The sequence below is a fragment of the Mytilus edulis genome, chromosome 9 (assembly GCF_963676685.1).
Source record: "Mytilus edulis chromosome 9, xbMytEdul2.2, whole genome shotgun sequence".
Taxonomy (NCBI): domain Eukaryota; kingdom Metazoa; phylum Mollusca; class Bivalvia; order Mytilida; family Mytilidae; genus Mytilus; species Mytilus edulis.
This window is the reverse complement of record NC_092352.1, coordinates 55,844,467-55,988,645: the sequence shown is the minus strand read 5'-3', so window position 1 is coordinate 55,988,645 and position 144,179 is coordinate 55,844,467. Positions and strand designations below refer to the sequence as shown.

The 144,179-nt window shown below is 33.0% G+C and overlaps 3 protein-coding genes across 3 annotated transcripts; all 3 read right to left on the bottom strand.

Annotated features, from left to right (window-relative positions):
* Nucleotides 1-52,996: 52,996 nt before the first annotated feature.
* LOC139488610 (uncharacterized) lies at nucleotides 52,997-61,532 on the bottom strand. Its single transcript, XM_071274336.1, has 2 exons — nucleotides 60,371-61,532; nucleotides 52,997-55,713 (listed from the first exon to the last, which is right to left on the bottom strand). Exon 2 carries the CDS (start codon nucleotides 55,702-55,704, stop codon nucleotides 54,874-54,876), a length of 831 nt encoding a protein of 276 aa, XP_071130437.1. The 5' UTR covers nucleotides 55,705-55,713; nucleotides 60,371-61,532; the 3' UTR covers nucleotides 52,997-54,873.
* On the bottom strand, nucleotides 57,530-60,346 carry LOC139490063 (uncharacterized). The gene has a single exon (XM_071276913.1). The coding sequence runs from the start codon at nucleotides 60,344-60,346 to the stop codon at nucleotides 57,530-57,532; it is 2,817 nt and encodes a 938-aa protein (XP_071133014.1).
* Nucleotides 61,533-67,711: 6,179 nt separating the features above from the next.
* On the bottom strand, nucleotides 67,712-115,643 carry LOC139488604 (QRFP-like peptide receptor). The gene is made up of 6 exons (XM_071274330.1): nucleotides 115,163-115,643; nucleotides 84,926-85,374; nucleotides 77,423-77,527; nucleotides 74,379-74,487; nucleotides 71,150-71,284; nucleotides 67,712-69,872 (listed from the first exon to the last, which is right to left on the bottom strand). Exons 1-6 carry the CDS (start codon nucleotides 115,512-115,514, stop codon nucleotides 69,766-69,768), a joined length of 1,257 nt encoding a protein of 418 aa, XP_071130431.1. The 5' UTR covers nucleotides 115,515-115,643; the 3' UTR covers nucleotides 67,712-69,765.
* Between the last annotated feature and the right edge of the window lie 28,536 nt (nucleotides 115,644-144,179).

Sequence of the window (144,179 nt, the reverse complement as noted above, 5' to 3'; positions counted from 1 at the left end):
TTTAACCCCGCCGCAATTTTGCGCTTGTCCCAAGTCAAGAGCCTCTGGCCTTTGTAAGTCTTGTATGATTTTTTATTTTAGTTTCTTGTGTATAATTCGGAGTTTAGTATGACGTCCATTATCACTGAACTAGTATACATATTTTTTAAGAGGCCAGCTGAAGGACGCCTCCGGGTGCGGGAGTTTCTCGCTACATTGAAGACCCATTGGTGGCCTTCTGCTGTTGTCTGCTCTATGGTCGGGTTGTTGTCGCTTTTACACATTCCCTATTTCCTTTCTAAATTTTATGTTTGGAAATTGAAATACACAATATTTGTTCTCTCAATAGTATCATCTGGGATAAGAAAACACCATATAAGGGGGCAATTAATATTCAACAACCCAATCATGGAAATTTGTTAATGGAAGAAATAAAAGCATTTAAAAATTAAGAAAACCTGGTATTTGAATAAAAGATTATGCATTAATACTTAACCAGTAAAATACAGTTGTCTTTGATTAACAAATCGAAACAAATAAAAAGAACAGATATTATTCATTGAGAATAATTATTGTTATACAACATGTTTAATACAGTTTTATCAAGAATTTAGGTGTCTGGAATTAAGTTGCTAAAACATATGACCCATTTAAGCTCAGTAGAGATACCAGAATCACTAAACGATCAGTGTAATGCAGATATTATGTAGCAGTTACGAACGTTAAATCCAAATATATAAAATCAAATCAACTTGTGTAACCAATATAGACTTACAATGATTAAGAACAGAAAATGATTTAGTTATCATTTTTTTATGTCACAAATAGGCGTTTAATATACCAAAATACTTTTTTTTCACTTTTTATTTTATATAAACCGCTATCTGACACCAGTCATAGTTGTCAGAGAATCAAAAACTCCACGGCACTTATAACATTTTGTCATTACCAATACTCGTCTAGGTTACCCCTCCTTAATAAAATGTAGAAATTTATGACAATATTAAGATCGTAATTAGCAATTTCTCAATTACTTGTACTTCATAATTTCGAAATTGTTAGTCTAATGTTAGCCCTTGTGAAAAACAAAAGTAGCATGCCGTAATGTCCTATGTACTTACAAAGTATATTTACCAAACTGTACCAGCTGTTGCGCGTTAGGCGAGGGAAAGTTTGATTACCGTTAAAACAGTTATTCTTTTCATATATCCTTGTTAGCATGTTATACCTGTTTAATTCCAATGAATGCTCTTTTTATTCACCTTGGCGTGATAATTTTTTATTGTTATCAGGTATCCTATGGATTGTATACTTGACTGTATACAAGTTGTATGTGTAATGGAATTCATATGTCCCTCAGTGTCTCTGACGAACCACTTAAAAACTGCTACGGCTAGAAAGTTGTCCGTAGTGGCGACACAAGTTTATATAAAAATACTTTCAAAGGTGCACACTATTCTGACACCCGCAAATTTTCAAATTCAATATCACGTTCATTTGCCAAACATTGTCCCCGTAACAATTTCACTACGATATTTATAGACTTTATTTTTATAGTGAATGTTTTAAAGATGATTCAGTTCTTCACAAGAAGCATCTGCTGAACTGAACGGCCATTATTATCATCTAAACAAAATACAGTATTATTACATAAGGTGGATTTATTTTTAAAATACCAGTCCTGTTTAAGTGACTCTTTTCCACAAATAATGTCTAATAAATTGAATCATTATTCCAAAAATCAACTAGCATATTTAAAGTTTGTCAGGTATCTGAATCTGTTAAATATATAACGGTTCTATCAGGTATAGGCTCTTGCCTTTGAAATTTTATTCAATTTTGCAGGAACTATACATTTATAATCTACAGACCAAGTATTGAGAAATTGTGTGTTTGCCTCCCTACACAGACGGATAAATACCGTCTCGTCCCATTTTTCCGAATATGACTTACCGAATTAGACATCTTGGTTTGTACTAGCATGAGCAACGTGACGGGTGCCCTATATGGAGCAGAATCCGATTACGTACCCTGTCGGAGCACCTGCGATCACTCCCAGTTTTTGAAGGGGTCCGTGTAACTAAGTCTTTAGTTTTCGATGTTGTATTTTTTGGACTTTTGTTTTTCTGATTAAGTTTTTATTTTATTTTCTAACCATGTCGTTGTCAGTTTATTTTCCACTTATGAGTTTCCAATGTCCAATGGGTATCTTTGGTTTTACAATAATTCTAAATTTAGACTTTGAACTTTTCACTCGTTGGCAATGCATGTTGACTGACTCTTCAAATATACCAGGCTTGTACTATGCGTTGTCTATATGCTTTTTTGTGCTTCTTTGTAACATATTTCTTTGTTTTTATAGTAATTAAGGTTATAACACAATTTTGACTGCTGTATCCCTTATTTTGATATTTTTACCTATTATAACTGTTTGTTTTTCACACTATTAGTTTAAACATATTCAATTAAAGTGGATTGGGAAACAAGATTTGCAACTTATATTAATCCCTTTCCACTTTGCGGGTGCGAGTGCTGCCTTGTAGCGGCATTAGCCTGCTCTTTTTCGAAATCTACAAGGGTGTCTTTAACGTGCAAGAAATATGGATCTCTCCTAACACGGGTCAGCCATTTATCGTCCCCTTCCGACGGACTATCATCGTTTCCTCAAGACCATACTCGCAAATAGTGTCAAGGTGCGCCGAAAATTCTGTCCCTGTAATTTTCATCCCAGACGGGAATCGAACCAGGAACCTTTGTGTTAGTAGTCCGATGCACTAACCACTACACCACGGCGGCTCGCACTATTGTCAATATAATGAAATTTTATGCGAGTGAGAGATTTAGCTAGCGATACAACCAGGTTTAATCCACCATTATTTACATAAGAAAATGCCTGTACTGTACCAAATCAGGAATATGAAAATTTGTATCCATTCGTTTCATTTATTTGAGCTTTTTTTTATTTTGCCGTTTTTAAGTGACTTTCCGTTTTGAATATTCCTCAGAGTTCGTTTTTTTTTTGTGATTTAACTTTTTATAAAATGTTGACGATTTTAACATTGTGATGCTGAAGTATAATAATTGTATTAAAAATTGGTAAAATTATAATATAATTTGTTATTCAACTTTGATTACGTCAGGTTTTCATAAAATTAGCTTTTCATCTCTATCTGTTTGTTAAGTGTGTCCACTTATTATTGCATTTTCCATGAATTTTATACTTTTTTGTACAAGTTGTGTCTCAGGGTCAAAGCATCTTGAGACAAACGTGATGAATTCAATTTCCAGTCGTAAATTGCTTTTACTGATTGAGTGCTTTAACTGGTATCAAAATAAGATATCTCAAAGCTTCTTTATTTCCTGAACCATAGTTTTCAGTTGTGGCTTCAGATGTTTCATGAATGTCCTTTGTCAAGAGCACCCAGCTGTATATCAGTGGCTTGTATTATTTTAATTCAAATTTCTATGTAACATGTTGTGGACTTTTCAAGTCTGTCATTCAATTGAAAATTTACCTCATTCCCTATGTATTGTGTTGAGTTTGTTTAATTTACGACTTCCTTTTTTGTTTTTATTTTTTTTCTGTTTTGTAGCACTGATTTATTTCGTTTTTTTGTGTTTGGATAGTAAGAAGATGTTGATCATTATTTTTTTCAAATTTTGTCTTCTTTGGGTAGCGTAAAAATTCCAGAAATTCTGTCCTAGTTATGAATATGTAACGTCACAGTTCCCAAATAGCATCGAATACCCAAATTACGCCTATTCAACAAAAATGCTGCGGAAATCTTACAAGTTTTCTTTGAGGATTAAAAATTTGCACCGTTATGATTTGCCATTATACAAGTCTTTCATTATAGATAAGTGTACTTATGAAGTATTCATTTGGAAAAGTAAATTGACAGAAACGTCGCTAAGCGATGTTCTTAAAGTTTCATCTTTTGAAAATGAGCAAAATAATTATGTTACGAGTATGCTTTTCTTAATGAATAGTAGACATTGGCAAAAGTTATTTTCAAATTATTCTACATATTTAAAGAAATAAAAAAAACGTTGGTAAAAAAACTGTCGAAATAGGTGCAATTTGAGTACCCTCTCGTTACACGAGTTAATAATGCAAAGGTGGTTTCCAATGAAGGCGTGAAAATAACAATTTACACAGAAATTGTTTCAAAAATAGAAAGTCAAAAGTCATGTGCAAAGGGATAACTATCAGTATTTTATTTCTACAAAAGCGACCAAGCAATATTTAATGCAACAGTACACTCAATTTATAAACGTACTCAATGAGTGATATAAAACACACAGAATTTAAGCTGTACCCTCATGAATTTAACTTCCATAAGAAAAAAGTATTTTACTTAACTCCCCTACGGAAGTGTACGAATTGAATAATTTTGTAACAATAACAAAAATTAGGCATAATATCGCTCGTATTATAATCGGAAGTATCCACTTGTATAGCAAATACACTTGTCTTTAAATAAAGAATAGGTAAAGAACCTATTCGGCAAGGTCATGTTTATTCTGTTAATACATATTCCTAATCTGATTTTCATTCATTCATAAAAACAATATGTTTGTCAAAAAATATATGTTTGCTCAATGACGTGACATATGTATAACATTTATTTACGCCATTCATGATCAGAACTAATTGTTATGTTATTAAGAAGTGGACTTAATAGAATACAGAAGACAATTGTTTACAAGTTTTGTTATTCGCTGTAGTAACCGAGTAACGATGTGGTGTCATTCTCTGTTTGTCAAATGATAATTGCTTTTCATGCAGCTGTCGACTAATTCGTGGAGAAATTACGAGGTAAAAAATCAAAAATATATTTGTTTTCGAAGAAAAAATCTACAAATTAATTATATACATAACGGGCCCATTTCTTTTATCGTTATTCTATAAACAGTGTATCCGTTGAAATCATTACAGGAACTGTATAAAAAGTCGTGAAATTAGATTAACGAGAGGTACTTTAAGTAGTATCATTGACCGCATGTAGTTTAATTTTATATTTTCGAGGCCCTAATGAGGGTGTCCAGGTACATGTAAAATTGAGAATGGAAATGGGGAATGTGCCAAAGAGACAACAACCCGACCATAGAAAAAAATACAACAGCAGAAGGTCACCAACAGGTCTTCAATGTAGCGAAAAATTCCCGCACCCGGAGGCGTCCTTCAGCTGGCCCCTAAACAAATATATACTAGTTCAGTGATAATGAACGCCATACTAATTTCCAAATTGTACACAAGAAACTTAAAATTAAAATAATACAAGACTAACAAAGGCCAGAGTGTAATCACACAATCACAAACGTGTTGCTAAAAAAATCACATAATCATTTTTTTACCAAGAAAAATCAAATAATAAAAAATTCAGACCTAGATTATCAAATAATCAAATAATCATAGCATATTTTGTTTGGTAATCAAATAACGACTATAAAACCGGTAACATAATCAAATTATCAAAAACACCATTAGGAGGCTCATTTCCCCCAACGTTGCAGAGTAAGGCGTATCCTAAGCAAGTTGCGTCTGAATCCGTAAAAAAATAAACAACGAATAAGTATTCATAAATTTTCTATTAAAACATGTTCTGGTTGCATGGCATTTTTTTTTTTCGATCGGTAAAAACCCTGTTAATTGACAAGAAAACTTCTCATATAAAAACCAATGCTCAAACAAATTTATAGATTTTACTTGTATCTAACAGAACCATATCCTTGAAATATCGCATTCAATTGGAAAATATGGTAAAGTAAAACAACAAAACCCAGCTCTAAGGGAAATTCAAAACAGAAATTCTTCTATAAAATGCGAGACCAAAAGCTAACACATGTAACAAATAGAAAACAACTGGCGTATTGCTATCTTTATACAGACATTCCCGTATGTAGAAAATAGAGGATTAAAGCTGTTGTCAAATCTTTTAAACAGTATATTCTGTTTCAAGCGTTAGTATTATTTAATGTGTCTACATCGAAGATGCACTGCTGAAAAGTACATCCCTTGTTTATAAATTAAAAAAAGGTTCAAATTGCCATTATACGTAACACGACTAGCACTACCGGATCTAAACTTCAATTATATTAAACAAGCTGTTTTATATCAACTCAGAATGTGTTTTATCAATGTTGTCTTTGAAATAACTTCCAACATGATAATTCATCAACAAAATGTTTATTATGGTTTTCCTCCCATACAAATTGTGCTATAAAGAAGAAATATTTTATGATAACAATCCTGTTTGACTTGATCTAATGCATTAGTATCCATGAAGACAGAGCACACACTCTTAGTGCATTTTTTGTACTCTATAAGAACCTACATGTTTGGGGTAATACTATTGACTTTATATAATCTTGCTTTTCGCCAAAAAGTAGGTTGATGCTAAATTAAAATGATTATTTGTTGTTTCTACATGTTTATTTGGGATCTGGACAGTTTTGTTCTTTTGCTGTAATCCCTTCGTAAATAACCCCAAAGTAACCTTTCGAAAATTATACAAATGATACTACTGTTTAGTCGACCCGTCCTCATTTTTCTAATACGACGCCACTGACTGAATTTTTACTTTTATGAGGAACATGCCAGGTGGTACATGTGAAGCATGGTGTTCTAAGAAATCATTCCTTGATTTTATTTGGGATCCCTGTTGTCTAATATTCATTTTCTACGTTGTACTTTGCACTTTTACGTCTACATACGGAGTATATATCACCAAATTGGTACGATATACACGGGCTTGAATTTACTATCATAATTTCCTTGATAGAGGGTCGCTGCTCACAAGGAAGCTATTAAACTAAGAGTTTCAAATGATGAAGCAGAAATTATCTCTTCGTAAATTTTACGGACGCCATCAAGAGTTGGTTAATCGTTATGGAATAACTGTTTCACAGATGATATCGGATATTTTACTTACAATCCCCTTCCTTTTCACGAATGTGACCTACCGAATTAGACTATTTACCGGGGTTGTATTACCATGCGCAACATGACGGGTGCCACATGTGGAGCAGGATCTGCTTACCCTTCCGGAGCACCTGAGAATACCTCCAGTTTTTGGTGGGGAACGTGTTGCTTAGTCTTTTGTTTTATATGTTGTGTTGTGTGTACTATTATTTGTCTGTGCGTCTTTTTCCTTTTTAGCCATGGCGTCATCAGTTTATTTTCGATCTATGAGTTTTACTGTCCCTCTGGTATCTTTCGTCTCTTTTGTATACTTGATTGCCTCCATATCATTTTTCGTGTATGTCAATTGCATTGTCTGTTTGTCTTAAACTTGAAGTTTGAATATACCTTTTGTATCTTCCGGTTAACTGTTTCACTACCTCTATCCTTTCTCTTTTTCCCTTATGCGCTGTGATATTGTCTACGGTTTATTGTTTTGGTATTCGTTAACTATATTTGTATGCATACATAGTAACATAACATCAAATGAAAAGCAAATTCACAAAAATACCGAACGCCAAGGAAAATTAAAAACGGTAAGTTCCTATATCAAATGGCAAAATCGAAAGCTCAAACACATCGAACAAATGGATAACAACTGTCATATTTAGGACTTGGTACAAGCATTTTCTTAAGTAGAAAAGGGTGATTAAACCATGTTTTCTGTAGTTTCGTGTACTTGACTACCATCGTTGTCCCTCTATCTCGTTTTTATTCGTTGATATTCTTTTGATCGTCTGCAGTGTTTGAGTAATATAACGTCAGCACTTTTTCTGTAATTGGATTTAGTAACGACAATTTTAAATTCACAATTTTGTACTTTTTATATGAGTTAACTATTAAAATTTAATGTAGTTTGGATCAATTTCAGTATCCGCTGCATTCCTGGCTTAAAACTTGTGTACGCAAGACCTGCGTGTCATCAAAAATAGACACATCGTCGCTTTTGGAATAAATATTTTTAAAAAATCGAATAAAATTGAAGAGCAATGAGGACACCAATAATTGGTTGTAGAGCATTTATTTAAAAACGCGTAAACATTTTGTTTATTTTGCTTGATTATTTACTGATGAAAAGATATCGGTTTAATTATTACGATAAACGGAACATATCAGTAGTCATATGTGAAACAGTAAATCCGGATTAATTCTTGTTGATATTCAGTTGCAAGATTCTATATTACAAAAGTTAAATACTACATTGAATTGGTTGTAATTACATTAAAAGTATTATAGCAGTTGACCTTGTATAATTTGTTGTTTAGGTGTTTATCCTGTGCTATACGAGGAATATTTCAATAGAGAAAATTACTTTTATATTGGCATGGCAAAAAGGGAAACATAAATGATTAGATATTTCATTAGATTTAACAACTATATTCATAAGGAACTGCACTAAATTAAGGTTGCTTTTGTCACAATTTACTGTGTTACTTTAGTTGCAGTTTAAATGCCTTAGCAATACTTTTACATAATGACATATAAATTGTTTATTAATTCTATACATGGCCTAGAACTTCTTTTTAAGCCTATGGTGAAAACATATTGGGTTATCGAACTCTTGAGATGTCAATAGCATGTAAATATTTGTTGTAACCGAAAGGCGAAATGGAAAACAATAATTTGAGAATGAAAAGTGTCAGATTGTATTGAACAAACTCATCAATGATACCTAGATTAACGTTTTGTACGAATAAAGCTATTTATAGCGTAAATAAAACAATCCTGACATTTTTTAATGAAGAAATCTGATAGTTTAAAAATTTAGACTCCTTTTGTTACAGCTAGCTCCTTTATAATCATCATACAGCACTGTAACAGAAGTATGTCCAATTAAATATTCCTTATACCAATTGTATTCGATATATAAATAGAGGTTGAGAGTTGAAATATTATTATATATACGTTTATTCCTTTCCATGCATTAGGCGTTTAAAATGCATAGGTTGTGAGTTGAAATATTTATTATATATACGTTTATTCCTTTCCATGCATTAGGCGTTTAAAATGCATATAAGACCGTTTTGAATAATTCTCGTTTTTTGCGATTTGATTTTTACTATAAATATCGCCTTTTAGGTTTTGTATCCAACCTGCATCTGTGCATCTTAAACAATTGTAAAGATTAGTGGTTTCTTTTTTAAAGGTTTTGTCAGATATTCAATAAGTGCTATTTTACACATTTATTGAAAAATTTCAGTTAATTCTGTTTGATTTACCATTAGATTTACTGGCCTTAATTCCAAATTGAGGAAATACATTACTAATTTTTTCAATAACTTATAGCAATCTTCAACTTTTAAAATTTAAAATTGAGGGTTTTTTTGTTAAACAAATCGATAATCTTATTTTCATTTTTATTCTATCAAAATATGGGGTAAATGTACTGAATAATGTTTCCATATTATTTGTATGTACAAAACTCGGTCACTGGTTTGTATACAAAAAATGAAGAAAAAAAGCATGGGCGTAAAGCCAAGCTAGCATTATGATCTAACGATAGTTCGTCTTTGAGAATATGAAAACTGTGTTGCAATAGTTAACTTATTTATTTAAGTGTCAGTTCATAAAAGAGCCATTTTGAAATTATTATTTAACTAGAGTTGCATGTACTTTATATTAATTCCTTAATGCTGTGTCAAATATTATATTAACCTGAAAGGGTTATGAAATTGAAAACACTCCAGAAAGTGTTAACTATTTGAAATACAAATGATCATAATGCGGATAGATTTAAATGAAAGTATGGATACTCGAGACCAAAAAAAATCAACATTTTTATAAAATATTACATTTTGTTAAATAAGCCTGATAGGCAAAATTAATTAAATAAAAACACATTCCTTTCTTAAGTCTTCATTAGACGGTTATTTTTCACATTATTTACTTTGTATTATGTGTGATGTGTATGCTGGTAATAATTTCTGGTAACATACAATAAGGCTTTGGAGTAAAAAAAAAAATGCAGTGTTTACTGATTTAACATGTATACGCTATTTATAAAATGAAAAAAAAAACTTTATATAAAATTGGAAATGGTTTGATTGCCAATGAGACAACACTCCACAAGAGACCAGATGACTCAGAAATTAACAACTTTACACTATAGGTCACCGTATGTCTTCAATAAAGGCAACAGTAGTATACCGCTATTCGAAATTCATAAATCGATAGAGAAAAAACAAATCCGAGTTGCAAATTAAAACTGAGGGAAACGCATCAAATATAAGAGAACTACGACACAACATAAACACAACATTAAAATGTAACACACACAGAAACGAACTATAACATAACAATGGCCATTTCCTTGACTTGGTACAAGGCATTTTCAGATAAAAATGGTGGGTTGAACCTGGTTTTGTGGCAACAACTAGTATCATCCTTATCGCATAGTCAGCTTTAAAAAGCCTCGAAATGACGAAAGTAAAACAATTTAAACTTTAAAACGATCGAACGGCTGATTTGTGTACACAATAATGATCGAAAAACAAAATAATGATTAACAGCAAAACACGAAAACCATAACATAGTTACGTTTTTCCTTGATGTGAGCAAAAAAAGATATTTAGTAAATTAACTGCGTAGTATAAATAACCTGGAAAGAACTCTGTAATGTGAACATATCAAATAAGCATCAGTAAATGTACTGAATGATAGTTGTAACCTTGGTAGAATTTCTGTTAGGACTGACAGTAATTTAACTTAAATAGTTCAAACGTCATATTATAGTTACTTTGATTATGCCAGTTACTGTCTTATATATATATTTGAATGTGCTGTTTCAATTATAAAGTGATTATTAACGTTTTACGTTAATTGTTACTGTATCTCTTAACCCCGTTAGATGTAGATATGAATATAATCTGCTTATAACATTATCAAGATTTTTCTTTTGTCAAGTACTTTTGAAACAATCCCTAGACAATTTTTTTTAGTTATCTGTGCGAATTTATGATTTATCGAAAATCAAAAGAAAGCAGCTTAAGAAAAATACAAAGGGATGTTATTTTCTTTAATCCCAGATGATTTTTATTAATAATGAATCAGTTTTGTGTTTTTTGCGTATCTTTCCAGTGCTAGTGCACTTTATAAAGATAATATTTCCTACACTTAATATTGGCGACTTTTTCTTTTAAAAAACGATGAAAAAATATCAACGATTTTTATAAGAATTTCAATGATGACATTTCAAACTATATGTAATCAAAAAATGAAAAGAAAAGTAGGAGTGAGTGGGCAAACAGTTTAAAAGTACTACGTATACATGGATAAACGATAAGATTACGACTTTCTGACAAAAAATCCAAAAAAAAAGTTGAGCGAACATCCTAAATTATTTTTTTCTCTACTTTCATCAACCCTACTACTATCAGATATTTTCTCGAATATGTTCGTTTATTTTTATAAGTTCATTAAACTGGTATGGTAAATGACATTGTCTCATAACAGGAAATGATTCTGTTAAGAAAGATAGACACATGTGATTAGTTTTATGTTTCTTCAGGGTGTCATTCCGATTTATCTCAACGTTAAAGTGTACTTTTCTTACAATTCTATTTTAATAAGATTTTTTGTTATTATGAATGTTATTGTAGATGCTCCCTATGGTGATTGTCGACACTGTATTGTACGTTTTGGTCTCAATATCTGCGTCATATAATAAGGAAGTGTCAAGTATCAAAATTATATACAGCTCTGTTTTCTTGTATTATTATCGGAAGAAGATAACATTCTGTTCCGATACATATGAATTAACGTCAATGCTATGTTATTCCAGCATTGTAATAATTGTGATAAACGATAATAGCATGGTTCTTAATCATGTAAAATTACCATCAGAGCAGGAAATTTTCATCTTCTTTCGTAATTGATAATAAAGGCCAATAATTTATAAAAAAAACATACGAAGCACAAAACTCTATCATACTACGTCTTCTTATTTTTAATAAAGAAAAAGGCATTGCTAAAGTTTGCTAAGATAATAAGGGAACTTGTATGCTTATAATTTGTGATCAGGTATGTAATCGTGGCTTGTTGAAAAGGGGGGGGGGGATAAATTCGTACTAACACAATTCTTAAATTCATTTATTATTATCATTTAATTAATTATGAATCTTAATGTGAATCTAAAAGGCAATACTGCGTATAGAAAAAATGTGGTTCAGTTTTATTAAATTTGATATAAAATGCATGAAGCCATTGCTATTTAGAATAAAGGCGAAAAAGAAATAAGATGCAGACGAAAAATATAGAATCGGTTGCCTTCTAACATTTAAATACCTCTCGATTTTAATAATGGAAATATTTTGTAACTTACATGTGTACTAAATGTTTAAAATATCAGTTGTTTTAAATAATTTCCATTTATTCATGTTTTAGGTTAAATCATATCGTACAAAAAATTATTAATCTTTACTTATGTATTTTAATAGCAAAAGGTTTAGACATTATAGATACAATACCCATGGGAGCAATCAAATACCATAAGTCCTAGAAAGAAACAATAAAATTACATTTTTTTTTATTTATTTAGTTTATTGAACTGTTATTTATAATAGCAATAAAAGCAAACTTTTGACAATGAATCATTTTGTTGGGTCTACAAATTTTTTTTTCAATGATTTTATTACAAATTACAAATTTTGTTAAGGATTTTTTTCTTTCTGTTTTCGGTAAAAAAAAAAAGTATGTGTTAGCTATCTAATGTTAAAGATACCATTTTTATTCCTTAAGACATATGTTTTTTACTTCATATAATGCGTAGTAAAACAAAGGGAATAATGTTTACTTATTTATTTCAATGACAAAAGGTTTAGAGGCTACCATGACTGCTTCAAATACCACAAGTAAAAATAATTTCTAAGATACTTTTTTACTGATAAGTTTATTGAACTGTTATGATCATGATCAACAGCAATACAAAAAAACTTTCGAAGGTGAATGTCTATTTCTTTTCTTTCGGTATTGAGACTTAGGAATTGTATTGGTGTTTAAATAGTTCGTGTTTATTTGGAAATATTTGTTTAATTTTCTTCTATTACAAGTTTTCAATACATCAACATGATCAAGTACATATCTGTATTGCTAGAATATGATAAATGTCCGTCAAGACAAAAGTAATAACAATCGACTATCATACAATATTCTATCTAGTATTATCCGAAATATTGTTAATAATGCAATCTTATCTTTATTTCGTCAACACAAACGAGATCTCTAGTCTCATATTTAAATTACATAGACGTTTGTTGTAAGTGTTTACGTCAAACGGCCTTGGACAGCTTAATAAAGGAAAAAGATGACTTATTCTGACAGAAATGATCTATCGGCAAGTCCACGTATCTATCATTTAAAAGCATCATATTTGTTTTGAATTACAAAAATAGTGCAGGCATTTAAGTGCTAAATTTCTTAGGGAAAAATGAAGTACACTTGAACATGTAATATGATATAGCAACTTTACGTCATATAATGTCAACGGACGGCCCCAACAACAAGTATGATACTTTTGGTAGGAGGCTCCAAAGTTATAAGATAAGCTAATGATACATTTAATAGAAGAAAAGACTTATAATCTGCAACTATCCATAAATTCCTCACTGGTCAAAATACAGAGACATCTAATAACATAAAATCTTTTTTATGACCAATCATGCTAACTGTGTAGCCCTGTCATATAAAAAAGGTGAGTAAAACGCTGAAATGCCAATTTTGTGTGTTAATGCGTCTAGGCTTAAAGAAGTTATTATACTTTTTGACGATATGTCATGTCATTACGTCATATAAGAATATTATGTAAACAGGGACATCCTCTAGCGAGGTTTATGACGACAGTTAGACTCGATCTTTTAAAACTAGTGTAAACACGCCTTATCTTTTTTAATTTTTCTGTATGATAGGTTGTGTCAACGGATAAAAATGTAACAGTATATCTAGACACCCCAATGATGGGTGTGTGTTAGTTTGTGGGAAGTAGTTTCAGAAAAGATGTTTGTAAAAATTAACGACCAACGACGGAAGACAGACTTCAAGTGATGAATAACCCTTACTTGGTACTTGGACACTGCAAATATTAAAAACAAAACTGCCACTGTTTGATGATGAATTACGAATAGCATATTTATTGGGAGAAAACCATGTAATTGTGAAGATTCAAAATATAAGTATGCTGGGGAGGAAAAATATGTTTGATTGTATTACTAACCTACTAGTATTTACATTATGTATGTATGTGCCTGTCCCAAGTCAGGAGCCTGTAATTCAGTGGTTGTCGTTTGTTTATTTGTTACATATTTGTTGTTCGTTCATTTTTTTTATTTAAATAAGGCCGTTAGTTTTCTCGTTTGAATTGTTTTCATTGTCATATCGGGGCCTTTTATAGCTGACTTTGCGGTATGGGCTTTGCTCATTGTTGAAGGCCGTACAGTGACCTATCGTTGTTAATGTCTGTGTCATTTTGGTCTCTTGTGGACAGTTGTCTCATTGGCAATTATACCACATCTTCTTTTTTATAGTATGTCCTTCATATGTATAAATTGAATTCATATCAAGCAATTCAAGCGGAAATTATCATCCAGAAATTGTGTATCCTATATTTACTATTCTTAATAATCGTGACAGTTCTTGATAATAAATAATAAGTAGTACTAGATCATATGCAAGGATCTAAACTGTCCGAGTTGAAGAGGAAAATGAAGTACAGGGTATAGCAGTCGTTATATCAAATAGTTCGTTTTTGTGTATGTTGGCGTTTGTTTTGTTGTACTTGAGCGTTTCTGTTGTTCCGTTGTTTTCCTTTCAAAATTGATGTTTTTCCGTCGGTTATATATAGTTTGTAACCCGGATTTGTGTTCTCTGAATCGATTTATGATTTTTAAGCAGCGGAAAATTACTCTTGTTTTTTTAATACATACATCAGTTTGAAAGTAACCAAAACACATATATAAACAAAAGATAAAATAGACCGAGGTGGACTATTTATTTGAACGATAAACATGTACCTATGCCATACGTCAAACTCTATAATGCTCCATAAAATAACTGACAACAAATAAGTGGAACTTATATTTGTAGGTATGAAAGCATGCATATATTTAAACTTCATGAAATGCCCCGAAATGACATAAATATTAGGGGAAAAAATTTAATGAAAAATAAATTCAATTTATTACTCTACTGTCATCAGCAAAACATTATGTGTTTTTACAATCCAGTATGTTGCATGAACAACTATAAGTCTATTACATTTGATAACACCAAATGAAGCTGGGAAGTGGTGTAACGCACAGTTAACTACTGGGGAGAAAATAGATATGCTTTGAAAACACCTGCACGACTTCTGAAGACTTGAAAAGTTTAAAATAATTATTGTATCATCTTCTAAATGATCACAATCCTAATATCAAATTTCAGTTCAAACTTCATTCAATTTATAATGTTATAAATGAACGAACTGTAGACAATTTGGAATATTTTAAATTCAAGGAAGGTTTAATTTAAAATAGTTTATGTAAAGGTATGACTTGTTTACGTTGACATTGTTTGAATGTGAAACCTAAATTGGTCGGCTTCTTTCAATATATATGTATTTAAAGAGTAATTTAAGGAAAGAATTTCGTGTGTATAATCTGACAGTGTAATATTAATACTATAGGAGACGAACTTGTGTATTGATTGAAGTTGAACTAATGGAACAATCGTGTTTCTACCATATAACTGGCAACGATTGTATATATTCATTGTGAAAGATGACGACTGTTTTGTCGTCCCGTCTTCTTGTTTTCGAATGTGATGAACCGAATCGGAATCATCAATGTATTTCAATTTGTACTTACATTAACAAGGTTGCCACATATCGAGCAGGATCTGCTTACCCTTTAGCACTTTTTTTTAGTTTTGGTAGCGTTCGTGTTCATCAGTCTTTAGTTCATTTGTTCATTTGTTGTTGGTTTTTTGTTATGCAATTGTAAGTTTGCTTTCGACTTATGCTTTGAAATATCGTTTTTTGTACCTTTCGTCTCGCTTTGACATATTATCAAGCAACAATAATTTTTGGAGATTTTCTAATTGTAAATGTTCTGAAATATTAGAGGTTAACTTAAAAGTTAGAATTACAACTTTGAACGACGAATAAAATGCAAATTTCATTGTGCTTGACCCTAAATTTGTTGTTTAAAAAAAAAGAGAAAAGAATAGAAAAGAAAAATTTTAAAAAAAGTATGTATAGAATTAACAGATTAACATGAGATATTCGCTAATCATCTGCACGTGACTGAAATGTCGTTCACGTGCATGTGTCTATTAGGTTTCTAATTTAAATTTGTATATATTTTAGACAGTCGACAATCCTGTCACATTTACTTATTCCTTTTATTAAATTAACAACCTTTTTCAACCTTAACACATATTTGATCATTATTTAAAAAAACTTGCATTAACTCGTTTTATTTATAGAAATACTTAACACAAGCATACCCTTAATATTCAAATAGTCTCGAAGACCTAAAATATGTAAAATGTACCAAGAAAAAAAATCAATCTTGCTTACATAAATTGGTCTATGTAGCATGCATTATATTGAATGGTTATGACCCAACTAGATTAAGTAAACCTTGATCAGAAGAAAACATTAAATCAAATCGAGTCAAAATGTAAATTTTATTATTTATGATCAGAAATTGATAGTCCTTAATAGACCTTTCCAACAATTGTCTACACCTGCAGTTGAGCACGACTACGACAGGTAAGATGTGAGGGGTCGTCTCAAAAATAAAATTGAAAATAATACTGTACATCACTAAGAGATTTAATGCTTGAAATGTTATTTGATTGACAATAGTATACCTTTCCAACAGAGCAAAATGGCATGGATTTTTAAATTTAGAAGGAAAAAAACAAAGATCAACTCATTGTCTGTACGGTGAAAAAAAAAAAACAGAAGAAAAAAAAAAAAAGAAAAAAAAACAGATTACAAAACAAACAAAAAACAGCGATCTCTGATCGACTAAACAGGAATCAAATATGAAGGCTAAGCATAATTTCCCCCGTGTAATGTGCACAGTATCAACATTTTCAGGACTTGGTTCAGGCGCAAAAAACATGCGACGGGGTTTTACCAATCTAATTTGACCAACAAAAAAAAACTCCGTTATGCATGGTCATAGACGAATTTAAAAAGAATCATTAGCACGAAAAATAATTAAAAGATTATAAAACCGGTAAAGATATGTCGAGGAAAAAAGAAACAACGAAACAATTTCTGACCCTTTAACAACAAAATATAACAACGAAATGACAGTGTAACATATAAAACCAACGATACTTGATCAACACGGACCCCATTAAACTCTATTGGTAAGCAATTCCCGCTTCTTGCAAGAAACTTAGAGGTCATTTTCGAGAACAGGGGAATGGCTCTACAATAAAAATCACAACGTCTGTTGTTTCTTCGGAACACGGGCAATTATATAAGTCATTGGACTCCCAACCCCTGCTTAGCACTGTCCAAAAAGATTTTTCAATGACAAAGCTCTGTAGTAACTAGTATGTTGAATTATAAATTCCATACGCAGGTATGTACTGCTTAAATGTTGATACATCTCCTCTTATTTAAGAAGGAAATACAGAAACTTTAACAAGGTATCTTGCTTCCTTCCTTCGACCTGTGAAAACAATATCTGTTTACCCCTCCAAAAATAGAATCTGTACATCGGGTAAGATTTAGATCGTTTAAAAAAGTCTCGACCGTGTTTACAAGTGTGATAACAGACGGACAGACAGTCCAGTAATAATGTTTCAGAAATTCTCAGAAATTTTCAGAAAATCTTTTACAGATACACATTTATTCTTATTGACAGGCGACATAATCATAAAGTTGAAGAGATTGCAGTAATTTTTTAATCAGTTCAACATCAACATGAAATGTCGTGTAAATACATGTAATAAGAATATTGTATGATAGAGAAATATTTCTATTTACTTTTTATATTTTTTATATCTTCTGTAGCTATATATAACCGCCAAACCGAATTTATCGTAATGATATTGAAGATGTTGAATACTAATAAAGGAGGGGCAAAATATACCAAAGGGACAGTCAATTGCATAGATATTCTTTGAAAAGAATGAGTTTTAAAGAACCACATTTAAAGTATGAAGTCAAAGACTTTTAGTCAAATTTCAAGAGGCTGTTGGAGAATGGTGTGCCCAACTTTTTTTTATGTATATTTTAATGAATAAAATAATTAATGAGAAGTTTTCTCTTGATATTCAAACACACCTACTCCGATGTTATGACATGTTAAAAATATCTTTTTTGTTTCGATACTGATACGTAATCAGTCATGTTATTATATAGAAATGTAGGTTTAATAAAGAAAATGATGGATCTGAATCGGAATGGCGTCTCAAATGTGTTTGCTTTATACGTTTTCCGAATAAAATAGTCACCTCAAAAACGCTTTTCCCTTAAAAAACTACATGAACTGAAAAATTGTTGCTAAAAAAAACAAATCAGCAAGATTCGACCATTAAAATAATACAGTTGGAAAAAACAGCTTAAGATATGTGGGATCGATAAACATGTATGATAAATTAAAAAAAAAAGTAATAAGAGTTGAATGACTATGAAGGTTAAGTGAGGCACCGCATAAACAATTTGCCTTCAACAAGATCAACTACGACTTTCTTTCAAAACTTCACATAATTGGCAAACTAATAAAGATGATTAAAGAAATAAACGTTAACAATTTCCAGATTGATTGTGACAGCTTGTCACCAAGTTACATCAATTCAGCATAAATGAATTTTTTAAAAGTGCATATTACGTTTGTGGTAATTTCCATGCCAAAAGAACATTTTTGAATTAAGGTTAAAAAGTTGCGAAAGAATATCACGATTTATAACATTCAACCGATATGTATTTGAATGAAAGGATAATTCTGTATTATCAACGAGAGTTGTAGACGCTAATACCATTTGTTTGGAGAACCCACATGATCAATTAACAATTACAAGGACAAAACTAAGCAGTAATTGAACTGAGATATTATCACTGCAGTTCTAAAATCTGCTTTTATTAGTTTATCGAGAACAACAGGTTTTCATGACCTTGAATTTTTACCGACTCTATTTTTAGCTTAGTAAACACAATTCAAGGTCAAAACTTTAATTCGTGAAGGTATGACAAGACCATTTTATGAAACTATTGTGACCAATATTTGAGCTCAACAATCAAAATTTATCGTAATGATAATCAGACGTTTTTTTCTTTGAGACGACCCTTCCATTTTACCTGTAAACTGTAGGTGTCATCAGTCGGTGCCGAGAGTTGTTGAAAAGGTCATGTGGTGGTACATGTTTAATACAATTAGAGAGAGCATTAAGATACAAAAAAAAATGAGTAAACCGGGAAGGAAAGTGCAGATTGTTTTTACTACCACTGAGAATTCGAAATTAAAGCGGGTTTGGTAAGGCAAAAATATTGCCTTTTATGTAACTTGTTGCTCACATAAGTACATATTCTTAACTCTGAAGAAGAAACGACACTACTTTGAATTATCTGTGGAAAATTATAACAACATTATTTTATTTATGTTTTGAGTTGTGACTTTACCCTAGGGTTTGATCAAAACCTTGACATTGTATATTACTTAAAAGATTCATATAAGAAAGATTCATCAATGACAAGCAGATTTTGATTAAAGTCAGTTTGAAAATAGTTGTTGGGCATTCACCCAGTTGAAAACATAACAACCAACACAAAGAAACTATGTTAAAGGTGAGTTCTCAATAATTCACATTCTACGTTCTTCATGTATTTTTACGTCTGGTGAAAAATCCCTGTTTCAAAACACGTGCCATTACAAAATACCATTGTTATGCTTATCCAGTGGTTCTTAAAGGACATGATAAAGTTTCATTTTAGCTTGAGGCAAATTGTTAACTGAATATATCTCTTTGCTTTTAATTGATTAAACCAAACAAAAAAGGACATTCAAAAGACTTGATACATAGATGTTAGTAAACAACTCTAAGTGATTCATTTATACAGCAGTGATATTTTTTCTGTGTTATTGTTATTGCGTGAAACTACGATTAGTAAACATTGAATTAAATATATTGTCAAAGGGTCTTTGTCTCTGTTTGGAAGCTGAAAATAACTGACCTTCATTTGCTCTTTGTTAGGGAAAGGTAGAGGGCTATTTTAAATAGCAGAAATTTACAAAGAAACAGGCTGAACCTGAGCAGTGAGGATTCTACTTCGTTAAAAGCATATCCCCGTTACGTCGACTTATTTTTTCAATCGTTTAAATGGAAACCATTGTAGGGACGATGCTCAGTCAATTACATGTAAGCTCTTGATATCCGATAAATTGATCCACATGGCATAATTATGATTCTTGCATCACAGTTGTATTTTAAAAAGACAAATGTTTCTACCAGCTATAAAGCATCATTGTATGTACTTTTATCCTTTTTGTAAACTTAAAATTATTGTCTTATTGGTTATCAGGGAGATTTACGAAAGTACAAACAACACTAAACAAAACTTTTAAATAACTTTGTGAAAGGTAAGACTACACAATTGCAGATGTTGAATACTAATAAAGGAGGGGCAAAATATACCAAAGGGACAGTCAATTGCATAGATATTCTTTGAAAAAAATGAGTTTTAAAGAACCACATTTAAAGTATGTAGTCAAAGACTTTTAGTCAAATTTCAAGAGGGTGTTGGAGAATGGTGTGCCCAACTTTTTTTTATGTATATTTTAATGAATAAATAATTAATGAGAAGTTTTCTCTTGATATTCAAACACACCTACTCCGATGTTATGACATGTTAAAAATATCTTTTTTGTTTCGATACTGATACGTAATCAGTCATGTTATTATATAGAAATGTAGGTTTAATAAAGAAAATAATGGATCTGAATCGGAATGGCGTCTCAAATGTGTTTGCTTTATACGTTTTCCGAATAAAATAGTCACCTCAAAAACGCTTTTCCCTTAAAAAACTACATGAACTGAAAAATTGTTGCTAAAAAAAACAAATCAGCAAGATTCGACCATTAAAATAATACAGTTGGAAAAAACAGCTTAAGATATGTGGGACCGATAAACATGTATGATAAATTAAAAAAAAAGTAATAAGAGTTGACTGACTATGAAGGTTAAGTGAGGCACCGCATAAACAATTTGCCTTCAACAAGATCAACTACGACTTTCTTTCAAAACTTCACATAATTGGCAAACTAATAAAGATGATTAAAGAAATAAACGTTAACAATTTCCAGATTGATTGTGACAGCTTGTCACCAAGTTACATCAATTCAGCATAAATGAATTTTTTAAAAGTGCATATTACGTTTGTGGTAATTTCCATGCCAAAAGAACATTTTTGAATTAAGGTTAAAAAGTTGCGAAAGAATATCACGATTTATAACATTCAACCGATATGTATTTGAATGAAAGGATAATTCTGTATTATCAACGAGAGTTGTAGACGCTAATACCATTTGTTTGGAGAACCCACATGATCAATTAACAATTACAAGGACAAAACTAAGCAGTAATTGAACTGAGATATTATCACTGCAGTTCTAAAATCTGCTTTTATTAGTTTATCGAGAACAACAGGTTTTCATGAACTTGAATTTTTACCGACTCTATTTTTAGCTTAGTAAACACAATTCAAGGTCAAAACTTTAATTCGTGAAGGTATGACAAGACCATTTTATGAAACTATTGTGACCAATATTTGAGCTCAACAATCAAAATTTATCGTAATGATAATCAGACGTTTTTTTCTTTGAGACGACCCTTCCATTTTACCTGTAAACTGTAGGTGTCATCAGTCGGTGCCGAGAGTTGTTGAAAAGGTCATGTGGTGGTACATGTTTAATACAATTAGAGAGAGCATTAAGATACAAAAAAAAATGAGTAAACCGGGAAGGAAAGTGCAGATTGTTTTTACTACCACTGAGAATTCGAAATTAAAGCGGGTTTGGTAAGGCAAAAATATTGCCTTTTATGTAACTTGTTGCTCACATAAGTACATATTCTTAACTCTGAAGAAGAAACGACACTACTTTGAATTATCTGTGGAAAATTATAACAACATTATTTTATTTATGTTTTGAGTTGTGACTTTACCCTAGGGTTTGATCAAAACCTTGACATTGTATATTACTTAAAAGATTCATATAAGAAAGATTCATCAATGACAAGCAGATTTTGATTAAAGTCAGTTTGAAAATAGTTGTTGGGCATTCACCCAGTTGAAAACATAACAACCAACACAAAGAAACTATGTTAAAGGTGAGTTCTCAATAATTCACATTCTACGTTCTTCATGTATTTTTACGTCTGGTGAAAAATCCCTGTTTCAAAACACGTGCCATTACAAAATACCATTGTTATGCTTATCCAGTGGTTCTTAAAGGACATGATAAAGTTTCATTTTAGCTTGAGGCAAATTGTTAACTGAATATATCTCTTTGCTTTTAATTGATTAAACCAAACAAAAAAGGACATTCAAAAGACTTGATACATAGATGTTAGTAAACAACTCTAAGTGATTCATTTATACAGCAGTGATATTTTTTCTGTGTTATTGTTATTGCGTGAAACTACGATTAGTAAACATTGAATTAAATATATTGTCAAAGGGTCTTTGTCTCTGTTTGGAAGCTGAAAATAACTGACCTTCATTTGCTCTTTGTTAGGGAAAGGTAGAGGGCTATTTTAAATAGCAGAAATTTACAAAGAAACAGGCTGAACCTGAGCAGTGAGGATTCTACTTCGTTAAAAGCATATCCCCGTTACGTCGACTTATTTTTTCAATCGTTTAAATGGAAACCATTGTAGGGACGATGCTCAGTCAATTACATGTAAGCTCTTGATATCCGATAAATTGATCAGTTGAAAATAGACCAGACTTTTCCTGTTTCAGGTTTAAAATGTTCTAGACACTACGTTTGAGATATCCAACGTGCAAACATATCGGTAATTGGGAACAATTTTTCCATAATACATAATTATAAACTGTGTCGAAAACCTTTTTTTTTCTTGCATATTAGAAATATTTATCGAAATGATATTAACTTACCATTATTTGATATGATCTTTTTAAATATAGAAAAAATTGAAATAAAAGATTTTAATCCGATTTGAAATTCCTCTTTAGTTCTTCCATAATGCATATATAATGCAAACTTGTTTAATGCGATTAAAATTAAGTATTAACACGGTAGGAAAAACACACAACTTGATATGCATTAACTGAGATGTACTATTTATTTAATTCTTTTTATATACTGGAACTTGACTATTTAAAATATCTAGCAGGTGTAACAAATAATAGACCAGACTGATTCTGTTACAGGGTTAAATTTTTCTATGCACTACGTCACGTTTGCGATATCTAACGTGCGCATATTTCACTTTTGTATCGAAGGTTTATAGACGCTTATATCATATGCTTAAAGATCCAACATGGGCAATCAGTAATATTCTAATACATAGTTTCTTGAAAAAAGACGTGCTATCTTTTACATATTTATTAAATTGTCATTCAAAAACAAATTGCTTCATGACACATATGTTCTTGAACTTAAACTCCAGTCTCGGCATCATAATTAAAAAATAGAAAAATATTCGAATTCCGTATAAGATCGCTATGACGTTTACATTATATCCTGTTTTATTATTATTCTTAGTCTGGTAGTTGGAAATCTAAAAATAGAGGTGACTTAAGAGCTTGTTTTGCTGACATGCAAATAAGTAATATTATTCTGTGTAAAATCCATATGATATATGTATAGATATTCTATATTTGGGCTTTTTAACCAAATACCATGAAATCTTCTGGTACTATTTGCTAGTCACTGGGTAAATATAACCCTTTAGCTAAGACATTTATACCTATATTGTCTGTTTGTTTTGTTCACTCATTGTTGTCACTATAATGGAATTTTCGAGCTAAGAAAACAAGTTTAATAAAAAAAAAATAACAAAAAAATGCCTGTTCCAAGTCAGGAATATGATAGTTGTTAACTTTTCGTTAGACAATGTTAGATGTTTTTAAGCTTTTGATTTTGCCATTTGATTATGGACTTTTTCAGTTTTTCTCGGATGTTCTTATTTTAATATATCTTCTAATAACTATCGTAAATCTAAAGCAATATTTCGGGTGTTTTAAATATACTATTTTGAATAGGACATTAGTGACACTATTCCAGCCTCCTCTGAATGGCCTGCAACGTGCATACAAACTCAAACTGCGAAAAAGGGAAATACAACAACGTGCTTACATTATCTACATTATCTAAAAGTAAAATAACAAAATTAGAATAACGAACTCCGATGAAAATTCAAAACAGAGAGTTCCTACAGAAATGGCAAAATACAAATCTTAAAAACATCAAACAAATGGTCAACAACTGTCATATTCCTCACTTGGTACGGGCATTTTCTTATGTAGAAATTGGTAGATTAAATCTGTTTTTATATCTAGCCAGGGAAACCTGATTACTGCTCTCTACACATGTACATGTACACTGCGTATGGTGAACACACGTTTATTAAGAACTAACATGTGAGGTGCTATTAACATGATCAAAGTCTTCCAAACCGTATGTTTTATCATTATGTGTACTTTTTGTTTGTCTGTTTGTCTTTTTCGTCTTAGCCATGTCATTTCCAGTTTAGCTTTGACTAATGAGCTTGAATGTCCCTTTAGTATCTTTGGAATCACTTGAAGAGAATATCCAAATTAGTGTCAACATCTTTCTTATGTCCAAAATTTAAACCCTTTTTGAGCCCCAATACGTTAAAGCAGAGAATGAACTAGTAAATTGCTGTGATATTGTGTCATTGATATTCCTTACATTAAAATCTCATAGTTACATAAAACATATAGATACATTGTCATTGCCATTGTTCTACCATTCAGCTGAAAAACAGATAAATTAATCAATAACACGATTTCTCTATTAATAGGTATTAAATGTGTTGGTAAGTAGTGGTAATTAGTAAGGCATGCACTTTTGAAAGTTGTTCAAAGCTTAATCTCTTGCACTAAAACTCATTGTGAATGCTTTTCCAGTATATAACCTTTATGTTGTACATGCTTGATTTGGTATTGACAAACTATTCTGATAAGGACAGAGTAAAGAAGACATCCTTTTAAATGTCATGCATGAGTACATAAGTATATATCCCCCGTTATAGCAATATTTCAGAGCTTGTGTTTTATCAGTATTTCATTGATTGAGAGATTTAAACACTTCTTATCCGTTGAAAGGGAAGTAATCTGATTTACATTAACCTCCAACAAATTTCAAAAATTATTTTCAATAGATGTTATTTAAACACTTCTTATCCGTTGAAAGAGAAGTAATCTGATTCAAATTAACTTCCAACAAATTCCAAAAATTATTCTCAACATGATGCGGTGTTGGCGTTGTGATCAGACCAAGACACACAATACAAAACCTTTTTAATCTGACAAACAGCTAGTATGCAAAATATGGAGCTATGGTATGCATTTCATCGAAACAATTATCTTCCAAAAAACAAAGGATAAGAATGTAAACAAGTAAAGCTATAACATGTTTGTTTCTTTTTTTTTTTAATTAGAGAAGAGTGCTTTTTTTTTAAATGCAGCTTATACTTTTGCAATCAGATTCTTCAAAGGATAATTTGATTCAATAGAAAAGCTCAAATTTGATAAAATTGTGAAGACGTTTAGTGAATAGGGTCGAACATGGTTTTTCAGCAGAAATGAAAAGGCCATCTAAACCATTAATTCTAAGGACTTTAAAGGGACACTGGCTGTCAAATTTATGTTCACCAATTTGACTAAAATGCTCATGTAAGATTTATAGCAATGTAAAACATTTATCCAAATTATAAAAAGTCTAGAATAAACAATTTACAGAACATTGGCTCGATGATATGTAGCATTGTTTCATGTGTATTTTAGTCTAGAAACCGTCTAATTAACTATCGAGATGACACTGAAAACAACCGAAGTTCACATTACACAATATAAACATAAATATAAATATAAATATATACATTTGTAAATAGACCTCGTGGAAATGTGTGTGTGTTTTTTTTATGTCTGTTTGATTTCAATTTCAAGGTTAAAAAAATAAGTTATTTTTGGAATTTACTTTTTTATAGCCTAACACACACCAATCATGCATAATCCATCTCTAGCTAACGGGTTAAATTGAAGTTTACATGAATACGGATTCAATGAGGTCGAATTATTGACTTTCAAGTGAGAAAATCATCATCGATGAGTTCTTAGCTTATTCTGAAAAAAACGAACCATACTGGCTGCAAATAGGGAATGATTAATTCACTATTTCACTTGTTATATTTGTTATTTTCGTGAGATTTTGTCTGATGCTTGGTCCGTTTCTGTGTGTGTTACATTGTAGTGTTGTGTCGTTGTTCTCCTCTTATATTTAATGTGTTTCCCTCGGTTTTAGTTTGTTACCCCGATTTTGTTTTATGTCCATGGATTTGTGAGTTGGAACAGTGGTATACTACTGTTGCCTTTATTTATTCATTATTGATTGATTGTTTATGTGTCTCTCATTTCAAGTGTCCCTTTAAGTCTTACTAGAACCGGTTTTAATCGTATTGTAACCTGAACCAATAAACGTTCCTCTCTTCCAACGAATATGTATGCCATATTTAAGATAATACATTGATTTATATTTACACTTTATTTCAAAACTTTAAAGCAAAACGATTCATTTTGTTACTACTGGATATATATTTTTAAAGATATAAACGTATTACATTTTTTCTTGTAACTTTACTTTTCACCAACAAATAACATACATTCAATGCAAAAACAGCAGGGTTGCGCATTGAATTTGACTAGTGCTAAAAACGAAGAATTCACTCAAGTTTTGTTAGTAATATTCTGAAAACACACATTTTAAAAGTTGTTAGTTTACTGTATATTAGGTATGGCACGATGTTTTAATCCCAAGTGACTTCCAACTTGAAAATACATGAAATTGAATACATGTACAGGAATTTTTCAGAGTATCTGAAAACTAAAATCCCTTTCATCTACCCTAAAGCATAAGCTTCATATTAAAATATATGAATTAACAAGAGTACATGATACTGTTGTCGTTGGTTTCTGTCATAATTGTGTTTCCGTCATTTGAAGCACGAATTATAACGATTGTTTTCTTGTTTGACTTGTATCACATTTGGTCATGTCGATGCCTTTTATAGCTAACAATGCGGCATTAACTTTGACATAAAAAAGAATTTTGTACTAGGATTATCTCCCTTGTATTGAAATATCTATAACATAATTATGCTATTCATTTTTGTTATTTTAATCAGTGACCTTACTTCAGCTCTGGATCAGCTCGTTATGTCGATTGTCAGTTAGATTGATGACAGGGACATCAACATCAGTAAGCTACTTACATTTACAGTTGCAGGGCATCTATTCGATGTCGTTTAGGACTGATCTTGACCAAAGAGTCTCCAGAGTGAAATAGATGTATCTTCAGAGCAACTATCAATGGAATAACATAATATCGGTTCAACATATACATAAATCGTATTAGAATTCTCTAAAGATGAAAGTAAATAATGACTACCTTGAATATACATTAAAAAATATCCCGATAATACATTTTCCTCCAACGCGTCTCTCATTGTTGCTCAGTCATTAAGTGTAATTTAAGACAGTATTCTGTTTAACGGGAAATAACTGTTAGCAGACTATTCTCACGAGTATAAAACTTGCATTTTTACTTGTAAGGGTTTTAACTCCACCACAAATCTCCATTACACTGTCTGACAATTAGAGTAAACGTGGTCACCTAATATGATATTATGATACTCAGCCTTTGTTAAAGTAGACAATTACATATATTGTAAGATAACCTTAATGAGACTTTATGTTTGTTTTGCATTGATTTTCTGATATTTGCATCTGTAATGTAGATAAGTCGTGACATCCAAATACGGATTTTGATTTTATGGAATTTGAGAAAAAAAAACATTAGAGTTTTAATTTGAATCATGCTTAATTTTTCCGTTCAACCATTATCTAAACTCATTGACTATGATTTTAAAACCAGAAAATGCAAAAAAAAAAAGCTGTAATGAACCATGTTTAAGACTGATCAATTTGTTGTAATAATTTTTCATCAACTGAAGGGTTGAAGTTTTCATTTTAACAAACTCATACTCTTTATATGAACTATAACACAATTAAGAACTAAACTCTTATCGTTGATACAACGATTATAAATTTTGTCATAATAGAGAAGTTGCACCCAAATTAAGTTATCATATGTGTTCTTCAATATATATTTGTCATATCCGTCTAAGAGGTAAACTTCCGGATTGATATTTCTTATTATTATATTGTAAATAAAGGCAACAATAGTATACCGCTGTTCAAAATTCATAAATCAGTAGAGAAAAACCAAATCCGGTTACAAACTAAAACTGAGGGAAACGTATGAAATATAAGAGAACTACGACACAACGGAGACACAACACCGAAATGTAACACACAGAGAAACGAACTATAATGTAACAATGGCCATTTTCCTGACTTGGTACAGGACATTTTATGAAAAAATGGTGAGTTGAACCTGGTGTTGTGGCATGCAAACACTCCCGCTTGAATGGCATAGTAAACATTGTTATTTTCATATTAAAATATTTTTTTCTCAGTTGTATATATATCAACATCAACCCAACAATGTTAGATCTGTAAATTATATACAACTCGTCTAAACATCAACCCAACAATGTTAGATCTGTAAATTTGCTCTAACATTGTTTGGTTGATGTTTAGACGAGTTGTACATATATATGTATATACAACTGGTCTAAACATCAACCCAACAATGTTAGCATTCGCAATTTTTTTGTTCTTCCTTCGCCGGGATTCGAACTCATGCTACTGAGATATCGTGACACCAAATTGCCTGCACTGTAGCCGACCCGCTAGACCACACGACCACCTGGGCTTCATGCAAAATAAAGCTTTCGGTGGCCGGGTGTTACCTTTCCACGTCAGTTTTAATCTAGCGTCGTACTACAGTACATGATATATCAGGCATGAAGATGTTATTCTTACAGATCAGCTAAATTATCTATAGTAAAGGATCCTACAAATTAATGTAAGATACAGTCACAGAAAATAATTATATTTACAAGTACGTCTGAGCCAGTGACAACTCTACAACAGATTTATCAATCGGATCACCAGCAGTGATGATGATACATGGCTGTGTACATTATGTATATACAACTCGTCTAAACATCAACCCAATAATGTTAGATCTGTAAATTTGCTTTTGCAATTTTTTTGTTCTTCCCTCGCCGGGAATCGATCTCATGCTACTGAGATATCGTGACACTAAATCGCCTGCACTGTAGCCGTCCCGCTAGACCACATGACCACCTGATTTTCATAAAAAATGAAGCTTTCGGTGGCCGGGTGTTACCTTTCCGGGTCAGTTTTAATCTAGCTCGTACTACAGTACATGATATATAAGGCATAAAGATGTTATTCTTACAGATCAGCTAAATTATCTATAGTAAAGTATATCTATAGTTATATATATAACTAGTCTAAACATCAACCCAACAATTTTAGATCTGTAAATTTGCTTTTGCAAATTTTTTGTTCTTCCCTTGCCGGGATTCGAACCCATACTACTGATATATCGTGACACCAAATCGACTGCACTGTAACCTGCGCGCTAGACCACACGACCACCTCCGCTTCAAAATGAAGCTTTCGGTGGCCTGGTGTTACATGTCCACGTCAGTTTTAATCTAGCGTCGTACTACAGTACATAATATATAAGGCATGAAGATGTTATTTTTACAGATCAGCTATATATATATATATATATTCAGGTTTTCCGAGGGAGAACGTTTGTTAGTGTACAGTTATCAGTTATGAAGAAATTAAAACTTAATGTGACGGCATGGTATTGAAATGACTTTTTTTTACGTCATAGTTTATCTACAAGGTACACTATCTACATGCCACCTGACACCATGAACTGTGAAGAAGCTACATATTTATTTTATAGCCGGGTTGGTTGAGTAGTCTAGAGTACTGGACAAAGTAAGACGGTATTGCCATGATGTTATAAAAGCAGGGGTTATGATCCTGCTGAGGGAAGGATAAAAATGTGCACATACAAATGTTTAGATTTAAGAGTGTTGTGCTTAGGTTGAAACTAAATATAAATTTTATTTCCCGAATCTCTACTGCTTCACGAACAGCCCCATATTGGAAGTTTCTTCAATAGTTCTTGAGATGTTTTTCATATTATCTACTTTCTATAACATAATCTTAATTGTATTTCAGTTTTAATCAATATGCTTTCGGTTTAAGTAGGTTGTTGAATACTTGTCTTTAATTAATTTTCCCAAAATACGGTATTTTAAAATGTTTTTCATTTAAACGATTGAGACCCTCCATATCATCTAGATTGATTGGAATAAAGATGCTGATTAATTTATTTAAGCTAATGTGGTCGGTATCCTATATTGCACAATTTGAACCGATAATGTCGTCGAAAATTTGAACAAATTACTTTATTGTAATAATGATTATCTTCGCTTAGTTGAAAAGGTTATTGTCCTGTTATTTTAAACAACAAACTAACCGCTTATCCAATGGTACGTATTTAGTTTGAAGCAGATGGAACAATCACAACGAAGAATATCTGCCGAAAAATCGGTGCTTGTTTACTTGCACGATTAAATTATGACTTTTATTTGTAAATTTTCAGTTGATAAATATAAACATCTGCCTTTTTCTACAACCCCTGCCCCACAAATTTTAGTTTGCTGTTACGCTCAGAAAAAATGAATATGAGCGGACGGGCAGTGAAGGGAGACAGGATAGGTTGAAATTTGTTTCAATTTAATATTGTGTTTGTGTACAATGTTTTTTTCCTTAATGTTGATGCATTGCGATTCAAACTTTTAAAGTTCTTAGAAGCGGTAAAATGTTCTTGTGTTCGTCTGATCAATTCCCGCCCCGTTTGTCCTTCAAATTATATAAGACTCTAAAGTTTGATTTAAGTGACAATATAAATTTGGCTTAAGGTTTTTAAAGTTACGTTAGATTGTATTATATGTTATTCCTTTTAGATATATAATGAAGTTTATTTTTCAATTTTAAAAATGGAAATTTCGACAGTTTTAAAATAATAAATGGCGGAATAAATTGAAGCATAAATGTCAAGTGGAAAATAGAAAACTGTTTTCGTCTACCTCAGTGCAATCAGGTAATCTTGCGTTACTTGTACTATTTATTAATACATAATATAAAGGGATATTATTCTCGTATGACTAAACTAAACCGGTTATATATTTCTTAAATGTTTATGTAAATATGGTTTATGTTTTTACTGCATTCAAGGCATTTGTTCTTTTCTATTTATAAAATTGATACAAAAAATCTAGATTTAAGACTACGACAACATTGTTATGCACAAGTTGAGGAAACGTGGCTTTGGACACGATTTTAGTATCGTGTCTGTTGATATTCTTAGGCAAGAACTCTGTATTTATATTAGTTAAGTTTGTCTGACGAAACGAGCCAATACCAACTGATTACAAAAAAATATGTTCATACACTGGACATCAATTCCACAATCAAAGGAATAAATCACTAACATACTTAACTAGCCAAATATGTATGTGCCTGTAAACATATTTTTTTTCTTTTTATTGTTTAATAGAACACACCCTCGCGGGCATTAATAGCTTGGTTAAAAGTATGTAAAATGTTGTAGGATGTAATTTTTTTTCAGAGATTTTATGTCTGGAGAATTTCAGAATAGGTATCAAAAGCTTTATCATTTTTTTCCAAAGTCCGTTATTCGTTTCCTTTCTGTTAAATTCCGTTATTTTTGCGGTTCTGGCCTCATACAACAATTATTCTTCACCTTTGCGACAATACATTTTTTGGTAAAAATCAAATTAAATTACTAGTTAAAAAATTTGCACCGCTTGAAATAAATGTAACTGCTTATAAACAATTAGTATTCTAAAAAAATATGCTTCTGAACAATCTATTAGTGCTTTTTTTTCTACTGAAAGCCCTAGTAACATGCCAATGGTAGGATTTGAACCTTGAGTAAATGACCAAGGCTAATTTCTACCCTACTTTCATTTTGGTCAATTCACTACTTTCACTTTCAACAATAATTTTTTTACCATATGTTTTACTTATTTCAATATATATGCAACAGTACACTAGTGAACTGATATGACCCCTTAAATAGTAAACATTTCAAGGAAAACAGTAGACAAAATACTTAGGAAGCATTACTCCATATAATAATTAGGAACTATATTCCAAGATCACGAACTTGTTTTCTTGCTACAAGTAAAAAGAAAAAATTCTATCAAGTATAATTTTTACTAATAGAGTTATCTTCCCTCAAATGGCTCGTTTGAAAAAAATGATTCTAAAAGCAAGAAATATGATATTTGTTTAAATATTTTGAATTATACATAAATTGCCAAGTTTTCTTTATACAATTGAACAGTCTAACCATTAAATTGCAAATCTGTCTCCAAATTTGCAGATTTAGGCAAATAACTAGACCGATTTTTTACTGTGATTGTTCAATCCAAGATGGCGGTATACCATGAATCTACCTTAAACTAAAATCCTGTGCAAGTTTAAAAACGGGAACCATGGGACGAATTATTACGAGGAATCCTTACAGCCGTCAGAATCAGAAAGATTGCCAATCACGAGCGTCTGTCGTTTAAGTAAAAAAGAACAGCGCCAAAGCCGATAAAGAAATTCACAAAAAATTTAGTTTTGTAGCAATTTTCGTCATTTGAACTCAGGGATGGATTTTTCAAAATCATAATACCAAATTTACAGGAATTTCCTAACGCTAAATTCCAATTCCGAACATCAACAGATTCAACTCGTCACACGGCTTCCAACACGTGCTTGGAAATATACAATTTTCAGCTATAAACTGTTGGGTCTGAAATCTGTTTCCAATACTCTCAGCTTTTAATGGACGTATACCTCAATAATTTAAAATTTTAGAACTTGCCTATGTTACTTGAATGACGTGCTGCTCTACACAGGATTATTTTTGAAACAGTTGGACGTTTTGAACGACAGATTTTGATTAACAGGGTTGAAGTTAGATCCACAAAAGAGTGAGTTTGCAGATGCATATTTCTTTGGCATAAGTTATTACATGATAGTATTCGCTTTCCAAATGACCGTACTCGGGCTATACACGGAATCTCAAAGCAAACCAAACACAATAAACAATTACATCGTCTGATTGACATCTTTAGCTTCCTGAACTTAAGTGCCGTAATATCCATTTAATAGACTTTTTGAAGAAAACAAACAACGTTTAGAAAACAATGAATTGATATCAACTTAAGATCATAATATATTCTAGAGTACATCAATCCCCAACAGTGATGTAATCACAAATAAAAGATGTGTCTTAATAATCATTCGATTAACACACATGCTATATCAACTCATTAGAACCAGAGTTTAATCTTACGGAAACCATTGGACGAATAAATTCAAAAATTCATTTAATCCGTAAGTGAATGAATGGAGTGAAGATCATGTGATAGTTACGAAGCGCAGTGTCAATGCCGACAAAAACGAATCAAAATAATGGTGAGGCTGAGTTTTGACATCTTAAAACACAAACGAAGGATTTAAAATACGTTTACTTAACAGGAAATACTAGTACCTGAATCTATGTCTGAAATGATATCAAATTCAATAACATTTATTGGTTTCTCTTGAATGTTTCCTAAAAGAATACAACCCAGTCAACTTGCTACATATACATCACTTCTAACACGAGTTTTGGCACATACATATTTCAGCGATTAAGACAATGGGTCTGAAATAGCTTCATATTTTAAGAACTAGTCTATGTTGTTTGAATGACGTGTTACTCCGCTCGGGACAATTTTTTAACCCTGAGGCTACAAAAGATTGCGATTTGCAGGTTTGACGGTAGGGACAGGGAATATCAGTTTCTAAATCAGAAATGCATGTTTCTTGCCTTGGTCATGAGCTTGAATGAAATTCGCATTCTTAAAGACCGTATTTATAGTATAACAGATTAGTTGTCATCGAAAAACATTTAATAGCTGCGTCGTCTTATTGGCATGTTAAATTGTTTAAGAAAATTCATTCTTAACTTAAGTGCCGTAAGTTATTCTTTTAATAGACTTTTGACAAATCAGTTTTGTAAACAATGAATTGACTTCAAGATATCACCTTTGAAAGATAAGGTCAGATACTGTTCTAGAGTACATTAGTACCAAACAGGGATAATATTTCAAATAAAAGATTTGTTTTAATCATCATTCGGTTTCAATCATTCCTGAACTATTTTGGTCGTGGTTTTAAATAAATCATGAACACAATTAAGCAAAATAAAAGACATGATCCGCTTGGAATTGCATATTAAGGATACCAACCTTTAAAAATACTAGGCTCGACTAAATTAACTGAATCAGTGGAGGAATTGTAAAATACTCTGCAAACAATGGGTGTATTTATTTTGTGGTAAGAAGGTTTCGTTTGTTAGTTGTTTGCGTAATGGCAAATAGTTCATGCATATTCAGGGCAATTACAAATAATCAATAAATACAATAGGCTCATTGTTGAAGGCCGTACGGTGACCTAGAGTTGATAATTTCTGTGTAATTTGGTCTCTTGTGGAGAGTTGTTTCATTGCCAATCAAACCACATATTCTTTTTTATAAATTTATGAAAAACAGACCACCTGCTGACCCCTCACCGAGTTGTTGCAAGGGGAAAGCCAAGGAAGACCATATTTTACTCCAGGCTATGGATTATTTTAAAATGTCACGATAAACAAACTGAAACATATCGTTTATCATCCCAATGTTTTTTGGTTATTTTTTTAATGTATAGACATTTTCCTTTATTTTATTAATTATTTGCACCCACGAACAAGAATGGCCGTAGAAGACCTGCTGAGCACAATTGTTTTCTTTTTAACTCTAAGTATACGTCTTATTAACTGATTGCAACGTTTCGTAGGCATCGGCAGCTATTTTACTAAGTTGTTCACCTACTGCGACGTTTATTCTTATTTGCCTTTGTTTTGTGTCGTTAAAACGATGTAAATACTTCAAAGAAAGCTGTGATTACTAATGTGTTAGGGTTGGACATGTGAAACAAAACCTCATATGGACAATCTAGACAAAATAACTAGTCTGACAGCTAAGAATATATATGGCATATTTATCAAATAAGTTTAGATCGATTTTAACGTTTGGGATCATTCCGGACTGCATACCTTCTTATTTCGCATTGACATATTCCGAATTAATTAGTTTTATTTATATCGTAGAAAAGTTTCCTACACACATTTCCCGTCTATTAGATGGGATTTGCTTTGCATATAAGTAGATCTTACAGTCTTTAAAAATGACTTCGTAACTAGCATAAAGGTCTATGAAGGCACCCACCTTATGAGTTATAAAAGAAACAGTAAACAAAATGCAGATATAACAGCCAGCAGATACATTGTAATAACAACCATTTAGTTACTGGCATTGAGAAGCACATTCAGCATGGGTCAAGATTTAAAGCATGCGTGTGCAGGTCATACCTTTTCTTGACATAATGGTGTAAAAGCCCAACGTACTAGCAAACTGTTCAAACCAGATAAAACGGTCTTGACTCATTTAATTTGAATGGAGGGGGTACCAAATGAAGTGTACATACATGTACTGTTCATATTGTGAATGATAGGTTCAGATATATTAGTCTATAATTGATATTATGATTGTGATTATAAATTACATGCATTGACAAGCGCATTAAGCATGTGTGTTCATTTTGTGATTAGTAAGCTCAAACTTCATTGCAGCGGATACATTTTCCCTTAGATTGATATTAAATACCACTTAAATGAATCGGTCTAGACGGTAATTGCTGTTTCCTTTGTCAACATGATTGACCTTGAGTCTTTCCAAATGCTACGTACTTATTTGTGCAATTAGCACTACTTCATTAAAACAAAAAAGGCGTTCACACTTAAACATGCTTGTACACCCACCGTGCGAGGGCTGTATATCCAGTCAAGGTCGTTAAAAATTTCCATCATCATCGTGCTGTGTGTTTATGGTCGTTTTCTTTAACTTGAAACAAATCAAATAACAGGTCTTTATACGGAAAATAAGTTTCTTAATCAATTACATCAAGCTAATTACATATACATTTCCCAGTCTTTTGTTTTGTTAACATTTGTTTGTTTTTGTTTTCTTTTTTAGCCATGGCGTTTTCGGTTTATTTTCTACTTAAAGTTTAAATGTTCTTTTAGTATCTTTCGCCTCTCTTTTCTTACTTCACAAAGTTCCAATCAAAAAGATCTATCATCTTATCTCCGATACCAAAAAAGATGTCTTATCACTTAGGATAACAATTCTGTTGTACAAATTGCACGTTTCGTCCATTAACATTTCTTAAATGATTTTTTTACAGAATTTGAAGGGAAAAAAAGAATTTAAATGAAATTGTCAAGAGTTGATTTAAACGACAATGACCAAATAGATTAGCAAAACCAAGACGATGAAACAGGGAGAAAATTCCTTTATTTTATTTTACTATAAAATTATAACTTATGGATATCATTATGTGTATCCGAGTACATAAGTACTGTTCTACTGGGTTAGTCATGCCAATGGTGATTGACAGTTTACCCATCACATTATGATAAAAGTAAAATCACTAAAAAACTGAACTCCAAGGAAAATTTAAAAAGAAAAGTTCCTAATCAAATGGCCAAAATCAAAGGCTTCAACACTTCAAACGAATTGATAACAACTGTCATATTCCTGACAGGTACAGGCATTTTCTTATGTAGAAAATAGTGGTTAACCCTGGCTTTAAAACGAAACCTCTCGCTTGTATGACAGTCGCATCAAATTCTATAATATTGACAACGATGTATGAACAAGACAAACAGACATAATAGATACAGATGTCAAAAATAAGGGTACAGCATTGTTTGTTTTATTGTGATTGTTTGGTTAATTTATATCGAACTAACCATAAAACAGATCAAAGACACCAGGCTTAAAATTTTGTACGACAGACGCGCGTGGTTCGTCTACACAAGGATGGCACTCGAACTGAACAGTAGAACGGCCAAATCATATATCAACCTGAAGACAACTTAAAATTAAAAATACAAAATACATCTATGGCAATCAAGCTTAGTGGTAAACAAACCTATGACTCATTTTGTCAAATGATCTTTGCAGGAAATATTATCTTTCAAAATAACGTTTTCTGGTGCCTGCTACTGCCTGAGACTTGATGGTTTTGAAGTCTTCTTTCGTAGTGAGTTGAGTTTGTCAAAAATTTTAGTTGACCATGCTTTACAATTTTGATTTGAAATACAGTAATTTGTGATTAAACTTTGTGAATAGTTTATTTACTTTTATTGCACCTTATAGATTACATCTCGATGTTATACCACCATTGTTTTCCACAAACTATTCTATAGAAACAACAATTAATAAAAAAACAAAATGGTGCTTTTAATCACACAAGAGATATGTTTATAGTTATCAAATGTACCAGGATTATAATTTAGTACGCCAGACGCGCGTTTCGTCTACATAAGACTCATCAGTGACGCTCATATCAAAATATTCATAAAGCCAAACAAGTACAAAGTTGAAGAGCATAGAGAATTCAAAATTCCAAAAAGTTGTGCCAAATACGGCTAAGGTAATCTATGCCTGGGATAAGAAAATCCTTAGTTTTTCGATAATTCAAAGTTTTGTAACAGGAAATTTATTAAAATGACCACATTATTGATATTCATGTCAACACCGAAGTGTTGACTACCGGGCTGGTGATACCCTAGGAGACGAAACGTCCACCAGCAGTGGCATCGACCCAGTGGTGTAAATAGTTATCAAAGGTACCAGGATTATAATTTAGTACGCAAGACGTGCGTTTCGTTTACATAAGACTCACCAGTGGCGCTCATATCAAAATATTCATAAAGCCAAACAAGTACAAAGTTGAAGAGCATTGAGGATCCAAAATTCCAAAAAGTTGTGCCAAATACGGCTAAGGTAATATATGCCTGGGATAAGAAAATCCTTAGTTTTTCGATAATTCAAAGTTTTGTAACAGGAAATTTATTAAAATGACCACATTATTGATATTCATGTCAACACCGAAGTGTCGACTACTGGGCTGGTGATACCCTCGGGGACGAAACGTCCACCAGCAGTGGCATCGACCCAGTGGTGTTAATAGTTATCAAAGGTACCAGGATTATAATTTAGTACGCCAGACGCGCGTTTCGTCTACATAAGACTCATCAGTGACGCTTATATCAAAATATTCATAAAGCCAAACAAGTACAAAGTTGAAGAGCATCGAGGATCTAAAATTTCAAAAAAGTTGTGCCAAATACGGCTAAGGTAATCTATGCCTGGGATAAGAAAATCCTTAGTTTTTCGATAATTCAAAGTTTTGTAACAGGAAATTTATTAAAATGACCACATTATTGATATTCATGTCAACACCGTAGTGTTGACAACGGGGCTGGTGATACCCTCGGGGACGAAACGTCCACCAGCAGTGGCATCGACCCAGTGGTGTAAATAGTTATCAAAGGTACCAGAATTATAATTTATTACGCCGGACACGCGTTTCGTCTACATAAGACTCATCAGTGACGCCCATATCAAAATATTCATAAAGCCTAACAAGTACAAAGTTGAAGAGCATTGAGGATCCAAAATTCCAAAAAGTTGTGCCAAATACGGCTAAGGTAATATATGCCTGGGATAAGAAAATCTTTAGTTTTTCGATAATTCAAAGTTTTGTAACAGGAAATTTATTAAAATGACCACATTATTGATATTCATGTCAACACCGAAGTGTCGACTACTGGGCTGGTGATACCCTCGGGGACGAAACGTCCACCAGCAGTGGCATCGACCCAGTGGTGTAAATAGTTAACAAAGGTACCAGGATTATAATTTAGTACGCCAGACGCGCGTTTCGTCTACATAAGACTCATCAGTGACGCTCATATCAAAATATTCATAGAGCCAAACAAGTACAAAGTTGAAGAGCATTGAGGATCCAAAATTCCACAAAGTTGTGCCAAATACGGCTAAATATGACTCTGAATGTTTTTTATTGCCATGAAATGTAGGATTTAATTCCTACAACTGTCAAATTCAAGGAAAAATGTTTTCTACCATTTTTTGTATGCAACCGGATGTGACGTACTATGATTTGATTGTAATACAACGATTTGTATTATGATTTGTGATTGTAAACTTAACATTGAACCAATTAAAAAGGGGAACCATTTTTTAAGTTAAGATTGTTTAGATATGAAACTTTACGACTCAAAATTAAATTGTTTACCTTCTTTTTCTTTTTTTTAAAAGTTTATTTTAATGATGAATGTATTTAGTTTTTGGTCTATAGGTTTCTCTCTTAAATGTCTATGAACTATTTGCCACATGCTTGCAGGAAACAGAAAATGGACAAGTTGAAAATGCAATTAGTTTAAAAGCTAATGATGAAATTTCAGATTCAATTCTGATGAGTGACTGATTCTGTCGGAAATTCTCCGTCGTCACCAATCAGTTTATATCCGAATAAATGAAAATTGACGTCAACGAGTTTCCTTTTAATTAAGAAAGGTAATTTTGAACTTAACTTTGCAGATTTTAATTGAAATTAACTAAAACTTCCAGAAAATGTGATGGGTGTTTGCTGGTTATTCATTGTTTCACTTCGATAAATCAGCTTATGTGGTAAAATAATCCAAGGACACAATGCTTCTTTTTGTACTGTAAGTTAAAAATTCTCAGATATTATTATTATGATCAGAAAAACAAGAACCAAACTTTAAAATTGCATTTTTTTCATAAAAACCAATGTACTCCTTTAACAAGATCCCATTTTCATATTATTTGTAACTGTGTCATTATCATAATCAATATGCATAAGTTTTAAAATTTAACTCGGAAAAAGGGCTCTCAATAGAATATAACTTCTAGCATATGAGAAAAATTGTTAAAACGTTTTTTCATAATTTGACAATTTTCTCATTTAGCAATTTCGAATACAATTTAATTTGCTGTATGATTTTAAAAGATTAATATTTCTTTTAAATTTTAAAATCAGTTGAGCTTTACGAATTTTCCTTAATTACAAATCCAATTTTGAAGAAATCTTTTCTGATTCTAATCAAATGTTTACAGTGTTGGCTGCTGGGTCACAATTATTTTCACATTCACCTATCACGTCTCTTTGGGGTGCCAACCGAATTTTGTCAACATAACGGAACTATATACAAATTTTATTTAAGTGGGACGTTAAGGTAGCCATAAAACAAGATGTAACCCATCATTTCATTCGGAAATACTTATACAAAGTCACGAATATACAATCCCAATTTAATATTCCTATACCTGTTTAGAAATAAACAAATATATTCTATTTTTAGAAATTTATATGTGACAGCATTAACATCTAAAAAAAAATCATCACTTTTTAAAACGTTGATCCATTCATGTAACACGAAGTTTATATTTCGTTTGTGGTGTCCTGGTGTTCTGTTGAAAATGCATGGGAGCGGTCTGTGGTTATTTTGCAGTTAACATATTTTAATGTACTATTATATAATTTTTAATTTATTTCTCTGCGCTAAGTGGTCTTTCGGTTGTGTGTACTGCATTCCTGTCACATTGTGTTGTCATTTTTGCGGTATTACCATGTAAGCAGGAGGTTTGGCTAGTCACATAAACCTTGATTCAACCGACCATTTTTTTCTTAAATATTCCTGTACAAAGTCATAAATAAGTCAGTTTTTATCTTCAGTTCTTTAAAAGAGGGACGAAAGATACCAAAGGGACAGTCAAACTCATAAATCTAAAACAAACTGACAACGCCATGGCTAAAAATGAAAAAGACAAACAGAAAAACAATAGTACACATGACACAACATAGAAAACTAAAGAATAAACAACAAGAACCCCACCAAAAACTAGGGGTGATCTCAGGTGCTCCGGAAGGGTAAACAGATCCTGCTCCACATGTGGTACCCGTCGTGTTGCTTATGTGATTACAAATCCGGTAATTAGTTTAATGTATACTTTGGCGCTTGCTCTTGTTTAGTTCAGTGTGTGTGTGTGTGTTGTTCCGTTGTTTTTTATTATAGTTGATGCATGTCCATCGGTTTTAGATTATAGGTTGGTACCAGCTTTGTTTTTGCTTAATTAAATAATAACTCTTAAACAGCGGTATATTACTGTTGCCTTTATATTTTTCCAAAATTGACATAAATATACTAAAATCTTGTAATATATAATATTTGTTTTGCCTTCTAAATGATTTTAACGTTTGCTCAAAACTTCTTTTATATATTTGGTGTGCTACCACTCGGTAACTATAAATGTAAGTTTATTTTGAGTACTCAAGATAATGAATTAATACTATATCAGTTGGTTTCCTCCGAAGTGCCGTAATATATTTTCATGAAGACAAACATGCTAACCACGAATTTTGGTTTTGCAAAATGAATTTATTTTCCCTATGTATTTCTAGGTGGAAAATCCTTAGCATATGTATTTTAAAGACTTCTAAGTTTTTTTAATCTAAATATTTACAAGAAGTTCCATTAATCAGATAGTTGTAAAAAAAACTCTTTATTTTTTAGTTTATTATTTTGCACGAAAGGCTAATCCTTGACACAATCGAGGTCAAAACAAGTGTCTTAAAATGTTATACTAAGTATTTTAATCGCATAGCTATCTCATTTGTAAAACGCACCTGTCTATATCTATGTCAAACGTAGGACGTATGCCGAAATAGTCAGAAATTCAGTATAAAGTAGATAAATGATAATTCATTAGTTATCTTTTCCATTTTTCTCAAGGAATATATATGTATAATTGTTTAATCCACCATTTTCTACATTTGAAAATGCCTGTACCAAGTCAGGAATATGACAGTTCTTGTCCATTCGTTTTTGATGCGTTTTGTTATTTGATTTTGCCATGTGATTATGGACTTTCCCAATTGATCTTCCTCTAAGTTCAGTATTTTTGTGATTTTACTTTTCACCATTACAATTTTTTAGCTGAAACATAACATTTAGACTATGTGTAAATTTCATGGTGAGTAATGCATGCATACCAAAAGATGCAAATGTTATGTAAATGTATTCAGAGACCGACATTTACATATATTTACAAACCGCTGCATTTAGTTTATCTTGTCTTTACATGTAGTAAATATCAACATTTCTTGTGCTATACCCTCCTATAGGCGGTTATGAGAGACCGCGGTTTATAAAATATATTAACACCTATTCAAACCATTTTAAAGTTTAGAATTTGCATTTATTTATAACCATCTCAAAACTTTCGCAAACTTATGTATTTGTACACCTCTGCAAATGGAAATCTTTGTCATGTATTTTTCTATGATGTAAATTTATCCGCAAATGTGTTTCTTTGTCTAGGTAGCAAAGCATCATCATTCAAATAATTTTGTAGGGGTTATAAAGTGTAAGGTGCATCTACATTTGCCTGGTATGTAAACCAATTGAAAACGAGAACTTTATTGAGGGGTGTAAAGCATCATTTTCTTTAATCTGCAGAGACCTGTCAAATGTAGTTTAAAGGAATATTTTTGTTAGTCTTTATAGTCGGCTGAAATGTATGTCAAATCAGAACATATCAAAAGCCTTTGAGCATATTCCTAAATGTATGGTAAATACATAGATTTGCAGACAATTTGTTTAATTAAGAAATGTGGCCAAATGATAATATCAATGACATGTATAAATATATTGGGCATATGTAACTTTGAATACATATGCAAAGAAATGATAAAGAAAGATATTTCAGACAGCTAGAAATGTATGTGTAAATATATTGGGCATATGAAACTTTGAATATGTATGCAAAGATATTATAAAGAAAGATATTTAAGACAGCTAGAAATGTATGGTAAATAGTTATATTTGCTTTTAGTTTGCTGATATATTTGAAAGGTGCAGATTATATGGACAAATATTGCCATAGCTTTACTGTTAAAGCTATGATATGACACATATAGCTACTTTGGGATTGGTTTTGGCATATTGGTAATATCATTAATTATACATGTATTTCAATAATTTCGTTTTAATAAAAAAAAAAATCGGGTCTACATAAACGGTTCTTGATCTCTTGATGTACTGCGTGAATTTCTTTATCCATCAAAATTTTCTACTCTCGGGAAGTTAGTATGGTTCATTCGCGTAGCATAACACGATCGTTTCCTTTGAGTATCTCTTTGAAACTTCTGGAATTGCACGAGTCATAATTCACTTAGAATTTACTTTTTTTTAAAAGAAACATATACTACAATATGTATTATATGTTACTGCAGAGACATTTATACTATTTATATATGTCTCTTATTACTGGTAGAAATAATACACATATGCAAATTAAGCCAAAACAATCCTAGATAATAACAAATTTAAAATGGGTAGCGTTCGGAAGGTTATCGAGCGATTTATCAAGTTTTTAATAAAAAGTCCAAGTTTCTGAAATGGTCTAGAAATATTCCTTCATCTGTAGTAAAGTTGCCACATAATATTTGACACAAAACACATCTTGAGAGAATGCACACATAATTATATAAACGTTAATATTTTCCTTATCCGTTAAGTCCTTTCACGAGATGTTGAACTCCGTGTGCTTCCTGAAGCGTCCTCTACAAAAACTTTCTTGTTAAAGTTAAAAATTACAAACAAAGAACCAGTGAGTCACGTGTCATAATTGACACACAATTTACCAATGAAATCAAACAAAATCGATAGATAATATCATTCCATGGACGAGATGTAGCCCTTTCTCCGACCAACGGGGTTTATCAGGAGTTAAGTGTGACAATTATCACCTTTTACAGAAAGATCTGGTCCGAAAAGATCAATAGAAGACAACCGCTAGTATCAATATCCATCAATATAATAAGGCACAAATAATTATCATTTCTTTATGATTTATAAATCGTCTTAAACAATGCTCCCGTTGTCATTTGATTGTGTTGTTTTAAATACGCAAAACTTAAAACAAGTTATCGAACTATCAGTCATTCGAAATCTCATTTACCGCCTATTTTACACTAAAATTTTACAGCGTTCAATTGTACTTTGACAGGAATCTTTTTTTATACGCCCGTTTATGGGACGTATTATGGTATACCGTTGTCCGTCTGTCCGTCCGTCCGTCGTCAGCATGTCGGACAATAACTCAAAAACGCTTGACCCAATTCGCATGAAAATTTAATATCTATTGACGTTAGCTCCTTTCGTTTTTTATAAATTTTAGATTTTAAGTTTCTAAAGTTTAAATATATTTAATTTTTATACTTGAACATTTATGTAAAATTTGTATTAAAAAGGAAACTTATTTAATTATAATTGTTCTGTTAATGTAAAGTTTACCGAGAGCTGTCTCATTGACACTCATACCAAATCTTCTTGCATTTATATCGTACATGTATTTGCAGAATTTTTATTTTGTTATTTATCGACTGAATGAGATAATTTGAATCGTTAAAATTTAGAATTATAAATGAAAACAGATGCCTGCGACCCCTGTTGTTTCGATTAGCATGTTTTCTAAAGATATCCGCGTGAAGTTCACAAATTTCATCGTGTATTTGATCACCTGTTGTGAATTTCAGATAACCCTGTCAAGTTCAGTCAAACTCGTGGTTAAAACTTTCCTTTACATATCAGTTATATTATTTTCCGGGCAGGGTACTCCCCCCTTTTTTATATCATACTCGGAACATTATTGTATACACTTTTTCTGTGGTACTTTCTTTATATTTCTAGGCGGCATGCAATGATATATTGATAGAGGGTCCATTGTAAGATGACCTGCAAACTGATCTTTTTTGTAGAAAAACTTTGTCAGAACATCCTAACTTTAAAAAAACAATCTAATTTGTAAAATGGTCTATTGTTCTATAGGTAGCCAGTGAATGTGATAAAAGTGGCAAAATCTGCAAATTTATTTTACGTATAGAAGACGCTGCTTTTCACGCCGTTAAACTGTTTGTCTTAACTGAAGACATTTTTTAATAAATTTGAAAATTTAGCTGTACATTTATATTTATTCATTATTAATACGACATTTCTGTTTTTTTCACATAGCAAAATTAAACCTGTTTTAAGGACAATATGTTTATGTACTGTAGCGTGTTTTCCATAGTAATTTATGAACAAACATAGAAGCATTTAATGTTGAAGGCCAATTTTGAAATGTCTCTCAGACATCATGGCTGAAAAGTTAGAGAAAATATAAATAAACATACAATTCTGGGAGGTAAAACAAGAGTTAAAGCAGAGACTGAATTTATTCTTTTAATAGAAAATCAAAATGTTGCAATGCGTTTGTGTTTGTGTATGTGTATTCAAATTCTACGTTGTCTCATATTCGGGTTTAGTCGAAAGATATATATATATATATAAATAAAGTGCCTAGAAAATCAACCTACCGATGTTAGAGTAGATTTGATTCGTAACTTCCTCCCCGGCGCCGGGGCTGGAACCTGTACTTTTTTTCTAACTTCTACGACAATACCGCCTAGCATTGTATATATATATATATATATACAGTCATAGGATAAAAGAGGGTCTGGAAAAGGAGAGAGGTGGGTGTTCTTCAATTCTTAATATTATTTACGCCATTTTTCTCTATTCTATATAAATTTTGCCCATTATTCTCTTTTTTTTTTATATTCAAGAAGCCCACTATTCTCTATTCTTAAATTTTTGGCCTATCCTTTTCTTTTCTATTCTTTATTTTTTTAGCCCATCATTCTCTATTCTGTAAAACTCCATCCACACCCTCATAGAAGATGCCATTCTAGTTATCTACGTTTTTTTTTATTTCACTTAATTATTATGATTGTATCTCTCAATGTTATTTTTTTTCTTTTTTAAAAGTAGTGTCTTTTTCTAATACCCCAGTCCCACTAGGCCACGATCGCACTACGATCTATGAAAAAAATGCAAATTTTGATGATCGTAGTACGATCGTGTAGATCGCAGTAAGGTCGTATCACGGTCGTAGTGAGTTCAATAAGATCGTGATGAGCGTGGCTAACTTTGAACACGTTCAAAACAATCGTGGTGCGGTCGTGGCGAAATCAGATCGTAGTAGAAGCGTAGTGAGAGCGCACTAAGATCGTAGTAAGATCGCAAAGGTCACTGTACCATCGTAGCGAGAGCGTGATTTCATTCGGAGAAACTGCGCTACGATCTCATTGCGACGTTATTACGACCTCACTACGACCATCACGTTCTCATCGCGACCCAATTACTCTCCACTACGACTATACCACGCTATTCACGACCATAGTACGATTCTAGCACGCCCTTGCCGTCGTCATCACGCTCTTCTTACGACCTGACTACGTTCATACTACGATCATCATTCTCATTGTCATTTTCACATTAAATATATTAAATATCTTAAGGTTTTGTTTGTCTGTATGTAATTGGGACTTCTTGTTCATTTTGTCCTACGGCTCAGCCATGCTTCTCGTTTTCATATAGATTAAACCGTTGATTTTCCCGTTTTTATGGTTGTACACTGGTAATTTTGGAGACCCTTTATAGCTTGCTGTTCGGTGTGAGCCAAGGCTCCGTGTTGAAGGTAAAACAAAGAGTTAAAGCAGAGACTGAATTTATTCTTTTCATAAAAATCAAAATGTTGCAATGCGTTTGTGTTTGTGTATGTGTATTCAAATTCTACGTTGTCTCATATTCGGGTTTAGTCGAAAGATATATATATATATATATATATATCTATATATATATATATATATATATATATATATTTTGATAAATAAAAAGTCCTTGGTACAGAAAATATAATTTAAAAGTAAAAAACACAAAAAATCACATCATAAATCGAACATTGTTTCTGTTAGCGCTTTCACCGCATCTCCAGCGGTTCTTCAGACAGAATTGTTATCGTTAATAGTAACGACTTGTGACGTTACGTTATAGTAACGACTTGTGACGTTACGTTATAGTAACGTCATGCGGTAGTTGTATATATCTTACGGAATTTTATTAACGGACCGAATTTCACTTCCTATTTAGTGTGGGCTTATAAAGTTCAATAAAATATTGTTCCTTGGCTTCACGCGGAATTTTATCTTCGGTCCACATCTTAAAAAAGGGATATATTTTAAATTTTCCCTTTCCACATCGGTCAAAGTGTTCAGAACAGGGAGAATTTCGAATTGACGGGTCTTTTATCTGCTGTTTATGAACTCTCACTCTATCAATTAGTCTATTTGTTTGACCTATGTAGTTTTTATTACAAGTGGGACAGGTTGCACAATAAATGACATTTTCCGATTTGCAGTTCATGCTTTTATTCGGTTTGATTACTGTGCCGGATTTCAGAGTTTTACTTTGTCCCACTTCTAGCATTTCGCACGTTCCACATCTGGGATCCCCGCATTTTTGTATTTCTGCTACCTTCTGTGTACTGAATTGTGCTCGTGTGAGAAGTTTCTTCAGATTTGGTGCTTGTCGACGGCTCCCAATAAGCTGTGATTTGTCGACAAGATCTTTCATTTTCTCTGATTTGTGAAGAATAGGTAAAAACCCTTTAGCAGAATTTAAGATCTGGTGATTACGTGGATTATGAGTTATAACAAAAGGAATTGATTGTTGTTTATCTTTTTTGTCTTCCCTTGATACTGTTTTTCTTAGTTCAGCGATTGGAATTTTCAATGCATTTTTAATTCCATTTTCAATTAATCTGACTGGGTAGTTTTGTCTTTTTAGATAATTTTTCAATTCCTGTAGTCTCTTATCACGTAACTCCAAATTTATTACTATTGTGCATATACGTCGGGCTAAATTAAAAGGAATATTTCGTTTGGTATGTGACGGGTGACATGACCTAAAATCCAAATACTGATGGGTATCAGTGGGTTTACAGTATAAGTCCGTTATTATTTCTTCTTCTTCCTTGATAATATTGATGTCTAGGAATGGGAGTTTTGAAGAGCTGGAATCGTAAGTGAATTGTATTGATTCATTTAAGGCATTCAGCATTGAATGAAATTTATCTAGTTCAACTTCACTTTTTGTCCAGAAAATAAAACAATCATCAAGATATCGCTTCCAATTTTCTTCAATGTAAAGTCTGAAGTTTTCATCGAATTCGGAAGGTATCTTTTCGTATAGTTGTTTTTCTATGTAACCCATAACCAGAGTGGCATATGTTGGTGCCACCTTTGTACCCATCGCGGTTCCCTTGATTTGAAGGAAATAAGTGTCGTTAAACTGGAAATAGTTGTTCTCAAGGATAAGTTTTAATCCTTTGATGATGAAGTCCTTAGAAAAACGTTCCGGAATTTCATCTAGATACTTTTCCAACCAGTATTGTACAGCTTTTAATCCTAATTCGTGCGGGATGTTCGTGTAAAGGCTTATTACGTCAAAACTCACTAGTATTGTATCAAGAGGTACCCGGTCTGGAATATAGTTTAGAAAATCCATGTCATCTCTGACAAAACTTGGCACTTTTTTTTTACCTATTCTTCACAAATCAGAGAAAATGAAAGATCTTGTCGACAAATCACAGCTTATTGGGAGCCGTCGACAAGCACCAAATCTGAAGAAACTTCTCACACGAGCACAATTCAGTACACAGAAGGTAGCAGAAATACAAAAATGCGGGGATCCCAGATGTGGAACGTGCGAAATGCTAGAAGTGGGACAAAGTAAAACTCTGAAATCCGGCACAGTAATCAAACCGAATAAAAGCATGAACTGCAAATCGGAAAATGTCATTTATTGTGCAACCTGTCCCACTTGTAATAAAAACTACATAGGTCAAACAAATAGACTAATTGATAGAGTGAGAGTTCATAAACAGCAGATAAAAGACCCGTCAATTCGAAATTCTCCCTGTTCTGAACACTTTGACCGATGTGGAAAGGGAAAATTTAAAATATATCCCTTTTTTAAGATGTGGACCGAAGATAAAATTCCGCGTGAAGCCAAGGAACAATATTTTATTGAACTTTATAAGCCCACACTAAATAGGAAGTGAAATTCGGTCCGTTAATAAAATTCCGTAAGATATATACAACTACCGCATGACGTTACTATAACGTAACGTCACAAGTCGTTACTATAACGTAACGTCACAAGTCGTTACTATTAACGATAACAATTCTGTCTGAAGAACCGCTGGAGATGCGGTGAAAGCGCTAACAGAAACAATGTTCGATTTATGATGTGATTTTTTGTGTTTTTTACTTTTAAATTATATATATATATATATATATATATATATAAAGTGCCTAGAAAATCAACCTACCGATGTTAGAGTAGATTTGATTCGTAACTTCCTCCCCGGCGCCGGGGCTGGAACCTGTACTTTTTTTCTAACATCTACGACAACACCGCCTAGCATTGTATATATATATATATATATATATACAGTCATAGGATAAAAGAGGGTCTGGAAAAGGAGAGAGGTGGGTGTTCTTCAATTCTTAATATTATTTACGCCATTTTTCTCTATTCTATATAAATTTTGCCCATTATTCTCTTTTTTTTTATATTCAAGAAGCCCACTATTCTCTATTCTTAAATTTTTGGCCTATCCTTTTCTTTTCTATTCTTTATTTTTTTAGCCCATCATTCTCTATTCTGTATAACTCCATCCACACCCTCATAGAAGATGCCTTTCTAGTTATCTACGTTTTTTTTTTTATTTCACTTAATTATTATGATTGTATCTCTTAATGTTATTTTTTTCTTTTTTAAAAGTAGTGTCTTTTTCTAATACCCCAGTCCCACTAGGCCACGATCGCACTACGATCTATGAAAAAAATGCAAATTTTGATGATCGTAGTACGATCGTGTAGATCGCAGTAAGGTCGTATCACGGTCGTAGTGAGGTCAATAAGATCGTGATGAGCGTGGCTAACTTTGAACATGTTCAAAACAATCGTGGTGCGGTCGTGGCGAAATCAGATCGTAGTAGAAGCGTAGTGAGAGCGCACTAAGATCGTAGTAAGATCGCAAAGGTCGCTGTACCATCGTAGCGAGAGCGTGATTTCATTCGGAGAAACTGCGCTACGATCTCATTGCGACGTTATTACGACCTCACTACGACCATCACGTTCTCATCGCGACCCAATTACTCTCCACTACGACTATACCACGCTATTCACGACCATAGTACGATTCTAGCACGCCCTTGCCGTCGTCATCACGCTCTTCTTACGACCTGACTACGTTCATACTACGATCATCATTCTCATTGTCATTTTCACATTAAATATATTAAATATCTTAAGGTTTTGTTTGTCTGTATGTAATTGGGACTTCTTGTTCATTTTGTCCTACGGCTCAGCCATGCTTCTCGTTTTCATATAGATTAAACCGTTGATTTTCCCGTTTTTATGGTTGTACACTGGTAATTTTGGAGACCCTTTATAGCTTGCTGTTTGGTGTGAGCCAAGGCTCCGTGTTGAAGGCCGTTCCTTGGCCTATAATGTTTTACTTTTAAAAATAGTTACTTGGCGATGGAGAGTTGTCTCATTGACTCATACCACATCTTCCTATATCTATTGACACATCTGTGTCATCTCTGCTATCGTTCACTAAAATATCGTAAATTCAGCTTTATAGACCAGCAATATGTTTTAATTTACGTCGGATTGGTCGGTCCGACATAACTACTTGATCAAGATTCGTTGCTATCAGAGCTCCCTCTGCCTCTACATCAACCCTACCACCACGTCCACGTGTTATAGTAGATTTTGGTGGCATGACTATTGTTTTCGAGAAAACGTATTAATCAGAAATAGAAGGAATGGAACTGTATTCATATGGAACACGATGTTGACGTTATTGCGGAGAGCGTAGAATAGATCGCGGTAAAATCGTGGTAAGAACGTGCTATAATTGCAGAAGAAGCGTGGTAAGATCGTGTTGCAATCGGACGACTCGTGGTACGGTCGTAGTGAGAACGTGATGAGCGTAGACAGATCTTGATAAACGTAGTGAGGTCGCAGAATAAGCACTGTGAGAACGTGGTATAATTGTAGCGGGATCGTTGTAGAAGCGTAATGAGGACGTAGTAGCATCGTGAAAGCAACGAAAATTTACATTTTCATGCCGTTCATACCGCGACCTCACCACGATCTTTATTTATTTCAGATCGTGGTGAGCGCGGTGCGATCGTTGTCTAGTGGGACTGGGCATAGATTTGTATGTTTAATTTTGCTCCATATTTTTTTCCATTTTTAATGCAGTTTCGTGTTCCCCTCTAAGTGGGCAATTTTTCTTCATAATCCAAAACTGTGTACTTATATTTCAAGATAACACGACACCGAATGGCATATCTCCCGATTTCTAAAATTTTTGGCACACTTGTACTTTGAATCGAGTTACATCGGAATATGTAATAAAAAAAAAATGGCGGTTACCATTTTTGTTTTTTCGTAAATTTGATTAGAAAACGTCAATTTTGACGACAAATTCACACAGGGAAAATGCCTTGTTTTAACTTTTCTTTTTTTAAAGATTTTTCAATAGATGGCTTTGTTCTTATATACGGAGAAAACTAAAAACTAACATAATATCCCGGACTGATGCATGCTTTTTGTAATAGTTGTTATTAGCTTTCAACTAGCTGTCAGTAACTGCGAGTACTGTGTACTTAAAGTCTTTTGGTTGTTGGGATGTATGAGTACCCTTCTACGTCCACTCTGTTTTTGTTAGATGTATTATATTTGTATCCATCTGATGAGTTAAGCCTTTTTTAACTGATTTCTACAGTTTATTCTCATGTTGTACTGTTACACCACTGTCCCACGTTAAACTGGTCCGTCATTCCATCTTAAGCTTCGCACCGTTAGTGTAGCGATAAGGGAACACAACAGGGGTCAGTTAATGTCCCAGGTTAGGGGAAGGGAGGGTTGGCGCCTTTAAACGAGTTTAACCTGACCACATTCTGTATGTTCTTGCCCCGAGTCAAGTAGTCTGTAATTTAGTTTGTTGCTATGTAACATATTTGTTTTCGTCCATTATTTTGTACATAAATTAGGTCGTTTGTTTTCTCGTTTGAATTGTTTTACATATGTCATTTCGGGGCCTTTTATAGCTGACTATGCGGTATGACTTTGCTCATTGTTGAAGGCAGTACAGTGACCTATAGATGTACATTTCAGTGTCATTTGGTCTCTTGTGGAGAGTTGTAACATTGGCAATCATACCACATCTTCTATTTTTTTTATATATATAGAAACACACATGAAATCATCCTTGTGTTTTATATACATTGCTTCAAAGTTGACCGATACGCTAAGAATTTGACAGAAATCGTGTGACGTTACAGAATAAAGTAATTTGGTAAACAGTGATATTGAGATACAATTTGAATTGATTGATTGATGGTTGCTCAACGTCCGGTGGCAAATATTGCATGCATTTACAGGACGATACAGTGCAATTTGAATTGTTGTGTCTGAAAAACACATTTGGTGCAGCAGTCAAGAAAGGTTAAACATTCTGTTATTTGTGAAAATTAAAAAGAAAATCAACATCCTGATACAATACACAGTCTTAATATTATAGCATACTTTGTATGATGTAAACGTGTGGGTTGTGTGCGTAGTTAGTCGGACCATGGAAGTGGAAGTATTATAAACTTCCATGGTCGGACAAACCTTGCTAACTGTATGCAACATTTCACTCAAATACACCAAGTTCAACATTCTGTCGTTCGTGAAAAATCATTAAAGAAAAAATGATCCTGAGAATATATATGCACCCTCAAAATAGGTAAAAAATATATATCGGCGCAATATATTTAAAAATGGCAAATTTTGCAACCTGTTGTAACGTGTAACCGGGTGTAACGTGTAACCGGGCGATCAATGGATCCGTATCTGAATAAATCAGGATTTCAAGTGTTCAACTTAAATTTGCACCACAACAAGTTGTCCTATTTAAAACAATTAACACACCCTTATATGAATTCACAATGTCAAATATATAAGCTACACAATGCACATAAATTAAATTACAGGGTGAAGTTCCTCATTCACTATGTATAAACACAATGCTTTATTACAGAATATATTCACACAATGTCACTATGCAATCACTTTGCAACATGTATTAAGCCTGATTATTCACAATGTCACTAATATATCACTATGCAACATGCATCAGACACTTTATTACACAATGTCACTAACGGATTACTATGCAACATGCATCAATATATATCACACAAAACGTATGAACACATTACCACATATATACAACATCTATTAACAATATCCACCAATTTGTAATATCACCTTTTGAATGTTCAATAAACCACAATAACACAGTGACACAATTACACTTGCACAATGCTTCAATGCACAAGGAATGTATATGAACACAGCTCAACTCACACACTAATTATCACTATGAATCCGATCGAAATGAATATATTCTAAACTGATAAGATTAAACACAGTGCACTTTCACTTATACACTTCCACAATATAACAACTTGCAACACCAGCAAGATTTCACCATGTATTCTCACTAATACACGTCCACAATATAACAACTTGCAACACAAGCAAGTATACACCTTGTACTTTCACTGTACAATAACTTATTATATAAGTTCACTTTATAACACTATCACTATTCGAAATATTCACATATAAATCCAAACACTATAATTTATATCCTTTGAATCACTAAAGCCACTCTACTTACCAGTTGGAATATTTAATCCTAGAAGTTAACTCTTCAATGGTCCACATAAAACTGACAAAGTTTCTCTGTCTTGAGCTGGTTTATATACTATGATATGGAACGGTCCATTATACTTGAAGGGGTGAAAATCAAGATTATACCAATTGTAGGGGTGTTTTAACAAATAGACGGTGCTCCAACTATGGAGAAACTTATAAACATATAGAAACACAATTAACAGGAAAAGACAACTGGTATTTCACATCAAAATAAATGAACTATGACCGATTTTCGTTACACTACCCACGCCTCAAAAATCATGCGTCCTCGCATGACTCCTTGAATACATCTGACATGCTGATAAATCATCTATCAAAGTGGTCATTTTTCATACCCAAACTCTTACCATAGTGCAGTCACTACTTCCATTGGACATATCTTCTGACCACAACGTCAGGCTACCCTTTTGTCCATCAGGTCTTAACTGATGACATCACAAGGCACAACCCGTAGAAACAAAGTCTACATATGTCCTAATTCCTGTCAGCCATATCAAACATATCGAACTTTCTTCTTATTAACAAACACTATTCACAGTATATTTCTCCTTTCGTCAGAATAAAACTTTTTAAAACTTCCTACTTCCAAATATCCCTGTTTCCAACATTAACATCTTTTCCTCATTAACGTCTGTAATTTTGAGCGTCACTGACAAAGAATAAAGTACGAAGGTCCCTAACAAATTTTGCCTCTGCAGCGGCCCCAAGGAGCCTACTCTTAACGAAATCTGCAGGAGGGGTCTTTTACATGCACAGGGCGTGACATGTTCCTGTACATGGGGCCTCGGATTTAACGTCCCCATCCGACGGACTCCCAATAATAAAAACACCAAGAAAAAAACATGGCAGAATTGTATGATTTATTTCAGTCATTTCTTTTGACTGAATAAAAATAAACACAATGTAGCAACACAATCATATAATAATCAAAGTCAAATTAAACTATGAAATCACGATATCACAAATTCTTCGCTATTCACTTAGGAACCTTCTTTTCAACAACTTTCACTTGTTTGCCATCTTTCAGATACTTTGTAATTGTCTTGACGTATACAGTCTTCATATCATCTAGATTACAAGTACACTGACATCTGTGAGGTATTTTATCCGATCCCAGAGTCGCTGTATTAATACTGGTTATACCAGGCATTGTCCTGACAAGTTTTGTTTTTAGATCCTGTACTGTAGTTGTTTTCCTTTTCTTTGGTGCAATTATAGGCATGGGATCTGTTTTCTTCCTGAAAATTCTTCCCATGTTCACACTGTCATCTATTTCGTCTACAGGCTTCTTTGGCTGACTAACAATAAGTTCACTTGGTTTATCAACAAGTTCTAGATCATCATCATCCTCATCACTGGAGATATCGTCATAATCTGTAAACAGACTCTTTGAGTTGTCCAACTTTACAGTATCTTCAAAATTTTCTCCTTCTTCTGGTTCTGTAGTTATTTTTGTTTCATGTGTGTCCATTGTTTGAGTTGAAGGCTCACTTTCACATACAGGTTTATTGTTGTTGTTTTCATCTTTACTTTTATCTTCAGAGACAATCTCACTGTCAGTGTCCTTAGATTCATCCTTATTATCTGTACTACAATGAATCTTTTTAAAGTGCCTTGTGAGATTGGCTCTCTTGTTTGTGTTGTAAGAACACAATTCACAGAACAGCCGTGAATCGGTACATTCAATCAAATGGCGGTTTCGGTCTTCTCTATTTCCAAATTCAATTGGGCAGAATGGGCATTGAAACTTTTCTTCCAAGGCTGGAGTAAACACCACCTTCCTTGGTGTTTTCTTGGTATTTGGCATGATGTCCTTCTGAAAATACAGCAATAAGAACACACTATTAATCTTTAGAATAAACTATAAAACAATACCAACTATATACACAATTTTATGGACATCATGAAAACTAACTTTTTATATATATACATATATACACTTATGATACATATGAACGCCTAATCAACACAGTAATCTTTCATCCATACAGGTTTACAACGCCTTCTCTTTTCAGGCTCATGACTACTTTCTTCCAAACACTTTGTTCCTAAGTCACTTGTCACAATCTCTTCTTCATTTTGCATGTTTCCCCAACCTTCCGTACTACACACATCGTTAACTGTTTCTCGTTCCCGACCGTTCTCACTTTCTATTGCCTCGTCTCGGAGCCTTTGCATATTCTTCTTGCGGATTCTATCAACATGAATAACCTGCTCCTTTCCTCTATAAGCACAGTTGACTCTGTATGTAACTTCTGTACACTGATCTATTATCTTATATGGACCTCTCCATAATGAAGTAACCTTCGGTGATCGTCCACTTTTTCTCACAGGAAAATAAACGTACACTTCGTCATCCTTTTCAAACTTTTGCCATGACAGCTTTAAGTCGTGATATCTCTTTTGTCTACGCATTGCTGTCTCTGTATTCCTTCGTACTATTAAATGAGCACTTTCCATCCTTTCTTTCATTTTCCAAGCCCACTTATTGGTTGGTATTTCTTTTTGTGCCTGTGGCATCTCGTACATAATGTCAAGTGGAGTTGAAACTTCTCTACCAAACATCAAGTAGTTCGGCGTATAACCTGTTGTCTCATGTTCTGCACTGCGATATGCCATCATGACATAAGGTAGATATTCGTCCCAGTCATCATGATTGTCGTTCACATATGCACTCAACATTTTCGCAAGTGTTCCATTGAATTTCTCCACCATCCCGTCTGATTGGGGGTGATATGGGGTTGTTCTTGTTTTCTTTATGTTTAAAACTCTGCACATTTCGTGAAACAAGTTGCTCTCGTACTGTCGTCCCTGATCGGAATGAATGTATGCTGGCATTCCAAACCTTGTTATTATTTCTTCAACTATCAGTTTTACTACCGTTTCAGCCTCCATATTTGGCATCGGAAAACTCTCTGTCCATTTTGAGAAATAGTCTGACACAACGAGGATAAACTTGTTTCCATTCTTTGTTTCTGGTAATTCCCCAAGTATGTCTGTCGCTATTCTCTCCATTGGGAAACTGCTTTGAACTATTCCCATTGGTGCCCTTTTTGTTGGAATTGGTCGTTTCTTTCTAGAGCAAAAGTCACAACCCCTGATGTACAATCTTACATCTGATTGTAATCCAGGCCAGTAAAAGGTAAGTCGTATTTTTTCTAATGTCTTTCTTGTACCCAAATGTCCTGATGTTTTGTCATCATGACATCGCTGAAGAACATTTCTTCGTTCTGTAAACGGTAGAACTACTTGTCGTCGATTTTTCTCTTTTTCACTCTCATAATTCCGGATTAGAATTTCGTCTTCTAGTTGCAGATTCTCCCACTGAGACCACAAGCTTCGAACAACAAAACCCTTACCCGATACTTCACTAAACATGGGACGTCTTTGATTTCGTAAACAATTCTTTATGTAAAGCAGATCTGTCATTGTTTTGTAATTCTTCCAGATGGGATTGATCATCCTTATATTCGTCTGAGGTGTCCGTTAAAACGCAGACACTTGCTTCCGTTTTCTCATGTGTTTCGTCCCAGTTGGAAAAATAACCACACTGTTTACAGGGTATTCGACTTAGAGCATCGGCATTTCTATGTTGAACACCTGGACGATGTACTATTTGTATTTCATACTCACTAAGGACTTCTAACCAGCGAGCTAACTGACCCTCTGGATTTTTGAACTGCATAAGCCAATACCTCTTTTGCACACAAAGAACATTTCTTTGCTTTAAGCTTAAGACCAGCTGAACCTAGCCTTTCAAATACTCGATCAAGATTAACTAACATGTCACTAAATGTTTTTCCAGCTACAATTACATCGTCTAAGTAAACTAAACAAATGTCCCATTGCAACCCTGCAAGAACTGTTTCCATCAATCTTTCAAATGTACTGGGTGCACAGCATATACCAAAGGGCATAACTTTGAATTGAAACAAGCCTCGTCTTGTAGCGAAAGCTGTTTTGTAACTATCATCAGGGTGCATTTCCACTTGCCAGTAGCCTGAACATAAGTCCAGCGTGGAGAACCAGGCACTGCCGGCAAGTTGTTCCAGGGAATCGTCAATACGAGGGAGAGGATATGCATCTTTTACCGTTACCTTATTCAATCTCCGATAATCAACACAGAAGCGATAAGATCCGTCCTTTTTCTTTACTAAAACAACACCTGATGCCCAAGGACTATTAGATGGTTCAATAACTCCTTTTTTTAGCATATCATCAATGTTCTTATCCACTTCCTGTCGTAAATGCACTGGAGCGCGCCTAGGAGGTTCTTTAACTGGTTGTGCATTCCCAGTATTGATTCTATGTTTTACAAGATTAGTGTGGCCTAACTCCTTATCAGATTCAGCAAATAAACCTTCATATTTGCTGATAAGTACTTTTAACTGATCACTTTGTTGTTCGTCTAAATTTTCACAAGCCTTCTCATATAAAGCCTTCAGATCCGAGCGAAGTTCAAATGATTGCTTGTTTTTTAAATCCGAATGGGTGTTTTCACAAACAGATTCAATCTTATGTACTTGTCCAATTGTTGAACCCTGGTACACAACCTGCGAGTCTTGCTTCATATTCAGTAACCTAACAGGAACGCATTCATTAACTTTTACTAAAGTTCTAGCTATCAAGGGCCCATCGTTTTTCGCACTGTTTTCCGATGGTTCAATAACACCCTCAAAACTATTCAGATTATATCCCCCAGGAAAACATACCTTTCCGTTTACCACAACTTCTGAAGATGGGGGAATACTAACTGTTTCTGATGACACAACCCGATAGCAACCTAAGGGTCCCTCAAATATTAATTGTATCTCAGATTCTCCTAGAAAAAGCCTTTCAGACACAACGTCCAATACGCATTTGTTTGCCTTAAGAAAATCTAGTCCAAGTATTCCTTCGGCTTTGATATCCGCTACAAGTGCTTCAAACCTAAATGTCTCCTTTCCAATTTGAATACTAAAATATCCTTTACCGTACAATGTCAAAAGTCCACCATTGGCTGATGTTATGTTTTGGGATGTTTCATAAAGTTCGACCTTACAATGCTTTGGCAAACTTTCATAAAGTTTGAAGGATACAATAGACAACGTTGCTCCTGTATCAACAAGAAATTTACAAGATCGTTTGTTTAAAATTGTATCAACATACATACCGGCGTCTTCAATGATTGAGACCCTTGATTTAGCATTATGATTTTGACCTCTGTTTGTATGTAGTCTTCTTGTTGTATCCCTTCGCAATGGACTTCGACATTCCGCTTGAAAGTGTCCTAGTTTACCACGATTGAAACACCCTTTATTTCGTTTATTGTTTGTTACCCATCTCTTATTGTCAAAACTGTTACCTGAACTTTTCATTTTTTCTAATTCACTTTGCAAGGTTTTTATCATTCCCTCCATTGTTTTCATCGACATCTCTATTTTTTCCATAGCACCCGTGTGTGCTCGAGAATTGATATCAGTAGAATCAATGTTTTCACTTTGATTTGTAGACCGCAAATGACCACGATTCACCCTATTGCTACTTTCAGCCTGGTTAAAGGCTTCTAATTCTACTGCTAAGCGAATAGCTTCATCTAAATTAATGGGCCGTGATTGCTTTATTTTTAATCGCATTTCTGAATCAAACAATCCATCAATAAATTGATCTTTTGCTAATGTTTCGCGCACTTCACGCGGAGCTGTTGGGTATGCAAGGTTAGAGAGTCTCCTTACTGCTTGTCCCATTTCAGGCAAAGTTTCAGATGCCTTTTGTTTCCGTTCACGAAACTGAACTCTGTACAGCTCTGTTTGACTAGTCGGAGCAAAACGTTCCTCAAGTGCATTAACAAGTGTCACAAAATTACTTCGCACATCTGTGGGTAGATCGCCTAATACTGCTTGCGCTTGGCCTCGAAGTGAAACTGCTAGATAAAGACCCTTCTGATTTTCGGTCCAATTATTAACTAATGTAACCATATCAAAATGAGACTTGTAGTCTATCCATGAACTTATCCCGTCGTATGTTGCCGGTTTGCACTTAACACCTTGATTGTGGGGTTCACTATTTCGACACTGTTTGTCGATATCTGTTATTTCATTTTTAGTATTTACATTACGTTCACGCTTTTCGGCACAACTATTGTCACTTTTTAAAATTTGTTTATTTGCACTCAGAGGCAAAGTATCTTTTTCGGAAAAACTATCACTTTTACTCGGTAGACTGTCAACAAAACGTACTTTCGGTTTTTCAGTCCTAAACACTACCGTATCTCTTGATAAAACATTCTCCTCACTACTCATATCAACACCACTTGCTACTCCTGAATCTTTTTCACTTTGCGTAATAGTAGATTTAATCTTTTCACTCTTAGGCGTTGAATGCATGAAACTATGTTTCAAACTGCTTTCTAATCTTTCAATAACATTGTTTATCTGTCCAATATCTGAATCAAATTGATTTTGTGCCATTTTATATTATTGAACAGTACTCACCTTATGCAATTTTCTTCAACTTTAATTTGTATAATACTTCTTGTACCTCTATCTTTACTTTAACTACAAAAAGAACAATAACAATTATCTATAAAATATTCACAACTGGATCAATCATATATATGTATTTACATTAACGATTTAGACACATGAAATCCCACCGCTTGCCACCAAATTTGTAACGTGTAACCGGGCGATCAATGGATCCGTATCTGAATAAATCAGGATTTCAAGTGTTCAACTTAAATTTGCACCACAACAAGTTGTCCTATTTAAAACAATTAACACACCCTTATATGAATTCACAATGTCAAATATATAAGCTACACAATGCACATAAATTAAATTACAGGGTGAAGTTCCTCATTCACTATGTATAAACACAATGCTTTATTACAGAATATATTCACACAATGTCACTATGCAATCACTTTGCAACATGTATTAAGCCTGATTATTCACAATGTCACTAATATATCACTATGCAACATGCATCAGACACTTTATTACACAATGTCACTAACGGATTACTATGCAACATGCATCAATATATATCACACAAAACGTATGAACACATTACCACATATATACAACATCTATTAACAATATCCACCAATTTGTAATATCACCTTTTGAATGTTCAATAAACCACAATAACACAGTGACACAATTACACTTGCACAATGCTTCAATGCACAAGGAATGTATATGAACACAGCTCAACTCACACACTAATTATCACTATGAATCCGATCGAAATGAATATATTCTAAACTGATAAGATTAAACACAGTGCACTTTCACTTATACACTTCCACAATATAACAACTTGCAACACCAGCAAGATTTCACCATGTATTCTCACTAATACACGTCCACAATATAACAACTTGCAACACAAGCAAGTATACACCTTGTACTTTCACTGTACAATAACTTATTATATAAGTTCACTTTATAACACTATCACTATTCGAAATATTCACATATAAATCCAAACACTATAATTTATATCCTTTGAATCACTAAAGCCACTCTACTTACCAGTTGGAATATTTAATCCTAGAAGTTAACTCTTCAATGGTCCACATAAAACTGACAAAGTTTCTCTGTCTTGAGCTGGTTTATATACTATGATATGGAACGGTCCATTATACTTGAAGGGGTGAAAATCAAGATTATACCAATTGTAGGGGTGTTTTAACAAATAGACGGTGCTCCAACTATGGAGAAACTTATAAACATATAGAAACACAATTAACAGGAAAAGACAACTGGTATTTCACATCAAAATAAATGAACTATGACCGATTTTCGTTACACTGTCATAAAAAAAGAAAGAAAAAATTGACAAGATGCGAATCGTTAGTGTATGTACTAACACCAGGTACATCATTTAAAAGTTTAAGCTTAAAAACTGTACATAATCCTACGAAATCAGCCGTATAATCCTATACTAGCTAGTATACCAAGTGCGGGACTGTCGAAAGGACACTGGTAAAACAATATGATCCCAGTATTTAGCCAAGGGCACACAATTTATATTAGCATATATAATGATGTTCTATTTTATAAATTATTATAAATCATTTGGTGACAAAATATCTTTTTGTATAAGCAGTTCATAGTGGGATGGTACTTGGGAGATATCAAATATAGCAAGCTAACATGTACGTCATTTTGACTTTGATGGAACGTTGTTTAATTGGCAATCATATCACATCTCCTTATGTCATAATGGTTTGAGTTTTTTCAAGACTAACAAATACGTACTAGGAGAATAAACTATGTTGCTTTTGTAGCTTAAATCTTACTATTGTTGTGAACATGTGATGTTATAATTTGATAGATTTAATACTTGCTATACTAAATATACTTATTTCGGGGTCTTTTATAGATGACTATGCGGTATGGGCTTTGCTCATCGTTGAAGGCCGAACGGTGACCTATAGTTGTTAATTTCTGTGTCATTTTGGTCTCTTGTGGAGAGTTGTCTCATTGGCAATCATACCACATCTTCTTCTTTTTTTTTATAATTATTAACTTTCATATTCAAGAAACCAACAAATCTTTACTAAAACTACCGTAACAGATTAACAGTAGAAAAATACTTGTCCATTCTGCATTAGTCACGTGTTATCTATATGTGTTTGGTTTTGATTGTCGTTAATTGGCCGGTTGCTGTGTATATCCCACATTTCCATTTTTGCAAAAAAAGAAATAGCAACCCTTTTAATTTACATAAACACTTGTATACTTGTTAGAAAAAATCCTTATAAGACTGTGAATACTCTCGGGCTTTTCCCGACGCCCATGTGACCAATATGCCCCCCACAAAAGGCACCTTTGCTAATCGCATGTGAGTCGTTTTGTCTCCCCACTTTGTGAAAAGGTGCGTTTTTTACCAGCTGTACCAGGCCTGTGTATCATATCTAACTCAAAACACAAAAAAAACACCCATCTCCGAAGACCAAAGTGCAAATTAATATGAATCTAAATTCAAAATGATTTTAAGATTTGTCCCCCGCGCGACGCGCTGATGGGAACATTAAAATATCGGGCTTCCGTCCTTCCGTCCGGTCTTGTTAGGTCTCTAACGGGTAAAATTCTTGCCAGATTTTTATAAAATTTATATATCAGGTATATATCAACATTGTTGCTGACAAGTTTCAAAAATCACTGCCGACAAACTGCTTATTGCATTGAGTAAAAACAAAAAGCGACTCAAAGACAAACACCAGTTTACAAGTATACGACATAAACATGAGGATGTCAGAATGTGACAGTAAACCGGATTTATTTTACATTTATTAATGACTAAAAAAAGACTTGCTATTTTTATTACCGGATTTCCAGTCCCGTTATTGATTTATTGTTGCACTGCGGACGAGCAGGCGCCAGTCGTTTCCGTGCGATGACTTATGAACCTTTCATCTAAAGGTTTTCAAATTTTAATATGTTGTAACTGGTGGGAAAATGGAGGTAGATTTCGATATTGATGATTAACTTTACATCGTTCAGCAACAACATTATTTTGATTTGAAGTGAAATGCTATCGCTAAGAAATGTTTTAAAAAATTTGAGCCTTCGATTAGAACAAACACATGTACTGGGATTTTTTTTCATATCATTATACCTTTAAATAGGATAAAGTCAAGATCATGAAACCAAAGGGCACCAAGATATTTTATTAAAATTTTGAATTGATTGAATACTACCATATATATCTTTAGAATAAAACTGATACAGGAGCAGGAAGGTTATTGAAATTGATGTAGTTTTTTTTTCCATTAATGTTGTTCATTTTTATTCTTGTTAAAACACGAAATACAGAGATATACCTGATTCAAAAATTAAATTACTTGCTTTGCATCGAATCTATTATATCTGCTACATGTATGAGAAGCGGGGAAACTAGAATTTTTTTTTTTATATACAAAAGATAATTGATTAAAAACAGTTTTACTGTATATAATTTCAACATATTTTTAGATACAATGTTACAGTAACTGTCCTTATTTCTCTTTTAATTTTCTACCATATAAACTTTTAAATTATCTGCGTTTTTCAAAGTATTAACACGTTTTCACGAATACAAACTGCATGTTTAATGATGTCTTTATCTGGCAACTCTTGGCCTGCGTAATTGGTATAATCTGTTTACAACATCTGGATGTTATCATACACAATTAGCGTTACATTGTATTTGATCAATTTTGGTAATTAACACATACGGTTTTCCTTTTAAAGTACCCTGTAGTGTTAAAAGATGAACCATTTCACAGTTAGGAAAATCCCTTCATTTACATACAAGCATGGAAGTATTATATTGTCAATATAATACTTCCATGATACAAGTGACACATTTACCACCTATCAAGGGATCGTTAATTTATGCTCCTTCTTCGCAGTATAGCCAGTCGAGGTTGTTAAAAACTCCCATCATCATCATCTCTTTCTTCATTGTATTATTAGACATTTTCAATTGTAAACATTCTGACAACATTCTGATAAAATACATGTATGTGCATACTCGTGTATTTTCAAATCATAGGATCATGCAAAACCCACGCCTTGGCTGACGTTATATTGAAATAATTATTTTGTATTCTCTTGTTTAAAATGAAAAAAGATCACAAATAAGCAGAAGCGAAACTAACTTTTTTCCAAGTCCACATCAAGGTTGGTAGACTTAAGCTTGATGTGGACAAAACATACCGTGTTTATCGATTTGATCTTATTTATTTTAGTTTAGAGTTCATTCTAAATGACATCGTTGTTTTCATATTTTGAAGTACAAAAGGAAAATTTGGTACAGTGTTATTATAATAGTGCATTTCTCGTTCACCTGAGATTCATGTAGTATTTGCAACTGGACGTTTACACAAATCAATCCATCTACCCATTTATTATGTGGCTATAAGATGTAAAAAAAAATATCAGCTTACTTTACAATTCATCGTCTTAGTTAAAGTTTCCGTTATGATTCAAGCATATCGAATTGTAAAATCTGCTGTAAGGAAAGTTATGAACATTTTAAAGCCGTGTTTTGTTATGCAAGCAAGATCTTAATTTTTTTCCATGGTTCTGGAGTAAAGCTGTGGATATTTCCTTATTTATTCAAATAGAAAAAAAAATGTCATCAGTCCGACATATAAAAAGCACCTTGCCATTTTTTAATATCATTAATTATATCTTCAAGCAGTTCTGTTTTGAATCGGGAAGAACAATATCTACTTCAATTCAAATGTTCGCTCGGTGTGACTCTCTGGAACTTTGATGCAAAACGTACTGCAAAACGCACTATACAATATATGGATTTATTTTTTCCGTAAATGTGAAATAATCGACACATCTTACGGCATTTACTAGGGTCTGAATGGGGTCTTTCATATCTGTATTCTATGATAATTTAGATCATATTCCTTTATTTCTTTTATATTTTATGCCCATTGTCATGATTATTTTCTATTCTGTATATATTAGACCCTTTTTATCTATTTTTTGGGAGTATTTTTTTTTCTTTTTTTCTTCTTTTAGCTCTAATCACGACCCTCATTTACGTTTGTTGTGCATGCGATATATAAACTGCAGTCTCGCAAAGCTATACCTGTGTGAAGACAGCTTCACAGTATCAATGTTTCATATACTAACTATGAAGTAAATAAAATGCATTTCTTTACGTACATAAATACATCCGACAAATGTTTGCAAAAATAAGCAAATATTTGTCAGCATTTACTGTGGTTGTAAATGTATTATAAACCGCGGTCTCTCAAAACTTTGCATACGTCTATAAAGATATGTTGCAAATATTAATATTTATCAAAATAACTATGATAGTGGAAAGTATTAGTAAATAAAATACATGTCTTTACATACAGAAACTATATCGACAAATGTTTGCAAATATAACACAAACATTTGACAGCATTTACTTTGGCTGTAAATGTTTTATAAACCGCGGTCTCTCAAAACTTTGCATACGTCTATAAAGATATGTTGCAAATATCGATATTTATCAAAATATTTATGATAATGGAAAGTATAAGTAAATAAAATGCACTCCTGTACATACATAAACGATATCGACAAACGTTTTCAAATATAACACAAACAGTTGACAGCATTTACATTGGTTGTAAATGTTTTATAAACCGCGGTCTCTCAAAACTTTGCATACGTCTGTAAAGATATGTTGCAAATATCGATATTTATCAAAATAACTATAATACTGGAAAGTATTAGTAAATAAAATACATTTCTTTACATGCATGAACGATATCGAAAAACGTTTGCAAATATAACATAAACATTTGACAGCATTTACTGTGGTTGTAAATGTTTTATAAACCGCGGTCTCTCAAAACTTTGCATACGTCTGTAAAGATATGTTGCAAATATCGATATTTATCAAAATAACTATAATACTGGAAAGTATTAGTAAATAAAATACATTTCTTTACATGCATGAACGATATCGAAAAACGTTTGCAAATATAACATAAACATTTGACAGCATTTACATTGGTTGTAAATGTTTTATAAACCGCGGTCTCTCAAAACTGCCCACACCTCTGTAAAACATTTATGTAAATTTTAAACTTTGCATACATCTCCTATCCTGGAAAGTGCATGCAAATATAAGGCCTATCTTTACATATCTTTAGAATATAAATAAAGATATGGAAATAAAATAATTATCTTTAGCATATCTTTGAGAATGTCCAAAATAATGCCAAAGGAATAATGCATTTACATATACATTAGTAGGTCCGCAAATATATCTGGCAGAATAGTAGTTACATTTGTCCAACATTTACATGATTGCCCAAATTGTTGTAAATCTGCCTTTTCGTGTAGTGTCCCGTTAACAGATACCCCAAAAAACGTCAAACCAATGTCGGATTTAACTGTTATCATTGGCACCAACTATTATAAACATTAGAAAATTCAAACTTGATTTGATGCCTTGTGATCGAAAATAAAAGATGTATATTACCTTTCAATTATCTTTTTTTTTATTCTGATACAATTATACTGCTATAAAAGGCGATTGTGATTTCAATGAAACATGGATTAAGTAGTCATTCTAATATGATAAGAACTCATTAACTTATATATGAAGATATACAGGCAACCAAAATAAAAGTATTTATCAGAAATCACAGTTTCACATTTTATAGTAAGTTAATTAACAAAATTGATAACAATGTGACTGGCAGTATGTCTCAACATAAAGTAAAATTACAAATTGAAAATTGAAAATGAAATACATTAATAATTATGAAGATAATTTGGTTGGCAAAAAGTAGCGGTTTATTTATGTATTTTGTTTGTTTGATTGTCCTGGTTTCTACCAACTATGTATTTTGTTTGTTTGATTGTCCTGGTTTCTACCAACTATATCCATGAAAATGTATACCCCAGGAATAGTAATGAATCCAGGGTAAATACAACGACTCCTTCATAACAAGTGTTATTTAGTTTTCTATGTTGTGTCATGTGTACTATTGTTTTTCTGTTTGTCTTTTTCATTTTTAGCCATGGCGTTGTCAGTTTGTTTTAGATTTATGAATTTGACTGTCCCTTTGGTATCTTTCGTCCCTCTTTTATTCTTGGCTGTTCTTTTGTATTTCCTTTTGCATCAGAAATGAAAGACAAACTATTTGAGACGACGAAAACTAAAGATCAACTATTACCAATAGCAAAAACAACAAAACCTAAACATACAATGGCGGTCGTGTTTCATTTTACATATTGACGAACATAGTTTTCATTTAAGTTTATGAAACTAGAGTTGTAACAAAAATCCTACCAAAATGACAATAAAGTCTGAAAACAATAAATATACTTTATTTATTTACAATTTGTAAAGATCCAGTAGATAGGAAAGGGTATCATATAAAAAAATCAACACAACATTTTTAACATATGAAATGAACAATATTTACATTGCAAGAATAGAAAACTTGCAAGGATAAGTTGAAGTGATAATTTATATAAATGAATCTAAATTAAACAACAAGTAACTATGTGTTTACAATCATATCAACTGTATCTTTAGACATTTCATATACAGCTTGCGAATTATATTTATTTACAACTAATGCGACTGTCATACACGTGAGAGGTTTAGCTATAAAATCAGTTTTAATCCACAATTTTCAACAGAATAAAATGCGTTTACCAAGTCGATATATGGCAGTTTTTTTCCAATTCCTTTGATGGGTTTAAGGTTATGATTTTACCCTTTGATAAACGACTTTTCGTTTTGAATTTTCTTAGAGTTCGGTTTTTATACTTTTTTTTACTTTTTACAATATTATTTCAACGATTTTTATGTTTTTGTTTTCAATTAACAGTTACATGCGTGTTATACTTTATTTTAAATTTAACTGTTTTTCTTTCTGTCGTTTTAGTAACATCCGTTGAATATTCCTTTCGATCTTATATTTTAGTTTAACTCTTTCATGAACAAGTTTGTCATGAAACTTTTCTCCTTTCTAAAAAGAAAAATAACAATAATAAGAAATTTCGAAACAGAAAGTCTTTATTCAAAGGCAAATCAAAACCTCATAATATCAAACTAATAGAAAACAACTGTCATATTTCTGACTTTGAACAGGCATATTCTTAAAATTGCATGATGACATTTGCTTTTCACTTCAAACATTTTGTTGATATTTTAAATAGAATGTTGAAAAATGATTTCTTTAGTTTTTCAAACTTTTAACTGACTGTAGCACTATCGCTTTAATTCATATAGGTCCAAATATAAATAATTTATTATGTTCACAAAACTGCTTCCAACATTTGTATCGCTAGTAGTATGTTTCGTATAACTGTTTATTTATTTCAGCACGACATTGAACCCTATTTATTCATGACGAATACTCTTTGTTATTCAAACTTTTCATATTGTATTTTTTTATGTGTAAACCATCACTGGCAGGTCTTTTAAAACCTATTGCGATAATCAATTATGTTTAAACATGGCATGTGAGAGACGAGGTAATAATGATATGACGGATTGAGTAGACAAACTTAGAGGGGCAATAAATTTTGATTTTGGGAAATTACTTTGGAAATATATTCTGACGTCAGAATTCTAGAGGTCTTAGAAAATGGTTCGTTTATAAATTTATAAGGTATTTCTTAATTGAAGAATATTGAAACAAACAATGAAAAATAATTATAAAACTTGAATATCAATATATATTCTCATCGTTTTATCTATTACTCGACTTGTCTATTTATCACTGATTCGCCAAAAGTGCTATTGAGAAGAAATATATCATGATTTTTTGCTTTCAGAAAAATACAAATCAAAATATATAGTAGTATAATTTATATCATAGGTGAATGAGGGTCTGGATGAGGGTTACAGAATAGAGAATTTAATACATCACCTATAGAATAAAAAGCCCAAAAAAATAAGAACAGTGGAAAAATTACAAAACAAGAATGTGTCCATAGTACACAAATGCACAACTCGCACTATAACTTTCTATGTTCAGTGGACCGTGAAATTGGGTTGAAAACTCATATTTGACATTAAAATTTAAAAAATCTTATCATGTGTACTAAGTTTCAAATTGATTGGACTTCAACTTCATTAAAAAATACATTGACCAAAATTGTAACCTGAAGCGGGACAGATGGACCAGAAAACATAATGCCCCTCTACAATCGTAGAAGGGGCATTGATATTAAATAATAGAAAAAAATCATGGGATATTTAAAATATAATGCAAAGAGAATATTGCGCAAAAAAGGCCAAAAAGATTTATGAATACAGAAAAGGACTCCATCCACACCGTTGTGTATATGGAATGTAACAAGCTTAATATTGGAAATTAAGAAATTCATGAAAATAATTCATCTATTTTTTTTTACATGCCATTGTCCGATGAAATACACACTAAATTGTTCAATTCCTCGTAAATAGCCATCTTACTGCATGCCTGCGCTGACCCGTTCCAAGCATCACGTGTCTTTCCTGAATGAAATCAAATTTGATAAACATTATCACTGAAAATTCCTTAAAATGTTAAACATGACAGATACAATACTAAGGAGAATTGCAACAGCTGCAAATGACATCTAGAATGATAAATTACTAATCTCAATTGTGATTTAACAAAGGGAAGCTTCTGTCTGTCTTGATAACAATGTTTGATTGTTAACAATACCATATTATTGAATAAATTAAACCTTTGATTTTCTTATGTTTGTGTCTCTTCTTCTGTAAGCCAAACACAGACCATTGTTAATTCATATATCTTATCAGAAAACAATTTTACCATCTGTGATTAGTTCATTCAGTAACTATGCCAATTAAAAACAAAAACATCTACTAGATAACTTTAGACAATAATATTAAATCATCAGATGTTTTATAATTAAGTATATAACAATACCGTATTGTTGAGAACGACAAGCCTTTGAGGTTTTTTGTGTGTTTGTCTCTTGTTCTGGCAGCCAACAGAGACCAATTAATATATATATAGATATAAAAATTCTCATCGGAAAAACATATACCGATCTTCTGTAAGTTCATGCAGTATAAAGTAGGCCAATTTAAAAGGTTCACCTCCTAGCATGAATTGGTGAAACTTTTTTAATTACGGCTGTAATGAAGAAGCTTCTGATTGCTTATGTACTGTTGTCATCTGCATTTGTATTATTTTTTTAGATGATTTGTTTTTGACGTAGCGACAAACGGATTAATTGGTTTTGTATAGTTTCATTTGTGTGTTTGAGCTTTGATTTTGCCATTTAATTGAGGACTTTCCGTTTTGAATTTTCCTCGGAGTCCAGTATTTTGTGATTTTGCTTTTTCTTACAACTTTTGCTTGCAAAACTTATTGTAATTCATCTAACAAAATATATATCTTCATGCCAAAAAATTTGATACACTCTTACATTTATTGTATTTTCATATATATCATCTGTATTTTACATGTTACTTTGCTGATGAGCATTATTTGCTCAAAATGATTAAAACGAAATTAAAATAAGTGCATTTTTGGTGATCTTCATATAAAAAAAATACCCAACGTCGCATTCATGTTAAATTCATTTGTCAATTACTATGACATAACCAGGAAAAGTAATGGTTAGGGCTAACCCTAACAATAACCCTAACCTCGTCATAAAGAGTGTAGTCTTTTGTAGTGGGTCTCGTTTCTCGCGGAGAGTTGCCTCATTGGTGAACATACCACATCATCTTACTTTAATATATATTAGGAAAAAAACTACTCCACTAACCCTTACCATTTAACGTGAACGATGATTCCTCTTTAAATATTCTTCCCTTCGATAAACTTGTAACAACAGTAGTAGAACTGTCATCAAGTCTCGACACGCTTGTGTATCTCTTCTTATATAAACCGAACATCTGTTTAAAACCTGAAAATTAACAGAGCACAAAATAATTTACCTTAACATTTCAATATCATTCATCAGTTTATTTTCAATCAGACGTTTATGTAGTACTATGTGTACTATATCAGCTGTAAACTTACCTTGTTGGGGTAAATTATTATATGTATCTACACTGTTTGTGTAATGTATAAATAATTGTGATCTTTGTTTTGTGTGTCTTTTTGCAGATGTTTTGTCTTCTCAACTTCGATTTACAATTTTCGATTTTGACTTGGAGTTAAAAAATATTTAAGTTCAAGTTTCAAGTAATTTTGCACATCTCAATGTGTCCTTACAAATCCTTTTAAACTTTAACAGCTTTTAAAGAGGCAAGCAAAACTTCTGATTAGTTTTCAAAGAGCTATGTTACTTTATCATCAATATCAGTCACATATTCTTCTAAGGTTTACTAGGGAATAACAAATTTGGCAGCTTCTCGCCACCGGCTTTTAAATCAAGCTAATATCCGGTGTCTATTTCCTCGAGTTCGTTTTTTTGTTATTTTACTTTTCGGCAATCTAGATTCATAACTAGTATTTATAAATCCAGGAAAGCCCTTTGGAATGATAAAAATGATGTAAAAGGGATATTAATGTTGTATAGGGTTTGCAATTTTTCAGCATTTGTTGAGAGTATTGTCTCTGTATAATGTAAATGACATTGTTTCGGTTTTGCATGTTTCAAGTGTACTTTTATGTATTTTTCTGTCATGAAATGCCCTTTTAAATTCTTTGTGTGATATCTCTGATAATTGATTGACTTTGCGAATCATCTGAATGTCACATTAATTTTAACGACTAGGAATGATCACTGGTGAAACATGTTAAGTGAACTTGCTTCTGGAGCAGGAAATGATTACCTGTCACGAGAAAATGAGTTCATCGATGATATGGTTAAAAATAAGTAAAATCACACAAGAATACTGAACTCCGAGGAAAATTCAAAACAGAAAATCCCTAATCGAATGGCAAAATCAAAAGCCCAAACACATTACACGAATGGATAACAATTGTCATATTCCTGACTTAGTCCAGGCAATTTCTTATGTAGAAAAAAACGTTTGCTCAAACACTAAATATGTTAATTTTTATATTGTGTATATTGTATTGTATTGTTTGTATATGCCTTCAACCCCCAGGGGTATAAATGTGCATTTCATTAATAAATAAATAAACTAAAAAATGTGAAATGTTGTGTCGATTGATGATTGCCTTTTGTGAGGTTTTGGTGCAGTCCAAGTTTTTATTATTACGATTCGTGCCTTCTTTGTGCTTTCTTTCGTGTTTTCTTCACTATATAATCTTAAAGACTAACTAAAGTTAATGGGCCATTTAAACAGAATTTTGAGGGATGATTTGATGGTGGGCTTTTTAATAGTTGATGATTCCAAATAATAAAAAAAACTACATTACACAATAGGAGAACGATAAAAATTGGCCAGTTAAATATTGTTTTTTTTTAATGTGATGTCTATAATTATTGAAACAAATGTCCAACTAATGCATTACAGAAATTTACAAGACATTTTTTGTGTCGCAACATTTAAGTATACGCGTTTCGTAAAACTGTCAGTCTATATCTCAAAGTTGATACTAAGAACTCTGGTCACAAACGTTGAAAGTAAGGGTCAGGATAAATGCGCAATAACTGTATTGATTTGTTTCTGTCTGGTGCAGTTTACAAACGATATTTTATTTGCTTTAATTAATATGCTGTTCTTGAGGTTGTTGACATCGGACTCATTCATATAAACAAATCAATCATTTGAAACAACGACTTCTATTCAACAGAAAAAGGGGGGAAAATGTTATTTCAACATTACAGCCTGCTGTTTCTGTAATGTATATCTATTTACTCAAAGAATGACACGTAATATCACAATGTAAATATTGAAGTCAATTGGGCTTTCATAATATATATCTTAATTAAGATCCGGGGATCATGCTGAATGTGTTACTTCATCGGATTCTTTATTGAACTCTCGATAAATGAATCTGCCATGTTTTCTATATTTTGAAGAGCTAACAGAGACAGTGATCAATCACAGTTGACACATGAAGCATCATTAGGAAGTTATACATTTCCTAAACAAAAGTTTCCTTCATAAATGTGTCGCCTTTCCAAATGATGTATATGCTATTTATTTGATATAACACATTTATAAGCAAAATTTGTTATTATTGGGAAAAAGACCTTTGCACTCGCACCTCAGGCATATTGGCTTAGAGTATATGGTTATTATGAGTTTGAATTTCCCTCTGGTATCTTTCGCCCCGTATTTGGCACAATTTTTTGGAATTTTTGATCCTCAATGCTCTTCAACTTTTTACTTGTTTGGCTTAATAAATATTTTGATATGAGCGTCACTGATGAGTCTTATGTAGACGAAACGCGCGTCTGGCGTACTAAATTATAATCCTGGTACCTTTGATAACTATTTGATAAGGGACGTTTCATTTAAAATTTCTTTGAAGCACAAAAAAATGTACGGTATTTTAGTTATTTTTCTTTTTTATGGTCACTTTTTTAGTATCTTACGCGCATGTATATACATCTAAAATCCTCAAATAAGTTGATCCTAAAGGTGACGTACTAATGTATGTAGTATGTTATGTGATTTTTCATATAGCGCATTAAGTGTTATTTTAGCCTTATTAAATACGCTATAAGTTACAAATTTAGCTACGAAAATTAACAAACAGTATACTTTTAATTACATCAATATCAAGACTGCAAATTTCTAGTTGGGAAAGATAACATGGTGAATTATATCTATATGCCACCAAAATAAATTCAGAAAAGGAGCATCGAACAAACATTGTAGACGAGGAAAACTTGTGTGTATATATTTGTTCAGGGGCCAGCTGAAGGACGCCTCCGGGTGCGGGAATTTCTCGCTACATTGAAGACCTGTTGGTGACCCCCTGCTGTTGTTTTTTATTTGGTCGGGTTGTTGTCTGTTTGACACATTCCCCATTTCCATTCTCAATTTTATGTCATTATCAGCAAAAAATAGAGGATTGGATTTAATTATATTTGCCACTGAGTAATAAAAAATTATTCTTTTTCAGAATCTTACCTTTTTTGAAATTGTCATTAAAACCGGCATAAATCATTGGGTTTATGGAACTGTTTGCAAAGGCAAGTACATGCGCAAAGAAACTAAGTTGTGTATACCATTGTTCAAGCTAAAATAAACAATAATTTTCTTAATATGTCATTTAACAGTAAAATAATGAAATGATTAACTGATAAAGTCTAGATATAATATACAAAATTAAACAAATCTTCAAGTTTTCTCGTTTAACTCGATGTTCTGTTAAACTAGCCTTCATTTGATGTTCTGGTTTTTAAGCCAATACAACGTCTCCTTTCGAAGTTCTGTCTTAAATCCATTCAATACCCATTGATGAATAATCATGGAGTTAAAAAGAAATGTTTAAATATTATATTAATGATTAGAATATTGGTGCGATTCGATTTATTGCAAAAGTGGGCGTTCTTCTGTCACTTTCCGTTATTGTTACAGGAAAGAACACATGGTGTAGGCAAATTATTAGAAAAATAAGGAAGCATTTCATTTAATTAAGATTCTTATCCTTAAATGACATTTTGAACATCTGCTTTATCATGTCAGTGTTATGAAGTAGGAAGGAAATAAATAAGAAACAAATTGAGGTCAATTTAGAAGACTCCTATATTTCCTTATAACAAATTAATGGGAAAAGAGAAAACAGATAAATATGCGAAACCATTAATTTAGTTCCTTGTAGTGTATTTTTCTGATATTGACATCTCTGATATGTTTTTTAATACGTTTAATGGTTTTTGTTACAGCTTATCAGAGATTTATACACAAAAATCATACAGGGAGTCATAGAGTCTTTTTTCCACATTTAACAATTAGAGCATTGTGGTCATAAGTCATTCGTATCAATACAGAAATCTCCTGGAGGTAATTTCAAATATATCTACGCATTATAACGATTTTCAGAAAATCGGCATATTAGTAATATAAATAAGGAGATGTGACAAGATTGCCAATGAGTCAACTACCCACCAGAGACCAAAGGGGAAAATGAAAACAACTACAGGGCAATTGATGACCTTCAACGACCAAACAAGACCCATTCCGCTGCAAAGAGCTATGTCATGACAAAATGGGCACAATAGTACAAAAACTCATTTTCTAAAACAGCCTGAATTATGCTAATAATAATGAACCAAAAACAAATATTACAGACAGCAATCAATGACAACCACTAAAAAATGGCTTATGACTTGTGTGCATATACTTCACTTATTTCTACGTACTATGCTATCCCTTTTTTTTAACATTATCAACCAAATAATATGACACCTAGGAAACCTTCAAATAATTTGCTGTAAAGGTTTATGAACATCCCTATACGAACACATACAAGATAGCTGGATTAAGAAGCATCGGATTCAACGTTCCTATAACCAACAAACATTGGTACGTATTTTATATCATCCATTACAACCAAACAGACAAGCGTCTTCATCGTGAATGTTTGCTGCCAGATGGAATTAGTAATTTTGACCATTTCCATTCTTTAGTCAACAACAAAAAACATTGAATTCAAAAATATTTTCGTACTTTACTTTTGTCATTATATAAATTAGGAAAGAGTGAATTATCGAAAAAGGTCCGGAAGAAAATCAGGTTTTTATGTCAAAACAATATGTTCATTCATAAATTCACTTATAAGCCAATACAGCATATTCATTCAAGAAATTAAAAGTACCTTGTATGAATCAACATGGAGTTAAAAGAAATATTAATATGTGCTTATAATAAAATATTAATGCGATTTGATTCATTACAAAAGAAGGCGATCTTCTGTCACATTCTGTAATTGTTACGGGAACGAACACATGGTGTAGGCATTTGCTTAGAAAAATAAGGAAGCATTTCATTTAATTAAGATTCTTATCCTTAAATGACATTTTGAACATCTGCCTTATCATGTGAGTGTTATGAAGTATGAAAGATGTAAATAAGAAACCCACCAGGTCAAAATTGGTGGTTTCGTTTATTTTCTCATAACAAATTAATGGAAAATATAAAAACAAATAAATATACGAAACCATTAATTTAGTTCGTTGTTGTTTATTTTTCTAAATATTGACATATGTTTCGTGTTTTCGTTAAAGCTAATCACAATTCATACATATCTCATTCTCATGAAGGACGCTCTTTTAGGTATTTCTTACATTTTAAATTATAAGAGAATCACGATTATAAGTCATACCTACCCATATAGAAATCTCTTGTAATTTTAAATACACCCATCTTATTACAATCGGCACATAAATAATATATCATAAGTAGTGCATGATTGTCAATGTCAAATATCCATGAACCTTACAACAGTATTCAAGAAAACACTTAAGGTGGTACCCAACACTTGCACTAAAATTAATTTAGCTCGTTTAATTTTGATTAAATTTTGTCAAAGTAAGTACTTACTTTGACCCTTTAACAAAAATATAAAAAAAATCAAAAATTTTGAACCAACCGTTTTGTCAGAAAAATTACACTGGTTATATAGCAGTTTGACAAACACCAATTTTTATCATTGAGAAGCTTTATATTCCCTTTACAGCACAACGTAATCAAAACGTTTAGCTGACTTTACAGAGTTATCTCCCTGTAGTGTTAGGTACCACCTTAAGACAATTTAAAATAATGTTTACCGCTGAATTTATTTAAACTTTTTCAAAAAGAGAAGAAACGACTGATACAATGTATAGCAAGGTGAACAGAACCTTAAATGAGTGAGACTAGAGGTATCTACAGAGTAAACGTCTATATTTCTTAACCATTATCAACAAAATAAAACAAAGCAGGACCAACTCTTTTAGTTTGTCTTTTAATTTAGAATGGGGAAAACTTTAGAAAAGTCATATTTTGATACTATCGCAAGATGAAAGATTCTTAGATTGTATGTACTGTGAAATATTTTGTTTCCACGTCTTATTCACGCTGCCTGTAGAATTGGTAGTCTCACAATAACTGTGAAGCCCGGTTTTGATTTCTGATAAAAATTGTTGTAAATAATTGAGAATGAGGTTCAGGTTATATATAGTTACCATTACCTTCAAATTTTTTTCTGGTTTGTATTCAGCGTACAAAATGGTGAACTGTATTGGCACCCAACACACTGCAAACACAATCATGATGAGCACCAAGGTTAAAACAATCTACAAGTATAGAACATCAATAAAATTAAGCCATGAAGTTATTTTGGTGTTAACAGAGCAAACATTAAGCCATGAAGTCAATTGCCAATTTGGTATTAACAGAGGAAAACTAATGCATATCCCTACAAGCACTTCAAAATGGACATTGTTAAACTTCATTGTTTTTTTTTCTCTCATAGTGAGGATTTCCAATACGTTTCACTGCTATTTATATCAGCTGTTTTAGGGAAATGTTTAATAGATGTCAATCACACTTCATTTGCGCATTGAAGAACACAGATATAGGGTAATATCATCTCATTACAGCCTTTTATATTCATATATAAATGTCTTTTTAAGTATTCATACTAATCTCGGTTTATCTAAAACATTTATCAGTATTCAGCTGAACTAATTATATCTTGAATATTTTAACAATAATATGCTCAGCGTATTAAATTATCTTAAATACTTTCTGAGTATTCAAGCTTAATTCATTTATCTTGTAATCTACCTGTCTTTAAAAATAAAGGTTGGAAAATACCATGCAGCGTCACAGTTTAAAGCGGGTCTTCGTAGCGGTCCGCAAAAAACTAGCACGTTAGCGTAAATTTTTTAAATTGCAGAATAAAGCCAAAATTTTGTATTTTGTATGAAAACATAAAATGTGTTTGTACTCTCTACGAAACAAGAGAAAAGCTTGTATGAATAAATTCTTTACTTTCCTTTATGTACAAATATTGTATTTATCCCTAAGCAAAAATCCTAACGTGGGGCTTGACCACCTAGTTCAACAAAGGTGTTCTTCTCATTTTTCCCAGAAACTACTGATAAGAATGATTTTATATTTGGCTACAAGCTTGACAGAGTTGAGGAAGGCATGTTTTGTTTGTTTTGTTTTGGTTTTTTTTTTTTTTCTTAAAGTGATTGAGACTATCAAACAATGTTGACTACTTTACAGTACCACTATAATTGGCATTTTTATGCGATTGTCATACAATCGGGAGGTTTGTTAACCTATAAAACTTGGTTTAATCCTCCAATTTTTATAAAAGAAATGTCTGTACCAAGTCAATATGACAGTTGTTTTTCATTTGTTTGATTCGAATTGGACTATTTATAACGGACGTTCCATTTTTAATTTCCTTGGAGGTCGGTTTTTTTGCTATTTAACTTTTTTCATAACGTGTGATCTTTAAAATGTTCATTTCACTGTTCTTTAAAAATAATAATTCAACAAAATAACTTCATGTTAAGTCAGCAGCTCAACGTAATGAATTGAATTCTGGTAGGTATTTTTGTTTGTATTTCAGGTTATATGTGTATATATCTTTGTCTTGTTATGGAGTTAAAAACGTTCCGATATCCTATTCAACTAGTACAAAAAGTTATCTTTATCTGTCATGTGCAAAAGTTACAGAAGTGGGCTGAAATTAGTGTGTGACCTCATAAAGATAAAAAGATATAACAGATGCTAGCATATAAAATTCCTTTTAATTATGGTCATCGAAGTCCATATCAGTTTACTAGATTTCATTGTGAGTGTTAGCATATATATTAAAAAAAACAAAGAGCTGTCTTCCATTAATTTGTACTTATTTAGTTCATATGTTTCTGAGACTCTGCTGCATACGCATACTAGTATTTCTAATTGAGTCATGTTCTGAATTTTATGATATAAGATTTTATTTTTGAACAAGTAATAATATTTTAACACTTATCTACTTTAACCAGCTAAACAATTAACCTGCTAAGTTTTTCACTCACACTTTTATCTACATTAATCTAATTCTTGACTCTTTGGCGCAAATCAGTAAATGAGAACATCAGATATACCTTTACTAGTTCGATCCCCAAAATATTGCCAATGTCTTTTTATAACGTTGTATCAATGGTGCGTACATAAACGGTATAGCAGTGTTGCATTTATAAAATTGCTGTATCAGGGGTTTTTTTTGTTTTTTTTTTCTTTTGTAACTAAAAGGTTACGTTAAATAATAAATCAAAAGAAGTCTTGCAAATATGACTGGTAAGCTACATATTCATGCAAATGTCAGTTGTTTGAACAACAGACGCATAAAGTGTCTATTGTCGTTCATCAGAAACAAGGGATAAATCAAAATGCCAATAGATAGTTTAAAACTAAGTAACTTAATCCAAAAAACAATTATTGCGCTTATTTCACGCTGTCGGACAACTTACAATAGAAGTCTGCTAGTAATTAACGAAGTGAGGAAAGAATAAACGTAGGCAAAATTCTACAGCACCTGACAAGAATTGTTGACCTTATAGTGACTCTAGGTTTTTTGTACAGGTTAAAACGAATTTCGCGACATACATATTAAGCTAATGCTTTATTGTATTATGTACTAATGGTTTTGTTAATCTAATCAATGTATTAAAGTCCTGTTTACGTCAAACGTAAAAAATCTGAAGTATACTTTAATCCATTTACTGGATACTTTAGATCTCGAACAGTTTAGCTGTAATGGGAATAACAATAGCGGCGAACATTAGAACATAATTCACTTGTCAAAATTAAATTTAGAAACACTTACATTTTCTATCAAATTTACATATCAACTTTATAGGTTAAGTGTCATTCGGCAAAGCCAGACATTATTGAAACCAATCCTTGTTGGAATAGGAACAATTAAATTAGGTCTTTCGTATTAGTAGTTCATGGACACAGATTCAATAAAAATAATGTTATCCCGGCTTGTAAAGCGTGGCAGATAATTTTTACAATGCATTGTATTAAATGTTATATGTATAGGGCTAAGGCTAAAATACAATGGTTACCAGTTCAAAATATTGCTTAAAACGGTTATCAATTTTGAGTTTTTTACCATATATTTCTAACCATATAAATCCCGAAATGTTGTAAATGCATCATTTTTCTTTCTTAATCCATAATTTATTACTCCAACTTTCACAGCATTATTTCAACTTAAATCCATAAGGTTTTGTAAATGACAGATGTCTTACAATAAAACAATTCAAAAATGCTATCCCTAAGCTGTTCTTGCAATAAAAGGATAGACCGAAGAAATTAGGCAGCTGTTTTTATTTTTTATTTTCTTATTGTTTATGAACAGTTATATTTTTTCCTTATTTTTTTATGTTTTTGCACTTATATTTTAAACATTTTTTGTTAATTTTATTGATTTGCATTGAAACTGGGGTTTTTGGTCATAACCATCGGACGCCGTGGTAGTATCGAACACTGACTTGCTTTTGGCTTTTTTGACATTTACGTTAAGTCTTCCAGCCAGTATGAATGGTTGGTGATAAAAAGAGTCATTTTGAAAATAATTGAACATGACATGAAAGATCTACTTTTTATCATTAATGATACAGTATTTTGATGAAGTATTTATTGTTTAACAATAAGTGATGTACCTGTTTATAATCAATATAACAACGCAAAAAGTACTGTAAAAGCTAAATATAATATCAACTTAAGTTACAGTATGCCCCCTTCTATCCTATACATTAGGTCCGGAAGTAAATTTAGTTTGCAAAAATGTGAATGTAGTTTTCTACCGCTGTTCGAATAAAAAAACCTGAAATTTGAAGATTTTATATATTGCTACTCGCTATAGGCTTTCCTTGTACTTCATAATTTGTCCAACAGTCCGTGTTCTTTATGTGAATTTTAGAACAGAACCATGGCAAAAACAAGCAAATAATAATTTCAAATCTATTAGTGATCAAAAAGATATTAGTATTAACTATTAAGATAGTCTTAAATTTCAAAGATCTGATATTTAAACTAACACATTGTATGAAAGAGGCATGCTGAAACACAGCTGCAATCATATAATGTTGAAAATTTTCATTATCAAATTACAAGATTTGGTCGCCTACTTACTCGGCAGTAGACACTGGTTCTGAAAATAATTGTAATTAAAATTTGAATATTAAAAGCGTAAAAAAAGTATCCATTTTATTAATTAGAAAGCTTTTGCGCCATATGCTTTTTCCTTTCATTTACAATGATTTAAATGTCATACACTTTACTTTAATGCTACTGTATAAAACAAGAATACATATTCAGCAGGGGGTTTCTTTTCGTTTTATTTGCACATTTATTGGGATACTGTAAACCAACTTTCTTTCGCAGATACTTTGTTTAGCGTTGTGTCCTTAATATCCATCTTCTTAACTTTGCGATTTCAAATTTATTTGATGTAATAGAATAATCAAAGTTTTATATATTCGCGTTATTCTATTGCTCGCAAAAATCACAAAAAATATAAATCGCTCGCTAAAATTAGTTGATTTACAGTATAAAGAAAACAAGATGAACAGGTAACGTCAACGAAACAGTAATTGCAAGCTAATAAAGACAATAAGTGTTCACTAAAAGAAAGAAATATAGCCACCTTAACAGTAAACCAAATACTGAGATAGTGATTGTTTGGCAAGCTATATGTATGAACACGCAGTAATGTCTATAACATTGATACGCTAGTACGATTGAACACTGTCTGAGTTTTAAATATACCATTTTTGCTAAGGATATTGCCTTCTACCCTCCAAACCACCGGTCAACTTACATTGTACATTTACCCTATTTTAGTTTAAATTTCAAAAGTAGATCTTAGATAGTTTTCATCCAGAAAATGTATCAAATATGAGCTAATCGACGTTCAAAAAATATCAATCAATCATTTATAAATACATTAAAAACATCTTTAAAAAGGGTAGATATGGTTATCAATTCCTGTTGTTTATCATTTTAATTTTGTCAATTACAATTACAATTTAACGATTTTACTATCAGAGACATCAACTCCCAAAGGAAATATTAGTGCATTAATGAGAAATGGCAAAATTTTAATAACCACGTCGAAAAAATTCGTTTGACAAAATAGCCAATCTTAAAGAGAGCATGATTTGTACATACAAGATTATTCTTTGATTTAGATCCTTAGATGGTACGTTGAAAAAGCCTTTTGAGACTGATTACAGTATTGCCGTGATAGTTGGGTCGGAATTAATGTAATTATAGATTGTTGTTTTGTGCATTAAATCTATGATTTGATGTGAAACGCAATCTTAATAATTATGTCAAAAGTCAACAGTGTATAGACAAACAGTTCTTTTTACAGATAAAACACGAAATTGAGATTTCATTCAATTAAAAGAATACAAAGAGTTACAAGTACAAATGTTTTAGTAGCGGTGAATTGTTTTGTTTTGCGACATTTAATTGAATTACGAACTACTCACATACATTCGATCTATTGAGTAGTTCATTAGAAAATTTAAAATTTCTAGAAATGTGATTCAATCGAAAAAATAAGTCATTGTTTCCTATCAGCAAAGAAACGGTATTAGCTAGAGAATTGATTTTATGGTCATGACATTACATTAGTTAACCTTTTTACACTTGTGAGATAAAGTCATTGACGGATCAAATTTATGATCATTTAATATATAATCGTTCCTTTTGGTTTATATCATAAATGAAAATTACTCTCAATGGTCAAATATCTTGCTATTCGTGATTTAACTTTTTTAGAACGCTCACATTTTAACTTTCAAAGAAAAAGACAAATAAAATTATGAGCTGTATGACAAAAAAAGTACAGAAAAAGCATAGAGAAATAACTAAGGGTCGGCGTTTTTGAGGGTGGAACCTTTCGTCCAAATCTTTATCCTTTCTTTTTTCGCATCACTAATCGGCGTGTGATATATAATACCTTAATGTTTTTTTCTCAATCGGTTTATAAATTTCGAACAGCGGTATACTACTGTTGCCTTTATTTTTGATTAACTTGTTTCTTGACTCCGAGAAAACTTAAAGATAATATTTACTATGTTACATCTTTAATTCTACTGACGAGGAAAGGTAACACAAAGCCACCGAAAGATTAATTTTTAGGGCCGTTTAGGTGGCCGAGTGGTCTAGAGCGTAAGACTCATTGCAGGCGGTGTTCTCTTGATAACATAATAGCATAAGTTCGAATCCCGGCTAGTAAGAACAAAAATTTGTTCCGCAGATTTGTTGCTGTCTGCTGATATTTAGAGTAATAATGTGTATATATATAACCAAAGTGTATGATCAAGATCTGTTAAATAGTAATACAAAATCAATAATTTGAATAAGACAAACTTTCTGCATTAGTCAGAGCATTTTAGAAGATACAATTCAAAATTGAATTATGTATTCCTTAAGGCGTGATTACCAATTTGATTCATTTATCATAAGAATAACTTGCTTTAACATATAAACATTAGCAGAAATATAATGTTGAAGAACAAATTGCATATTTGTGTTTGAAACATTAATATTATCAGTAATAATCATAGTAGGAATATATGGAGCTATTATGTAAACAAAATGCATGAAAAGGCGAAACAATTTAAAGCATTTAATTGAAATAAAAATGGTCGTTAATGGTGTTATCTGGATATTGCGTTTCACTGCTAAAATTTAGAATGTAAATCAAAAGTCAGATACGAAAAATCATTAATGCCAACATGCCGGCATATCTAATGAATTTACACGTCCTGATAAGAAATTATTAATGAAACTCACAAAGAATCAATTTCAACTTAGACCAAGTAAATAGCAACCCTGCAGTGAACTTATAAGTCCCCCACAAATCAAACATAGCAATTTTCATTCTAATCCAAACGCCTATTTTATAGTATCTTGATATTTTCCTGTCATTATAGTTGCCACAAACGACAATGAACTTTTATATCTGACCACGTTAAATAAAAACAACAAGTTTTAAATTTAAACTGCAGTTTCTACTCAAGGCAGGAAAAAACAAAGAAATGTTGAAATTTATTATTTTATCATTCTTTTGATATTGTAAAAAATGTTTAATAAAAGATGAAAATCTCTGATTATCTTTTCAATATAAGATGTATGTACAATTATGTTGTTTTCAAGAGTATAAATTTTACTGCATAATATGCTCTTTTCGACAATAAATGTCTCTTTAAATATGTTAGGGACCAAAATATATCAAAATGAAATTAAAATAATAAAAATTTTATAAACCAAAAATGACAAAAAGTAAAGCCAAATCCAGAAAAGGGATCGGATCATCGCTTGATGGATTTACATTTCTTATAGTTTCTTTAAATGTGCATATAAATAAAAACCGGCATATCTACTACTTCTTTGCTTCAAAAAGATTACTTCAAGTTTTCTGTAAATTTTTCTTGCTAAGATACTGAATCAAGGGTTTTCAATTGTAAAGTGTACACATTCCATCATGCAAGTCCGCTACTTACCAACAGCATGATTACCGTTTTCATTTTGGCGGGATTCGTATATTCTGTTCATTGTTGTGCATGCTGGTTTATTTGTTTTTCTTTGAACCACACACACAATACCAACAGAGTTACAAGTCCATGACAATTTAGAACAAGGTTAGAATTTTATATATTTACCTTTCTTTTCATTCTCGTTTGAACTGTTATATCTTTTGGCACTCGTTCTCCTGGAGTCTTTGCTGCCCATAATGTTTTAATGATTCTTGTGTACGCAATGGCCATAACTAGAATTGGTATCAAAAATAGAACGACTGATAAAGTTGTCCAATAGATTTTCCTTGCTGGTTGATGGTAAACCGGTACACCTAATTCCAGACTAATATATTTGAAAACTAAAGGCCATTTGTCATCACACCATTGTTCTAAATGATTTTTCCACTGTCTTTGGTGTAATTTTCTGAAGACAAGAAGTGGCGAGGCAATGGCGAACGAAAAAAGCCATACAAGAATGATACTATGTCGAGCTTTTCTCTCAATAATATGTGCCTTCATAGCAAACACTACTCCAAAGAATCTGTCACATGCTATTAGTGTCAATGACAAAATGCTGGCAACAAGTGAACTGACTGAAATTTGAAAAAATATTACGTTGAAATTAAATTAATTCATATCACAATAGCAATGTTATAAACATAGGATAAACATTAACAATGAGATTTGACATAGTTACAAAAAAAAGAAAAAGGTTGTCCAACATTAAAACTTGAAACCTACTGTGTTTGCAAGGCATGGTAATATTTCATGCCTGTAACAAATCAAATGTGTTATTGCTACAGTAATTCCTACAAAAAAACAAGAATGTGTACATAGTACACGGATGCTCTACTAGCACTTACATTTTCTTGTTCTGTGGACCGTGCAATTGAGGGTCAAAACTCTCATTTGCCATTAAAATTAGAAAGATCATATAAAAGGAAACATGTGTACTAAGTTTCAAGTTGATTGGACTTCAATATTAACCTGACTTGACGAAAAAACTTTAACCCGAGTTAAAACGGAACAGACGAACGAACGGAGGCACGGACCGAAAAAAATAATGTCCCTAGATTGGGCATAAAAAAAAATTGGTATAGCAGAAGTATGTGGCAAACATAAGGCTTTATAAAGTTAAGTATTGAGCGTAGCCAATAATATTATTCCAGTTGACGCTTTGAAATTGGTATAATTTAATTTCTTTATTTTAAAAAATTAGGGTCTCATTAACAACACATCGAAGAGTAATAATGTCAATATGTGTGCACATAATAAAATTATCAACATTAATGGCTGAATGAAAAGGTAGTCTGAAATGATAAGATATTCGTGCTGCAATAAATTTAGATATTCCGCTTCCTATCAGATCAGTTATGTTGCATCTAACTGAAATGTGTTAAGTATTGTCAATTTCTCTAAACAAATCAACGCATGTAAAATGTATATTAAAAACAAAAGGTACGTCTATATCCCTCATCCGATTGCGGAGTGCCAATCTGCAAACGAGGACCTCGATAAACATAACTATATTATATTTGTTTTCGCTACTTTTGCGAGTAGAAAAATGACACATAAATCATCGCATATATTAAACTTTTTTATCTTTCCTAAATTATCTACACCAAAGATTTTTAAAAATCGCGAAGTGGGGTAGAAAGGACTAAACGCAAAATCAAGTGTTCGCGTAAATAAGTTGGAAACCGATGCGAACGTCGTACGAGTGAGAGGGTTAGCGCTATAGAACCAGGTTCAATCCACCATTGTCTGCATTTGAAAATGTCTGTACCAAGTCAGGAAAATGACAGTTGTTATCCATTCGTATGATGGGCTTTATCATTTGATTTTGCCATTTGATAAGGGACTTTCCGTTTTGATTTTTCCTCAGAGTTCAGTATTTTTGTGATTTTACTTTTTTTAGTTCTGTCACCTTCTGCTTTATTAAATTGTCTTTTACAGCAAATTAATGACCTGGTTGTGGTTTAAATTAAATAATCATGACAAAACAATAAAGCTGAATGTACAAAATGTTTTTCCGAACTTTATCATGACAATTTTGATAATAACTTTTAAAACATTCTAAGCACGTAAATCAACGAAGACAACTCATTGAAATGCATTTCGAATAAGTTGGAAATCTACAAACTTGAACTATTAAGTCAATTATAAAACCTGTTCATCCTGAAACTCATCGTGTTAAAATCTTTCTTAAAGAAATCCTTAAGTAATCGAGCAATAATATTTAATGCCCACACAATATGTTTGCAAAGCTACTTCAGTCTCTTATTGATAGAACATAACTCAATACAATGAAGTTCTCTGACGTGTTTCGACATCAATTGTTTACCAACAAACAACTTGCATGTTATACTTCATCTGCCTAGAGATTAAATCAAGTTTAAATGATTTGTCGGAAGATTTGAATTTAAAACACGATTCCCTATTTGACAATTAGTCTGCAGAATTTAGATACCGCACACAGTTTACAGTCAAACTCATTAATATTTGTTTATTTGACTAAAAGGAGTTAAATTATTGAGTTTCTCTTAAACATTCCTTTAAATGCGAGAAATCAATTGACTTTGAAATGCTCAATGTCTTTCCTTACAAGAGAAATACAAATTGCACATTTGTTCAATTTTGAATGCCGACGCATATAATCCGTTATTGAAATAAACACTACCTACATTTCGTGCGTTTGTGCCGATGTTCTGGATTCACATTTATTGTGAACGCTCAAACCTAAAACTTTTGAAAGCGACGGTTGCGTAAAGATACGCTGCAAAGTCAAGATTTTGGTGATCGAAAAGCACCTAAACAGAGTGGCCAATGTATTCTAAGATGTCCTTTGCCTGTGGAAGCTGAAAGATTATAGTTTCTTGAACATTTCTTAATTCTATTAAGACCATTTCGGCAACTAGAAATAATACTCTTTATTTTTTCGGTAAAGGCAACATTAAATGGTAAATCCAACAACTGGTCTAAGGCCACTAAAATGATGAAAAATATGAATTTTCTTAAAGTTTATACCAATAATTATTGTTATTTGATTCACTAGTATTAGTAATCGCACATTTTACCTCATTTTTCACATATTATCTTTATTATACAAGATCAGTTCATAGTATTTCAAATCCAGATACATTTTTATAAAGGTAGATATAGAAAGATGTGGTGTGAGTGCCAATGAGACAACTCTCCATACAAATAACAATTTAAAAAGTAAACCATTATAGGTTAAAGTACGGCCTTCAACACGGAGCCTTGGCTCACACCGAACAACAAGCTATAAAGGGCCTCAAAATTACTAGTGTAAAACCATTCAAACGGGAAAACCAACGGTCTAATCTATATAAACAAAACGAGAAACGAGAAACACGTATATATTACATAAACAAACGACAACTACTGTACATCAGATTCCTGACTTAGGACAGGTGTAGTTCCTATACAAGAGTGTACACCAGTGTATTTTAGTAAACCAACATGGATTCATACCAACCCATCAAACATCCAATCTATTTATCATATATATTTTTTAAATAAACTCATCATATAGATACCAGGATTGAAATTTTATATTTTTTTGCCAAATGCCAGTTTCGTCTACAAAAGACTCATCTTCACGCTCAAATAAAAAAGTTTAAAGGCCAAATAACGTTCAAAGTTAGAGAGCATTGAGTACCAAAAATTCCAAAAGGTTTTGCCAAATACAGCTAAGGTAATCTATTCCTGAGGTAGAAAAACCTGAGAGTTTCAAAAGTTCAAAAGATTTTTAAAAAGTTAATTGCGGACATCCAATACATTTCGATTAGTCTGATGCAGAAATTAACTGCAAGGATATAATTATTGCGTTAGCTTCTGTCGTAAAGATGGATGCATCCGGAGGCTTGTGGGGAGTCATGTTCGGTGTCGATAGACAACAGCGGATGCAACTTAGTATCTCCATCCTTCGATCAATCCGTACAAATAGTTCAAAAGTTAGAACTGATAGATTTAATTTCAACATAATGTTGAAACCCAATAGATGGGTTGTATCAGCCTTATGACATTTACGGAGATCATAATATCATTTCTGGTTTAAGAAGTGCATGGCAGTTCCTTGTCTGGAGCAGTGTATTTCAAATTTAATATGTCGAGGTTCGAATTAAAAACGAATTTCAAATGATGTTTTACAAAATTGTACGTCTTCATGTATGTGATTGAAATTTTTTAAATGCAAATTGTCCGTTGTTAGTTTATTTTCGGCTTGTTATTTTAAATGTTCATTTGATACATTTCGCATCTCATTATAGATTTATATTTGTTTTTGGAATCTAAAGGTCCTAATACTTCCTAAAACAAAGTTGACCTTGAATGGATTTGTCTATCATGATTTGTTCCTTTTGATCACAAAGCTGCTTCTCTTTCAAATATTTGGGTTTGAACGTTCCAGATGAAGGTAGATCAAACTGAGTGCTTTGTACATACACACTTTTTAAAGTCTATTTTATTTTTAGAACTTGGTCGGTATCGTTGATAGTAGACGATAATTAACCCCTAAGGTAGCATCAGCTAGTATGTGGTCAGTGTTTACGTACTACATTGTAATAAACATTTCTTAAATTGTCGATGTAAAGATTTTTAAATCTTAACAAACTAAAGTTCTAACTCTCTAAGGCAAAATTATTCTTAGATGAGGCTGGCTATTGTTTCTTACAGACAACTTTGTCAAAGAAAAGTGAGAATAATGTTGGAAGCTTTTGCAATAAATATGGTTCATACACATAACGGAGGTTATTTTCTCAATAAGAACTTAAGGACTAACTATCGTGAAAAAGTAGTTTGGTTCTGTTGAACCTGTCTAAAAACAAAGTAAAATCACACAAATACTGAACACCGAGGAAAATTCAAAAAGGAAAGTCCCTAATCAAATGACAAAATCAAAAGCTCAAACACATCAAACGAAAAGATAACAACTGTCATATACCTGACTTGCTGCATGCATTTTCTTATGTAGATACTTTGTCAGTTCGCTAAATTAGAAACTTAAGTATTTTGAATATCTTAAGTAATTAATAACGTCCTTACCAAATGGAAAACCAGATAATGAAGATCATTTTTTAATTGTTTTTTTAAACAACCAGTAAAATTATCCTTACATGTAGTTTCTTGCATTCGTTATTAAGACGTTATATATTCGTACATTTAGTTGGCAAAATTTTAGAAATATGACTTATAAATGACACAATATCTGGTTTTTATTATACTGTTTCAATTATGTTACTACGCTTGAATCTTTATCATAATCTGACGAAAAGCTTACATAGACAATTCTTCAGTCGACTAAATACTCTACCAAGAATATAAATACTAATCATTCAGTTTAAACGGACGAAAAAATGAATTCGGAGTGAAATTCAAATATTTGAGCATTCCAGGAAATTATATCACACTCATGTGATTTATTTTATAAACTGGCAGACTGTCAAATTATTTCAACAAGAAAATCGTTATCAATCTCAAATTATTTTCCTTTCAATAAAAGATTTAATAAAAGGATAAAGTTCAAGATGCATATTGGAACTTCAAAAGGATGACGGGAAAATTTAACTAATTTGAATTAAAAGTAGACCACAATTAATCACTAATTTCCGCTAATTTCCGTAAAATTACCAAGCTTGATTTTGTCTATTATCATCCTTTAAAAATATAAACCTTGTTCCCATTCAGAAAATTCATAAAGCACAATGTGTTGTTTCCCTACAATAGGAAATACATTCCATTCTAATTGGCATTTAAGTTCAAAGAAAAACACAGGATCACATGCCATCATAATAATAATTGAAATGATCAAAGTTTCCTCCAGACATTGATTAATTTGCGAAATGTCTAGTCCCAAATATGAGACATACGGTAACAGGTAAACTCATTATATCAACGGTTTTCGTGATTTAACGTTAAGAGTTTCAGTAGAGATCATAGTTTTATTTTTATATTATCTAAATACACATTATCGATATTGTTAAAGGGAAGACACAATTGACTACTATCAAATGAAGATCAATGAATACCCTCATACCCATGTATTTCAATAAACGAAGGTGCGAGCCCTGTGTTAAACAAACAGCAACCCTTCGACAAAAAAAATAAAGAAAAAAGTCTTGAAGTCGTATTACAGGCCAACAATAAACAGATGTCTTTGAATTATGACAAGTTATAATTTGAACGAGACTTAAAAAAAACAAATCAAACAAAAGTATTAAATATATATCAAGACCCACCACGTCAACTCTCCGATTACAAAAACAATACGCAGTAGCTACAGACAAAAAGTGAAGAGGTTCTTGACTTGGAACAGGCACATTAAGATGTCGAGGAGTTTAACCATTTTTTTTTCTTTTTTGCAATCAGACTTCCTATAATTATCTAACTTGATAAACTCACAGGATGCAGTAAACACGAATTCAAAGACAAAGCTAAAACACAGCTTGGTTAGCTGATACCATATCAAACAATTTACTAGTACTCAGAATTGTTTAAGAACTGACTTATTTCTGGACATAAAGTGTCGCATGGTCGTTTTGATGAATACAGTCCTACATCTATGCACAAGAAAGTTAAAATTTCATATCTTCTCTCAATAGTCCATTTGCCAATTACCGATTTGATTCTTTTATTACACACTTTTTAAACAAATTATTTCCCTTTGTCAATCGTAGACTGGTTCCATACCGGACAAGATTCATGAATTGAAAGTGATGTATCGGTGGTTTTACTAATTTCTCATGAAAAATAATTTCTGATGTCAAAAGTATTTAGCTAAACAACAAATTAATGTAATTCAAAGATTTCAAAACCTTATAGATTACTCACATTACGCACAGGTAAATTTGCTCTGTCTGCTAGCTCTCCATTGTAAATAAAAAATAATGTCCGTCATAAGGGACACAACCAAATTAGGAATCTCTAATTACAAGGTCAATTACTGGAATTGGCAAATAGCCTTTTATAAAATGGTTAAGAGGCGCTATAAATCTGTCATTGATAAGGCCACTGATAGTATTACTTAACAAACAGATGTTTAAAATACAAAATTGTTAAACTTTAACAGTTTTCGGGATAATGCACAGGTTGCCCCCCTCCCTTTCTTTTTTTTTTTTATTTTTTGCGCTTTATTCTTAATTTGGAAATGTTCTTTGATGTTGTTTATCCTGACTTTCAAGATTTATATTTGAAAACCTATTTTTTTATAAATATGTATTTTTAAATATTCTAATCTTGCAATTTATTGAAAAATCAAATTTTGTTAAAAAAAAAATCAAAATCACATATAATGAAGAAAAAAAGACACATTTCTTGATTGGTTCTTTGTATTTCATTTTATCGTTTCTTGCAACAATTGTCACCTATAGATTTAGAAAGAAATCATGTGGTATCTGTGAACTAACATAATATAATTGATGTGACAGTTTAATTTGAAAATATGGTGTTTTCTAAGTGGTGCCGGAGATAAGTTCACTTTTTATTCAACATCATTTTGATCCAAATTCTTTGGTTTAGTTATTAAATATAATAGACATCTGCATGGTGAGTACGGAGAAAACACTAGCCTTATGAACAAACGTTAGGGGAACATATTTATTCAAAATGTCAGGGCAGTTTCAAAAATTGATCTTTCCCATATTGACATTATCAGATGTTTAGGTGACTAAGCAAACATTGAACTATCAATGACTACCATAGAGAATATCATGACCAATAATATTGGATAGTAATTCCTTGTCGAAATCGGTCACTCAGTAGCAACTATTTTATCAAAGACCATGATTTATAAAGTATCATTTGCCAAATCTTAGCTATTGTTTGTTTCAAAGGTTACAATTCCTTTAGATTATGTTTACCTAGAATGAGCAGAGTTTTTAAGGAAGAGGGAGTGGGGATATTATCAAGCTGTACATTTGAGACAATTGCCTCAGTAATTATTTTTTATTTTATTTTTCTACTATTATTTTTTTTTTGGCATATTCTTCATAATTAGGATCCTATGTTATACCTCAACATGTATTTGATAACAAATAAGCTTTCTTAGTGACTGTAAATCCAGATCGGCATCGAAAAGGACGAAAAACATTGCGTTTACTTCGTTTCAGAACTGAAGATTTTTATTGGTATTCGATAAAATGACCCAGTTGGACATAAATTAGTTCAAAGGCAGTCTGATTAAAGTAGAGGTCATTAAGAATAATGCAACTACAGATAGGTCGGTAAATGAACGTGGATATCGAATTTTGTTTGCAGATATCTAACCAGTTTGTTACAAATAGTATTACTGTCTCTTATAAATGGCCTTTTTACAGTAAGCAATAAAGTAATTTTCTTTGATCTTGGTTTTTACAATTTGCTGATAAAAGAACATCCAAATCCTACTTTTGGGATTTGTCTGATTGTGTAATTTAGATTTAATAAATACTAAACGATCTCTCCAATTTATTTGTCTGAATCGTCTTACAAAAGCTTTTTTATTTCATTCACAACATTGCATTCTCTTTTAGGTCTTATATATATTGATTTTATTCCTTCCAATGCCAATACGGTATCATTTACGACACGTGAAACTGTCGTAAAAAAAGATACAAAAGGGACATGCAAACACATAAGTAAAAAATAAATTGATAACGCCAATTTAAAAAAATGGCAGAGCACCAGGCTTCTAATACCAATAGGTCTAAGATTAATAAACTTCTGCGCTTTATTAATTACGACAATAACTTCTCAGAAAGTGTGTAAAATGACTGTATTTGTTATTAACTAGTGGTTTACGCGACAGGTGCTGTGTAAAATGACAGTTTTTGTTATTGAATGGTGATCCACATGATAGGAGCTGACCAAACAATCAATGACAACAACAAAACATTATCCTAAATACTTATGTTATATATATAATAACAAAACAAATCGTATATACTAGTACTGAAGGACTGGCAAACTTAGAGAAAAACACACAGACAATAAACATAAAAGATAATGCTTTAACTGGCAGCTTCACATGTTTCAATTAGAACATTTATAACTGAACAAAGTTATGTACTTTCTTTGAATAAACCAGATGATTTAACACATAATGTCACTGAAAATAGTAATCTTACTACTTGTTTATATACAATTTTGACGCATTCTTTACGTTTTAATTGCTGTTTTATTGTTTTGTAGAGAAAACAATTTACAGGCGGTTTTGTTAATGGAAATAGCAAATTAATTTTACTATATATATATACATGAGTATTGGAACTCATTGATAAATCCGAACTATGCAATATTTAACGACAAAGCACTACACATTAATTACAGATCGTTTATTTCCAAATTTAGATATCTTTAGAATCCTGGATGGTTAAATCTTTTATGATTTTAAATACAAAAGCAGATCTTTTAACATTAAACAGGAAAAAGCTAATCTTACAATTATATGTTCAAGCTTTTATTTTTTACTTTCCTTCTTGGTAACCACTTTCGTTGTCCCATGACCGCCTCGAGTGTGAGAGGTCATTGATTTGATCTCGAGCGGGTCCGACAAAACACTTAAAAATTTGTAAATTTCAGCTTATCTAGTTAGCAAGTGATGCTAAGGAGAAAAAATAAAAAAAACTGCTCAGTCCGAATAACGTTTTCCATGTCATCATGGGCACTATTACCTTACGTTCTAAGCACGTTAAAAATCGGTATAAGTGTGTGTGTATAATACAGATTAGATTCCATATCACATCAAAATGGTGTTTTTCTAACATGCATGTGATATTAACCACTTGACACTTAACACAATTCATCATAATCTTCTAAACAACATGAAAATGATAGACCAGATTGAATTTGTTCGAAAATACATTGAAGTAAAATAATTCATATATAAATATTTAAAGAGGAATGCAAATAGTACTAAAGCGAGGAAGTGATGCTGACATAAAATAATGCATTAAATCGTTTATTCCGTAATGAGTTTCTAGCTTTTATATTGACTGTGATTGTTCATAATCGTTAGATTAGAAAAATAATACAAATGTTTTCTTTGATGGATTGATGTCTGGTGGTTTGTACTTAAGTTTAAAAAAAAAAAAGACTCATTATTTACCGATTAGTCACATAGTGATATTTTTTTTTCAGTTGGAAGTATTTTCTTTTCTCATCACCATCAGCTAAAAGTTAATATGTTATTCTAAACATTGTCAAATGCATCTCCTCCGAATGTCAGATGACTTATTGGAAATTTCAGTAGTGTTAAATGAGTGTCCTATTCAACAATCATTTAAAGATCAATACTAAAGATAATAGTTTTCATGCATCTTTGAATAAAGTATAGAAACTCTTTTTTCAATCCTGGTATCTATGATGAGTTTATTTGACATTGCATATATCTTTTATTAAATGATTCTGGGTTTTTTTCATATTTAAAATACACAGTACAAGCTGATGATCGAAGTTTGACAAAACAATCGTATTTGCAAATGCCAATTCTTGAAAGTGCGATACATTTTAACAAATGTCCTTGTTCTTTGATTTGCGAATGATTAACTGGGGACTCGTATCATACTATTGTTGTTTCTAAAATCAAGTAAACACGCCAATTATTCGTATAATAAACGATTCAATGTACAATTAAGTCACAGACTGTTTTTCTGTAGTCTCCATAAAATTATAACGTCATTACTACAGGGAAAACTGTTGATCTTTGTTTTGATACTTTTTTTTATTTAATAGAGACCTTGATTTTTAAAATATGTACTCGTTACATGAATCAAAGTAATATAAAGATAAGTTGTTGTATGATTGCCAATCTCAACGTTCCACCAGAATCCAATGACGTTTATGATTTTAACTAGAGATCACCATTCGGTCTTCAACAATGAGCAACGCCCATACTAAAATACAAGCACTTAGTCTAAAAGGCCCTGGCATGACTACTATTAAATAATTCAATCGCCAAAAAAAGGACAAGATCAAAGAACATATAAAACTGTAAAGAAACACAATGCTGTTTTACATGTTCCGTTGATAGCTTAAATTTTTTTTAACGAATGACAAGAATTATAATTTATAGCATAAAGATGTAAAAGCGTTTTAATTACAATATTCACTTTCATGCCAAAAGAAGCTTACCATCATTGTTAAGCCTATATATCAATTATTCTTCACAATACGTATTGAGTAGAAAAAAGTGCATATGAAAATCACTTTCATGACTTTTAATTTGAGATTATATCTGCCAAGAAAATTGACATTTCGATCGACAGAAGTTGTATTAGAGGATATATGCAATCAGAATATGTGACAAAAAAACCAACAAATCCCGTGATGCTAAATTAATTCATTCCGGTGCGTTATGAAAAATTGTCTGTAATAATAGATTACCAGTGTTCAGATATTTAAACACACACCGACTATGCTAATGACAAATTCCAAACAGGAAGTGTTTATTTGGCACAATGGCGCTAGCTATTTTATAAAAAATGTATCGAGACATTATTTTCCATTTAAGGTGTGAATGAAACAACAAGGGATTATCCTTACGATGATTTAAGTACAATTATATCAATTTTTCTTTTGATTCACAAAGTTTGCCTTTAAAAGTGACGCCAACATAGTGTTTTAATGGTAACACAGATTTCTCAAATTCTATTTCTCCTGGTAGTCCTTCAAGAAAATTTACTTGTTCTCGCTAATATTCCTAATGCAAAACGCCAAAATTGTGTTAGTCCTTTGACAACTAAACGGTAAAAACATCCGAACCACAATTAACTTGTTTCTGATGGTACTGCTTTTATTTATAGAATGAACAGAAAATCATAACGGGTAGATGCCCTTAAATAATTGAAGAAAGTGCAAGACAAATGAAAAGAAATATGCAATATTCAGCAAAACTGTGTAATTGCATAGAGTTGTGAATCCTTGGTATATTGCCACTGGTTATTCTCTTAACATGTTCAAATCGCCATTTTTCTTAAAATGTCCTGTACCAAGTCAGATAAATAGCAGTTCCTATATTATATTTCGTTTCTTTGTGTGTTGCATTGTCGTTTGGTGTGTTGTTGCACTCCATTGTTTCTATTGTTTCGTTGTTTTCCTCTTATAGTTGATGTGTTTCCCTTTGGTTTTAGTTTGTAACCCGGATTTGTTTTCTCTCAACAGATTTATGACTTTTGAACAGCAGTTAATACTTTTGCCTTTATTTTTCAATTTGGATAACAAAACATTCATTTCAATATTTTCCTTGGAAAGGATCTTAAAATTACATCCGCAAATCAAACCTTGATACTACGATACATTTGTATATAATAGGATGAAGAAATAAACGAAATCGATCTAATCTTTGTTGCGACTGATCCTGTTTGCGATTTTAGCTTGAACTAAGTACTACTATTGTCAGCGATGTTCAAATATGATATTGCAATCATTCAATATTCTTTTTCAAATCTGTAAAAGAAGATAACCTACAGATTTGTATTAGGGTTGATATCGCATTGATGTTATATTGTATCACCGCGTCTCCTTTCATTCATATTTGCATTTTCAGGCATCAAACTTCTTGCAATTGTAAAATGCAATTTTTTGGGGAAACTATTTCGTTTTGATATCTTATATTAAGTATTCAAAAACCCCAAAATCTTTACCTAAAAAGATATACATATCTATAAACATGTATTGTATTATTTTTAATTTTAGTTTTTTGTGTACAATTTGGAGTTTAGTATGGCGTTCATTATCACTGAACTAGTATATATATTTGTTTGGTGCCAGCTGAGGGACGCCTCCGGGTGCGTGCATTTCTCGCTGCATCGAAGACCTGTTGGTGACCTTCTGCTGTTGTTTGTTCTATGGTCGGGTTGTTGTCTCTTTGACACATTCCCCATTTCCATTCTCAATTTTATACTATATATGTAATAATAATTTAACATCCTTTTTTTAATGGAAATGCTTTCATACTCATGGATACACACATGTGTACAATTGACATTACTGGTCAAATTTATCAATTTTAACATGGCGTGATTGTGACATAAAACATGTACAGATTATATTGACTTTCATTCATCCATACAGTTCGCATATTTTGAAAATCTTGAATAATTTTAATAATTTTGCATGGCTTTTATCTTACAACATCCTTGTTAATATCTTCGGATTAGACAAGACGCAATGTTTAAAATCCGCTTTCAAACGTTTATGATCGTCCTTTCTAATGATTCGAAAATCAGTGGTTTTCTGGTATTTCAAAACTATTTGGATATACTTTCTTATAATAATCGCACTGTTGGTCTCGGGACATTATGCTTGTCTTAGGTAGACGAGTAACAGCTAACACTGGTTGGCCAAAAGTCAGATTAGTGTATCGTGAAGTGGTGTGATGTCTTCATTGTTAACTTCTACGTTAGAAATCGCTCGGCTTGACAGTTGGGTAAAAATCATGATTCATAGACAAATCTCGCATCACATAATGTGTTCTCGTACTGATAGTGCATTAAATTTGCCCCTGAACGATAAACAGCCACCGTCTTCATCACCATACGCAAAGATGCTTTTAATCTTTTTACCTGTGGTTTTGATATGATTGTTAAAATTTAAAATTTACATTTAATATCGTGTTCATTTTAATCTCTAGTTTAAAATGTTATATAAAGTATGCCGTAGCAACTTTGTCATCTTAAGTGTATTGGATGAATAGGCAACTGACAAGTTTAATTACTGCAGACGATTTCTGTTTTTTTTTTTTGTCTACAATTTGACATTAATAGCGAATATGTAGCTTAATTTCTAGAAAGTAAATGAATTGGACTTTTAATTGAGTTTGATGCATTAGTCTTACGAACTAGTGAAATAACGTAGTTTCTTTTTCAAATAAATTTGAATATAAACTTTTCCATGTGAGAAGAAGTCGTTATATGATTGCATGAACAATGTATAATCAATCTTGCCATGTTATTTTGAATTTATACTGCACTCGTTCTATTTGAGCAGTCAAAATGCGTTGACCGTATATTTCTATGTCATATACAGTCACTGACCTGATATCACTTTTCCTCATGAATATTTAATTAGAAATTGTCGAAATTATATTTAATTATTCATACGACCTCTTCAACCTGACGTGTTCTTGTTTCCAATGTAAACAACGATGCGTTTAACGACTAAAACTTGTTTCTTTTACAATTTTTGGGAAAACATATTTCACTTATTAATAATTTTTGTTTACAACCTATAAATCATTATGTTTTATGTTTATTGTTGATATTTTAGTCTGTAAACAAACAAATTCGTTCACCATTGATTGCGGTTTTCAACAGGTAAATTAAATGATGTACATTTCATTGTGTTGTATATTTCTCCGCCTGTGTGATATGAGGCCTTTTTAAAGGGGGATTTTTACCAATATTTAAATCAAATAAATAACATTAACACACTAAACAACAATTGAAAATGGTTTTTTTAGATTGCAGTATAAAGACAATAATAGTGCATTGACTTGACATATAAACGATATAAGGATTCGGCCCGAAACGGGGAAAATGCTCGGCACAGCCTCGCATTTCCCCGTTTCTAAGCCTCATCCTTATATCGTTTATATGTCAAGTCAATGCACTATTATTGTCTATGTGTATGTCGTCATGAAATTAAGGTACCAAAATCTTAATATTACATAATAATTTAATATTCTACATAGAAGTATTATCATTTATCTACAAAAAGTTTACGTTTTTGGCAAATAAATCAGAAGAGACACGATATTAAACGATGCATTGTACAATGTATAATCATAATATATTATGTTGTATGTGTGTGTCGTCATGAAATTAAGGTCCAAGAATCTTTGTTTTATATAATAATTTAATAACCTACATAGAAGTGGTATCGTTTATCAACAAAAAGTTCATGTTTTTTGTCAAACAATTCAGAAGAGACACGATATTACACAATGCATTGTACAATGTATAATCATGATATATTATTTTGGAGGTGTGTGTTCTCTTGAAATTAAGGTACCAGAATCTTAATATTAAACAATAATTTAATAATCTACATAGAATTTTTATCTTTATCAACAAAAGATCACGTTTGTTTTTTGGCAAATATATCAGAAGAGACAAGTTATTACACGATTTATTGTACAATGTAAAATCATGATATAATATGTTGGATGAGTGTGTCGTCATGAAATTAAGGTCCAAGAATCTTTGTATTATATAATAATTTAATAATCTACTTAGAAGTGTTATCATTTATATGTTTATCAACAAAAAGTTCATGTTTGATTTGTTTTGCAAATAAATCCAAAGAGACACGATGCTACACAATTCGTATTGCCATGCAAAATCAGTGATAAGATATGAATTTGTTGTCTTTATAAAAGACTTCATTCCAAATCTATAAGGATAAAACATCTTTTTAAAGTGATACTGGTAGCTCATTACAAACGTTAAATGATGTTTTGAATAGTATTGAAATTGACACAGCCACCAGTGAAAGTGTTAACGGTCTAGTAAATGACCTAGGTCGTGTACGTTTAAACACGGCTGAGTGTATTTGGTAAATCAAAAAAGAAAATACACAACCCCGACCATGAAAACAAACCATGGTTCAACAAAGAACGTCGAAGCAAACGAGATGCATTTCATAAAAGCAAGAGTACATATAATAAAATTAAATTAAATGCAAACAAAACCGTATTAAATCACACAGCTCGAGAATATAAAAAAATTCTACAAGTTAATTATCACAAAAATAAAGACAAATGTTCAAATGAGCTGAGAACATTGTCAAAGCATGACACAAAAGGATTTTGGAAAACACTAAAAAAAAGATGTCTTACACTTAACAAGAATCTCCACCAATAGATATAAATACATTTTACGATTAATTGAAGGATTTAAATGCAGGTGCAGAAGAAGATTTACATGCACCCGATCTTGACATTAATCAGATATCTAGTAATCCCATTGATGATGAAATATTGAATGGAAGTATTACTGAACTGGAAGTCTTGGAAAAATGAAAAAAATTAAAAAAATAACAAGGCCCCGGGTTCTGATAAAATACTTCATGAATTTTTGAAAAATTCACCACCTGTTTTATATCATTGTATTGTAAATTTTTTAATATTATATTAGATACTGGAATTATTCCAGACTCTTGGACAAATGTCATTATTAAACCTGTGTTAAAAAATAAAGGCAATCCTACAAATCCTGATAATTTTAGAGCTAATACACTTATCAGTTGTTTTGGAAAATTATTTACTTCCATTATAAATACTAGTCTAAATTTGTTTGCGAATGAAATTTCGTTTATATCAGAAAATCAAGCTGGTTTGAGAAAAGGATATACAACAACAGATAATATTTTTGTGTTACATACATGTTACATTTATTGACTTTTGAAAAGCTTTCGACACTGTTTTAAGAACTGGATTATGGCAAAAACTACATCTTAGTGAAATCAAGGGGAAATGTTTCAAAGTTATTTTTAATATGTATCAAGGTATTAAATCTTGTGTTCAATATAATGGTGAACAATCAGAATATTTCCATGTCTGATTGCTTGCAAAATTCCTTAGATATTTTCCAATTGTAGTGCGAAAATTGGAAACTGAAGGTGAATATTAAGAAAACTAAAGTTATGGTATTTAGCAAGAGGAAAACTAAACAAAGTCTAAAATTTACACTGCAGAATGATTTACTTGAAATTGTTGGTGAATTTTCGTATTTGGGTGTCATTTTCAAATATAATGGTGCATTTTTTGATACCATAAAGAAACTTGTAGATCAAGCCCAAAAGGCACTGCTTTATATTTACAAAATTATACGGAATGAACTTTTACCTACTGATCTACAATTCAAACTCTTTGATTCTATGATAGAACCTATCTTACTGTATTGTTCTGAAGTTTGTGGCTTTGAAAACTGGAAAATTATCGAAAAAACTCACTAGAAATTCTGCAAAAGGGCGCTGAAAGTTAGAAACACTATGCCTAATGTTATGGTTTACGGAGAATTGGATAGATTTCCTCTTAAAATAGAGGTGAAAATTAGAATGATTATATATGTGTGTAAAATTGTAAATAATGAATCAAAACTATGCAGTTCATTGTATAGACTGATGCTTGGTTTAAAGCCTGAATCTAAATACACCTTTAAATGAGTAAATTGTATAGAAGCAAATATTAAACGATACTGGCAGGCATTGGATGTATTTTTGCAAATCAAACAGGTACTGTGATAAAATGTACTTAAAACAAATACTTTGTGGTCAATTTGTACAACAGTGGTTTAGTGATATTGAAAACTCATCACGAGAACAATTTTACTCAATATTTAAAAAAAGATTTTACTTTAGAACAACACCTTCTAAAACTTCCTGAATATTGCAGGCTTTGGATCACACACTTTAGGTGTTAAAATCTGTGTCTCCCTATCGAAACAGGCAGATGGCAAAATATCCCGAGGCATGATAGAATACGTACTTTGTGTAAGAGTAATATTGGTGATGAATGTCATGTGTTATTTAAATGTATTTAATTGTTGTATTAAGGGGAAAGTTTCTACCAAGCTACTACACAGTGAATCCTAATTATAAAAAAAATGGAAGGTCTTCTTTCGATATGTTATGTACAACTGTATAAACGACTTTCTGTATTTATCAAAAACATTGCAAATATGTTCTGAAAAATGTTAAAAAACATAGTTGTATGTTATTGTTAGATATCTATGTGCTATATCTATGTCATTGATACCACATAATTACTTCGTCATGTTTATATAATGATATTATGTATGACCTCATGTTACACATGTATCTGTGTCTGAGTGTTCAAATTAAATCTTGAAATCTTGAATCTTGCATCTGGACAATTTGAGATAATGACATAATTCCAGTTTTGTAAACTCTAATTGCTCTTTTAAGAACAAGAGAAAAGATAAAATGATAAATTATAACTTCTATGTATGTCCAATGTAGTTGTCTCATATCTTTGGGGTTGACGCCGCTCGGATATCAGAAGACTACATCTCATATGTATAATGTGTTTAACTCAGTCAAAGATTGGAAAAATGTTTTGCAGATACAATGTATTTTCCTAAAAATAGAAATTCATTGATGTGTATTGATAATAGGTCAGCACCTCATTTGTTTATCATTCTACAAGGTCAGCTGATCCATCATTTTCATTGTTAAATGAGATTTTTTTGCCTGGATATTGGTTATTCCCAAAGATAGGTCAATCAGATTATATTTTTTCGTAGTATTGGATTTAAGGTATTTTTGGAAATTTTGTAATTGATAAATGTAATTGTATATAGTGCCATCTACTTTAGTAGGCTTCATTTTGGGTTTTATTTATGTTTTCTTTTGAATAAAGAAATTGTAAAAATTGACATTTGTACCGATAATTACATTACAGCGCGCATGAAGCGATTATTGGATTACAAAACTGAAGTTGGAGAGTGATACATTTGCAAAAGCGTATACGGAAGTTCAATTAAATAATGGTGGTTATAAGCGAATTGAGGAGGTCAATCGCCTTTTCAAATATAAAAAAAAGGCTCTATTTTCTTTTTACAATGAAAGGTTGTAAAGATTCCTGTGCCTTACAAATAAAGTATATAAAAACTCATGGCTTATGGGACTGCACATTTTCACAAAAAAAACTGTTGCAACTTCGATTCAGATTAATGGTCTCATATCGACTGTTAGATCGCAAAATTGGCAGAAAATGATATAAATAATATAAAATTAACAGTATTCAATTTGAACCCCGTACCATAAAGTCTACAAAGAGTGTAGCTGTCTGAATTTGACCATATTAACAAGTCATTTTGAATACACAAATGAATGAAGTTAAAGAAAACACAATTTTCAAGATTAGTGGAGATTTTCGTTTACTTTGTTTTCAATCAGAAGTTGTGTAGCTAAACTTTTTATAAGTAGTATATATATGGAATACTATACAGACGATACCGACTGACCAACATAATATATTCGCGAAGGCAAAAAAAACCAGCACACGAACTAGAACACACATGAGTTATAAAAAACACACAAGAGGTATATATATAAAGGCAGCAGTAGTATACCACTGTCATAAATCGATTGAGAGAAAACAAATAGAGGGAAACACATCAACTATAAGAGGAAACCAACGAAACAACAGAAACTCTGTGCAACAAAAAAACAAACGACAATGTACACACTCAAAAAATACTATAAGATAAAAACTGCCATTTTCCTGACTAGGTACAGGACATTTTAAGAAAAAATGGTCGGTGGAACCAGGTTTTGTGGCAAGCCAAACCTCGCGCTTTTATGGCAATGTTAAATATACCAATAAAATGACAACATTACATGACAGGAATACAGTACAAATAAATGCAAGAAAATTCAGGACAGAGAAATACACAAATAAACAATACAATAGTACATTTCGACATGCTAACCACAGAATAACAACGAACACGTAAAACAACACAAGACAGAACACGAAAACAGAACAACAGAACCACGAACTGCACGTCACACGACCCTTTCAACGCCACAAAAGAGACGTCACAGGGAAATTTCTAAAATTGAACATAAGTCAAGATTAGGTTTGTAATGTTATCTGATGTATTGTATAAAAATAACAAGACTATTAATTATATAATATAGCATTGTTAGTAATTAGATAATTAATTGTATTATCTAGCTAAGTCGGTATATGTCGATATAAACCATACACAAGGAATAAGAACACACAAAAGGTATAAGAACAAAAGGAGCCTTGCAAGAAAACAGAAGTAAAATATTAAAACCCACCCAAATTTGTGACATTAGATATACACAACATGAATTGACGAGATGTGGAACATATGTCAATAAATAAATTTGGTGTATTTACTGTTTTCTGATTGGTTAAAAGTATTAGTTTTATTTTCAATGTTGTCAATTTTTAAGGCGACACGCCCACTCTGACGTTTTGTATTCATACGCCAACATGTGTGTACGTACGTTGTTATTGTAAATATGAATAATTTTTGATAGAAATTTATTTATAATGAATGGCAATAATTCATTTTGAATTTATTGACCAATAAAATTAATTTTTGACTCTTCACATTTTACATAATCCCTTCGCGGATTATTCAATGTGAAGAGTCAAAAATTAATTTTATGGGTCAATGAATTTAAAATAAATAATAGCCATTCATTAAATGAAACTCATTCAACAATGGTCAGGAAATTGTCAAGATGAAAATCCCAGAGACCGTAGTAGTATCATAAATGTATGACCATAAACAATAGATTACATGCTGGTCAATACATTTATATATGATAGACAATTACTGGCGATCTAATCATTGTAACACTAACCCCTGTAGTGATTGTATCTATAAAACATTTTGTATGGTAGACGTTGACTAGCTATAACATTGGTTTGCTAGTTTATGTGTTGGTATATTTGGTCAAGGAAAATATGTATTAAATATTTATACCACATGCAGGTTACGTAAAATTATTTTGTACAAGAAAATTCGATTCTTGGTAATATAAAACTCATTATAAATACGTGAATTTAAAGTGTGTACTGCAGATGCGTGTTTTGTCAACAGATGACTCAACAGTGACGCTCGATAAAAAAAAAAAGACCAAATAAAGTACCAAGTTGAATTGAATTGAGGACCGCACATTTCGTGACGGTTTTACAAATACAGCTATAGCTATCTATTCCTGGGGTAAAATCCTCAGTTTTCCGAAAATTCAATTCATCAGTTAATTTATTTGTTTGATCATATGAACGTTGCTTAACGTCCGACGGCAAATATGCCATGCATTATCCGAACGAGAATAAGTAAACAATAAATACAATATGTAGGTCTTGTCTAAGAAGCCATCCGGGATGATGGTCGGGAAAATGTGGACTGCCACTGGAAAAAGACGGTATATTTGCTAATGACAGACATAATGCCTTGCAACAAGCCACCTTCTGCACCCTCAAAGAGTTGTTGCAAGATTTCTTAAACTGCAAAGAGCGTGGCATTCTATTTACACGTGGCATCGGATTTTACGTCCCCATTCTGATCGAACGTGGCTGCAAACTTGTACATCCCGCACAGCCATACGGACGCCCCATTTTGGCAAGCGTTTTTCTGCCTGTCGGAAGAAGGCCATGTAACCATATTTCTATTCCCCAGTCAGCCTTTGGGGTACCATATATAGTTATGATAATTCATGTCAGCACATAAGAACTGACCAACGGACCAATGAGAATAGTCATCAAATATGTCCAATCATTTAATGTTCAAATGTTTTCTCTTTCTTTCTCTCTGAAATTAATATCCTACGTCAATCATTTTACAACAGAATGTAAAAACTTCCGATGTATATCAGAACACTTTACATTCGTTTTCACAAAAGTTAGCTCATAAAACAGACGTTTATTGAATAAGCCAGATTTCATAATACATTACATTGAGTATTGAACTAGAAATTAATTTGGCGTCTGGACCAGAAAACATTTAATGTAATTTTACCTTTTAACGATAGACAAATCAGTCTCTTGACACCTTCCTTTTACAAATATCATCAGATAATATATCCCGACTAGAACGAATGTCTATAAAACTAACGCTGTAATTACTTATACATATAAATGTGAAAATCCTTAAATGAATTCACTGAATTATTTTGCTATTTGTGCAGCTGGTTTTGATTTCTAAATTTCAATCGTTTTTAATTCATTTAAACATATTCTTTTAACAAAAAAAATAATTGAGACCGGCTCAGATACTACAGAACGAATTTTATACGGGTCGTGTGCGTCCAGTACAACCAAATACTTTTTATTATTTCATAATTGGTCAACAAAGTCTGGCTAAGCACAACGCCACGATTAAAATTTATTTAATTTTTTTTTCTTGTTTGTGGAACAATTATGGAACGAACTGGTTATTTTTTCCTTCCGTAAATTAAGTATTATTTTTATCATTACCAACATTCCATTAATAATAAGACGAAACATCGATATTTTTTTAGGAAGAGGTAATGATCAAACTGAACCTAAACTCCCGTCTAAAACAGAACAAGAACCATATAAATATCGGTTAATAAATTGATCATGTAAAATTCTATCATATTTCTGCTCTTATATTTCCATCAGACCTATCAGAAACACATCTCAAATTAATAATTTTGCCTTATACTTCATTGACAAATTCTAGTTGTAATGACGTCAATGTGCCTAAAGGGAGGTCATCCGTGATATAAACCTTGTATCTGCAGATGATGTTAATCCAATAGCTACTTCGGGCACCAGAAGTAATTATATAGAAGTTTATATCCAGAACATTTGCGAAGTATTTACAAATGTATTTCTTTATTTCTAGTGGCGAAAGATACCAAAGGAAGTTCAACATTCAAACTCATAAGTCGAAAATAAACTAACAACGCCATGACTAAAATGAAAAAAAGACAATCATTAGTGTCCGTTAAACTATAAGCATAACACAACAAAGAAAACTACAACCAGGACAACATAAACCCCACTTAACACAGAAGTGATTTCATATGTCCCGGAACGTTAAGCAGATCCTGCTCCACATGTGGCACCGTAGTTTTGCTCATGTTAGTACAAACCCAGCTTAGCCAACCCTATGGGCAAAATGATCTATGAATATGACTTGAAATGTGTCGACATCGCCTTCAATCCATTGTCGTGAACTGTTCTAAATCTTTCTGTCAGGTCAATCTGGACTGATGAGGGGTAGTTCTAACGACCTTGACTGCTTCCGAAGGTCTTGCACGGTCTACGATATAGTCAAGAATACCAAAAAGCGTGGTGTTAAACATCAACAAACAATTAAATCTTTTGAGACAAATTAAGTTATAATCCACAATACGGAGTCCATAGTCTTTATATTTTAACGGTATAAATATCAACAAAATCAATGTGTAGGTGTACTCACCAACGGCCTTGACATGGTACCTTTTTAGTTACACTGCATTTTATTTCAATAATTTAACGATTAAGTTTTGAATATTTCGAAATACAACACCGTGAATAAATTCCTTTGATTTATTTGATAATACCTATCAGAACGTAGGGTCTACAATGCTCTTCAACTTTGATCTTGATTTGACGTTTTAAAAATTTGTTTTAATCCATGCTTTTTATATTAAGACGATGGAAAAAAACTGTTATTCTTATCGTTTGAAAATACATTTTTATGTCGAGGCTCTTTATAATTGACTACTATGATACTGTAATGGCTTTGCTTGTTGTTTAAGGTCTTACGGTGACCTACTGTTGTTAACTTCTATGTCATTTGGTCTACGGTGAAGAGGTGTCTTACTGGCAATTATCCCACATCTCCTTTTGTATATATATAGTATTTAATAGTACACGAACCTATAAATATATGTTGGTCCAGTTTTAGTAAAATAAACTGTTGATCATATGGGTCGCCGTCTAATGAGGAAGATGATAAAAAAAAATATTTTCGTCCTCTATTAGAAGAGTACGTAATTAATAAATGAATTACGGAAGATTTCAGCACATATATCATTGTTGACCTTTCTGATATTAGCACGACACCATATATATGCACACCATATTTGTAAGAAAAAAGGCTAAAAAAATAGACCTATAATGGTTTGTCTTTTACAAATTGTGTCTTTGATGGAGAGTTGTTGCATTCATAAAGCATCTTCTTATACCTAAGAAATAGCACAAGTTTTCTAATTTTCGAACAGGTTGTTTTCGGATAATATGAAACAAATACTACAACAGAAGTATATATATTTCCTAATTGGATCTTCTAACAAAATTATCTTCCTGTTGACGGGCGTTCTTGTTATATATGATACAAAGGGAAAACAGCATGAAAGCTTTAGAACAAAGCAATGACAGATGTAGAAATTACTAAAATGATTTCTCGTCACTTTGTTGTTTTTGTGGCATTATCGCCATTAACCAAACAGCATGCAACTATTCAGTTATAAAAATAAAATTAAGAAAAAAGAAAGAAAGAACATACTTAGCCGCAGATGAACAAACAGACAATATCATGACTTAGGAAAAAAAACTTAAAACAAAAAAACATTTTAAATAAATAAATAAAATACAGAGCGTTGATGGTAACTTTATGCGGAATTTCGAGAGTATGGCTTGGTTTAAGTGTATTCATATGAATAAAATGATGTTGGTGACAAGCCGGTGAGAAACCAACCCAACGACAATATGACAAAAGATACCTAAAGAGGGGATTCTAAGCCGAAGACAAAACATATCAAAACTGAGGAAAAAGACAAAAACATAATTGACTTCGATTAAAATTGGGTTTTTTTAAGCGTAACCGTTGCTACTTATGCGAAACATATGCAATTCTAAATAAAAAGAACTAGAGGTAAAGGCCAATAGTACATCAACCCATTGACAAAAATAAATAATAAGACATCTATATGTATTATGTAAACATTTAAGTGAGAGGGTCGTAAACTTTAGAATTGGGCGTCAATGTTCGGTCGACTAAAGAAGCCAAAAGTTCAAAATATTTACATCACGCGAAAAAAAACACTACGTTTTATATAAAACAGAAGTTTATGAATACAAATGAAGGCTCACCAAAATATGCAAACAAGCTAGAAGCTTTTCATCTCGACATGAAAAATATATGTTAACAGTTTCATTCGCATCGCTCATGTTTTGAATAGTTATATTTCCTGTTGCCAAAAACCAAATTAGTAAATTGCGTGTGGATTTGATGGTAAATAAGAATAGGTTAAGAAGGTCTCAATATCATTAGCATCAGTATTTACAAATCTCTTTCACCTTTTATTGAATTATAGTATCATACGACTCATTTATCAACAGAGAACTAGACTAGCTATTAAACTGAAAATAATCTATTATTATACATTGTATATACGTTTTAATACTGCACTCGTTCTATTTGAACAGTGAAGATGCTTTGGCTGTATATTTCTATGTCATATACAGTTACTGACCCGATATCACTTTTCCTCATGAATATTTAAATAGAAGTCGCCGAAATAATATTTAATTTTTCATACGACCTCTTCAACCTGTTCTTGTTTCCAATGCATACAACGATGCTTGGAACGACTCAACCTTGTTTCTTTTGCAATTATTGGAAAAAACATATTTCATTTGTTAATATTTTTGGTTTGCAACCTATAAATCATTATGTTTTATGCTTATGGTTGATATTTTAGTCCATACTTAACGATTTCGTTGACTATCGAGTGTGGGTTTCAACAGGTAAATGTACATTTCATTGTGTTGTATGTTTCTTACGCGAGCATGATATGAGGCCTTTTTAAAGGCCCCCCCCCCCCCCCCCCCCATATTTAAATCAAATAAATAACCTTAACGCATTAAACAACAATTGAAAATGTTTTTTTTAAGATTGCAGTATAAAGAAAATAATAGTGCATTGACTTGACATATCAACAATATAAGGATTCGGCCCGAAACGGGGAAATAGCTCGTCATAGCCTCGCATCTCCCCGTTTCTAAGCCTCATCCTTATATCGTTGATATGACAAGTCAATGCACTATTATTGTCTATTTATTAATATATAATTATACATGAGTTCAGTGTATTGTTTTCTTCCAAATCAAACTGTCAGATTTAAGTTTATGATGCCAAAGGTTGTTTTATTCTAAATCAGGAGTTTTGATTTCTATAGTTGAGTGTATTGTTTTCTTCAAAATAAAACTATCAGATTAAACTTTTTGATGCCAGACGGTAATAGTTGGTTTTTCTTTTAAATCAGGATTTACTCCTGCACGGCGGCCCCCGGCATATAGAGAAAGACATTAAATATTAACTTTTATATTCGTGATTTCATTTTCTTAAGGTATTTTTTAACAAAATTATATAATGGTTTGCTAAAAGTTAAGGAATACTTGACATATACATAGCAGTATCATATCACTTATCGCTTAAAACCCTTAGAGACCGCTCCGATGTAGGAGTAAGCATAGTGTCTCATCTTGTTTTTCAAAGTTGTTGTTGAATGCTCTCCAACAGATACAGACGAGCTTGAAGCTTTTCAACTTAAAATGAAAATTATATGTTAACAGTTTCATTCGCATCACTCAAGTATCTATTGAATAGTTATACTTCCTGTTGCCAAAAGCCAAATTGGTAAATTGCGTTCAGATTTGATGGTAAATAAGAATAGGTTAAGAATGTCTCAATACCATTAGCATAAGTATTTACAAATCTCTTTCACCTTTTATTGAATTATAGTATCATACGATTGTGGATTTTTTTTTTTTTTTTTTTTGTGTGTACTTAAAAAATAGTTAGTTATGTTTCATACGGTTTTTCTTCTTACTTATAACTGTGTTTGGAGTGGGTCTCATTGGGGTCTAAGCGTGGCGCGGGATTGCCGAGTTTTTGTAAGCGTGACACGTGAAGGTCAAACTATTGTGCCGTGAAAACGGGAAATAAATTCTAGCGGGACACGGGAAATTACAAAACAAATGAGAATTGTTTGTAAATGTCGCACGCTACTGGTGTTACTTTGGTAAAATCACGGACAAGACACATTCATCTCATTAATTTTTAAACATAAAAATTGATATTATAAAGTGGTGTATATAATTTTAAAGCTTTTAAACTCTTCTTTCAGATTATTGCAATTTTGTATATGTAACAGACCATTTTCATTAATTAAAACTCAATAAAATCTTTATTTTGCAATATGATGTCCTTGTCTCGCGTTACACTTTTAGTTTTGTGAAATTCTGAATACCGCAAAAAACATATAAATTTTATTACCAAACGATATAAAAGTTTGTCTAGAACAAGCAATTCATAATTGGGCGATGACGTAATGTCGATTTTTTTCTCTCGAAAAGACGGAAATATAAAAAAAAAAAAGGGATCAAGATGATACAAAGTATGTGTCCCATGCACGAAAGGTTGCCGTAATTTTTGTTAAATTGTCCCAAAAGGGGCATTCCAGAGCAATCCCCATGCCGAAAGTAAGTAATTCTTATACTAGTATTTTGTACAAAGATCACACTTTCGCCTCATGCAATAATCAGGATTTTTTAAAATAAATTCTTATTATTCGAGTTGAATAGCAATGTCCGACATTTTGTCCCCTTTCAACCAAATTAAACGTAGGGTTACGTTTTCTGTTTTTTCATGATGTTTATTTAATACAGTGCCATTCGCTACATAAAAAAAATATAATGGATAAAAGTACAAAAAATTATCTCTATTTTGATATTAAATTCCCATAAATTAAATCTAATATACGAGATATCAAATAAAACTTAAATGTCCGATACGATGTCCCCACATACGATTTGACGTTATTTAATGAAATATACTTCTAATTGTCATTATTGCGGTTTTCACAGACAATTTGGAATACGGCTATTTTATTTTGTTGCTTAATAAGAAAACTTTAAAATTAATGTTTTATGTTGAAGCTCTGCCGATTCATAGAGAAGGGGTTGGGAGAGATTTTCTCGCGGAACTGAAATGTTTTCCGGACTATAATAGTCGGATCAGCTATAATACAAATTAATAGGAAAAAAACAGCAATAATAATTGTTCCCGCTAATTCCCTTGCATATATTTGTGCAGAACTGACATGCTAGATATGCCGTAGTCCTTTCGCCTTGACATTCTGGAGTGCAAAGATGAGTACATTTGCAGTGCATAGTTTATCCATAAAAAAAAGTAATCGATTGCCTTTATAATTAAAATGCATATAAAACAAATGGTTTCAATTCAAGTTACTTTTTTATTTTTAATTTGTTAATAAAACTAAAGCTTAACATCTTTTATCTAAGAAAAAACAATTAATCCGTTCTTAGGGGGAAAAAAACAATCTGAAAGCCATCTGAACAACATGCATTCCAACGTTTTTATTTTGGTTTACGTCTTTGAGTGTGTAACGTTAGGTGACACCAGTATTGTGCGACGTTTCTTAAATAAAGAACATAGTGTAAGCGGGATACGGGAATCTGACAAAACAGCAAGCGGGATCCGGGAACAGAACCCCCCAATGAGACCCTCTTTAAACATCTTTAGTTGTCTTACATAGCAGAATTATGAATTTGAAAATTATAAGTACATAGACATAATTGAAAGATTTGCTGCAGACCATCAAAGGAAGACCTGAGTGTTGTGACGTCAATAAATTTCTAAATTATAGGACTTCTTAATTTTTCTCATCTGTTTGTTAGAATATTGAGGAATGAAAGAGGCCATGCAGCTCATTAAATCTTATTTCAAGCGCTATATCTTTTTTGATAAACTTTATTAATAAGTACATGTAATCGTAATTTTGTTTGATAAGACTTGACACATTGTCACCCGCTAAATAGTTTACACTAGTATGGTGTTAAAACTATTATATAATTTTTCATTTGAGTTGTTTTTCGAACAAAAGTCTATTGTTTGGCTGATTTTTCAACCGAAGTTAGATCTTCTTTCTTTAGTTTCTATATTCTGTCATATGAACGAACCCTAAAAAGCTGTCACGTTTAAATTTTAGAGATATTCGTTTACCCTAAACTGGATGCGTCCTTTTGGGCCATTAACCGTTTGCCCCCTCGATCTACAAATGAAAAACACGAGAACATATGACCATAACTTTTCCCCGGAGCTACAAAAGATGATACTAAGAGGAAAACGATATCTAAAGACAAACAACAGTCTATACAACAAAAAACAATAAAGCTGCAACAAAATCACACACAATTGGTGTTTTCGTGATACAGGAAATTCGGAAATAAAGTTAGTATTGCTATTATTTCCATCTGAAGTTTTAAGAATGTATCAATGAAATACTCGAAAAATCCTGTAAACTAGCAAACGCTTAGGTCAATAATACAATGTAAATCGAAAGATTTAGAGTAAATCTAAATTTGAATTTGAAGACAGCAAAAGATTCAACAAGCTCAGAACTTTTTTTCAGAGGGAAGATAGGAAGGTGAGGAGAAATACGCAGCACGTTAAGCAATGGATAAATCGGGTTAACTTGACAATACAATTTAAATATCATACAAGTGGACCATGCTTTAAAATTACTGGAGCCTTGCAACATTACTTTTTTTTTTGACACATTTAGTAATGATTAATTTTCATTAAAATATAATCAAAAAGTGCGAACGCTTTTGATTTCCGACTTTTATAAGTAAATGATGAATAGTATATGAGAGCAGTTATGGTTATATGTAATTACCTATAATTAATATAAGTAAGGGGAACTTTTGCATTTTCAACTCATTTCATCAGCAGCAAGTACATACAAAATCAAGAACGTCATCAGTGGTCTTGTAATGGGACGACCATTTGATATTCAGGGCGAGGGTAGGGGTTAAAGTGAAAATAAATATTGGCCTTGTAAGAACTTGAAATTGAAAATATTTTGCAACACTAAAAGCAGCCATTTGCAGGGAAATGTTGTGTGTGATATAGAAAATAAATGAGCAAGCCTCGCAAAAGGGAAAACAGAATATATCTGTCAGAAACATCCTCCTGCAAAATTCCTTCTTCGCGATGAAATATTGGTAAGAAGATGCAAATCCTCTGAGAATATATGGTAATCTGTACTTTAAGACTTGATTAAGAAAGAACCACTGTACATATAAACCGTTCTTACGATCGCGCAATTTTGATTGTCCAAAACATTCCCAAAGTGTTATTTTACGTTCGTTTAAAATGCGACATCTATGGCTGAATGTTCTCTCCGTAACAAATTTGTAACAACGCATGGAAACAAATGCAAAATTTGATTCGACTCCATAATGTAATGGTTGTAACATATAAACGTATCACTTTGGAATTGAGTCCTTTCTGTATTTCTATTGGAAAGTAAACGCTGAACATACCCACATTTTTTTTATAATTAGCCCTTCAATCAAAATGTGCTTCGAAAAAACGTTTTTTACATTCCAATAAAACTACAAAAAGGAGACGTCAATTCGTTAAGTTAAAAGTCTTTAACATAGGCATGGATATATAGATACACAAATAGATTGATTGATTGATTGATTGATTGATTAATTGATTGATTGGCGATTTATCACTACGTGAGAAAGTTTTTCAGCTCGATAAAAAGGGAGAGCCTGAAAATGCATAAAATATTTGCCACTAGACGCAATCAACAATCAATCAATAAGGAGAGCATCAAAACAGTTGAAGATATAGAGTTTTAATATTCTACTCCTAAATTGCAACGAAGAGCCTTTATATGAAGGGGACTGCAATGTAATAATAAAGTTGAAAATAGTTGCACTTAAAATCTGCAAGGGAGAGCCTTTGTGTGAAGGGGATTGCAACGTTATTATAAAGTTTAAAATTATTACACTATAAACTATATTTCTTCACATACCTTGAGCAAAGGTGTTGAATTTACAGAAGAATGCTCCAAGAACAAACCCCTCTGTGAGATTGTTTACCAAGTACACCCAAGAACACCAAATTGTAACGAGTAAATCCGAAACAGCAAGATTGACAATGTAGTAATTTGTTGTCGTTCTAAGTCGTTTGTTCCACGCAACAACAACAATTATTAGTATGTTACCCGTAACAGCAGTTAAAATTATTAATACAAACAAAGCAACTTTCCATATAATTTCAGGTAAAGGAACAACTTTTAAAATTCCCGGATAATCAATGTCTTCGTAATCTAATAATACATTGGTTAAATTCGTGTCATTTCTAATCATCTCACTTAAATTCATTTTTGACTGTTTCCAAAAGTGTCAATGAAAATATAAAACTTTTTGTTCCTTTAAATATCTTCCTTTATGTCCTACTGCGCTGTCATTACCATTGACTATCATTCTAGTTTTCTACATTCTGTGAATGACAACCTAATCAGGCCAATCAAAAACAGGTATCCGATATTACCCAATACTCGTGTCGATAAAATGGCGCCGTATTGATCAATGCGTGGTTATTAATGAATGCCGTTTGATGCAGAATAAAGAAAGAAAAAAATTGTCAAAGATAATAACTTAATTGTCATTACATAATAGGAAAAGATAAACTTCTTGAATAAAGACACCTGCGTTTTGCTAATGAAATCTTTGAAAGATTTTTACTGCTTTTATCCTTCGGAATGCATTTGGGCTTTAATTTGTTTCATATCGATGATCGATGTAAATCTTGAATAAATATCACAAAAATAAATACCGGAAATAGAATAATAATAGACAAAATCTTTTAGTACAAAATATAAAATTGGAATAAATCAGATGTTATTTATAAATATTTTCAGAAAAGTAGAAGTTTAACCTTAATATTCATGACTTGCAATATTTTGTGTTGTCATGCATTTTTCTTAATTACATCAGGGAGTACTTAGTGTGCAAGAAAAGGGTTTTAATTTGCTTTTCAATTATTTAAGTTGTATTGATTGCAAATTTATTTAACACTTTACAGGAATAAAAGATTCTGAACTCATTAAAAAAATATTTTCCTTTACTGTTTTCTTCTTTTCAAGTTTTTGCATATGGAATAAGAGAGTTATTTACATAATAAATAAATTTATTAATTTACAGTAATTAGTGTTAATATGAATTATCACGTAAATCATTGTCCATTTCCAATTTTCCAGTGTTCTGCGTAAAAATTGAGAGTACTAATATATAAATACAAATGCTTAGTGACCATGAATTTCACACCAATCCTAATTAAAAAAAAATCGGATACTTAATTTAGCTGTAAATATTTGTATCCATTTAATCCAGTGTAAATTTTAATTATTCTGTATTAGTTTATCTCAACATTTCAGAAATTTCAATATCGGTTATCTAACATACGTTGAAATCAATGTAAGATAGCTTACACTATTAGATATTCCATATAATGCTAGTTCCAAGGTTTAGACAACACTCGAAGACTTATCATTCGCAAACAAATATCAGCGTGAAATAGATACCAGTTTTAATATAATGCTGGTAAATTAAACAATGATGCCGACTTTATGTATGTTAATATTAACAAAATGATGCTGCTAATGATGAAAATAGATTGGTGTTTAGCGTCCAATGGCAAATATTACAAGCATATCGATATAGCAGGGCGATAACATGTTGATTTTATATGAAAACGAGCTTTATTGGGTACAATGAATGTTTTGTGGACTTGTTTGTCTTTTTCTTTTCGTCATAATGTTGCATCGTTCGTTCTTTAACTTATTTTTATTATCTCTTAGTTGTTATTTTCTTATTCGAAACCGTAATAGAAAAGCACTAGTAAATTCAATGAAAAAAATGTTTTAAAAGGACCTTCCCATTACGAAATAAATTGGTCAACAATTTCAGAGACATGTATACTAATGTATTTATATGTCTCTGACAATTTTGAACAACTTTAACGTTATGCTCAGACTATTATGTTGTGCAAGATTCATTTAATTATTGGGATTTTATTAAAAATGTGGGAGCCTTTCTCTAGCATATATATGTAATACAGCTAAAATAAAGTAACTTTAAGAAGTAAAAACAATGGCAAAAGGCAATTGTCGAGTATTTAAATGAACAACTCATAGTAAGTATAAAATCTGTTCGGTGTGAGTAAATGGTTTACTTAAATTGTGACTTGGATGGAGAGTTGTCTCATTGGTACTCATACCACATCTTCTTATATCTTATATCTTCTTATATCTATAGAATCAATATCTTCTCAATTGATCCCTAATTAAAATAAAAAATTTGCTATGGATTTTATGCTGTAACTATTGAACCCAGATTCTCGTTAATGTCATTCTGGTTTATTCCAGATCCTATTCTTGATTTGAAGGACACAAGTAAGAAAATACAAAGTGGTTAACCAAAAAGTTTTGATAGGACCAAGTTTTTTTTCATAGAAAATTTTACAAATTTAGATGAACATTCTTCTTACAATACTTCATAACGAGTTAATTCGTAATATCAACATTGACACAATACGCATATCTTCTCAATTGGTCCCTAATTAAAATTAAAAATTTGCTATGGATTTTATGCTGTAACTATTGAACCCAAATTCTCCTTAATGTCATTCTGGTTTATTCCAGATCCTAATCTTGATTTGAATAAAATTGAGAATGGAAATGGGGAATGTGCCAAAGAGACAACAACCCGACCATAGAAAAAAACACAACAGCAGAAGGTCACCAACAGGTCTTCAATGTAGCGAGAAATTCCCGCACCCGGAGGCGTCCTTCAGCTGGCCCCTAAACAAATATATACTAGTTCAGTGAAAATGAACGCCATACTAATTTCCAAATAGTACACAAGAAACTAAAATTAAAATAATACAAGACTAACAAAGGCCAGAGGCTCCTGACTTGGGACAGGCGCAAAAATGAGGCGGGGTTAAACGAGACACAAGTAAGAAAATACAAAGTGGCCAACCAAAAAGTTTTGATAGGACCAAGTTTTTTTTCATAGAAAATTTATAATGTTCCATATCAGTTTGGACGGGAGTGTGTATTTATAATTTTAAACAGAAAAACAAATTAACAATTATATTATTAGGACTGAAATAGCCCAGAAATCAATACTATATATTCCATTCATCTTACTTAAACTAAAAACAGAATAACTAACAGTCACTAGATAATATGGCTTTGTAAACTCAGCAAAACGTGTTGCTGATTATCTTGTTTTATTTCTTGAACTTTTGTCCTGATTTATACACAAATTATTGTCATGGATTCCGTTGCTGTATCGGTAAAATAGAATGGTTTTCCTCCTGCTAAATTTAACTAAGCATGTTTTGTTTCTTGAACTTTTGTCCTCATTTATACACACTTCATTGCCATGGATCCCATTGCTGTTTCGGGAAAATGGAATGATTTTCTATCTGTTTAATTTAGATTAACAAATAAATGCAGAGCGGTTCGTGTTTCTGCATTTGGAAACTCAATTCAAACACTGTTATCGAATGAGTGATAAAAAACTAGTTTTGTGTCGAATTAATTAAAAACAAACTATTATAACACACCAATCTTATAGCTTTATATATCTCGATATTAATGTGTGCGTGTTTCTTTGAAAATTATTTTAATGCTGATCAACATTTACTATCTTCTTGTTAGTCAAAATTGGAAAGAACTGGATGATACAATATATCCAAAGACAAAAAAAAACGAAGACTCAGCAGTCATTTCTTATCGCGTTTTTAATGCTGGTTATGTGATGTGTGTGAAGTTAGCAGCCGGTTCGTTATTCGATATTCGATATTCAATATCCAACCGGCTGCTAGCAGTCGGTTGGATATTCAAAATTAAGTTGAAAATAAAAAAAGAATAATACTTTATAACATTAAAAGCATGATTTTTATAGTTAAAAGAACTGATAAGATACGTAGGAGATAGTTTCATGACCTCTTCAAGCTGTCGCAAATTCTCGTTGTTCTCGAATATAAACCCTTTTCTAATTTGCATATTTGTCTAAATGTAATATAGATTAATGTCAATAAAAAAAAATCAAAGAGGTACAGTACTTTAATACAGGATTTTTCTTAAAAACAAAAACAAAAACCGATTACTCTAGAAAACAATTAGGATTATAAATAGAAATATTTATGGAAAGCCCATAAAAGAAATATATAGTGAAAAGCTACTTGAGACCGCTTAAATGAGGGTGAGACCCCCTAGTCTTTCAATGTTCACAAAATTTAAGTAAATCATAGACTCTGTATATATAAAGGTTGTATCAGAAGGATTGCCCAGAATAATGTCATATTCGATATCTATGGAGGGCTTGTATTGTCACTTTTCAGCTAAAAATTATCAAAATTTTAGGACAAAGGGCACAGGGCTATGGTGAGAGCCCCCTAATTGCTCAATCTTTCTAATATTATGCAGACATTTAGTCAATAGGTAGATACACACGTGACTAAAAGGAATTTGGATAGACTTCCTGTCTTTAATGTTTACGGAGCGCCCAAAGTGCCAGTTGGATATTCAAAATAGATAGTGAAAAGCTACCTGAGACCGCTTAAATGAGGGTGAGACCCCCCTTGTCTTTCAATGTCCACAAAATTTAAGTAAATCATAGACTCTGTATATATAAAGGTTGTATCAGAAGGATTGTCCAGAATAATGTCATATTCGATATCTATGGAGGGCTTGTATTGTCACTTTTCAGCTAAAAATTATCAACATTTTAGGACAAAGGACACAGGGCAATGGTGAGAGCCCCCTAATTTCTCACTCTTTCTAATATTTTGCAGACATTTAGTCAAAAGGTAGATACACACGTGACTAAAAGGAATTTGGATAGACTACCTGTCTTTAATGTTTACGGAGCGCCCAAAGTGCCAGTTGGATATTCAAAATAGATAGTGAAAAGCTACCTGAGACCGCTTAATTGAGGGTGAGACCCCCCTGGACTTTCAATGTCCACAAAATTTAAGTAAATCATAGACTCTGTAAATATAAAGGTTGTATCAGAAGGATTGCCCAGAATAATGTCATATTCGATATCTATGGAGGGCTTGTATTGTCACTTTTCAGCTAAAAATTATTATAATTTTAGGACAAAGGGCACAGGGCAATGGTGAGAGCCCCCTAACTGCTCAATCTTTCTAATATTATGCAGACATTTAGTCAATTTGTAGATACACACGTGACTAAAAGGAATTTTGGTAGACTTCATGTCTTTAATGTTTACGGGGCGCCCAAATTGGCAGTTGGATATTCAAAATAGATAGTGAAAAGCGACCTGAGACCGGTTAAATGAGGGTGAGACCCCCCTGGTCTTTCAATGTCCATAAAATTTAAAAAAAATCATAGACTCTATATATATAAAGGTTGTATCAGAAGGATTGACCAGAATAATGTCATGTTCGATATCTATGGAGGGCTTGTATTGTCACTTTTCAGCTAAAAATTATCAAAATTTTAGGACAAAGGGCACAGGGCAATGGTGAGAGCCCCCTAATTGCTCAATCTTTCTTATATTATGCAGACATTTAGTCAATAGGTCGATACACACGTGACTAAAAGGAATTTGGGTAGACTTCCTGTCTTTAATGTTTACGGAGCGCCCAATTTGGCTGTTGGATATTCAAAATAGATAGTGAAAAGCGACCTGAGAACGGTTAAATGAGGGTGAGACCCCCCTGGTCTTTCAATGTCCACAAAATTTAATTAAATCATAGACTCTGTATATATAAAGGTTGTATCAGAAGGATTGTCCAGAATAATGTCATATTCGATATCTATGGAGGGCTTGTATTGTCACTTTTCAGCTAAAAATTATCAACATTTTAGGACAAAGGACACAGGGCAATGGTGGGAGCCCCCTAATTTCTCACTCTTTCTAATATTTTGCAGACATTTAGTCAATAGGTAGATACACACGTGACTAAAAGGAATTTGGATAGACTTCCTGTCTTTAATGTTTACGGAGCGCCCAAAGTGCCAGTTGGATATTCAAAATAGACAGTGAAAAGCTACCTGAGACCGCTTAATTGAGGGTGAGACCCCCCTGGTCTTTCAATATCCACAAAATTTAAGTAAATCATAGACTCTGTAAATATAAAGGTTGTATCAGAAGGATTGCCCAGAATAATGTCATAGTCGATATCTATGGAGGGCTTGTATTGTCACTTTTCAGCTAAAAATTATCAAAATTTTAGGACAAAGGGCACAGGGCAATGGTGAGAGCCCCCTAACTGCTCAATCTTTCTAATATTATGCAGACATTTAGTCAATTTGTAGATACACACGTGACTAAAAGGAATTTTGGTAGACTTCCTGTCTTTAATGTTTACGGAGCGCCCAAATTGGCAGTTGGATATTCAAAATAGATAGTGAAAAGCGACCTGAGACCGGTTAAATGAGGGTGAGACCTCCCTGGTCTTTCAATGTCCACAAAATTTAAATAAATCATAGACTCTATATATATAAAGGTTGTATCAGAAGGATTGACCAGAATAATGTCATGTTCGATATCTATGGAGGCCTTGTATTGTCACTTTTCAGCTAAAAATTATCATAATTTTAGGACAAAGGGCACAGGGCAATGGTGAGAGCCCCCTAATTTCTCACTCTTTCTAATATTTTGCAGACATTTAGTCAATAGGTAGATACACACGTGACTAAAAGGAATTTGGAAAGACTTCCTGTCTTTAATGTTTACGGAGCGCCCAAAGTGCCAGTTGGATATTCAAAATAGATAGTGAAAAGCTACCTGAGACCGTTAATTGAGGGTGAGACCCCCCTGGTCTTTTAATGTCCACAAAATTTAAGTAAATCATAGACTCTGTATATATAAAGGTTGTATCAGAAGGATTGCCCAGAATAATGTCATATTCGATATCTATGGAGGGCTTGTATTGTCACTTTTCAGCTAAAAATTATCAAAATTTTAGGACAAAGGGCACAGGGCAATGGTGGGAGCCCCCTAATTGCTTAATCTTTCTAATATTATGCAGACATTTAGTCAATAGGTAGATACACACGTGACTAAAAGGAATTTGGGTATACTTCCTGTCTTTAATGTTTACGGAGCGCCCAAAGTGCCAGTTGGATATTCAAAATAAATAGTGAAAAGCTACCTGAGACCGCTTAAATGAGGTTGAGACCCCCCTGGTCTTTCAATGTCCACAAAATTTAAGTAAATCATAGACTCTGTATATATAAAGGTTGAATCAGAAGGATTTTCCAGAATAATGTCATATTCGATATCTATGGAGGGCTTGTATTGTCACTTTTCAGCTAAAAATTATCAAAATTATAGGACAAAGGGCACAGGGCAATGGTGAGAGCCCCCTAATTGTTCAACCTTTCTAATATTATGCAGAAATTTAGTCAATAGGTAGATACACACGTGACTAAAAGGAATTTGGATAGACTTCCTGTCTCTATGTTAACGGAGCGCCCAAAGTGTCAGTTGGATATTCAAAATAGATAGTGAAAAGCTACCTGAGACCGCTTAAATGAGGGTGAGACCCCCTGGTCTTTCAATGTCCACAAAATTTTAAAAAATCATAGACTCTGTATATATAAAGGTTGTATCAGAAGGATTGCCCAGAATAATGTCATATTCGATATCTATGGAGGGCTTGTATTGTCACTTTTCAGCTAAAAATTATCAAAATTTTAGGACAAAGTGCACAGGGCAATGGTGAGAGCCCCCTAATTGCTCAATCTTTCTAATATTATGCAGACATTTAGTCAATAGGTAGATACACACGTGACTAAAAAGAATTTGGGTTAGACTTCCTGTCTTTAATGTTTACGGAGCGCTCAAAGTGCCAGTTGGATATTCAAAATAGATAGTGAAAAGCTACCTGAGACCGCTTAAATGAGGGTGAGACCCGCCTGGTTTTTCAATGTCCACAAAATTTTAGTAAATCATAGACTCTGTATATATAAAGGTTGTATCAGAAGGATTGCCCAGAATAATGTCATATTCGATATCTATGGAGGGCTTGTATTGTCACTTTTCAGCTAAAAATTATCAAAATTATAGGACAAAGGGCACAGGGCAATGGTGAGAGCCCCCTTATTGCTCAATCTTTCTAATATTATGCAGACATTTAGTCAATAGGTAGATGCACACATTACTAAAAGGAACTTGGGTAGACTTCCTGTTTACGGAGCGCCCAAAGTGCCAACTGGATATTCAAAATATTTAGTGAAAAGCTACCTGAGACCGCTTAAATGAGGATGAGACCCCCCTGGTCTTTCAATTTCCATTAAATTCAACCAAATCATAGATTTTATATATATAAAGATTGTATCAAAAGTGGAATGTTCTTGAATGGACTGTTTGCTGCAGATCAGATCAGACCAGAACCCTAGGCCTAGTAGAATCGATGACCTAGTTTAAAATACAAACCGTCACTATAGGTTGAAGGGAAAATATACAGACCTTTATCACACACCTTCACACAGCTCACACAACCACCCCTTTTGATGTAAAATCCAGGTCTAAATGCATTGTTGATCGCTATTTTACACAGACAACTTAAGGCTCCAACACCTCATGCTGACACGAATTGTGTTCGCCAACATAGGAAAGGCTGGCATTGCCCTTTCCGCTAACATGGATAGGAATCCACTTTCTTTTTGAATGTTTTTCTTCAATTGGTTAGTGCTTTTTCCACTAGAACCATTTTGTAGAAGCTTGTTGATCTTTTCAATCTGTCGCGGGGTAAACAACATCTTGTGTTCACCATGCAGGTTTGTGTGGGATAAACGAATGGTGACCGGGAAACCTTTTTTGTCTGCTCTCTGTAATATTTAGATTGACCTTTTATAAAGTTCAAACCGTATTTCAATAGACTATTTATTCATGCCTCGCGAAGATGGAAGCGGATGGTGAGATGTTCTCTGCGGAGATTGTGGAGGATCGCCGTCTGGATTGGTGAGGTATGTCTGCATGCGATTGATGGTTCTCAAGATCACGGGTAAGAACACCATATTTTTTGGGGGTTTGAATGATCTTTACCCCGGAATCGATTGCAGGGGGGGGGAAGCTTCAGATAGTGGACTGTTGGGAGCCGTGTATGTAGCTGCTATTGATGATGCCACTGTTCACCAGGATGCTGTTGATGCTTCTGATGCTAACAATGTCTTCACCCTCTTTGTAACATTTGTTGCCCGATCAAATTTGTAGAGCTGTCGCTTAAATCCCAATGTGGTGTTCGATTCCTTAAATTGTAGTTGGGGGAGGGGGTTGAACAGAGTAAAAATGCGACTGTCGTTTCTAGAGACAAGGATGGAAAACCCTTGTTTTAGGTCTGTGTTGTGGACGATTTGCTGCAACAGTGTGGTGTCCATTTATTTATTAAAACACGACGTTCAACTACTGACCGAACGATTCGAACTGGATGCCTAGGACTCCTACGGAGATTGGAAGTGCAAATGCTTCGGTGTTGGCGGGAACATAACGCTCGAATTCCGCTCGAATTTGGATGTCCGCTCGGACTGATGACTTACATCGATGACCAACAGCGGCTATATGTCAATGAAATCAGAGGGGTTGACATCACCGTTACTAAGGAGGGTGTCAATGTTGTAGAATTTCTTTCTGAAGTCTACATCCTCCTTGAACACTATGGCAACCTTGTTTTCTGAAAAAAAACCGGCATTAAAGTCGACGGCTGAGTAGCGTTCAGCTTTGAGGGTGACATGGATATTTTGCAATCGACAGCGATTGAACACGGAAGCATTATTGGTTTTGTCATTATCTCTGTCGGTTTGAAAGGCAACGATAATATATCTTGGCTTTTCGCGACCACTATTGGCAGCTAGGCGGCAGTTAAACTGTGAGGCTTGGAGAACGACTATGAAATCACACTGTCTCATGCGAAATCCACAGAGGATCGTGGATTTTTTCTGGATGGTTTTGTACAGTTGCATCTTGTTTTCGTCTGCAGAAGTGACGCTCCAGAGTTGGTAAGTTGGGCACCGGCTTAAGGTTCGAATTCGTGAACCTAGTATTAATATTTTTGAAGACTTTCATCGAAGGTCAACCCTTCTGTGATTGTAAGGATGTCAGACATTATGTATTTATTTATAGCATTGGAGGAAGTTGGGATGGTACCGATGCCACGACCAGAGATGAAATTGTTTAACTGGGTTTGGTTGTTGGGCCTTCTGCGTTTAACACTGAGCTGTTGATTGGGCTTGCTGCGTTGGTCAATGGGTTTTCGAGTGCGGGTCACTTTGTCAACGACATGGTTGACGACTACCACCTACCACTCCTATCATGGCTGCATTGGTGGCAGTGCTCATAGGCCTACTTTTCAATGTCTTGGCAGCAGATCTAGAGGAGGTGAACATGCGACCAGCGATACTGGTGATAGTGTCAAAAAAACTTCTACCACCGTATGCATACTTTCAAACAAAACCTTTCTTAATTGAGGATATTACGATGGAGTTGCTTATATTCCTTGATGCTGATGTGTTCACCTTTCTTTATGGCATCGATGATCGCCATAATCGCGTTGCGCACACCATTGTTTCCAGCACGGTATGCAGTGTTGCACAGATCCAAGCAAAAAAGGAGCTGGTCAAAGTCGGAGGGTAGAAACACGGTTTGAAGTCCGCTACAATGCTTATCTTGCTTTAGATGTGAGACACAATCTTCGTCCACTTAGATCTTTATCGCCTTAGGGTTCTCGAGAGGGTTAATTGCCTTGATACATGCACCGGAACTGTGCAGGATCTCTGCATAGTCGACAAGGTCTTAAAAACTTCGGACTCGAAAGATTCTGATTTCTTTTTCACCATGAGTTCCCAGAGGTTAAGGGTTCCTTTGTACCTCACACCATCCACGAAAATATCATCGTCGTCAGAAGTAACTGGTTAGCTTCCGATGAAGAGATCGAGATCCAAAGGTGTGGTCGGCGAAGGATCGTTACTGATCTGCAAATACTGCTGTGCTCGAAGTCCGAGGATGGTGTCTATAGTGGTGCAATGGATAGTGGGTAGTCAAACTTGGGCGGTGGAGGCTGGAGGGCTGTCACTGCTGCAGGAAGTTAAACGATCGTTTAGGTGATCGGTGAAGCTGCCTCTCGCTGAGCCTCAACCACAGGCTTAACACCTTGGAAAGGTCAGGGTTGAGTCCAATCTTCTCCAGGCGATGCTGCATGTTACTGGCTTGAATCTTCCGCTTGATCTCTTGCAACTCCTTGGCGAGCGCCTCACACTGTTTCGGGTCTTTAATCTTTATAAACGTTCATTTATTTAAAGCGTTGACGTGAACCTTCCTAAGTGAAGGTTTGAATACCTGTAAGCGTTTGTTTGAACGCCCCTAAGCGTTGGTTTGAACAGTTGTACCTTTCCTGAAACTATAGGCATATATCTATTGAAAGGTTAAAAAAACACACATGCATTTTTGCTCGTTTTTCCATAATTTGAATTGAAAAGGTCGAGCTATAAATATTTGTTGATATACACTACAATAATTTATGGACCTATGGGTGGTACGGATAGAAAATACGGACTGTCAAACAGATACATACCATATAAAACATGCTAAAAACAATCTAAATGTTCATATAACCCCACTAAGGAGGCTATATTATTCTTCAATTATCTAAAAATGTATTTCATTGTACAAAAACTTTCATATTTAAAAAATTCACCATGGCCATAATGCGATACTAAACTTCTATTAAACTGTGTATTGCTACAGAACCTTATCGTTTTTGATTCAACCTTATCGGTAAATCAAAGCACTCAAAGTCCGCGTACACTACGAAAGGGACTCTCATCGGGTGGGTGTTGTTGACAAAAGTCAGCTGGTATGTCCCTTCTTTGGGCAGCTCTGATCTTGGCTGCCTTGTGGTTGACGCAACACTCTTTGTTGGTTTCCAGAACTTCCTTGCTATAAACGTGGTTTAAGCACATGTAGCCTTGGATCAGCAGTAAGTTGAGTTCTCTCTCCCGCTGTTCACCAATGTTTGAAATGTGCAGCGGGTATACTTCGCTATCATCTATTCTAAATCAAGGGTTAATCTACCCTTCTCAAGGGTTTCAAGCAAGTCCGTGGTTGGAGGGAAAATCTGGTTTCCCGAGTGAAAGTATCCCACGTTCTCATCATCCATCTTACCTGTTGGGTTAATCTTCACAGTGCAGCATCACATTGACTTGTTATCCTTTCAATGCCCAATCGTCTATAAGTTCCACTCTTGACATCTGAGAGACCTCAAGGAAGGTCTGCACCTCCATGTCAATAATAGTGGTCATCTTTCAGGTAGTAAATACATCTTTAAAAGCTTTCTTCAGTGGATGTACCTCAATTTTATCCCAAATGATTTCCTATCTTTTCTGATCTGTTCCTGTAACTTATCCAGTAGTCGATCTTTCGACATCCTGCTAACCTCTATCAACTCATGCTGTTTGGCTTGGGTGATAATATCCTTCCTAGTATAGGGTTGGAACAACGCTAAAAAAATGTTGGTCTTCGTTCCGATCAACTGATCCAACTGATCCTTCCTCATCCGGGAGTACCATCGGCGGTGGTTCATTTTGGCAATACCACTCAGGGCTTTGACGTTTTCAACAACTAATTCCAGCTATTAATAGTTATTGGATCGATGTCTTAATCTTTATAACAATCCAAAATAAAATCAATTTGTTTCACCCAAAACCAATATCCACGATTAAACGGTTTATAGACCCAGCTTTTGATCTTTCGATCCTATCGTCCATATCAAAAAATATAAAATTCGTTGTTATCATACCCGGTTCGCCTGGTTTTTTTTCATCCCATAGCTCACAATTTGCCGAGCTCAATCGGTCTCTCTCTTTGTCAAGACGGTGGTCAGCTGCTTGTTTAATCTCTCACAACCCCAAGTGGGGATATGGTTGGCCCTTTCCAACATAAGGTTATAATTTCTGACTACCTATTAACTAAATGTCTGCTTAATAATACAAAGATTGAGAGATTAGATGGCTATCACCATTGCCCTGTGCCCTTTGTCCTAAAATTCTGATAATGATTAGCAGAAAAGTGACAATATAAGCCCTCCATATATATATCGAATATGACAATATTCTGGGAAATCTTTCTAATACAACCTTCATATATACAGAGTCTATGATTTCATTAAATTTTAGGGACATTGAAAGACCAGGGGGGTCTCAACCTCATTTAAGCGGTCTCGGGTAGGTTTTCGCTATATATTTTGAATATCCAACTGGCACTTTGGGCGCTCCGTAAACATAGAAGACAGGAAGTGTACCCAAAGTCCTTTTAGTCACGTTTGTATCTACCTATTGACTAAATGTCTATTAAATATTAGAAAGATTGAGAGATCAGGGGGCTCTCACCATCACCCTGTGCCCTTTGTCCTAAAATTTGGACATTTTTTGACTGAAAAGTGACAATCTTAGCCCTCCGTAGATATTGAAGATGACGTTTTTCTGGAAACGCCATCTAATACAATCTTTATATATACAGAGTCAATGATTTGGTTGAATTTTAGGGACATTGAAAGACCAGGGGGGTCTCAACCTCATTTAAGCGGTCTCGGGTAGGTTTTCGCTATATATTTTGAATATCCAACTGGCACTTTGGGCGCTCCGTAAACATAGAAGACAGGAAGTGTACCCAAAGTCCTTTTAGTCACGTTTGTATCTACCTATTGACTAAATGTCTATTAAATATTAGAAAGATTGAGAGATCAGGGGGCTCTCACCATCACCCTGTGCCCTTTGTCCTAAAATTTGGACATTTTTTGACTGAAAAGTGACAATCTTAGCCCTCCGTAGATATTGAAGATGACGTTTTTCTGGAAACGCCATCTAATACAATCTTTATATATACAGAGTCAATGATTTGGTTGAATTTTAGGGACATTGAAAGACCAGGGGGGTCTCAACCTCATTTAAGCGGTCTCGGGTAGGTTTTCGCTATATATTTTGAATATCCAACTGGCACTTTGGGCGCTCCGTAAACATAGAAGACAGGAAGTGTACCCAAAGTCCTTTTAGTCACGTTTGTATCTACCTATTGACTAAATGTCTATTAAATATTAGAAAGATTGAGAGATCAGGGGGCTCTCACCATCACCCTGTGCCCTTTGTCCTAAAATTTGGACATTTTTTGACTGAAAAGTGACAATCTTAGCCCTCCGTAGATATTGAAGATGACGTTTTTCTGGAAACGCCATCTAATACAATCTTTATATATACAGAGTCAATGATTTGGTTGAATTTTAGGGACATTGAAAGACCAGGGGGGTCTCAACCTCATTTAAGCGGTCTCGGGTAGGTTTTCGCTATATATTTTGAATATCCAACTGGCACTTTGGGCGCTCCGTAAACATAGAAGACAGGAAGTGTACCCAAAGTCCTTTTAGTCACGTTTGTATCTACCTATTGACTAAATGTCTATTAAATATTAGAAAGATTGAGAGATCAGGGGGCTCTCACCATCACCCTGTGCCCTTTGTCCTAAAATTTGGACATTTTTTGACTGAAAAGTGACAATCTTAGCCCTCCGTAGATATTGAAGATGACGTTTTTCTGGAAACGCCATCTAATACAATCTTTATATATACAGAGTCAATGATTTGGTTGAATTTTAGGGACATTGAAAGACCAGGGGGGTCTCAACCTCATTTAAGCGGTCTCGGGTAGGTTTTCGCTATATATTTTGAATATCCAACTGGCACTTTGGGCGCTCCGTAAACATAGAAGACAGGAAGTGTACCCAAAGTCCTTTTAGTCACGTTTGTATCTACCTATTGACTAAATGTCTATTAAATATTAGAAAGATTGAGAGATCAGGGGGCTCTCACCATCACCCTGTGCCCTTTGTCCTAAAATTTGGACATTTTTTGACTGAAAAGTGACAATCTTAGCCCTCCGTAGATATTGAAGATGACGTTTTTCTGAAACGCCATCTAATACAATCTTTATATATACAGAGTCAATGATTTGGTTGAATTTTAGGGACATTGAAAGACCAGGGGGGTCTCAACCTCATTTAAGCGGTCTCGGGTAGGTTTTCGCTATATATTTTGAATATCCAACTGGCACTTTGGGCGCTCCGTAAACATAGAAGACAGGAAGTGTACCCAAAGTCCTTTTAGTCACGTTTGTATCTACCTATTGACTAAATGTCTATTAAATATTAGAAAGATTGAGAGATCAGGGGGCTCTCACCATCACCCTGTGCCCTTTGTCCTAAAATTTGGACATTTTTTGACTGAAAAGTGACAATCTTAGCCCTCCGTAGATATTGAAGATGACGTTTTTCTGGAAACGCCATCTAATACAATCTTTATATATACAGAGTCAATGATTTGGTTGAATTTTAGGGACATTGAAAGACCAGGGGGGTCTCAACCTCATTTAAGCGGTCTCGGGTAGGTTTTCGCTATATATTTTGAATATCCAACTGGCACTTTGGGCGCTCCGTAAACATAGAAGACAGGAAGTGTACCCAAAGTCCTTTTAGTCACGTTTGTATCTACCTATTGACTAAATGTCTATTAAATATTAGAAAGATTGAGAGATCAGGGGCTCTCACCATCACCCTGTGCCCTTTGTCCTAAAATTTGGACATTTTTTGACTGAAAAGTGACAATCTTAGCCCTCCGTAGATATTGAAGATGACGTTTTTCTGGAAACGCCATCTAATACAATCTTTATATATACAGAGTCAATGATTTGGTTGAATTTTAGGGACATTGAAAGACCAGGGGGGTCTCAACCTCATTTAAGCGGTCTCGGGTAGGTTTTCGCTATATATTTTGAATATCCAACTGGCACTTTGGGCGCTCCGTAAACATAGAAGACAGGAAGTGTACCCAAAGTCCTTTTAGTCACGTTTGTATCTACCTATTGACTAAATGTCTATTAAATATTAGAAAGATTGAGAGATCAGGGGGCTCTCACCATCACCCTGTGCCCTTTGTCCTAAAATTTGGACATTTTTTGACTGAAAAGTGACAATCTTAGCCCTCCGTAGATATTGAAGATGACGTTTTTCTGGAAACGCCATCTAATACAATCTTTATATATACAGAGTCAATGATTTGGTTGAATTTTAGGGACATTGAAAGACCAGGGGGGTCTCAACCTCATTTAAGCGGTCTCGGGTAGGTTTTCGCTATATATTTTGAATATCCAACTGGCACTTTGGGCGCTCCGTAAACATAGAAGACAGGAAGTGTACCCAAAGTCCTTTTAGTCACGTTTGTATCTACCTATTGACTAAATGTCTATTAAATATTAGAAAGATTGAGAGATCAGGGGGCTCTCACCATCACCCTGTGCCCTTTGTCCTAAAATTTGGACATTTTTTGACTGAAAAGTGACAATCTTAGCCCTCCGTAGATATTGAAGATGACGTTTTTCTGGAAACGCCATCTAATACAATCTTTATATATACAGAGTCAATGATTTGGTTGAATTTAGGGACATTGAAAGACCAGGGGGGTCTCAACCTCATTTAAGCGGTCTCGGGTAGGTTTTCGCTATATATTTTGAATATCCAACTGGCACTTTGGGCGCTCCGTAAACATAGAAGACAGGAAGTGTACCCAAAGTCCTTTTAGTCACGTTTGTATCTACCTATTGACTAAATGTCTATTAAATATTAGAAAGATTGAGAGATCAGGGGGCTCTCACCATCACCCTGTGCCCTTTGTCCTAAAATTTGGACATTTTTTGACTGAAAAGTGACAATCTTAGCCCTCCGTAGATATTGAAGATGACGTTTTTCTGGAAACGCCATCTAATACAATCTTTATATATACAGAGTCAATGATTTGGTTGAATTTTAGGGACATTGAAAGACCAGGGGGGTCTCAACCTCATTTAAGCGGTCTCGGGTAGGTTTTCGCTATATATTTTGAATATCCAACTGGCACTTTGGGCGCTCCGTAAACATAGAAGACAGGAAGTGTACCCAAAGTCCTTTTAGTCACGTTTGTATCTACCTATTGACTAAATGTCTATTAAATATTAGAAAGATTGAGAGATCAGGGGGCTCTCACCATCACCCTGTGCCCTTTGTCCTAAAATTTGGACATTTTTTGACTGAAAAGTGACAATCTTAGCCCTCCGTAGATATTGAAGATGACGTTTTTCTGGAAACGCCATCTAATACAATCTTTATATATACAGAGTCAATGATTTGGTTGAATTTTAGGGACATTGAAAGACCAGGGGGGTCTCAACCTCATTTAAGCGGTCTCGGGTAGGTTTTCGCTATATATTTTGAATATCCAACTGGCACTTTGGGCGCTCCGTAAACATAGAAGACAGGAAGTGTACCCAAAGTCCTTTTAGTCACGTTTGTATCTACCTATTGACTAAATGTCTATTAAATATTAGAAAGATTGAGAGATCAGGGGGCTCTCACCATCACCCTGTGCCCTTTGTCCTAAAATTTGGACATTTTTTGACTGAAAAGTGACAATCTTAGCCCTCCGTAGATATTGAAGATGACGTTTTTCTGGAAACGCCATCTAATACAATCTTTATATATACAGAGTCAATGATTTGGTTGAATTTTAGGGACATTGAAAGACCAGGGGGGTCTCAACCTCATTTAAGCGGTCTCGGGTAGGTTTTCGCTATATATTTTGAATATCCAACTGGCACTTTGGGCGCTCCGTAAACATAGAAGACAGGAAGTGTACCCAAAGTCCTTTTAGTCACGTTTGTATCTACCTATTGACTAAATGTCTATTAAATATTAGAAAGATTGAGAGATCAGGGGGCTCTCACCATCACCCTGTGCCCTTTGTCCTAAAATTTGGACATTTTTTGACTGAAAAGTGACAATCTTAGCCCTCCGTAGATATTGAAGATGACGTTTTTCTGGAAACGCCATCTAATACAATCTTTATATATACAGAGTCAATGATTTGGTTGAATTTTAGGGACATTGAAAGACCAGGGGGGTCTCAACCTCATTTAAGCGGTCTCGGGTAGGTTTTCGCTATATATTTTGAATATCCAACTGGCACTTTGGGCGCTCCGTAAACATAGAAGACAGGAAGTGTACCCAAAGTCCTTTTAGTCACGTTTGTATCTACCTATTGACTAAATGTCTATTAAATATTAGAAAGATTGAGAGATCAGGGGGCTCTCACCATCACCCTGTGCCCTTTGTCCTAAAATTTGGACATTTTTTGACTGAAAAGTGACAATCTTAGCCCTCCGTAGATATTGAAGATGACGTTTTTCTGGAAACGCCATCTAATACAATCTTTATATATACAGAGTCAATGATTTGGTTGAATTTTAGGGACATTGAAAGACCAGGGGGGTCTCAACCTCATTTAAGCGGTCTCGGGTAGGTTTTCGCTATATATTTTGAATATCCAACTGGCACTTTGGGCGCTCCGTAAACATAGAAGACAGGAAGTGTACCCAAAGTCCTTTTAGTCACGTTTGTATCTACCTATTGACTAAATGTCTATTAAATATTAGAAAGATTGAGAGATCAGGGGGCTCTCACCATCACCCTGTGCCCTTTGTCCTAAAATTTGGACATTTTTGACTGAAAAGTGACAATCTTAGCCCTCCGTAGATATTGAAGATGACGTTTTTCTGGAAACGCCATCTAATACAATCTTTATATATACAGAGTCAATGATTTGGTTGAATTTTAGGGACATTGAAAGACCAGGGGGGTCTCAACCTCATTTAAGCGGTCTCGGGTAGGTTTTCGCTATATATTTTGAATATCCAACTGGCACTTTGGGCGCTCCGTAAACATAGAAGACAGGAAGTGTACCCAAAGTCCTTTTAGTCACGTTTGTATCTACCTATTGACTAAATGTCTATTAAATATTAGAAAGATTGAGAGATCAGGGGGCTCTCACCATCACCCTGTGCCCTTTGTCCTAAAATTTGGACATTTTTTGACTGAAAAGTGACAATCTTAGCCCTCCGTAGATATTGAAGATGACGTTTTTCTGGAAACGCCATCTAATACAATCTTTATATATACAGAGTCAATGATTTGGTTGAATTTTAGGGACATTGAAAGACCAGGGGGGTCTCAACCTCATTTAAGCGGTCTCGGGTAGGTTTTCGCTATATATTTTGAATATCCAACTGGCACTTTGGGCGCTCCGTAAACATAGAAGACAGGAAGTGTACCCAAAGTCCTTTTAGTCACGTTTGTATCTACCTATTGACTAAATGTCTATTAAATATTAGAAAGATTGAGAGATCAGGGGGCTCTCACCATCACCCTGTGCCCTTTGTCCTAAAATTTGGACATTTTTTGACTGAAAAGTGACAATCTTAGCCCTCCGTAGATATTGAAGATGACGTTTTTCTGGAAACGCCATCTAATACAATCTTTATATATACAGAGTCAATGATTTGGTTGAATTTTAGGGACATTGAAAGACCAGGGGGGTCTCAACCTCATTTAAGCGGTCTCGGGTAGGTTTTCGCTATATATTTTGAATATCCAACTGGCACTTTGGGCGCTCCGTAAACATAGAAGACAGGAAGTGTACCCAAAGTCCTTTTAGTCACGTTTGTATCTACCTATTGACTAAATGTCTATTAAATATTAGAAAGATTGAGAGATCAGGGGGCTCTCACCATCACCCTGTGCCCTTTGTCCTAAAATTTGGACATTTTTTGACTGAAAAGTGACAATCTTAGCCCTCCGTAGATATTGAAGATGACGTTTTTCTGGAAACGCCATCTAATACAATCTTTATATATACAGAGTCAATGATTTGGTTGAATTTTAGGGACATTGAAAGACCAGGGGGGTCTCAACCTCATTTAAGCGGTCTCGGGTAGGTTTTCGCTATATATTTTGAATATCCAACTGGCACTTTGGGCGCTCCGTAAACATAGAAGACAGGAAGTGTACCCAAAGTCCTTTTAGTCACGTTTGTATCTACCTATTGACTAAATGTCTATTAAATATTAGAAAGATTGAGAGATCAGGGGGCTCTCACCATCACCCTGTGCCCTTTGTCCTAAAATTTGGACATTTTTTGACTGAAAAGTGACAATCTTAGCCCTCCGTAGATATTGAAGATGACGTTTTTCTGGAAACGCCATCTAATACAATCTTTATATATACAGAGTCAATGATTTGGTTGAATTTTAGGGACATTGAAAGACCAGGGGGGTCTCAACCTCATTTAAGCGGTCTCGGGTAGGTTTTCGCTATATATTTTGAATATCCAACTGGCACTTTGGGCGCTCCGTAAACATAGAAGACAGGAAGTGTACCCAAAGTCCTTTTAGTCACGTTTGTATCTACCTATTGACTAAATGTCTATTAAATATTAGAAAGATTGAGAGATCAGGGGGCTCTCACCATCACCCTGTGCCCTTTGTCCTAAAATTTGGACATTTTTTGACTGAAAAGTGACAATCTTAGCCCTCCGTAGATATTGAAGATGACGTTTTTCTGGAAACGCCATCTAATACAATCTTTATATATACAGAGTCAATGATTTGGTTGAATTTTAGGGACATTGAAAGACCAGGGGGTCTCAACCTCATTTAAGCGGTCTCGGGTAGGTTTTCGCTATATATTTTGAATATCCAACTGGCACTTTGGGCGCTCCGTAAACATAGAAGACAGGAAGTGTACCCAAAGTCCTTTTAGTCACGTTTGTATCTACCTATTGACTAAATGTCTATTAAATATTAGAAAGATTGAGAGATCAGGGGGCTCTCACCATCACCCTGTGCCCTTTGTCCTAAAATTTGGACATTTTTTGACTGAAAAGTGACAATCTTAGCCCTCCGTAGATATTGAAGATGACGTTTTTCTGGAAACGCCATCTAATACAATCTTTATATATACAGAGTCAATGATTTGGTTGAATTTTAGGGACATTGAAAGACCAGGGGGGTCTCAACCTCATTTAAGCGGTCTCGGGTAGGTTTTCGCTATATATTTTGAATATCCAACTGGCACTTTGGGCGCTCCGTAAACATAGAAGACAGGAAGTGTACCCAAAGTCCTTTTAGTCACGTTTGTATCTACCTATTGACTAAATGTCTATTAAATATTAGAAAGATTGAGAGATCAGGGGGCTCTCACCATCACCCTGTGCCCTTTGTCCTAAAATTTGGACATTTTTTGACTGAAAAGTGACAATCTTAGCCCTCCGTAGATATTGAAGATGACGTTTTTCTGGAAACGCCATCTAATACAATCTTTATATATACAGAGTCAATGATTTGGTTGAATTTTAGGGACATTGAAAGACCAGGGGGGTCTCAACCTCATTTAAGCGGTCTCGGGTAGGTTTTCGCTATATATTTTGAATATCCAACTGGCACTTTGGGCGCTCCGTAAACATAGAAGACAGGAAGTGTACCCAAAGTCCTTTTAGTCACGTTTGTATCTACCTATTGACTAAATGTCTATTAAATATTAGAAAGATTGAGAGATCAGGGGGCTCTCACCATCACCCTGTGCCCTTTGTCCTAAAATTTGGACATTTTTTGACTGAAAAGTGACAATCTTAGCCCTCCGTAGATATTGAAGATGACGTTTTTCTGGAAACGCCATCTAATACAATCTTTATATATACAGAGTCAATGATTTGGTTGAATTTTAGGGACATTGAAAGACCAGGGGGGTCTCAACCTCATTTAAGCGGTCTCGGGTAGGTTTTCGCTATATATTTTGAATATCCAACTGGCACTTTGGGCGCTCCGTAAACATAGAAGACAGGAAGTGTACCCAAAGTCCTTTTAGTCACGTTTGTATCTACCTATTGACTAAATGTCTATTAAATATTAGAAAGATTGAGAGATCAGGGGGCTCTCACCATCACCCTGTGCCCTTTGTCCTAAAATTTGGACATTTTTTGACTGAAAAGTGACAATCTTAGCCCTCCGTAGATATTGAAGATGACGTTTTTCTGGAAACGCCATCTAATACAATCTTTATATATACAGAGTCAATGATTTGGTTGAATTTTAGGGACATTGAAAGACCAGGGGGGTCTCAACCTCATTTAAGCGGTCTCGGGTAGGTTTTCGCTATATATTTTGAATATCCAACTGGCACTTTGGGCGCTCCGTAAACATAGAAGACAGGAAGTGTACCCAAAGTCCTTTTAGTCACGTTTGTATCTACCTATTGACTAAATGTCTATTAAATATTAGAAAGATTGAGAGATCAGGGGGCTCTCACCATCACCCTGTGCCCTTTGTCCTAAAATTTGGACATTTTTTGACTGAAAAGTGACAATCTTAGCCCTCCGTAGATATTGAAGATGACGTTTTTCTGGAAACGCCATCTAATACAATCTTTATATATACAGAGTCAATGATTTGGTTGAATTTTAGGGACATTGAAAGACCAGGGGGGTCTCAACCTCATTTAAGCGGTCTCGGGTAGGTTTTCGCTATATATTTTGAATATCCAACTGGCACTTTGGGCGCTCCGTAAACATAGAAGACAGGAAGTGTACCCAAAGTCCTTTTAGTCACGTTTGTATCTACCTATTGACTAAATGTCTATTAAATATTAGAAAGATTGAGAGATCAGGGGGCTCTCACCATCACCCTGTGCCCTTTGTCCTAAAATTTGGACATTTTTTGACTGAAAAGTGACAATCTTAGCCCTCCGTAGATATTGAAGATGACGTTTTTCTGGAAACGCCATCTAATACAATCTTTATATATACAGAGTCAATGATTTGGTTGAATTTTAGGGACATTGAAAGACCAGGGGGGTCTCAACCTCATTTAAGCGGTCTCGGGTAGGTTTTCGCTATATATTTTGAATATCCAACTGGCACTTTGGGCGCTCCGTAAACATAGAAGACAGGAAGTGTACCCAAAGTCCTTTTAGTCACGTTTGTATCTACCTATTGACTAAATGTCTATTAAATATTAGAAAGATTGAGAGATCAGGGGGCTCTCACCATCACCCTGTGCCCTTTGTCCTAAAATTTGGACATTTTTTGACTGAAAAGTGACAATCTTAGCCCTCCGTAGATATTGAAGATGACGTTTTTCTGGAAACGCCATCTAATACAATCTTTATATATACAGAGTCAATGATTTGGTTGAATTTTAGGGACATTGAAAGACCAGGGGGGTCTCAACCTCATTTAAGCGGTCTCGGGTAGGTTTTCGCTATATATTTTGAATATCCAACTGGCACTTTGGGCGCTCCGTAAACATAGAAGACAGGAAGTGTACCCAAAGTCCTTTTAGTCACGTTTGTATCTACCTATTGACTAAATGTCTATTAAATATTAGAAAGATTGAGAGATCAGGGGGCTCTCACCATCACCCTGTGCCCTTTGTCCTAAAATTTGGACATTTTTTGACTGAAAAGTGACAATCTTAGCCCTCCGTAGATATTGAAGATGACGTTTTTCTGGAAACGCCATCTAATACAATCTTTATATATACAGAGTCAATGATTTGGTTGAATTTTAGGGACATTGAAAGACCAGGGGGGTCTCAACCTCATTTAAGCGGTCTCGGGTAGGTTTTCGCTATATATTTTGAATATCCAACTGGCACTTTGGGCGCTCCGTAAACATAGAAGACAGGAAGTGTACCCAAAGTCCTTTTAGTCACGTTTGTATCTACCTATTGACTAAATGTCTATTAAATATTAGAAAGATTGAGAGATCAGGGGGCTCTCACCATCACCCTGTGCCCTTTGTCCTAAAATTTGGACATTTTTTGACTGAATTTTTTTTTTTGGCTTTCCATATATATTTCTATTTATAGTTAAAAATATTTCTAGAGTTTTTGGTTTTTCTTTTTGTCGTAAGAAACATTTTACACAAAAGTACATCTTTGAAGTCGTTTTTATGACAAAACTCTATATTACATACAGGCAAATAAGTCGCATGGAAAAGGGTTTATATTCGAGGACAACGAGAAATTGCGACAGCTTGAAAAGGTCATTTAATAATTCCTACGTATCTTCTCAGTCCTTTTGACTATGAAAATCGTGCTTTTTATAATTTCAAGTCTATTTAATTTCTTATGATTTTTCACTAAATTTTGAATATCAAACTGGCTGCTAGCAGCCGGTTGGATATTGAATATCGAATAACGAATAACGAACCGGCTGCTAACTTCACATACATGGTTATGTGTGCCATCTTTCTAATTTTTTTTTTAAATAATTATTTTTTTCTTAACTTTAAAAAACTTAATGATGTTTGTGTACAACAACCGATATTAGAGCTGATTTCATATAAACAGGTGTAATTTTAGCTTGCTTTTTGTAACTGCGAGCATTCTTCAAGTAAGTGTACGATTCTTTATTAATTTGTGATTTATTAAAGATGTACATTTTTTGTACTACCGGTATTAAAGATTAAAAGTTATTGCGTTTTCGGTTTCTCTTTGACTGACGAGCTTTGATTGTCCGTTGGTATTTCCCGTCTTTTCCTCCCGAACTACTAGTCTATTGTTTCAAATTATAAGTTAAAACTGATGAGTCATACATTGCAATCGTTGCACACAACCTTGAGTTGGTTGATTAAAATTACTTTAGTATAGTATTGCATAATTTAAGATATTATAATTGATTAAGGAAAATTATGTATGCATATGTTGTCGCAAAATTGTAGAAAATTTAATGGAGACCAATTTAGTTCTAAATTAAAATTTATGAATAAAAGGCGTATTTACCAATGAGATGGCTTTCAACCCCATACAGTTTAGAAAGTATGAGTTATAGGGGACACTATAATGTCTTCAAAAATGGACGCTCGTATGAAAAATTCAAAATGTTCCAAGTGTAAACTCACAAAAAAAAAATCCGGAGCAACCACTGACATAGACTGGTTCCCTGTAACCAGCCTACTACTGACAAGATTCCTAGAATCCGGAATATGAATAGTTCCATTACTTCATTGTACTTAAATTGTCACGTGGAATAAGAATATAATACCCTTAACTGTTAATTAGATAATAAAAGACTAATGATGTAAGTGTGATAGCAATAAAAGATTTTCGGTGAGAAGTTAAGTTTAAATAAAAGCTGACAGCTGAGCAATTCAGACTCTTGGGAGACTTTAATTATATCTGCCGGCTAATTTTAGAACTTGTAAATCAGAGATTTTTCTTTACACTAAATGCACCAAAACAAATCATTTCGGTTTCCCGCACTTTCCAATGTCGTTGTAATAACAGCATACATAAAAATAAAATGGAATTTTGTTTGTTTATTTTGCATGTGGAATAAAATTTGAATATTCATTTTTGGTCGTTTGAAAAAGGGTACGTTTTGATAAGATTTTATTTATGGATCAAATACTACTTAAAACACAAATATGTAGCAAACAATAATCGCTTTAGCCGACTGCAGGCTCAAAATACATATCCATAATGCCTCGTTCTTTTCCTTCTCATAGTACTTAATCTACCGATATGCAATAATGCTTGACTACATTGGATATTGGCGACTGCACTTCGGAATAGATTTCTAACAGCATCATAAACGTATACAGAAAGACATGATCTTAAGCGATGCTAAGAGTACATATTACAGGAGTAAGCTATACGTAATAAGTTGAACACAGGTCTTTGGCGACCGTCTTTACTCATTAGTTTCACAATTTTTCGAAACATACGGAGAAATAAAGCTAGAGAATTAACCATTGCTTAAGACTGACTGTTGACCTCGAGATGTCTCTTGGTTATTAACCAGAGCGTACCCACAATGCACTTATTTTGAGTTTTTTTTACGGCTTTTTTTAAATCCAGAGAAAATTTTCCAATTCTGTGTTTATTTTGTAGATGTACATGCATCCTAAATCACTACATAGTTCCATACATTTTACATTAAATCTATACTGAATCACAAATCAAGAGTTGGAACCGACATCCAAACCATTCTGTAATGAAGAGCACCTAAATTGCGTCCATACTTAAATCCTTGCTATTCATTTTGTAAAAATAAATTCTTGCACATATTGTAACCACATGTTTTTAAATATAGTTCTCTTTTTGTGAACGTCGCATGCGTAAAGGTTACATTTTTCTGTGGATATTACGTTTGCCTATATACAATGCATTCTCTTGTTCATTTAAAGATACTTTAAGCTATCTTTAAAGAAGTTCATAGTGGCGAGTCAAAAAAATAAAAATTACTCAGTCTTTTAGAAAACTTGTAAGAAATCGACTGCTGTTGTTTGTATTTTTTTTTTCTTTCGGAAAACATATTTGGATATTGCAAGTCGTCTGACATTTGAGATGATTATGTTCTAATTCGCCAAGCTTAACCGAACATAAATTATTTAGTCAATAAAACTCAACACATGGTATACTATAGGAATGAGCTCTCCTTGTGAGTAGCACACTTTAATACTTTATCTTTTCTTCAAACATCAAAACCATTTCATATATTCATATTTCAATATTTATTCAAACGTCCATCTGTATCTAATAACTCATCCAAGAAAATCACACAAGTTTCCTCAATACAACAAAAGTGCGTATCGGGACTCCATCCCACTAAAAATCAAAATCAACAACAATCTACAAAACACAATAAATACATTATTATTACAATTTATCTTGTCACATCATTAAACTGTCTAACTCAAATCTATCAAATGGGTGGGGTGGGTGGGGGATATGTGTATAACGAAACGGAAGGTATGCTACTCGGTAAAGGCAGAACGTCGAATAACTGGTTATAAAAATATCTTATATTTATAATAAGATTCTGCACGAGAATCACGATCCTACCCTCGTACAAACGGGTAGGATACCTGCATTGCGACATACAATAGCCAATCAAATCATACAATAACATTAAACCAGTTATGCAACCATGTGCTCATCAACACGTGTTGAACATAAACAAACACAGACATGTGCTTCCGATACTATTAATAAATACATTTATGTTCTAATTCGCCAAGCTTAACCGAACATAAATTATTTAGTCAATAAAACTCAACACATGGTATACTATAGGAATGAGCTCTCCTTGTGAGTAGCACACTTTCGAAATGACAAAGTAGATAAGAAAAATCGGGTATGAAAATTATAATCCAAGATTCTTAGTAACGAGTATTTTTCTTTTTCAGAAATGTTTTCACGCACATATCCGTCTTTTGCTGTATCTGAAGACCATCTACCGTGTTTCTTAAATATTCTATCTTGAATATCAGCAGCAGCCGCAGCTGTTGCTCCACCTGATCTTAAACTATGCAAACCAACTTTTGATTGGTCTAATCCCAAAGATTCTAAAGCCTCTAACAGTACTTCTCTGACTCTTGTACAAGACAAAGGCGTATGACCCCTTAGCACGTACGTGTTAGTCTTTTTTACGATATACATGTAGAACTGATCTAAATATGAATTCTATAGAATCGTTTTTAATGTTCGCTTGGTTCAAGTATGTCTCTAACATTTGAACTGGACAGGTTACCGAATATGTTTCGGAAATATAAACATCAATTCCTGCTCTTTGTTGGTCCGTTTTGCGTTTTTTTTTTTGTTTGTTTTTTTTTTGTTTTTTGATTAATAAAGACATATATAATGAATGAAATGAAAACATCTGACCTTTTTAAATTAACTAATTCTGAAAATCTTAAAAATCCGGCATAGCTAACGAGACACATACATGCTATTCTTCTATGGTTTAAAGTACTATTTGTATTGCCATATTTCAAAACCAGTTGATTAAGAATATGAGGAGTTATTGGTTCCTTCTTAATTACAATGTGATGACCGATTGACCTTTGTGTACCTTCTTTTACGGAAGTACAAAGAAAAGAATCACAAGGATTTACATATCCAGCTAATTTGTGTGTCCATTGAAAGGCATACTATGCTTCATCTATCTTTGCAAAAGAATTATAACTTATTCGTAAGTGAATTAAATATAATGAGACAGTATAATCTGATGCCAGTAAAGGCTTTATATTAAATAAATTACACCATTTACAAAAGCTATTAAATGCACACCTGTATTTCTTTCTAGTATTATCAGCTCTAGAATTTAAACAATAATCTGGAAGATATTTTGCAAGGTTGCTAAAAGCTTCATTCTGTGGTATATTATCCTTAGACCAACGACCAGTACTGAAAACATCTGCAAAACGTATAAATAAAATAAACAAATAATAACATTAAAAAACTTTTTTTTTTTTATATATATAATTTATTATCTCTGACATGTACATCGTACTAGTCACTAGACCTTGCTATATCAACATACATAGCCGTGTCAGAACCAAATTTGCATTACAATGCAAATTTTTCATATTGTAAACATTTAACAATATGTAAATATAAATTCGAACATCATTAAGTCGCTTTCATCTTAATTGCCAGTATATTAGACTTAAAATGCTTGATACCGAAAATGGAGTTTTTATTCTGTCCTTGAATAAATATATATTGACCTCATGAAAAATCAAGAACTTCTATAACGTAAGGTTGAAATTCCAATCTTCTATTAAAAATCAAAGACCAAAATGCCGATGATGGCCATTTTGGAACGATCAATGTTCCCTCAGCTCTACAGAGAATGAGGTGTTTAATGCTTTTAGCCACTAAACTTATCGGAGGAACCATCCAATTATTTTCCATTATCCAATTTTGAGCAAAAGCGTCAATAGCAGTGCTTCCTGGATTCTAAAATTTTGAGTTGAACCTTTTCAATTTTGTATTATGAAAATTAGCAAATCTATATATTGTGTAAGGACCCCAAATTTCATTCATGAAAGTAAAAAACTGAAAAGAGGTTTGCCAGTCATCAATATCAACCATTTTAGATATGAAATCAGCTTTGAAATTTTCACACCGAGGTATCCAAGTAGGACACAACACGATACCCGACCTTGTACATATTCTAAAAATATCATAAGCTATATGTTTTAAATGTAACTTTGTACTGCCTTTATTGATTATATTTACACAATTTAGATTGTCAGTATGCCATTTAACTATTTGACATTTCAGATCGGGTTCAAACGAATTCAACGAT

Excerpts from the sequence above, each read along its gene's own strand:
- LOC139488610 (XM_071274336.1), bottom strand. The coding sequence starts at position 55,704 with ATGCCAAATACCAAGAAAACACCAAGGAAGGTGGTGTTTACTCCAGCC.
- LOC139490063 (XM_071276913.1), bottom strand. The coding sequence starts at position 60,346 with ATGGCACAAAATCAATTTGATTCAGATATTGGACAGATAAACAATGTT.
- LOC139488604 (XM_071274330.1), bottom strand. The coding sequence starts at position 115,514 with ATGAATTTAAGTGAGATGATTAGAAATGACACGAATTTAACCAATGTA. Across the intron at positions 77,528-84,925 it reads AAACGAGAATGAAAAGAAAG|ATTGTTTTAACCTTGGTGCT; the intron begins GTAAATATATAA and ends CTATACTTGTAG. Across the intron at positions 69,873-71,149 it reads ATCATCGTTCACGTTAAATG|GAAAGACACGTGATGCTTGG; the intron begins GTAAGGGTTAGT and ends GATTTCATTCAG.